Genomic DNA, 144179 nt, shown 5'->3' on the forward strand with positions numbered 1-144179 from the left:
TTCCCGTCATTATTCTTCAACCAAGTGATTTTAGACTTCTGTACCATTAGGACTTTTTCATTTGTGATAGCACATTCTAACTGTTTCCTAGCCACATTCTCCTCAGCCATTACCTGATCATCTTAAGGATGTTGGAGCATCTGTATATGAATCTTACTGAGATGATCTCTACCAGAAATAACCTGTTCAAGAATAGAACCAAATTTGGTAACATTCCATTTTTTTACTGTTGCTTTGATCGTTTTAAGTTTCTATTAAACTTGAAAAAAAAGGATTACCCACCACTGGTCATTCTAGATAGAATTAAAAATTTCTCTAACTGCTGCTTGGTGAGACTAGAATTTTTAAGGTTTTGGTCCTCTAGCCACAGCTACATCAGAGACCAGAAGTAAAGCATAGTGGCTAGATAAACTCGCAGGAGTTAACATCACCTTAGCAATAGGGAACCTAGCAAACAATCAATATTAGCTACTGCCTTATCAGGCTTAATACAAATTATCCTCTGTTACATGTTACACCAAGTCCACCAGCCATTTATCATAGGGATATCTTCCAAAGAAAGCTTCCTCCATAGCTTGATTAAATTAATGCATAAGTATTTAAGGTACATGGATGCCTCCAATCTTGTCATAAGAGAACCATTCTGTATCAGTTACATCATTTTGTTTCAGTTACTCGATTAGTTGGGTTGTCCATATATATTTTTAAAATGAAACGAGTTACCTAAATAAATACAATATGTCATTTTTTGATGCAAAAATCTGCACGGTCCAAAGTTAGGGTGCATGTTCTACGAGACAAGAGAAGTGACGATCGACATAGTATCGGCCGGGTGCACTCCAACGATCAAGTTAGTATTTGATAATAAATAGAGGGAAGAAAAAACACTTGAGTGGGGAATTACCCCGTACTTTTGGAGTCCTCCGACCTCTTCTTTATAGGAGAGTTAATGGTACCTGGGTACATCTAGGAAACTGCTCCATTTCCTTGCCCATCACATAAAAAGAAAGTAACATTTGAGTGGATGTTGGTCTTTACCTCTGTCCCCTGGACTTCCATGTCGCTTGAACTTGTCGGACTAATATTCCATTTCACCAATAAATATATAAGAAACAATATCTACATATACATTAAACATTTTAACTAAATACAACTTTCAAAGTGTTCATAAAATGTCAAATTAACATGCAATAAAATGAACCAGATAAAATATCATAACATAAATAACAATTTATCTCTTGTAGTAAAATCCACGACAATCATATATGTTTAAAAAGGTGTAATATAACCAAATGGTAAAAACAAAAAACTATAATCTTAATTATGTAACTAACATATAATATTAATATATAATTTTTATTATTAATTTTTCATAATTCAGATTGCTCTAGTTAGTCGAGTTTTTCCCAAATCTTTTCAAAATGAATGTGCTCTTAAAATTTAATTCAATTCTGATTTTGAGATTTGTAATGACCCTGTCATTTCCTTCCTTTTCTTTTTCCTCAGAATTTCACGGATGAATTTTTTTCGTTGAAATTTCTTGTCCGAGTTCAGTTTCTCGTCGCTTAGTGTCGTCTCGAGTGCTTGGAAATAGTTTTTGAGACTCTTTCCTTTGGATTGACAACTTCCTTAGAGGACCGAGTCATTTTCATTTTTTTTTTGTTTTTCGACACTATTCATTTTTCGTCCTTTTCCCTGTTTTGTCATTTTTCCTATTCTGTCTTTTCCCCGTTTGTCACTTTATTGGCGTAACCTCACTCCTTGTGTTCGGAGTTGGTTTTTGACTTCACATGTCTTCATTCTAAGTGGTTTCCACAAATACGTATCTTTACTTTTGCAAGAAAGTACTCTGGTTACTCCCAGTGTCTATAGAGGCATGGATGCAAAGTTCTTTGAAATTATTTTCTTTTCTTGGGGTGTTTTTCATAAATATCTTGAAGATATTTTATTTCAGGGGTTTTTCAGAAAATATTTTTGGAAGATATTTTCATTCTGGAGCATTAGTGCAATTAACCCTTTTTGTAGGGCCCATTTTGCAATTAATAAAAGTTATTGTAAAATACTTCATCTGGAGCCTGGATCCTCGTACAGGATTCATTTTCACTTTTTGTCGACTCGTAAATTCTTGGAATTTCCTTCTGGTCATTTTTCTTCAGTTTTAGGGTTTCTGGCCCTGGTTGCTGCCAAACTTATTCGGGGCATATCTCTCTGCTCGGAACTCAATTTTTGATGCCGTTTTTTCCGTTGTTCATATTTTCTCATTTTGAATCTTTTTTGTTCACGGAGTTTTGCCATTTGAGCACGTTTGCTCAAATTCCACTTTTCCGGATCCGGCGGGGCCCGTTCGGGGCACTTTTTGAGATTTCTTTAAAGGGGGGTGAAATATTTCATTTTTTATGTTCCCCACTCACCTTGCACAACCAAAGCTCCCATGGCAGCCCAAGGGAGGCTGCCACCACCTCTCTCCTCTTTTGAACTTCATTCCTTTGTTAAAAAGTTGAAGTGCCTTTACGTTTTGTATTCGTGTTGACTACGCGCACCATTACCCCTTATTAGAAACCATTTCTGACCAAATTTTGAGTTCAGGATTGAGGTCAAGTTTGGATTTTCATGGAGCTTCTTGGGGATTCAAATAGATCGTGTTGTCCCTGACAAAACCTAGGAGTTTCGTCGGATTCGGAGCTGTTTCAATTCGGTGGGGATTTGGGATTTTCATCTCAAATTGAGGTAGGGGATGTTTTAGGGTTATATTAATGTTGTATTGATTGTTATATGAGCATATACAACTTGTGAGCATGCCTTGTTCAAGTTATAGAATTTAATTTAATTATTTTCTTCGTTTAAGATTTAATTTTCATGATGCTAAGCAACTTAGAATTAAATTGTGGTATGCTAGAAATTTAAGCCTTGGTATGGTGGTTGATATATATTAAATTGGGGTTATTTGAATAAGAATTGTAAATTTTATTTAATATTTATCTTTTGTGAAAGTTTAATTCACCCAGTTGTATCAAGCATGGAATCAACTTGTAATATGATATTAAAGTAGGCCTTGGTGAGTTCTTTAACATATATTAAATTGAGGATATTTGGATATGTTTGAAAATTTAGAGAAAAATTAATTAATGAGCTTAATTAATTTTATTTTAAGTGTGTTGGTCACTTAAATTGATATCGGAGGTAATAGGTTATTAATCCCTTGAAACGTAGTCCGTTTAATCACCTTGTGAGCATATTACAAATTTGATGTGGAATTAGTAGTTGAGGCATCTTGAAATGGTAATTGGACTAAGCATGATATAGAATATCATTGACTTGCATAGCTTGTTTAGATATCTCTTGTGTGGGTGTATAGCTTGTTAGAATATTACAATTGTTTACCTTGGAAGCTAGTTACTAAATTGGGACTTATTTAGTACTTGTGGCTTAGTGTGGTAATGTGGTTCAATTGTTGTAAAATATTCTTGTTTTGGTGTATAAATTGCATATTGGAGGCTTGACATGTCATATGCTATCTAGACTTGAATTCTAGGACATGGTTTATGTGGATTCAACCTTATTTGTGCATGGAAGATGGCTTTATGCATTAATGGATTTGGTATAAGTTTGGTCAACTTATTGATTTTTGTAGAAGTTTTGGACTTATTGATTTCGGAAAGCTTGTAAGAACATATTTCACGTGATGGTTAGCGTTTGGCTCTAGTACGGAGATAAGAGTCTTCTAAGTCATAAGTGCGCACTAGGTAGTACCTTGTGAGTTGTAATTGCCCGAAATAACTTATGCATGTGCACACTAGGTAGTGCTTTGTAGGTCGTAATTACCCGGAAACACTTGCTTGGTCTAATGACCACATGTCCTAGTTTTTCTACTTTTATTTCGCATTCAATTTCAAGTTGTTAATCATGGATTAGTTGTAGCTTGAGAATTAATGCTTGCTTTGGATATTTGAATCTTACTTAGCATACTTGAAACTGTATACTTGTTTTGTGCATTTAGATCTCATATAGTGTACTTAAACTTGTATGCTTGCTCTGTGAGTTTAGATTTCATTTAGTATGCTTGTGCCGTGTATACTTGTTTTAGGTGTATCTCTTTTAGCTTAGTATACTTGTGTTCATATACTTGATTTATGAGATTTTCATATAAAATGCATACTTGTGTAAATATGCTTAGACATTGCATGACTTGTCTTAATGTGGTTTAGTATACTTGGAAATGTATGCTTGTATGTTGTATAACGTGTTTAACATTGTTTAGTATACTTGAGCATGTATACTTGTATGCCGCTGTTCACTTTAAATTACATGAGTAGCTTAGGATGCTCCCTGAGTCTCATTTTGATATAGACGTTAGGTGGCATGAGCCCCTTTGACATGTTTCACCTTAAGGTGATATAATTGTAAAATGCTAGGTCGATGTATGCTCATCTCCTACGAGTAGCTTTATGTTACTCACCCATGTAGTGAGGACATTTTTCAGGTACCGGGATCAAGATTTGGGATTCACATCATGCTTTGATGATTTGTAAACTTGAAGTTCTCATTTCATGTAAATGTTGGTTTGAAATGCCATTTATAGCTTTATATGTCAAAATGTGTAAATTTGATTCTATTTTTGTAATGTGTACATAAGTACACTCTTTACAATGTATTTGACATGTATGAGATGAGGCCATAGGCCAATGACATCTAATTTGTATCCTATGTAACTTTTAACTTCATGAAATATTATAAAAATATTGAAAAACGCCAAGTCATTGTCTCACCATGGTTGCATCGGGTGTGGGAATTCCGTTTTCATTCTTTCATAGGGTCTTATAAATCATGTTTGAAGTATGGCCAAGGGCCAAACGGTTATTTGACCCCGTTTCGTATTTTTGGATTCCGAGTTTTCATTCTAAGTTCTATTTTTGCCTTTTTGCCCGTTGGGGGGTCGGATTTTGTATCGGTGGTATTTTTAAGTCATGGACCATTGCAACACGTCCAAATACGTAAGTTACGTTTGCGTGCATGGTCGTTTCTGGGCAAAACCTTATCGTTTGTGTTTTGAGTTTCTTATGGACTCATTTTGAAGTTTTGTTGCATAATCTGATTTTAGGGCACTTTGGGGTTTTCCTTTCGGGAAATAAATTCCGTTCTTAACATGGTCACTTAGAAAACGTGATTTTAGGGAGGGTATCTTCTTCGTGTTTTTCCAGAAAATGTCGTCTTGGTACCGGAAATCCTGTGCAAAGTTCGGTTTTTCTCCTATGCTATAGCAGCTTTTTTTCAACTTCTTGCCCTTTCCTGATCTAGGGGCATTCTGGGTACTTCATAGTGTTTCTTTTTCGTTTTCGTCCATAATCCAGGTAGAAAAAGTGATTTTAGGGGGGGTTTCTTCTTCGTGTTTTTACAAAAAAAAATCATCTTGATGCCGAAAACAACTCGCAGATCTGGAAAATCTGGTCGTTCCAGGTTTTTCAGGAAAAAGTTTTGATCTAAGGGGGCATTTTCGGTATTTCACTTGAAAAATAAAAACTTCTCTTGACATGGTCATGTAGAAAACATGATTTTGGGAGGAGTTTTTTTACAACTTTTTGCCAAAAAATGTCATTTAAGCCCTCAAAATTCCATTTGAATTCGGAAAATGTGTGCAGGCCCTACTCATACTTGAAACCCAGAAAGTCTAATTTTTTGAAACTTTGAGGCTTCATATCTTCATCATCCGGACTCCAAATCAAGTGATTTTTGAGTCTAAATTTATTAGTTTTTGCTGGTCTATATAACGGTATGGACGGTTGCATCAAATTGTATCTGAAAAGACCATTTTACCCCTTGTAAATTACCCTTGCCGCACTGATTTCAAACCTAAAAGTTGGTTTTTATGAAACTTTGACGTTTCATATCTTCTTCGTCCGGACTCTGAATCAAGTGATTCTTGAGTCTAGATTCATTAATTTTTCCTGGTCTATCTAACGGTATGCTCAGTTACATCTAGTTTGGTCTGAAAGGACCATTTCAACCCATGTAAAGTACCTTTGCCGCATTGATTTCAAACCCAAAAGTTTGATTTTATGAAACTTTAGAATTTCATATTTTCTTCATCCGGACTCCGAATCAAGTGATTCTTGAGTCCATCTTGATTAGTTTTTCGTTGTCCTTCCAGCGGTGTGCTTGGTGGCACCCAAGTCCACAGTTTTTAGAAATAACTATTTTGCCCTAGGGGCTTATTTGTCATATTTGTGGTCTTTTGCTTCCGTGTCAGTTCTTATTGAGTTCCACGACCTCATGGAAGGTTATTTTGACTTCTTAGAGTCTTGTTTTCTATTTTCGTTTTCGCATATCGGATCCGTTATCGGGTCAATCTTCGGTTCATCACAGGACACGCTGGCCTAAACACTAGGGTCGTCACAAGATTTCAAATGCACTGTCGAGTCTTGCTAAAATTTTAGGTTGACCTTGGGTCACTTGGGTTAGGCTTACCCAGATTTCACCCCCATTTCCCACTACTTCCTCTTTTGTTTGTTTTTCCAAACTATCGATATTTTAAGTTTGGCTTCTTTCATTTTTGATTCCAAGATTTCTCCATTAATCTTGTTTATCACTCTATTTAACTTTGCTCCAACGTCAATTTATTTATCAAGCTCTGTTGAACTTTGAAAATTAAAGTTTTGTTCTTAAATTTATAATTTAGTGTTCCACTTCTTATTTTCTTTTCACCTTGTCACTTGAGCCCATAAAAAGTTAGATTAACATTTTTCTCGTCTTTTAAATTTTTTAGGTAAATTTTCAAATCTTTACAAATTATCCTGAAATTTTGAAGTGATCATTCATTAGTCCCGCTTTTCTATTCCTTCAAAAACAAAAACAAAATCAAGGAAAAATAAGATTTATCTGAAGTGATGAAAAAATTCACCAAAGGAAAAAGGAGAGGGAGAGGGAGAGCGATGGATGAAACATCCCTTGGGAAAGAGAAATGATTTTTTAGTTAATGATAGTTCATTTCTTTTATTTGTCCATATCATTATTACAACACTAGTGAAAAAAGAGAGAAAAATGAACTGATTTTTAGCAAAGAGAAATGACAAATGTACTTTCTTTTAACCAAATACACCTTTCTTTTTTTTTTTATTTTATTTATTTTAATTAGGGATACTTGTGTCATTTTATTTTAAGAGTGGGCTGCATTTGGTTAAAATACAACTCCCTTTAACAAATAGTGCGTTTTATTATTTTAAGAGTGAAGTGCGTTTTGATTAAAATGTAATTCCCTTTAACAAATAGTTATTTATTTTTAAAATGACCAAATTACTATTTAAATGAATGATTATGAATTAAGGATACTTGTGTCATTTTATTTTAAGAGTGGGCTGCATTTGGTTAAAATACAACTCCCTTTAACAAGTAGTGCCGTTTTATTATTTTAAGAGTGAAGTGCTTTTTGATTAAAATGTAATTCCCTTTAAGAAGTAGTTATTTATTTTTAAAATGACCAAATTACTATTTAAATGGATGATTATTTTGTTTTAAAATAAGTGTGATCTATTGGAGTACTTTAGAAAGATAATCATGCCATTTTTCTTGCGATAAAAGTTGAGCGTAATATTTTTTACTTTTCAATTTTTTCATTTCACCGCTTAAAGTAAATTTTTTTTCCCTCCAATACTGAACGCCACCGTGGCGAGAGGTTGACATACTCTCTCTCTCTCCCCATCTTTATGATAATACATATACATATACATATACATATATATATATATATATAATATTGGAGTTTTAATAAAATCTGTCTCAACTTGCTTACGCTCTTCTACTCGAAGTCCTTCTGCAGCAATTGGTGAGAATTCAAATTAATCTCCACTTAACGAAACCCTAGAATCTGGTTTCAGCTAAATTCTGCTTCTTCTGAGCAATTCACTTCGGTGCCCTAAGTTTTCCTTCCTTTTCATTTTCTTTCCACTCATTTTCTCGGCAATCAATCAAAGCCACTGATCATGCTGTTTTCTTTGTGATTCCTGTACAGAAGAAGGATAATCTGGCGCTTTCAACATGCACATAAAGCAGGTATGCTTTACATTTTTGTTTTCCCGAGAATAATTAATTCAATTTTTTTTTTTTTAATTTTCTAATTTTTATGCGTTTTGGGATTTTGTGTCTAGGTTATTATCGAAGGGTTTAAGAGCTACAGAGAACAAGTTGCTACTGATCCTTTCAGTTCAAAAATTAATTGCGTTGGTAATGATCTTCTTCCTTACAATCGTCTTGAGATTTTGTCTTAGACTTGTTCTACAGTATATATAGTTAAAGCAGTGATAAGATTTGAAATGTCTCCATGCTTTATGTATCGTTTCAGCTTTCTATGATTTGAGTACATTGGTTTGGTCTTGTTCAATACACGGGATCATATCTGCTTCATATACAGTACTTTATAGGATCTGATTTAAAAACAAGAAGGAAAGCTTCTACGTTCTAACACAATATTTATGAAGTAATTTTATTGAAAAGAAGAATTGATTTAAATACAGACATGCTTCTTATTTGTAAATGTAAAATGAGATTTGAGTACGTGGAATAGTCAACCATGGAAGTGGATGTAGTGACCAATGTTTGGAAACGTCAACATGACTGATTTTTAAATTTTAAAAAAATTAACAAAATTTCAAACTCACGAGTCTAGCAGATAGTAAAATATAAGCAATCTACAACATTTTAAAGCAATAAATGACAAACCAGAATCCACTATATGAGTTAACAGACTCTATCCCAGGAATCTCCTATTTACCTCATTGTACAGAAGTCTCCAATCTTTTCCCCCTAAAAGTCTTCACAGAGCTCTTCTGTTTGGCAACAACGTCTTCTCCTCACGAACCCGCTTCTCTCATGTCAGTCCCAAGCCACTAATCGTCCAAGCGTCAATCTAGTAGTGGATTGAACTTGTAGTGTTGAACTGATCTTTGGAGTATGCAGCAACAAATGTCAACACATATGCACACACTCACCAACTAATGTAGTTGACAAATGTGAAAGAAAAAAAGTGATTCACTGAAAAATTCACAAAGAAATTTGCTCTCAATACGATTTATATGATGTTCTACTTGTGTGTACAGGTTTGTCCTAGTGTCATGCATTTATAGGCAGCCAAGTAGTACTGTATAGGTTTTTCCTAGTGATATTTTCCATTTCTTTTCCTTGCTATTTCCATCTAACCAAATGGAGCCTTAGAAAATTTAAAATATAAAAAGTTCCTAAAACATATTTCATGCAATGTAAAAACATTTTATGGAATCAAAATAATATTGGAACATGGAAATTTAGAGACCCTAGATCTGCAATGCATGAACGTTAATTGGTGAGTACATCAGCGTGTCAAATTACCTTTTTACCCTTGAATGTAACATGAATTCCATCTTCAATCGTGGGAGGTAACCAACACTAACTAACTTTTAAACAATTTCTAAACTAAGCTAGAAATTAAAACAAAAGTACATTCTCAGTTTTGTTTTACAAAATTTGGTCCTATTGACCTAATATCTCTCCTGTCGTTTGTCTGTCTGAATGATTAGATTGGTCCAAATTGGTCCAACCGGTGGGTCAATTAGGCTAACCAATATGATGTCAAATTGGTATATTTTTACTCAAAATTCGTGTTGTAATATGTCAAAATGTTTTGAGTTATGCGGGACATCTGATGAAGACATGTCAGACACAGAATCGTGAAAATTATGACGGAAAGTTTACATTCTCAATCACACATTTAGGTCACAGGTAAATTTACCTTGTTAGACCTTAGGTTGACCCCTTTTGATTCTGGAAGTGTTTCTAAAACATTGCTTATCAAAATTGAAGCTTTAAATGATTTTCGAAATTGGATTTCAAATTGGAAAACAGGGGCTATTGATCGAATACTTTCCAAGTAGCATTGGTCAAAAGGGTTGATCCATTGAAATTGTTCCAGGTAAAATCTTTTTAAAACCAGAATGCATTGATCGAAGTGTTTGATCAATCATTACGTTTTGATGAAGGTTCGATTGATCAAACTTGTTGACCTTAATTTTTAGAAACTCTCTCAATATACAATTTTATAAGGTTTCAATTACCTAAAACGCATGGGACTTCAATATTGGCAAAAAATATGGGGTTATGGTCAGTCAAGAAGATAGAGGAGAGTGTTTATGTAATCTAGGGTTTCCCAAAGACCATTCCATGTGTGATTGAATATTCAATAAGGATAAAATATTTCATTTGATCCTGTTCAACCGAACAATCATAGCAGACATGGGCATGTGTGTGAGAGTACCAACTATGAAAAAAAAACACAATCAAATTAGACATGGGCAAGCAATCACTAGAGAAGCAGGTTCGCGAATAGTGGATGCTGTAGATGAGTAGAGGAACGACTTGGAGACTTTCGGTGTAAAGTTCAGCATCATTTGTGTCTAGAGATAACTAGGGTTTCGAGGGTGAGTAAATTGTGAACCTACTTATATTTTCTTTCTCAATAGTGGATTTGTGCCCGACTGGATTAGGTCCCATGGTTTTTCCCTCTAGATTTTTTCGAGTAAAAGATCTTGTGTCTCAACAAGTTTCTAATATGCAAAAAGGACGAGGGATTGGTCGTTGAGGGTTTAGAGGCCCTATTTGGCCTTGTGCAGCTTTTGCAGACTCGTTTTTCTTTTAAACTCCTTTTATACAATTTTTACTTGTCAAAAAAAAAAAGAAAGGGTGCAAGAAGGATGAGAGATTGGTCGATGCCCAAATTTGCAAATGGATTATTTTTAGTATATTTTTTCTAAAATTGATAATATGAGTCATTTTTTTGTTCAAAGTACTTGGCTCAAAGTTAGTTCATCTATCGAATGACTCAACCAACCTAGATTGTTATAAAAAAAAAAAAAAAAAAAAAAAAAAAAAATCCGACCTAGATTCCTAAGTCCTACCTTAAAGTGATTGTGATTAGCTAAAGTTGTCAAGTTGTCATTCTTGCAACTCCATCTTCATTCATCACTCCACTTCAGAGATCGTCTTCCTTGACAAGACGACTCATGGTGGACTCTTTTGTGCATGTTGTGTTCAGCATACACCCATATTTCATGAAAGGATAGGCCTAGGATAGGCCTATGCTAATTACAATTGTCTAACACCTTCCACCTCCATCCCTAAATGAAGACGAAAAATGAGCTTCACGCTTCAAACAAAAAGAAAAATTTGTGTCATTTTGCTTTGACATCATGGAACAAAATTAAGTCTTCATATCTTCTTGCTTGGTGGAAGAGGCTAATCTTGACTCTTTCTTCTTGCTAATGCCTCACTATTTTTTTTCCCCCTTCATTATTCCACCAAGGGATTCATAGAAAAAAGTCAAGAAAATTTAGATTTATTAAACCTTTGAAAATAGTGTGCGTGTATATATGCATTTATAAAATGTCAAAGGTCAAGAAAATGTGGTGAAAGTTTTATTTATTTATTTTTTTAAACATAAAATTTAGTGGTTTCTATATATGCATCTAATAAAATTCCTACAGAAGTAATTATAAAATTGTTGTTTAACATTGTTAAATAGAGAACACCATTTGATAAAAATTGGCAACATATAAGATCAAAGTGAGAAATATCTTCAAAAAGTTCATTCTTGTATGAAGAATGGGAATCTCTTATCCTTTGAAGTAGTTTCTCGTGCAGTACTTGTTGAAGTTACTCCACCCAGTATCACTGTAGTGAATTTAATCGGAGAACCACCTCATTTTGTTGCAGGCAAGATTTTTGATGAGGTATAGATTCTCTTAGTAAGCAAGGAGTTTGTGACTGTTATGTTGGTTTGAAACTTGTAGTATTTATTCTTCATTTTATTAGCATTCCCTTATATCGTAATATAATGAAATTATCTATTTAAAAGTTCTTGATTCAGACAATACATAAGTGTTGGTGTTACTATTGGTATCCACTGTTGTTTCTTTTGAAACAAGTTGTATAATGATATTCTCTGCAGTTGGTGCTAATGGATCTGGCAAGTCGAACTTCTTTCATGGTAAGCAAGTCTACTCTTCATCAAGTGTATTGTTTTTGCTTTTTTACTGATACTTTCCATGGAGATTGATTGATGTTGAACTGCTTCCTCTTATTATTGTCTTCCTGTACTTATTTTGGTTTATGTTTTGAAATTGATCATTTGTAGCAATACGTTTTGTAATAAGCGACCTCTTCCAAAACCTGCGCAGTGAAGATAGGCATGCATTTCTCCATGTATGTTCTGCAATATATTAGTTCTCTAGCAATTATATTCAGTAATTCTTCTAAATCACTGTCATTTTCTAAATGGTTTTTATTTCGAATTATCCAGGAAGGTGCCGGACACCAAGTGTTATCTGCATTTGTGGAGATTGTATTTGATAACTCTGACAATCGCATCCCGGTAATCTTAGTAACCAGATTAGTCCTCTCCGAATTTTTTAATTTCCTGGGAAATTAAGTTATAAAGGAAGTTCCGGGGAACATAATTTGTTGCATATCTTTAGGTAGTGAAATCGTTTATTTTATTGTTTTCATAGATAAGTGTTGGTCCAGCCTATGCGGGATGCATACATTTGCGTAATTTATCTATTTTTTTTTTTAATTTTTAATTTTATTGATAAGTAAAATGTATTAGAAAGATACATTGTTCTACGTGCTTGATATTTTGCTCTGAGGGTTCTTCCAGTTGCATCATTTGCACTGTCAAGAACCAACAACAGCACAGTTACAAGCATTTTTTTTTTTTTTTTTGGTTCTTCTTGCAAAAGCAATTTTATGAACTCCTTGTGTATCAATGGTATTGTCTATGGTTTCATGTTGCATTTTTGCATATGCTATCTTTGAAACGGTAAAATTTCTGTTAAAAACCAATGATGTGGAATTTTTAATACCAGGGTGTAGATTTAGTCCCTGATTGGTTTATTACAATGGAAAAATGTTGCCATGAAAGAGTATAGAGGGCTTCTGTTTTTGTGCAGTTGTAATTGGTCGTGCTCCCCCTTTGAGCGTTCTTTAATGAATTTTACTTGTAAAAAAAAAAGAAGCAAATGCTGCTGTGAAAGTTAGCCATCAATTCTAATAACTCCATTGCAAAAAAGAAAAATGATTGAAAAACGGATCCTTCATTTGGTTCTTCAAGAGAAGGAGAGAAAAGAGAGTGCTTTTAAAAGCTTTGAGTACCTGGAGAGGAGATTCCTGCATGCCAAACATCTTCTAGAAAAAAAAAGGAACGTTAATCACCTCATAATATCTCATTATCCAACTAGATTAAAACCTCATGCTTTAATTTCCCAATGCTTTAACCACCTCATTGTCGTGTGTGAGCATTGAAGGTTATAGTTTGTATGCCTTTGTGGAAGATAGAGTAAATCAGTCAATAACATTGGCTAATGGGTAGCCATTTCACCATTGAAATGGCCTACTAAGCTTCTCCTATATACACCATTTGTGTGGCGCTGATTCTTGTCACGAGGAGTTTTCTCAAATTTCATTACCTTGGATACATGCAAGGAGGCTTGGAGAATTCAGGAAAGTTTTAAAAGTTTTCCCTGGAGGAAAAATGTTTTGAGCATCTTCCCCTCCTTACCCCTCTCTCTCTTTGGGATCTAGATGGAGTGAAAGACTTCTATGACAAACAAAGGGCCAAAGGAAACGATTTTGAGCATTTTCCTCTCTCTGAGATAAAATGAAGAGTAAAGGACATATATGATGAACAAAGTGCCAAATCTGAAGGTCTACCTGCGCGATGATTATATCATTATACCACTTGGCATGCTTTTGAAGGAAGGGTAAAAATTATATTTCGTACTTCCCCAAAATGTATATGATGAAGAATCTCTCCAATTACTGGAGCTTGTACCCAATGGGACAGCCACAATAATCACCAATTAATTAGACTTAGAATGAGAATCTCTTTCCTGTCAATCTGAATTATTCTTAGATCAACCAATGCCAAATCTGAAGACATAGGTGGAGAACAAAGGACTTCTGTGATAAACAAAGCTCCAAATCTAAAGATCGACCTGGGCAATAATTATACCACTTGGCATGCTTTTGAAGGTAGGCTAAACATTATATTTCCTACTTCCCCAAAATATATTTGATGAAGAATCTCTCCAATTACCGGAGCTTGGACCCAGTGGGACAGCCACAGTAATCATCCACTTAATTAGACTTAGAATGAGAACCTCAAGGTCAAGCTTTCTCACTGCTCATACAAAAGCTGATGGAGGCAAGGAGTATGCACTTCATACACTGATGAAAAGTTGGTGCAGGACAAATATCAATTGATGCTGTTTACAATTTTCTTTACTTTGGGCTGGCAGCTTAAGACAATACAGAAAATTTTATATTAGCCACTTAAAGGATGGAAGAAATTTTGCAAGCTGTGTGGAAGGGAAGGCTTGGAATAGGCTTATATTTGGAGGAATATTTTGACAGCAACTAATCATGTATTTGAAGTGTTAATTAAAAACTTGAAGTGTTGGAAAAGGTGGAGATATTATTTGGAAAAGGTGGAGATATTATTTGAAGTGTTAATCAGGGTGGGTTTTTTGACGACCTGGGCCCTGGCTCCATTGATGGCTTGCTGGTTCGAAGGCTCTGTTGTCTCTGTTTATTCGGTTCTGCTGCAACCACAATAATTTAATTCAGAGTGTTGATTGCTTTTTGGGAAAATGGGACTAGTTATGATTAGAATTAGGGTCATTACCCAGTGTGGTTTCCTTTAATAGAGTGTGCTGGGAGGTCAGAAAGGATACAGACCTAACCTATGACATCTTTTGCACAAAGTGGCTGCCCTTAGGAATCAAATTCGATTTCTTATGCTTGATAGTGCGGTGCATTTTATCACTAAACTACTTATAATTAGGATTAAACCACAAAAACCTTCAAGTTAAAAAAAATCTATCGAGTTAAAAGACTTAATTTTAGAAGTTTCTTGATGTCTCAATTGTACTTGGAATAAGGCTTCAAAATTAGAAACTTCCTACTTTGATTAAAAAACCTTCCTAAATGTACTAAAGAGTTAAGGCCATATATACAGGCTCTTTAACAAAATCAAGCTCATTCACTAACAAAGACAAATCATGTAGCCATGAATAATACCTTTAAGAACTTAAAGCATGAAATTGTGATCTATCCTTGACTATAATATATATATATATATATATATATATATATAAAGCAAGTGGTATGCTAAATAAAAATAAAAATTAAAGACTTGATTCAAAGGAATTTTTGTTATTAAAGATCCCATCTGGGTTCCATGTAAAATTCCTGGTATGATCCCTTCTCGTGATCCACTTAAAGAACACAAAAGAGCACGGAACCTAAAAAGACTTTGCTTCTCCTGTGTTGGGAATGCCAGTTAGTACTTCTGAAAAGTTAGGTTTCTCTAGATCCTCAAGTGTGCCTCAACATTGAAATCCAAACACTTTTTAAATTTCTCAAGTTCTCTTTCTTTGAATTTGCTCTTTCTTGACCTTATGAATTACATCACATGTGCTCATCTTTAACTTCAATCAGCCCCTTCAAACCCTGGTCCAGCTTTGATAAAACCTATTCTCTTCCTCTATTGATGTTCATGTGACTGTCCAAGTTTATGTTTTATGCTTTAAAATAAATGAGTTATATCTTAATTAGTATGATGTAATTGTTCAAGTGTTTGGATATGCGCTTTTCTTCTTTTTCAATTTCCTTTGCCTTTATTTCTCTCATCGCCAGTCACATGCATCATGACCACATAATCTTGGCTCATTCTTTTTTGTAAAGTGTTTTTTGGTCTTCTTCTGTACTCTTGATAGGTTGATAAGGAGGAGGTGCGCTTGCGGAGAACAATTGGTCTTAAAAAGGATGAATATTTCTTGGATGGAAAGCATATCACGTGAGTATTGATATCATGTCTTATGTAAATAACTGTTCTGTTCTTCATGCTTTTCTTTCCTTATAATCTCCCCTTCGGTTATTTTTAGTTGAATGATAAAAAGTAATATAATTTTGCAGTAAAACAGAAGTTATGAATTTACTAGAAAGTGCTGGGTTCTCTCGGTCCAACCCTTACTATGTTGTGCAGCAGGGGAAGGTACAGTGCTTTAGCTCATATGATTTGTGCATTTTTTATTTATTTATTTTTATCACTCTTAATACATGTGTATTTGTTTCATAGATAGCGTCACTGACAACGATGAAAGACTCTGAGCGACTTGACCTGCTGAAGGAAATTGGTGGGACACGAGTTTACGAGGAGAGGCGTCGTGAAAGTTTGAAAATTATGCAAGAAACTGGCAAGTTATCATCGAGTTATTTGATTTTTGCATTTTGTGATTGCTTCAGTACAAAATATTTCTTTTTTCCTAAATGTACAAAATATCTCTTTTTTAATCAGGTAATAAGAGAAAGCAGATTATTCAAGTTGTTCAGTATTTGGATGAGAGATTAAAGGAGCTGGATGAAGAGAAAGAGGAGCTGAGAAAATATCAGCAGCTTGACAAGCAGCGGAAATCTCTAGAATACACCATTTATGACAAAGAACTTCATGATGCAAGGCAGAAATTGGGGGAGGTCAGTTACTTAGATGCTTACACTTGTGTAGAAAGCACAATTTCTGGTTGAAGTTCTAATATTTTACTGTATTGTTAATTGGAATATCAACTATAATATTTGTTTAAATGATTTAAACTGGAAATTTTGATGTTAATGAGTTGTTAATGGAGAAAAGAAACAAAACGTGCTGGGATAGATCTCAGGAGATATATATATATTTTCATTTCATTCTTTCTTTCCTTTCATTTGTTTAATTTTAAGTTCTTTTCATTGAGAACATGGGGATGAAGTGATACACAAAATCAGGTGGCTCTTAATTTTGTAAACCGAAAAGTTTTAGTATTCCGAGGGAGAAATCTAGTAACAGTCAATGAGGCCCCATGTAGTTTGTCTGACAATATGCTTAAGTTTGCACTTTTCTTTTTTCAAATTCTACCCAGCTCCTTCATAGCTAAAATGAAATACCAGGTTTTAAAATATCGGTTGAGACAGGACGATTCAGCCGAGTTGTAATGGTCTTGGCCAGAGTTGATACAGTTTGGCCCCGGTATATCATCGAGAATGAGAATCACAAGGGACTTGGGTGACTAGGCTGAGTCAGGGTTGTAATGGCCAAATTGTCCCTTTTAAGCTTGCAGGTTCAATCCTGCCCATTTTCCCTCCTCCTCTCTCCAACAGCCCCTCACCTCTATGCTCATCCTAAACCCTAAATCCATGAATGAAACCTCAAAGAAATAATATCTTGGCCTACATCCCTAATTGCTCCAAGCTTTCAAGTTAATGAGTAATTCACACCCCACCCCCACCCCCTCCAACACCTAAATCTAACATGAAAAGTGTTATTTGATAGGTATTCCTTGTTTTCAAGTTTCAACTTCCATTATAGGACATCGATGTGTATGCTATATTTTTCTTTCAATGTGTTGTATTTGGTCAATTGATTTACTCCCTATTTAACTACATGTGGCGGCATAAATAAAGTGAACAAGAAAATACGTATTTACTGTTGACAACCTAAATACCATGTAGAGGGGTCACTCATGACAAATCACCTTTAAAAATTCATCAAAATCCTTTAATATAATTACAAATCCATAAATATTTGATTTTGGAGTAAAAACATAAAAGTTCCATAACAGCTTGATTAGGCCATGGTGTGTAAGGTGAGAAATTTTTTTATGAGTGGTATTCGGTACCATTTCATAATTCCCGTTACACCCTTCATCCTTTACCAAGACCGCGTCCACGATTAAGAACGCTTTCTACGTCAATCTTTTTTTTTTTTAAAAAAAGAGTACACAATTATTTTTTGAGTATTCTGCCATTGGAGATTGGAATAAGATTCTTAAGAGCTGAGTTTTTAGCATCAAATGGACTTCTAGATCCAAAATTTGATGCATTGCTCAATCAAGCTTAATGCCGAAGCTACTCTGATAGTGATGGATAGTATAGACTTCTCGTACTTATAGGCATGTCTTCTAAGGTCTTAGACCATATTATAGACTAATTCAAGTGACACGACATACTATGAAACAAATGTGAGTTTTCAAAACTGATAGATGCAGAGTTATCAGGGATGCTCTTTTGGTTCATAATAAGGTATTACCTTTGGTTCTCCCATTAGGAAGGGTTCAGTGGTATACTGATACGATCTTGATGGATAATAATCAAAATTATATAAAAATAATTGAGTCAATGAGATTTGTTCCTTTTGGTGGGTGATTGTTCAATTAAATTACTTCCCTCCCTTCCATTTTTGAGGTTTCTTTTGATTAGCCTACTACGAAAAGCCACTTTATTCTTCTTTATTAAAATAAAAATAGCGATTATGAAGGTCTGTAATGAAAACTTACTTTCTAAAAAAGGCCATAATCCATAAGAACTCAATAATTATTAAAACTTTTGCGTGGGGTTAGACTTATATTGGATAGAGGAGTCTTATTACTAATACAGTAATGCTGGCAGGAATTTCTCAAAATAATGAGGAAGATAGGGGGTGGGGGGTGGGGAAGGGGTCCTTCCGTTAGTCACTTCGAGTTTGAGCTGATCTGATTCTCAATGTCAGCACTGCATTTGTTTCCCCTTGACATGGGGCTTTTTCTGCTAGAAAATGAAGTTTTTGGAGATTTGTTTTCTTTCTTATAGCTTATGCTTATTTCTTGTCATTGATTGCGATGGCAAGGTGCAGAGACAGTATGATGGTGATAATTAATATTGGCAAGATGGTAGAGGGGATAAAACTGTGGTATATTACAAGAATTCAAGGGTACCTTCTATGTCTTCTCCTCATCTGTCTGGGTTCTGCGGTGGTGTGTAATTTTGCTCAGCCTCCCAAGCCACTCTCCCCAGTTTAGGTTTTGGCTGGCATGCAAAGGTTTCCAATGTCAAATTTGGTTTTCTTGTAGGAGCGCCCTGTCCCAAACTGGATCCTACCTCAAGTGTTACGTCAGCATGTCTTACTTGTTATCAAATTGTGAAGGTTCAAGTCCTCCTTAACACGGGGATCAATCAACTGTTTCTATATATTTATGATCTAGAGCATGATTTTTTTTTTTTTTTTCCCAAACCCAGTGCACGAGACTCCCGCTATTGCGGATTTGGGATGGGTCAGATATACACAGCCTAACCTCCGCATGCGGAGAGGCTGTTTCCGTGTTTCGAACTCGTGACTTCCATGTCACAATGGAGCAACCTTACTGGTGTGCCGAGGCTCACCCTCAATCTTGAGCATGAAATTGATCGGAAATATGTGGTTGGCCAAGCAATACATTCTCAAAGTATGACTTCTATTGTTGCTTAGGCCAAGTAGTTGTACAACGTCTTCTAAATTAAATGGAATAATTGCTGATGCAATAAAATATGCTAGTATGTGTTCACTACCACCTTAGAAATAGCTGAATTGCAAATTATAATTGCTGAAGAAGGAAGTAATGGTGAATTACAGTCATGTAGTTGACCTTAAATGGTTGGGCAAAAGGATCTGTTTAGTTCAGTGTATCCTTTGCAATCAAAAACTAGTTTCTTCCGATCTGCTTTGTCATGTGTTTTTCTAAGGACTTGTTCTAAAGATACTATGTTATGCATGCATGTGTTGAGACTCTAAATCACTAACCTTTTTATTCATTATATATTATGTTAATGGATTAATGTCTATATGTAAATATTGTTCATTTTCCAGGTAGAAGATGCGCGAAACAAAGTTTCTGAAACGTCAACTAAGATGTATAACAGTGTCTTGGATGCCCATGAAAAGTCCAAGGAGTTAGACAAGACATTTAAGGATGTGACAAGAGAAGTTCAAAGTTTAAACAAAGAGAAAGAAGCAATAGAGAAGCGGAAAACAGAAGCTATTAAGAAGCGCACACAACTTGAGCTTGATGACAAAGACCTTCAAGAGAAGATTTCTGGAAATAACAGAGCCAAGGTACTGTTTTAATAAATGCCACTATATTAAACCCTTTCTAAGGAATCCATATGGGTGCTGAAAGGACAGTTCCATGTGTTACTTTCACACTTTCATCCTTTAGGTGGACACAGTGAAGCAGCTTGAGAGCCTACAGAAAGAAATTCAGAACTCCACTGAAGAGCTAAATAAAATTAGACCTTTGTACAACAATCAAGTTAGAGAAGAGGAGGAGATAACAAGAGGGTATGTCTATAAAATTTTGCTAGTGTATGAATCTTTCTCCACATGCACTTGTATAATGTATCACAGGTTGCTTAACGTGCTAGTAGGTCTTCTGTTTTTTTTCTTTCTTTTCCCCCTCCGACTTTGCAGATTGCCTATATAGTACTATCTTCCTTTAGTGTCTTCTAAAATTCTTATGAATTTGGTTCCAAAACTGAAAAAAAGAAATTCAGTGAGCGAATCCCAATGATTTGTAGAATGGTTTCTTGAGCTGATTTGTATCTTAATGTTTCTTTTGAGGGCTTCCCTGGATGCACCTCAGCTCCAGCAGTTAATCTCCTGCCCACTCAAATTTACAAGATGTGTTTGGATAATTTATTCAGTGCATTATAATTTCTACCATCCAAAAGTATACAAAGTCAGTTGTAATGGTAGTAAAAGAATATTCCTGTTTATTTTCTTTCTGTAGTCTATCTCATACTCCTTCTCTCTTCAATAGAATTCTATCACAGTGGTATTCAATTTCTAAAATCTCCCTCCCTCATACAAGCTTCTCCTTGGGTGCTAATAATTTATTTGTTAACATCTGTGTTCTGTGATGCATAGAATAATGGATCGTGAGAAGCAGCTTAGTATTCTTTATCAGAAACAAGGTCGTGCCACTCAGTTTGCTAATAAAGCTGCTCGTGACAAATGGCTAAAAAAGGAAATTGCCGAATATAAAAGAGTTCTAGATTCAAATGAAGAGCAGGTAATGTTTATGTAGATTTCTATTTAGATTCCATAACCTTTTTATTAGATGGATGTATAAAAAAGAAATGAGGCAATTCATGAGTTTTGGGATGCGTCAGTTGTTTTTTGAAGTTTATTTTAGGATTAACTTGCTGCTGCTATAATTTTATTTATGTTTTGTTAGTGTCAAAGAGTTGGGGTCACTTCGCTAATTTTTAGATTTGCTGGAATTTGGTTGTGTTAATAATGGCTCTTGGAAGCTTTCTTTGGATGGAAGAGGCAATATCTCTCAAAAGGGGGGCGTTTTATCTCTTATGAAGAGTACCCTTCGAATCTTCCAACTTATTTTATGTCCCTTTTTCCAATGCCTATGTTAGTTGTCCGGAGGCTAGAGAAGATTCAGAGAAGTTTTTGTGGTGGTATGGGTGGTGAGTTCAACTACTACTTGGTGAATTGAGGGAAACTGTGTATCCCTATTCAAACAAGGGGGTTTGGGATTAAGAGGTAGGATTTGTTCAACCTAGCTTTGTTGGGCAAATGGCTTTGGAGATGTTTTTCTGGGGGGTCGGGGAAGAGGTCTAGATTGTGGTGGAGGGTCATTGTTCGTTGGAGTTGGGAGGGTGGTTGTCTAGGTAGGTGAGTTCTCCCTTGGGCATGCGGGTTTGGAAGCATATCCAGAGTGGTTGGGATGGATGAGTTTTTCAAACGCATTCGTTTCAGGATCAAGAGTGGGAGACATGTCAGATTTTGGGCGGACCTTTGGTGCGAGGACGTTGTTATGGCTTGCAGGTTTCCTTGGCTTTTCAAGATTGCAACGGACAAATATGCGTTGGTTGTTGAGTGTTATCTGCTTGATAATAGGACGATGACTTGAGACATGCGATTTCGGAGAGAGTTCCAGAAGTGGGAGCTTGAGGAGGTAGTAGAGTTGGTGCTGGAGGGGAAGGGGATGGATGATATGGTTTGGATGGGTTCCTCGAGATGGATTTTTGAATTTCGATCTTTCTACTAGAGCCTTTTGGGGATTTCGGGTCCCACCTTTCCTTGGAAAGCCTTCTGGAGATGGAAAGCCCCTCTGAAGGTGGCTTTTTTTGCTTGCTTCGGTGCCCTCGGGAGGATTGCCACCTTCGACAATTTTAGGAGGCGACAAATGGTGGTGAACTGGTGTTGCTTGTGCAAGAAGGCGGAGTAATCGTTGAATCATCTTCTTCTTCATTTCCCAGTGGCAAGGGATGTTTGGTCTGTGTTCTTGGTTGTGCTTGGTATGCGTTGGGTGTCTCCCAAATCCACGGTGGACATGGTCGAGGCTTTGAGAGGGTGTATAGTGAATAGTTGTGCTAGATGCCCTTTTGTTTATGGTGGGGTTTCTGGCATGAGAATAATAGGAGATCCTTTGATGGAGAGGAGACTCTTATTTGATCTCTCAAGTACATCATTTGAGTTCTATATTCTTTTGGGTAAATGGGCGGAATTATAAATCTGCGGGGGACTCTGTGGATTTTCTTGCTTTTGTAATAAGATGCTCACTCGTCTTTTAATATAACCTTACCACATGTCATCTAGACAAACTCGAGAAGCATCCCTTCACGGGAGGCATATCTCATCAGTGTGGTTATTGTGCATTCTACACAAAACAGGCACTTGCCCATTCATTTGGCATCCATCATCATCTGACTTGCACGCATAAACAAATTTTTTAAAAAACCTTTTTTCATATTCATAGCATGTTCCATTTGTTTCTTAAAAGTCTCAATTTCACACTTTTCCATATTTTTAATCTCATATGCATATACCATACTTGATCTGAGTTATTTCTCTCTTTCAAAATCAAGTTTTCCATATGAGATTATAACCTTTGCAAAAATGGTTTCTTTTCATAATGTGTTTCTAGTCAATATAGAATATGTTCTTTTCTCACATTTATGATTCTTTAACCTTGCAAAATTTGTTCTTTTCAGTCTGAGAATCAATCACTTGTAATGATTGTTCCTCTAATGATTTATTCGTTTATGGATTCGAACATGATAAACATGATGATCACACCTTTATCATAAATCAATATATAACGTACAAAAATATTATGCTCTTTAGTGTATTTCTATATGAAATTTAAAAGAATGATGTTTATGATTTTAAACTAACAATAGATCACGTTTTCCATCTTATATCAATATAAAACATACAAATTTTTTTTTTACCAACAGGCCTGTGGTCTAGCGGTACAATGCTCCTAGTTCCCAAAGGGAGGTCAGGGGTTCGAACCTCAGTGGAGGCAGTGTGTGTGAGTCCTAACTAGGAAAAAAAAAAATACAAATTTTTATTTTTGAGAAGTAAAAATATATTAGAAAAACGTTTAAAAGGGGAACGTGTCCCTAATACAAGAAAAAAAAAAGGTCTAAGGATCAATGGAATCCAAGAGATCAAAGAAATCATCAATCGAGGAGCATGCGCTTCCTCTTACATAAGAGAACAGAGAACGAAGAATATGAATTTTTGAAGTAGCTAAAGACGATTCTTTTCCTTCAAAGGATCTGTTATTCCTCTCACGCCACAAGCACCACCACACACAATGTGGAACAATCTTCCAATAATCCTGAGCTTGTTCTTTGACAGGACACCTTTTCCAAGTGTTAATCAATTGAGAGGAGTGCTTAGGCATTACCCAAAAAACGCCAAACATGCTAAAAATAAAACTCCAAACATGCTAAAAATATAAAACATACAAATTTGACAAGCTTTTTAACGAGAATCATACTTTTCATGGACGAATGATATTTATTTGTCATAAACACAATATAAGCATCCTTTATCATTGATAGCTTATGAATAACATGCTTAAGCATATGCACACAGTGGTTAGACCACCTACCTCATATCAAGTTCTAGAACAAAAAGAAAGGAAAACTCCTTTTCTTCTCTTATCTGTGTGTGTGTGCGCGCGCACTCGTGTGGTGGAAAATTGCTCTCAGTTTGTGTATTGTGGCCGGCCACTCCATAATCTTGTCTCATTTGCTTGCTTTATCTTGGACATCTTTCCTACTTCAATTTGTATTCCTTGTTTCTTTATTTAAAACTTCAATCCTAGTTTTTCATAACCAGTTAAGACTCTATTTCCTTTTATCCTATTCAGACAGTTTTCTCTCTCTCTATTATCCAGTTAGAATTGGACTCTCCATGGAAATCTCCTATTTTGTTGAACTTTCTGTCTTTGTTTCCTATATTATCGAAGCTTTATCTAAATCTAAGAGAGAATCTGAAGTCCAAATCTGAAGTCCAGTCCTAAAATCCATGCCCAATCCAAAAATCGTAAAAGTAGCCTACGTTCAAGAGTGGGCTAACCACTCTCTCCCCCATCTTTTCATTGTGTTTTTATCATTTTACCCTTCTTAATTAATAACTCCTCAAATTACTTAATAATTCTCTCCTCATACAATTCATGCTTTTAAAAATTTTCATTTAAGCTTCTAAATGTGCTAATTAGATGGTCCAACCAAGAAAACTTTGGATTAATATATTAGGAAATGAAGATTTCTCCTAGAACTGAGAATCTTATTTATTTCCCTAGTTTGAGAATAACAACAACAACAACAACATGCCTTATTCCCAAGTACTTGGTGTGGGCTACATAAATCCTATGTTTCCGTTCCACTCTGTCTATTGTCATAGCTTCAGTCAAACCATATGCTATCATATCCTTCTGTACTAGCTCTATCCATGTTAACTTTTGTGTTCCTTTTCCCCTAGTACCCCCTTCGTCCCATATTAGTTGTCCCTTTTGGGGAGTAGAACTTTGTAAGGGGACATGCAATTAATGCCTTGTCACCTTTTTAAATTACCAAGTTATCCTTTCAAGTTTGAATATGTATAATCAAGTTGGAAAATTTTAAAACTTCAAGGGTATTTATGAAAAGATGCATTTATCTTACTTGGACTTTTTAACTAGGGCAAGTATTTTGGGACAACCCAAAAAGGAAAGATGGTTAATTAAATTGGGACTGAGGGAGTATTACTCTCAATGTGGAATATGTCAGTCTTCCTAACTGTGCATTTAAAGGTCTTCTTTGCACATGTCCCAAATGTGGTCGTCTCTAATTCTATCATTTCTAGTCTTACTGCAAATATATCTCAACATTCGCATTTCCGCTGCACTCACTTTATGCATATGTTGTTTTCTAGTTTGAGAATCTAATGCAAAATTTCACACCGACCAAATTTATGCCAATCCTTGACCTTATTAAATTATCAAAGAACTTGTACTGTTATAATCCTTACTGTTATTATTTTATGAAAGGAGAGGTCATGAAAATAGTCTATTGTTTATGCACGTAACTCCTACATAATAGTTGTTTCTTTATGTTTATTTGTTTCAGGAGGGAAAACTGAAGAATGAAATCCATCAGCTTAACAATGAGCTGAAAGATAAGGATGCCCACATTGAGCATCGCAAGGCTGAAATAGCTGCATTGGAATCCCTTATGCCACGGTATCGTGAAGGGTTCAATCAGTACAAGTCACAGAGAGACGAGTTGCAGAATGAGAGGAAGTATGATTTTTGTTTCAAATTTTATTAAACTTAAATAAGAGTATGTATTTGTTTAATATAGTTGCACATGTTTATGTTCTTAGGTCCTTGTGGGGGAAAGAAAGTGAGCTTTCTGGTGAAATCGATCGGCTAAAAGCAGAAGTTGTGAAGGCAGAGAAGAGCCTAGATCATGCAACTCCTGGTGTAAGTATTTAATTTCTTGTTGAATCTTCTAAATGCAATACATCATTTTCGAGGTGTAGGGGAACCTCATAGATTGCGTTGCTGATTGACATGTCATCAGTAGGTGAACTGCACTGATGCCTTGCTGAGCTAGGGATTCTTCCAATATACGTAATGTAACATCAATGATAGGTGCTTCATGATACTAAAAATTATTTTTGTGCAACATGAGGAAAAAAAAAAATGGTCCACCACTCTAAGGAAGTAGCCAAGGGAAAATTGAAGTTGTTTGTAAGCATAAAGTTTACAACTAGAAAGTATCTTTAGAGAAAATCATATTTTTTACTGTCCTAACAAAAAGGGGAGGACTTGCCATTATTGGCAAGAGAGGATGTGCAGTTTTTTGATAAGTAAGATTGCATTAAAGGTGCTCAAGAGGGGAGCACTCCCAAGAAAAAACATAAAAAGCGAGCAACGGTCAACTATAACATCACACTATCCACGAAATTTACAAAATTCTCCACATATACAATTTTGCCATTTACCTAAAAGAATAAAGAACTTAGAATGACCTATATGAGAGACCAAATAGGAGTCTCCTCTCCTTTGAAGGGTCTTCTATTTCTCTCGCGCCACAAGCCTCACCATAATCAAAGGGGAGTGGCCCTCCAAGTGTCTCGGGCTCGACTATCCAGTGTACACCCTTTGTAAGAGTTGATCATGTCTACTGTAGATTCAGGAGACATCCAATGCATAATCAATATAGTTTGAGTTTATATCAGATTTTAAACAGTTCTTCAGGCTTTTCCCAGATTTCCCTTTAGAAATCTAGGCTCCAATGGCGATTGGAGTATTTCCTAGTCTTCCTTACTGTAGTAAGAAGACTTGTGTTTATTTATGTTTGCTTCACTAATGCTGTGATCGGTAGGAAGGAAAGAAGAGGGGTGGAAGGAAAATAGGAAGGAAGGAACAAATTTCCTTCATTCGGTAGAGATGATACAAGGAAAGAAAGGATAATAGGAAGGATGAGTCATCCTTCCTCCTTCACAAATTTTCATCTGCCCAAATATGGGCGGAAGAGAGGAGAGAAGACAAGTGAGCCTATTATAGAAGTTTTAAATTACTACATCACGCTTCATAAATATTTAATAAATCCCATAAATAAAGTAAGGGCTGGGTTTAATGATAACAACTTAAAAATTTATCTTTCCTTTGATCCTATAGATCAAATTAAATTGTCAGTTTTTTCCATTCTTTTCCATCCAACCGAACACATAGAGGGAAACACTAAATCTCTTTCCTAGGGATGTCTCAGTCATCCTTTCTTCTCTCCCATCCATTCAATTTTTTTTCCTTCCTACCGAACGGAGCATAACCCTCAGAATTCGTTTGGAAAACTCATCACTACCCTTCCGGATAGGCTTCCAAACCCCAGTAGGAGACTTCACCTCCCTAGAAATCCACCCACCAACTCCTTCCCCAGGCTGCATAATATAACTCTCCTCCACAATCCAGATCTCTCTCTCCCAAATCTCCATAGCCATTTGCCCAACAAACCTTCTTGAACAAATCCAACATCCTAATACCCAACCCCCCATTTGTATGGAAGCACACTCCTCCCCACAATTCACCATCTGGTATTTGAACTCATCCCCCATACCACCCCACAAGAAGTTCCTCTGCAGCTTCAGCCTCCTGCCAACAACCATATACATCTGAAAAAGGGACATAAAGTTAGTCAGAAAAATTGGAAGGTTACTCTTGGTGAGAGTTATAGGCCCCTCTTTCGATAGCTATTTTTTCTTCAAGCCAACAAGCTTTCTCTCAAAGCACTCAACAACTAGTACCAAATGAACATTTCCAAGTTCTCCATTGCCAATGCTTTTTGGCAAGTTCATTTCAAAATTAACCTCCTAGTGATTGGCCACAAAAGAGGTAAATAATCACGTTAACATGGCAAAACATGCCGAGGAAGAGCAAAAATGACGAAACACACACCAAGTAAATGTGATGTTTCCATTGAAAGAAATAGAGAATGAGAGTGGGTCTGATAATAACGATGAGAAGCCCAGGAAGGACACTTTTGCCAATTACAGTGATTTATTCCTAGTTATGGTGTTGAATTCTTTTTTGAGAAGTAATAATTCATAAAAGGCGCTCAAAAGGGAAGCGCCTAGTTATGGTGTTGACTTAATGATTCCTTACTAGATTTCTCTGGACTATTCTTGAATTTTGGATTGTATTAAAATTTTAATATTTGAAATCCTACATGCTGCTATGTAGAAACGTTTTGCACCTCGTTATATTTGTCTGATGGTTGTTTTCCTCACTTTTTTTTTTTTTTTTTTGATAAGTAAGATTGTATATAAAGAAGCGTTCAAAAGGGAAATGCATCCCTCAAAAGCTACACAAGACCAAATAGGGCTTCTAATCTCTCAAAGAGTCAATAAAGTCCACTATCTCATCAAAGGATTTACAATATCTCCCAAGAACCCAACAAAAAATGGAGCTAATAATGGAGAATTTCAGCACATCACCAATAGAAGTCTCCTTCCCTTCAAAGTATCTCCTATTTCGTTCAAGCCATAAACACCACCAGATGCAGAAAGGCGTGATCCTCCAGAAATCACGAACATGAGCCCCCACTAAATAGCCTCTCCAGGCCTCAATGAAGCATTGAAGCCTCTAGCAGATCTTGGCATAACCCACTGAACTCTAAACAAACCAAACATCAAAGCCCAACAATCCCGAGCCACTGGGCAATTCTTGCACATACAACAACAGTTGACCACAACTTTTCTCCTCCTCTTAAGGTTATCCTGGGCCAAAATCTTTCCCAACACAGATGTCCAAACAAAGAAAGCCACCTTGTGGGGGGCCTTAGAATGCCAAATAGTCTTCCACAGGAATGCATCTCCTCGAGAAATCGTAAGACATTTAAAGAATGAGCGAACCTCAAAATGATCCCTAGAAGAGGGGACCCATACCATATAATTAGGGACTCCACTAACAATCTCTTGATGATGCAGCAGCTCCAGAAAACCAACTACTTCCTCAATTTCCCAATCTTGAAAATGCCTCAAAAGACGAACATCCCAGGATCCCTTAGTTGTTAAAGGCTCAAGGCGCACCAAAGCGCCAAGGTCCCCTGGAGCCTGAGGCGCAAGGCGAGGCGCGTGCCCGAGTGAAGTGAGACGCAAGTTGAGAAAAAATTAAAAGTGACATCTAATAAAGAGGCAATAGTAAACATAAAGATGCAAAATCATGTAAACCAAAAACTTGAGTTTAATTATCAACATACTAACATAAAAATGCAAAAGGGAACTACGTTAAATAGTAACAAACATACTAATATAAAAATGCAAAAGTCAACTAATTAAATAAAACCAAAACAAACATAGAAATGTTCACTACTTCCTAAACTCCTAAGAAGACAACGCCAAAGGATCTAAACATCATCATCATCATCAATAAACATATCACAATCTTGATCATCACTTAAAATGTGTGTGTGGGTTTATGTTTTTTGCAATTGGTCATGCACAGAAGGCCTAACCTTCAACTACAGCCTACAGGGAAAAAGGCAAGTACAGAGATTTCAGAAGAAAAAAAAAACATGCTAATAGTGCTGTGATTTCGGAAAAACAAAATAATCAGAACAGAGATTTCTTCTTCTCTCTTCTGGACTCGACTGTGAAAACTGAGAAGGAGAAGAGTAGGAGCCAAAAAAAAAAAAAAAAAGACACAGATTTCAGAAAAGGAAGGAGTAGAAACAGATTTTTGGAAAAAAAAGAAGTTCAGACTTCAGAGAAACAGATTTGTTAAAAAAGAAAAACAGAGCTTCCAATTCCAGACTTCCAGCTGAAGAAGAAGAAGAGTAACACCAACGGATTTCAGAAAAATAAGAGGTGCAGAGAAACAGATTTAAAAAAAAAAAAAGGGAGTTCAGTCGAAGACTGAGAGCAGCCAGAAAGAACCGCAACCAAAAAAAAAAAAAAAAAAGATTTTCCAAAAAAGAAAAAGAATAGTAATAAGAAAAAAAAACAAAATAACCATAGATTTCAGAAAAAAGGAGAAGAAGATAAGAGAAACAAACCAAAAAAATGAAGCGCAACTGCGCAACTTAAGAAAAAAAGATTTCAGCAATTCAGTCGATGAAGAAGAAGAAGATAGAGAAAAGAAGAGAGAAGAAAAGAAGAGAGAAGATGAAGAGAGCTTACCCGATACCTTCAATTCGAGCAGATGAGATTATGAGAGCGAGCCCTAGTCTTCTTTCTCTTTTCATTCACTCTCTTTCTCTTTCTAATTCACTTTCCTTTTTGTTTTTATTTATTTTCCTTTTTGTTTTGGGTCAAGTTGGTCAAAAGTTGACTTCTACAGCCTGTATTAACTCTTATAAGGTATATAAACCTTTTTCCTTTTATAACCTGCAAGTTAAAAGACATTTAAAAAGAAACTTTAATCAGGCGCGCCTGCCTTGCGCCTCGAGATCCTCGCCTGTACATTAAAGGTGCACGCCTCATCAAAGGGCTTCTCCTGGCTTTACTACAGGCGCAATTACCACGCTTGTATGCGCCTTGCGCCTCGGGGGCGCCTTTGACAACTATGGATCTACCACTATCAAGACGATAGCAGTCACTCACCAAGGCATGTCTGTCCGTGGCAATCCTAAAGAATCTGGGATAGGAGAGAGCAAGAATCGTTCCCCACACCAAACATCCTCCCAAAAACGAATTCTACTACCATTTTTGACTTGGAACCTGATATGATTAGAAAATTCATCCAATCCCATTCTGATAAATTTCCACACCCCAACTCCACCAGGACATCTCACCTCCAGCGAACACCAGCCACCTCTGTCCTCCCCGAATCTACTCACAATCACCCTACTCCACAGTCTATGCCTCTCTCTACCAAACCTCCATAACCACTTTTCCCCAGAAGGGCCTTATTAAAGGGCATCAGTTTTCTGATACCCAACCCACCATTCCTAAATGGACGACACACTTGCTCCCAATTCCCTTCCCCCAAAAGAAAGTTCTGCTATAATCTCTCTATCCTCTCAGAAACAGAAGGAATCTGAAAGAGAGAGATGAATTAAATAGGAAGGCTCGACAAAGTGCTTTTCATCAAGGTCACTCTTCCACCTTTCGACAGATATTGTTTCTTTCAGCCTGCCAACCTTCTCTCTAACCTCTACACCATTGGACCCCAAAAACCCATTCTCCTCAACGGTGTCTTGAGAGGAAGCCCCAAGTAAGAGACAGGGAAAGAGCCAATGCAATAGCCTAAGGTATTAGCAAGAACGGAAATATCATGAACCTCCCCAATTGGAACCAAAACACTTTTTCCCACGGTAATCTTCAATCCAGAAACAATTTGAAATCATATCAAAACTCATCTCAAATATCTCATTTGAGAAACATCCGCAGCACAAAAAACCAAAGTATCATCAGCAACCATCAAATGAGAAATCTCCAATTGACAAAGAGCGTCTTTCCCTGCCTGAAACCCACATCCACCGCCCTCCTCAGCATTTTGTTAATTGCCTCCATCACAATAAGGAACTAAAAAGAAGAGAGCGGATCTCCCTGCCTGAAACCCCTTGAATTGCAAAAAAAATGCGATGCAAAACACAATCCAACTTCTCTATCTCTCACCGAAACCCATCCTTTCCAATAGATAAAGAAGAAAGCTCCAAGAAACACGATCATAGGCCTTTTAAATGTCCAGCTTGCATAGCACCCCCGAAACCCCACTACACAACCTAGAGTCCACTCATTCTCTAGCAATAAGAACTGAATCAAGAATTTGGCAACCTCCAACAAAAGAGTTTTGAGAATCCGATATAACCCCATCGAGCACCTCCCTCAATCTTAAAGCAAGAACTTTAGCTATAAATTTGTAAATGCACCCCAACAAACTAATAGGTCTAAAGTCCCTAACATCCGACGCTCCCCCCTTCTTAGGAATAAGGGCAATGAATGTGGTTTTCAAACTCCTCTCAAAGCGACCCTGAGAGTGAAAGGCATGAAATGTACCCATCACCTCTCCCTTAAGCACCTCCCAACTCTCCAATAGGAATCTCATGGAAAAACCATCAGAACCCCATTGCAGCTCTTTAGCACCATAAGCACTTCCTCTTCGGTAAAAGGCCTTTCAAGCCCAACATTCTCATCAACAGAAATCGAGTCAAAATGAAGCCCCCCCAAGCGAAGGTCTCCAACTAGAAGTCTCAGTGAACAACTTCTGATAAAAAGATGCAATTTCACTACACACTTCCTCATCCTTGCATAACAACACTCCACCCACCCAAATCCTCCTGATATGATTTCCCCTTCTACGGGCATTAGCAAGTCTATGAAAGAACCTCGTGTTACAGTCTGCCTCCTTTAACCATAGAGCTCAAGATTTCTGTCTCCACGAAATCTCCTCAAGCACTGCAATCTCAGCAATCTCTGTTTGACAAACCGCCCTCCTTTTTCTCAAAGCCTCCCCAGTATCACTCACCCCCTCTATACAATCAATATTAGCAATCTCTGTAAACGCTCGATTCTTTCTCCATTCCAAGGTCCCAAACTCTTCCTTATTCCACCTTTTAATGTCTTCCTTCAATTGACGCAATTTACCTGGAAGGATGAAGCTTGGGGTGCCAATCATGTCATAACTGTCCCACCAAGAACGAACCCTCTCCATAAAACCCTCTGCTCGAAGCAACATATTCTCAAATCTAAAAGGAGAGCTTCTTTCTGGAGACCCCCACAATCAAGAACCAAAGGAATATGATCCGAAGTGGTCTAGCCAACATTGCCTACACCAAATATGGAAACTTCTCTTCCCAATCACCGGACACAAGGAATCTATCCAACCGAGAAAGCATAGGAGAAACTGTGTCACTGGACTAAGTGAACATTGCTCCATCTAATGGTAAGTCAATCAACTAAGAATCGTCAATAAAGTCCGAAAACTGTTCCATAGCCAAAGTCCACCTCCCCCCTATCGACCTCTGAGTCGGGGATCTAATAACGTTAAAGTCCCCTCCAATGCACCACGGAAGAGGTCGTCTCCTTCGGATCGCCCGAAGCTCCTCCCACAACAACCGCACCTCATCTTCATTAGGACCATAAACACCTGAAAAGATCCAACGAAATCCATCCTCCTCCAAAGAAACCATACAAGACACTGAGAATCTTCCAATCCACACATCAAGCTTTGACACCAATCTTTTATCCCACATCACCAAAATGCCCCTAAGGACTCCATAGCATCAAGCGCCACCCAATCCACAACCCCCCCAACCAAAAAAAAAAAAAGACTTCGAACCACCTTATTTAAAATCGACCTAAATTTTGTTTCCTGCAAACACACCACATGAACACCCCACTTACGAACCGCCAATTTCACCACCTTCCTTTTCTCCGGGTCATTGAGACCATGGTCATTCCATGAAATAATGCGTAACTTCACGAGCACACCAATGTTCTCCTTCCCCATCCTCATTCCTCTAACCCTCTCCCTTGAACCCCCACTATTCCCTTCATAGTTGACATACGATATTGTTATCCAAGTATTGACTCTAGAGAGAGAGAGAGAAGGAGGGGGGTGGGCGAGTCTATGACAAACAATGGCCAATTTTCAGTTTTGCAAATTTTACTAAAATCCTTCTAACAATTATGCAATTATCAATATATAGACATAAGCAATTAATAGCATAAATGTAAAGGAGATAAGGGAAGAGAGATTTGCAAACATTCACACGGCGATTTTAGCGAGGTTTGGAAACTCCTACTCCTCGGCTCAAGACCCTTCTTGAGACTTCCCAATCCACTAGTGCACCTCTTTACGGGTGGAGAGCAAACCTTTACATGAAGCAACTCCTTGCTTCACCTTGCTAACAAAACAACCTTCCCTTAGTCATCCTTTGGGTCACACCAACCCGGTGGGTCAAACCAACCCCTTACAATAGATTGTAAAAATACAAGAAGTATAAGAAATCTCTCAAAGATAGAAGTACAATTTTTTGCTCACAACTAGAGTATTGATGAATATAAGTGAAGCTCAAACTCTGAATCAAATGAATAAGAGAAGATGATATAAGTGAAGAACAAAAGTTCTAATGAACTCAATAAGATCTCTCAAGTATAGAATAGAGCAAAAAGCTCTATGAAGATTCAAATTAGAGCAAAAGCCCTTTGAATCCCTAGTTAAATCTCTCAAGGTTTGTATATGAGTGAATAAGAGAGATGAAGAGAAGATTTGAGAACAAAAGCTCTCTAATGCAATATGATGTCTCTCAAATGGCGTGGCTTTATTTCTCAAAGTTCAGCCTATATTTATAGTGAGAGAAGGTCAATATAGTTGGTAGAGGTGAGGTATGTAATGACATCTGCAGAGAGGTGAGGTATGACAACATCTGCAACGATTGCCACATTCTGGGTATTTTCACCAGTCAGCTGATAGATAAAAAATCTGTCATGACAGTTCTGTTTTTAGTTTAGGCTATCTGCCAGACTTTTAGCATACCTTATTTTCATTGAAAATATTTAAGTAAATGTTTATACGTCCATTTACTTTAGGTTTATAATGTAAATAAGGAAGTACCTCCCATTTGGATTCAATAAAAAATATAAGAAAATTGAAATCCAACTAAAAATGTAAAAATTCAGTTTTAGTACAAATTTGGATTTCTGATACTTTTGGTAAAATGAATCCTTATGTAGACCAATGTAAACTTGGTCATAAATTCTGATAAAATCAGTTTAGGCTATTTGAAGTATAAGGAGTTATTATCAGGAAAAATTATTTTGAAATAGTCATTATTTCAAAAATCTATTTTTCACATTTAGCCACTTTTCATTCTTAGCCAAAAACACAGTTTTTCATGATGCGCATTATGGGGTCCTAATGTCCGTTACTAACTTATGGTAATGAAGGCTTCTTATACCTTAATCGTTGACCAATATGAATCATGTGATTGATGTGCATGGTCTTAACATTTTTAGCACAAGTGATGAGTTCTTTCAAAGCTTATGCAAACTTGAACTAACTCATTCTTTAGCAAAGACTTCATATGTCAATATATGAATGAAGTGCATAGTTTATTGCTAATAGATATAGAAGCATATGAATGATGAATGATATGCATGGTCCTATATAGATGAGCTTCAAATGGATTCATAAATTCTTTGACAATAAATCCTAAACACTCACCAACCTATCTACCCCTTTCTTCATACTTTGTCCATGATCGTGTAGGCTTTGAGGTAGTCTAGTTTTCTTCCTTTGTATCATTTGTTTTCCATAGATGTGATCTTGAGTAGGACTACTTGGAATGATCTTTGTGATCTTCATTGAGGATCTTCTTTGAATGTAAATCATCTATAACACTCAATGTAGACATTCGTGCTTAAACACCATCAATGGTTTGTAATCATCAAAACATTTTGATTGTCCTTAGATTAACCCTATGGTCAACAGATAGTAAACTCCTTACCTCCCTCTCCCCTTTCCTAGATGGAGTCCTTTAAACTCCTTACCTCCCTCTCCCCTTTCCTAGATGGAGTCCTTCTCTCCCCCCCCCCCCCAAAAAAAAAAAAAAAAAACAACATGCTGGTTCATATCAATATCATTCCTTCAGCCTGAACAGGATCACCATCAAAAGTTACTCCAAGAAGGTTGCCTACAGCCCCGACTTCATCCTTATTCCACACTTCCCTACAATCGACTTCTGTCCCCCCTTCCCCTCCCACAACATCAACACATTCATTTTTCCTTTCTTAACTTCTTGACCTTTAATTGCTGATTTATTTATTATTATTTTCTTGTTTGGTATTTCTGATACCAACTCTTGTTGGATCCCGATGATTCTGAAACTCAACCTCAACCCTATCCTTTCCAACAAGGAAGCTCTCCATTCTTGCCCCTGATTGAGGGTGTTTTTAATATGGCCATCATTCGCTGTTCTGAAAATTTGCTTCCAATCCACCATTGTCACAGATTGTAAAAGCCATCATAAACTTGATGTTCACTGTTCCCTAATTGCAAATTACCTTTACAATTCGCAAAATAAGGCAATGTAGTCCTACGAGAACGTAAAAAGAAAAATCTAATAGGACTTAAACCCCACCCAACCAAAAAAAAATAAAAAATCTAGCAGCATTCCTTGAAATTAGAGTTGTAGATTCTGGAATATATTTGTTCTTTGTGATCATAAGTTACAGCTTATAATTTGCTAAAAACCAAATAAAAAAAAAAAACCCAATGAAAGAAAATAGATGGACTGTCAAATCATGGATTTATCCTTGTCCCAAACTTTGTCCAATTTTTCTCTCTTCAAATGTAAATCCAAATAATGCCCCCTTTTTTTTTTTAGGACGTGATAATAATCTTTATGTATTGTTGGATGTAGATAAAACTACTTATTTTTAATACTTCAATAATAGTATTTTTGTTTTCATTTTATCTTAAAAAGCTAATTAGTGGTTGATTTTTTAATCTTGTTCATTTGATTTTCTAAGATTATTGCATCTTTTATGTTGATTATTCTGGTTTCCTTTTATTCTCTTGAAATTTTTTCAGGATATTAGGAGAGGACTAAATTCTGTTAGGAGGATATGCCGAGAATATGAGATTCCTGGAGTGTTTGGTCCAATTTTTGAGTTGCTCGACTGTGATGAAAAATTCTTCACTGCAGTTGAAGTTACTGCTGGAAACAGGTAAGTACAGTGCCTTCTACTGTCTTTACAAAAAAAGAACATAATCTTGTGTATGTTCCACCTATGCGGAGTGCTGGGAGGGTCTTGCCTACAACAGACCAGCTGGCTTAGCTGGTGAACTTTGTTCTTTGTTCATTTTGTGTTTACTGTTTCTGATAGTATTCTATGACTATTGTTCTCTTTGTACAGCTTATTTCACGTGGTGGTGGAAACGGATGAAATATCTACCCAAATAATTAGACATCTTAATGCTTTGAAAGGTGGGCGAGTTACGTTTATACCCTTGAACAGGGTGAAGGCCCCACAGGTTACTTATCCACAGAGTTCAGATGTGATACCTCTTTTAAAGAAACTGAGATTCTCTCGTGATTATGCACCGGCATTTTCCCAGGTGAGCTATGAGTCAATCTTGTTCTCTGTTGAAATATTTTACAGCGTTGATCAAATACTTTTCTTGTACAATGTTTCATTATCACATTCAAGGTTTCTTGATCCACCAAACAACCATGTCAAGTAAACGAGTTTATTGTATAATTGTACACAAAACACTCTTATTAAGTTCCTTTTTTTACATTCTTCAAAATGAGTGAAGTGCCTAAGTTGAATACTCTATGCTATGCAAAAACATTCATATACTCTTTAGAAATAAAAGAATGTTAGATGATATGAATATTTAGTTGTCTCTTGTCTACTTGGGTTTGGAAATTTGATAAATCCAAAGCTTAGACACATATTCATACTTCATACACGTAATCCAGTCCATGTCACATTGCTTTGTATGATTTCTTGACTTCTAGTTTTGATAAGCTTAAACTTCCCCTTTAAATTTTCAAGGATGATGAATGTAGAAAAACTGTTGATGTGATAATTTAGATGCATCAATTTGTATTAATAATTCCTTTTGAAAATAAACAGTAAGAAGAAGAAAATGTTTTCCTGATTTATTCTCATATATTACTGAATTTGGCATAAATTGCATGTTATAATATTCTAAGATGATTTAACAAGAAATAGATTTAAGTGTTCTTAATAATATGTGTTCTATTGCAATTTATTTATTTTGCTGTGTTTAAGATTAATATAACCATAGTTATTAAAGGCTCAAGGTGCATTAAGGTGCCATGGTCTCTTGGAGCCTAAGCACAATGCACAATGTAAGGTGCGAGCCTAACCAAAGTAAGGCATTAAGATCCATGTATAATAAAAATGGTGCTATTAGCTTGGTGTGTATTATGTACATGCTTATAGCCAAAATCCTAGCAGCAAGGTTGAAGGAAGTGCTTGACAGGTTGATTTCAGAGTCCTAATATGCTTCTGTGATTGGTTGCCGGATTCTGGATTCTGTCTTGGCTGCTAGCTAGTGTGTAGATGCTAGATTCAGTGGTGGAGAGCCGGGGGTGGTGTGTAAGCTTGACATAGAGAAATCTTTTGACCACGTGAACTGGGACTTCTTGATCTATGTCATGAGAGGGTATGTTTCTAAGTGTTGGTTAATGGGGTTTCTGCTGTTTTCTTCGGTAGCTTGAGAGGGTTGAGGCATGGGGATCTCTTATCTCCCTTCCTTTTCATCATTGTGATGGAGGCTTTCAGTAGGCTGATGAGGTGAGCGGGTGAGTTACGGTGGGGAGGGAACCATCTAGCCAGATGGAGATCTCTCATATGCTTTTTGTGGCTGACACCATTGTGTTTTGTGATGCTGATGTCAGTCTATTGAGGTACCTGAGAGAGATCCTGGTGTGCTTTCAGTCGGTATCAAGGCTGAAGATCAACCTTGGGAAGAGAGATTGTTTCGGTGGGAGCGGTGGAGGTTGATTATTTGGCCAGAATTATGGGTTGCTGTGTGGGGACCTTTCCTTTGGTATATTTGGGCTTGCCGTTGGGTGTTTGGGCGAGGAGAGCTTCTTGGATCCAGTCGTGTAGCGGTTTTAGAGGCGACTGGCTTGCTGGAAGAAGCAGTACTTATCGAAAGTGGGGTGTCTGACTCTGCCAAAGAGCACCCTTTCGAGACTCATTACTTATTTTATGTTGATCTTTCCAATCTCGGCTTCTGTAGTGAGAAGGATAAAGATTTTGCAGAAGAATTCTTATGGGGTGACCTGGGTGATGAGTTCAAATACCACCTTGTGGGGTAGGATCAGATTTGTAAACCTATTCAGGTGGGAGGCTTGGGAGTGAGGAGATTGGACTTGTTCAACAAATCTTTGTTGGGCAAGTGGTTGTTGAGGTTTGGGGTGGAGAGACACAAGCTATGGAGGAGGGTCATTTGCCATAAACATGGCGAGTCTAGAGGTGGTTGGTGCTCTCTGTTGCTCGTCTCGGTGGGAGTTGGCTTGTGGAAGGGCATGCAGAAGGGTTGGGATGAATTCTCCAAGCATGTTTGCTTCAGGTTGAAGGATGGTCACCTTGTCAGTTTTTAGGAAGATCCTTGATGCGGAGAAAGGCAGCTTGTGATCTTTCTGAGACTGGCTGGTATTGCGGTTAATAGGTAGCTGATGGTTGCTCATTGCTATCAATTATGTAACTTTAGTATATCGTATTATAAATCATAAATTAATTAAAGTTTTATAATTTTGATACACAATAGATATAAAAATGAAAATTTATATTTATATTAACAGTGTCTACGCCGTGTTCGCATCCTACTTTTTTAGAATTTGATGTGTTGGTTTATCTGTGTACCATGTTCATGCTTCTTAGGGTGCAACAATAACAACCAAAAATCATGTAGATTTGAAACATCTCCGTATTATTTTATCTGAAAAAATTAGAATCATGCATTAGGCAAAAATTATATTAGTAGTTGTTAACTACCATCTACTCTAAAAGCTTAAGCTGTTAGAGAGGGGGTAATTTAAATATGTAAATCCTTTAACACGCCCCCTCACATGTGGCCTTCTTTTGGTCCAACACGTGTTTTTCAAATTTTTAATTAGGGTGACGGTGAGGTTTGAACTCGAGACCGTTGGCTCTGATACTAAGTTAACTACCATCTACTCTAAAAGCTTAAGCTGTTAGAGAGGGTGTAACTTAAATATATAAATTCTTCAATAGTAGTCAACCCCAAGCTCATGAATTTCGTCAAATATGCTATAAAATTAAATAATATAATCCATTTAATAAAACTATGATGTGTCTACACTATGTTGTAAATTCATGGTCGTTTTTTTCCAAAAAAAAAAAAAAAACAATGACATCGACGTAGAGGCCGATGAAGATGTCACCTTTGCTCAATGCTCAGTTATTTGTTTCAAGTTATTAGCAAGAACAATCACAACATATTTACAGAAACTAAGTAATATTGGTCACAAAGATGTCAAATTTCAAAATTGGAAAACCCAAAATGTGAAATACCAGGGGACCCAATTCAAAGGCGGGAAATCCACTATGTAGAAGAAAGAATACTGCCTTTCCTTACTATTCAGATCCTAACTATGGACTCGGGTATGGGTGTTTGGTACACGTATGTAACCACATGTCGGACGTGTCAAAATCCAAACAAAAGGACACATGGACACTGTTAAAAATTCAATTTTTTTTTTGGATAAGTAACACGGTTAAATATTCATTTTATTTAATAGATTTTTTTATTCTTTGGAGTAAAGTAATGTTTTTGTGTAATATAGTGACTAGAATAGACATTTCACTATTTGAATTACTAATATAATAAAATGAAATTATTAGATATATATTTTTTAGCTGCGTATCCAACCAAAAGTGTCAGACATATATCCCATGCCCTGTCCAAATAATGTCTCAGACAGGGGTACTTCACCTAGTTTGGAAGAGTCCATGTAAAATAGGATCAGAATATGCAGTTCTTTCATTGATTAGCCAATTCTCATTGTTGGAGTAATCATATCAGAGAAATCTGAGTGGACGGCTGTTTGTGGAGTGTGGAGGAGGATTTCAGTTGGGAAATTGTATAGTTCTATCAACACTCGTACACAGAGAGCTCTAGTTGGATTCCCTGGCTAGTTGGTGGAGAGTTTGACTTGATTTCAGTGTATTATAGGGACCACCTGAAGAGATCATTCACTGAAATGAAGTGGTTCTTGCATTGAAGAGTGGTGATGGGGATAAGGCACCTTTTCTATGGCATTCCTCCAACAGAATTGAGAGGTGGTCAGGAAAGAGGTGGTGGATGCAGCCAACTTTTTTCACATGTATGGTAGCTTTGAGAGATGTTTTAATGCTACCTTCTATTGCTCTCATCTCTAAGAAGGGGGAGGCTATTGATACCAAGGACTTTAGGTCTATTAGTTTAGTGGGTAGTATATACAAACTAATGACTAAAGTCCTCGCTTTGAGGTTGAGGGAAGCGATGGATGGAGTAATCTTGGAAGCTTAGAATGCGTTTGTTAGAGGGAGACAAATCTTGGACTCTGTTCTGTTAGGGTGAGTACCTGTGCTCAAAAGTGAGCTGGTGCTTAACTCACAGTTTAGGACAAAATTGATCTTTTCTGTTAGGAAATTCATCCCAAATTTTCATAAATCATTTTAAAGCAAAAATACTTTCCAAATAATCCTTTTATGTAAATTAAAACAATTAGAACCAATTTTAGAATGTTGTTATTTGTTTTAGGATTTGCAAAGCCTATAAATGTTGCTGACATAATATTTTCAAAGTATTTTGTTGTATTGCCTTTTGTTTAATTATTTTGTTCTCATTTTCTTTTCATTTCCTTGTTCTTCTTGTTGTTCTGTCTCTGTTTCTGTCTAATCATTCCCAGTGATTTCATTGTTGATTGCTCATCTTGTAGGTTTTTGCTAGAACAGTAATTTGCCGAGATCTGGATGTGGCTACAAGGGTTGCTCGCACTGATGGTTTGGACTGCATTACTCTGGAAGGTTGCTATAGGATACCAAGACTATGCTATTTGTCATTTGACCTTTTTAGTTTGCATTTTGCTTCAACAACTTCTTCCTTTCCCTGTTACAGGTGATCAAGTGAGCAAGAAAGGTGGCATGACTGGTGGATTTTATGACTATAGGCGCTCGAAACTGAAGTTCATGAATATAATTAGACAAAATACGAAGTCTATTAACATGAAGGAAGATGAACTGGAGAAAGTTAGATCTAAGCTCCAAGATATCCTTTTTAGTCTTTGTTATCTAGCTATAATAGCATTCACTGTTTTAGGACCTTTTTATTATTATTTATTTTATCATTATTATTTTTATATTAGTTTATTTGATATTTACATGCACATGATGGTTTCATGCTCAGGAATTTAATGCAAACTTTTTTTTATTTGTTTATTGTTGTAGCCTTTAGATTTGCCATGAAAGTTGTTATAGATTGCAACCATTGCTTATGAAACAGAAACTTACACCTGTTCTTGTGTGGTCCCATGTCTATTGTTGTGCGAATCCTGGCTTTCAAGCTCCCATCACAAATTTTCCAATTGTTATAACTTAATTTTTCCCACATATAGACCAGAAAATTACAGAACTCGTTGCTGAGCAGCAGAAAAATGATGCCAAGCAGGCTCATGATAGATCAGAATTTGAACAGCTTAAGCTGGACATTGCTAATGCTAACAAGCAAAAAGAATCCATTTCTAAAGCTCTTGAGAAGAAGGTATTTTAACTGTAAATACTTCTTGTGCATTATCACGTGTGATTTTTACTGTTTTATTATAACCGCGTCAATACCATTACATGTTTGTAGGAAAAATTGCTTGCAAATGTACTGACTCAAATTGACCAACTTAGAGCTAATATGAATATGAAACGAGATGAAATGGGCACAGAACTTGTTGATCACTTAACACCAGAGGAGAAAGAGTTGCTGTCGCGACTAAACCCTGAAATAACTGATCTGAAAGAGATGCTTATTACTTGCAGGACAAATCGCATAGAGGTTTGTTAATGAACCATGGCCGAGATCTTGTAAAGTTCAAATATTTGATTGTAAGCTAACAGGTATTCTCATTCATGTACATGCTTAACTGATAGGCTGAAACAAGAAAATCGGAACTCGAGACTAATCTGTCAACTAATCTTGTAAGGAGGAAGCAAGAGTTGGAGGCAGTAAAATTGTCTGCAGAGACTGACACGTTAGTCGTTGAAGCTGAAACAAAGAAGCAGGAACTAAGAGATGCGGTATTACTTGTTGAAGATGTGACACAGCAGCTTAAAAGTGAGAACATTGGACTACTTCATCTAAATATTCTGTCTCAATGTTCTAATTTGTGTTATTGTGATTTGACTTTCGATTGAATTTTTCATGGACAGGTGTTTCTGGAACTATTGATGAGCGAACAAAGCAGCTTAGGAAGATCAAAGATGAAAAAAATAAGTTAAAGGTGGTCCTTTTTTATGGTTGAATTTCTGGTTGTCAATAGTGTTTTGTTGCTAGTGCTTAGATGATCTTTTGCAAATGCAGACATTGGAAGAGAATTATCAGAGGACCCTTCAGGATGAAGCAAAGGAACTGGAACAACTTTTAAGTAAAAGAAATATTCTTCTTGCTAAACAAGAAGAATACTCGAAGAAAATCAGGGAATTGGGACCATTATCATCAGATGCTTTTGAAACGTATGACTCTTCTCTGAATTGAGTATATTCTTCATTACTAACATGGTAGCATTTGTCCTATCATTTCTTTGCCCTATAAAATATTTTTGTACTTAGGGACATGTCTGCTTATTTCATTTCTAATTTTAATATTTTAGTAACTATATATTTCATATTTTTGATATATCTTCTCAATGGTTAGGTTTGATGAACACTGCTTATTCTTTTGCAAAAATATGTTATCAAAATTGCAATGTATGATGGACTGTTGATGGTAACAATGCTGATTTTGTTAGTCAAATTCAAAAGCATCATATTTTTGTACTTGATTGAGTTTGGAACGCCGCTCGTTTCACAAGATATATTATCAAGGGAGAAGATAAGTATAGGTGTGTAGAGAATAGTAAGACAGAAACTGTTGTAGGATGAGTGCAATTAACACACTGTAAATGCTCTTATATATGTTTGATGGAACGCATCCTAGCTATAGCAAAAGTGACTGTAGATAGCTAAAGTGGCACTTTTAGGGATGACTAGGATTAGTTCCTTCTGCTTTTTCCTTTTTTTCCCCCCTACTCTCTCTTGCTGATTAGCAGGTTGGTAAAAATTTGGACTTTTAGGGTTTGTATAGGTGTGAGCGGTAGGGTTTTGGGGTTCTAGTCAAGGAAGGGCAATGAACATTATCCATTAGCAGTAGTAAGGTCTTTATTTTTTTGTGTTATTTTTCAAGCTCTTTGTTTTTTATGACTAATAATAATAATAATAAGATTTGATTTAATATTTATATCCTCTAACACTCTCCCGCACGTGTGGCCTTCTCTTGGTCCAACACATGTTTTCAATTCTAATTATCAGGATGACCAGCATGTTAACAACAATCAACTCTAAAAGCTTAAGTAGTTAGAGAGAGTGTATTTTCAATCTTTATATCCTCTTTAACATTTTTGAATTTTGAAGGCTAATAAAATGGATGAAATAAAGGAAAGGGAGAAAGCAGTTGTAATAGTTTGGCATCACATCTAGATTTCATCAAGCATCACATCTAGGATAATAAGCATCGTGCAAGTAAGAGAGGCTTAACAGTTACTGAAAGAGTGCTGAGTGGAGAGTGTGTGTGTATATCGTATATATGCTGCTGGGCATATCCTATTCCAATTAGAACAATGATTTTAAAGTTTGAAACTTTAAGACTTTTGACCACGCAGCCTATCACTTCTACTAAATACCATGTATAAAAACCTAAATAACATAATGTGATGCACAAGTAGGTCCATGTTCAACCATTGAACGTAGTGTTTTGAAATCTAGAAATTACTAGAACACATGACCACCCCACCACCAAAGAGAAGAAAAAAGATACATAAAATAAAATATGACAATAACTTAATCATTCGGCCCCATCTTGAATGCAAACTGACAATCCTGCAATATGCATTCTTCAAATTTGCTCTTTCTATAACCCGTTATGTATTGCATCATTCTCCTCCGGTTGTGAAAAACTTGATATTGAGTTTTCAGATGTTGGGTCTTCTCATTTTGTCTTAGAGCGTCTTTGGTGAGCATTGTCTTTGATTAAGTTCGGTTTTGTCTTTGTTTTGGTTTCCTTTCTTTTTCTACTTGTGTAACCTCTAGGGTGTGGCAGAAAAATGTTTCATAAGTTCTCTTTTTCTTCTAGGTCAATAAGAGGTGTATTTGCGCTTGATAGTGCACCTCCTAAGCTTCATGTAAATCATTTCTACTCTTTTTTATTTATTATTATTATTATTATTATTATTTTTTTTTTCTAGGATTGATAAAACTCAACTTACCTACTAGAAAGGAAAACATGAAATAGTACATATTACCCTTTCCATTTTGAAACATGGTCGTACAACCTTATAACCAAATAAATGCTTGTGTAAGTCACTAGAAATAACTTCACACCATCTAGAATCAGTATGGCAAATTGGCAACCATGAAAGCAGTAAGTTTTGCTTTTTCATTGTAATAGAAGTGTTACCATCTTACATAATTGAGGATGCTCTATCTGGGAAACTTCAGTTACTCAAGAATTGATTAAGAAGCCGTAATCATATTGCTTTCCCATCATAAACAAGCTTTTTTGAGCCTTATTTTAAAAATCAAATAATCCCCCCATTGCTCATTCTCTTTCTTGGGTGCTATAGTAATAAACTTATAGTAGAAAGGATAAGTATCCAGCTCATCTAATATAAAACTTTCAGTAAATATCATCATCAAATATGACCGCCTTGTCCGAATAATGAGACTTCTTAAGAATACATGTTTAAAGTCCTTACTAAATTGACTCTCTGTTGAATTGTTTAATACAACTGTAAGGTTGCATCATTTTTTTTTGATAAGTAAAATGTATTAAAAAGCGTTCAAAAGGGGAATGTGTCCCAAGCTATACAAAGTCAAAACGGAACCTATGAACTCAAAGAGCCCATGAAGTCTACGATATCCTCAAGAGAAGAGTAATCTCTCCCCCGACCCCAACAAAAAAGAGTACAACTAATAGAAGATTTCAGCACCCCAATGGAGGACTCCTTCTCATCAAAAGCTCTTCTATTCCGCTCTTTCCAAAGGCTCCACCAAATGCAAAAAGGGGTCACCCTCCAGAAAACTGTCGCCTGAGCCTCCACCCATTGGCCCCTCCAAAAATCCAACAACTCCCGAGAGGTCCAAGGCATGACCCCAATGAATACCAAACAAGCTAAAAATGAGACTCCAACAGTCATGAGCCACAGGACAATGCAACAGAAGATGATCCACTGACTCCCCATTAATTTTGCAAAGACAACACCGATTAACAATGATATGCCTTCGCTTCCTTAAGTTGTCCAAAGTCAAAATCTTACTCCAAACTGCAGTCCACACAAAAAAGGCCACCCTAAGAGGCGCCTTAGACATCCACACCGTCTTCCATGGGAAGGTGGTACCATGAAAACTAGAGAGGCACACAAAAAAGGACCCCATCCCCTGAGAAGAAGGCACCCAAATCAAGGAATCTACACCAGTACCCTCCACCTCCTGTCTGTACAGGAGAGCCAAAAACCCAGTGACATCATCCAACTCCCAATCCTGAAAAGCTCGCCGGAAACGCACATCCCAAGACAACCTTCCGCTATCAAGGCGATAGCAGTCAGCAACCATAGCATGTTTGTCAACAGCAATCCTGAAAAGCCTGGGGAACAAAAGAGCCAATGGCCTATCCTCACACCAGGATTCCTCCCAAAACCGGACATTCCTTCCATCCCGAACTCTGAATCTAATATGTTTGGAAAAAACATCCCACCCCTTTCCAATGGCCCTCCACACCCTGACTCCACTAGCAGACCTGACTGGTCTAACTAACCACCCCCCTCTCTCCTCTCCAAAGTGACACGAAATAACCCTTCTCCATAAGCTGTGTCTTTCACTGCCAAATCTCCAAAGCCACTTGCCAAGAAGAACATTGTTGAAAGGGCCAATTTCCTAATCCCAAGCTCTCCCAACTGAAAAGGCTTGCAAACCTGCTCCCATTTGACAAGATGATACTTGAACTCCTCTCCGCGACCCCCCAAAGGAAGTTCCGTTGAAGCATCTCAATTCTTCCAACAATAAAGGCTGGAATTTGAAAGAGCGAAAGAAAGTACGTTGGGAGGCTTGACAAAGTACTCTTCACTAATGTAACTTTACCACCCTTGGACAGATATTGCTTTTTCCAACCAGCTAATCTTTTCTCGACCTGCTCAATCACCGGGTTCTAACTTCCCACCCTCCTGGCCGAGTCCCCCAATGGCAAACCCAAATACGAGATAGGAAAGCGTTGCGTCCCACACCCTAAAATAGCAGCCAGAGTGTCCACCTTTTGAACCTCCCCTATAGGAACAATCACGCTCTTACCCACGTTAACTTTCAAGCCAGAAACAGCCTGAAAACAAACCAAAACACATCTCAGATACCTCTGTTGGGACACCTCTGCCTCGCAAAAAACCAATAGTGTCATCCGCAAAAAGTAAGTGAGAGATCTACATCTGCTAAACTGAGTCAGGGCCGATCTTGAAACCCCTAATAAAACCCAAGTCCATCGCCCTTCTCATCAACCTACTAAGGGCCTCCGTGACAATAATAAAAAGGAATGGGGAGAGAGGGTCCTCTTGCCTCAAGTCACGAGAATTTTAGAAAAACCCCGTAGGAGACCCATTCACCAACACCGAAAATCTGACAATGGGAACACATGAAACAATCCATTTCCTCCATCTCTCACCAAAGCCCATCCTCTCCAACAGATAGAACAGGAAATTCCAGCAGACATGATCATAGGCTTTCTCAATATCCAGCTTGCAAAGAACACCAGGAGTCCCACTGCAAAGTCTAGAATCCACACATTCACAAGGCGGAGTCCAGGATCTGTCTACCCCCAGTGAAAGCATTTTGAGACTCAGAAATAACTCCGTCTAGGACCTCCCTCAATCTAAAAGCAAGGACTTTTGCGATGAGCTTGTAAATGCACCCAATCAGACTAATAGGTCTAAAATCCTTGATATTAGAAGCACCACCCTTCTTAGGAATAAGGGCAATAAACGATGCATTAAGCGATTTCTCAAACCGCCCCGTGGAATGGAACTCATGAAAGGTGCCCATAATCTCGTACAGAACCACCTCCCAGCTCTCCAACAAAAATATCATCGTGAAACCATCAGGGCCTGGAGACTTATCACCATTGCAACTCTTTAAAGCCTTCCGCACCTCCTCCTCCGAAAAAGGACTTTCCAACCCATCCCTTTCCAAGGCAGAAATAGAAACAAAGTGAAGACCATCAAGACGTGGCCTCCATCGGAGAGGCTCAGAATAAAGCCTTTGGTAGAAAGAGACGATACTGCTTCGCACCTCCTCCTCCGTAGTCAAGATTGCACCATCCACACACATCCGCCCAATATGATTACTCCTCCTATGAGCATTAGCAGTTCTATGGAAAAACTTCGTATTCCGGTCTCCCTCTTTGAGCCACGATGCCCGAGATTTCTGGAGCCACGAAATTTCCTCCAAAAGAGCAATCTCCACACATTCTGCCTGACAAGTTGCTCTCCTACTGCTCGACGTACCCACCACCAAGTTCCCGGATGTTCCCGGAAAAACTCTTTATTTTGAAGGTATAGAGCAATAGATAAATAATTTGGGTGCACAAATGAGGAGTGTTATGAATTGAGTTGAAGGTGCTGCAAGGATGGGCAAAGATGTTAAGGTAGCTAAGTTGAGGCAGGGAAAAAAGAAACATCGGCTTATTATTCAATGGTATATGGCCTAGATTTAGTTTTCACGTACCAAAATATCTTGTGAAGGCATGGTTGAGTCATATGTTATTCTCTTTTTATGTCATCCCATATGGGTTTATAGAATTACCTATAGTCGTTAATGCCATTAAATACTAAGTAATCTCCTGTTCAGTGGCCATTTATATAATTTTTACCCCAATTATGCCAGAGGGATTCTGGTCACTAGTGTTGCTTCTTGTTGCATTCCTCTAACCACCCCCGCGACCTACCCCCCCCCCCCCCCCAAAACAAAAAAAAAAAAAAAAAACCCACCCACCAAACCAAAACTCAAGATTGAATAGGAAAGAAAGAAGAAGAAGCTCTCCAAGATTGGGATCTTCGTTTCTTTCTTTTTGTTGGATGACTAAATTTCTAATAATAGGTGATGAGCATTAAAAGTTGTAGGAGGGAAAATTAACTGTCCTTTCAACAAGATAGGGAAACTATCAAAGTCAGAACAACATAAAACAATAAAATAGAATTGCTGAAGTGCCAAAAAATTACTCCCTCTGTCCCATATTAGTAGTCCGTTTTTCCTTTTTGGGTTGTCCCAAAATACTTTTCCATTTTGAAATGTCGTGACAAAAGAAATGCAATCTTTCGATCATTACCCTTTAAATTATCAAAAATCTTCTTACTTGAGAATATACATATTTAAACTTGAAAGAACAACTTGGTAATTTTAAAAGGGGACAATGCATTAATTGCATGTCCCCTTAAAAAGTTCTAATACCAAAAGAGGACAACTACTATGGGGACGGAGGGAGTAATAATTGTTCAGGTTTGTAATAGATGCCTGTATGCTTCTAAAGTGGTCATTCTACCCCTAGCTAAAAGTATCTCTGATTTTGTTGATTGATGCACCAGAAAGACTTTGGTACTGCATCAATATTGATGCTGTAACTTGCTCCTAATCCTCTTAACGTATGTATACTTATTTGAAAAGTTTAGGTGATGCGAAATATATGGAAGTTCATATGTAAGTTGGCCTTTTGGTATCAGCATGCTTGATCTTGTAGGCTTTTACTTATTATTTTACTGAGTGAGGTAATTATGTCCCACTGGCATGCTCCTGCTTATATTTGTTAATGAAATTAATTTTTTCTCTACATGCACAACTAATAGGTGTAAACGGAGGAGCATAAAAGAACTGTATAAAATGCTTCACAAGTGCAATGAACAACTTCAACAATTTAGCCATGTAAATAAAAAGGCACTTGATCAATATGTGAACTTCACAGAGCAACGAGAGGAACTCCAGAAAAGACAAGCTGAATTGGATGCTGGTGATGAGGTACTTAATTGAATGCATGCCAGTCAAATATTATTTCTTGAAGTGCAAGTTTATGATAACCAATCAGTTCACTTTGATTGTGTCTCGCTATTGGCAGAAAATTAGAGAACTTATATCTGTTTTGGATAGACGGAAGGATGAATCAATAGAACGTACTTTCAAAGGTGTAGCTAAGCATTTTCGAGAAGTATTTTCTGAACTTGTGCAAGGTGGTCATGGGTTTTTGGTGATGATGAAGAAAAAGGTTTGTGTTGAAGTTTACAACTATTTGTACTACCTTCATTTTACTCTGTTATTGTGCTCACCAATCTGATTGTTGGTTTTTTAAATACTATGTTGCTTTGTATTGTCTAAGCAGCTTTTGTACCATCTAGAATATTAACTTTAATTTTTAATCAAGTAGAACAGTCACTTTGTGATGTGGAACAAAAAAAGTGGCGAAACCACATTGAAATATATCCCTCGGGATGGAATGGTAAAGAACAAGGACATCTCCTTCTCTAGAATAGTAAACAGCCAATACTGCACTGTTTGCTGACAAGCAGCAGCAGAGATTATTCCAGTATGTTATGCTTTGAGGGAGAGAACTGATTGTAATTAAGAGGTGCCTACTGTTGCAAATTGGATAGATAATTTGGTGTTTAAGAAAGACCTCCTCACATCTTATTTGGGCTTGCCACATGTATGATCTAATATGAGGTTGTGGAGAGGTTTGAGAGGAGATTAGCATAAATGAAGAGGGAATATTTTCCTAGAGCAGGCAGGTTAATGCTTATAAAAGTGCTCCTTCTAGCCTTTTGACTCATTTCGCATCTACATTCACCATTTCAAAATGGTTGTAATGAAAGCAAAAAAGCTTATGAGATGTTTCTTATGCAGAGGTATGGAACATGAACAGAGACACTGGACACAGGCACCACACTGTAAAAATTATATCTATATAAGATTTTTTTCCTCCCTTGAATGAGATATTTTATAAAAGGAAGAAAAGCATAATAGTATAAAGAAATAGAGAGGGCATACCCTCACTTTCAAACCAAGGAAAAAGCCCAAGAAAAGGAACCACTTCCAATAGAAGAAAGAAAAAGAAAAACAGCGCAAACTAGCTAATAACATAACTACCATAAGGAAACAAATATCAGAAAGAGGTCACTCAAGACCAAATGCAGCCTTAAAGAGATAGTCCATAGCAATCTGCTGAGCAACCTTGGATCTGCCACCATGCAGTCTGAAATTCTTTTCATTCCAAAGGGTCCAAACAATAGCAGAAAAGGCATTCCTAATAAATCTGGCTCTAATGAACCTGTCTACAGCAAGCTTGAGAGGAAATTCAGAAAAGTCAACAGCATCCACCCTAACCTAAGACCAATGAATGAGGAACCAGTTCCACACATCCATGGCCAAAGCCCAAAGCCAGAAGAGATGATTAATCTCATCGAGATCTTTCCAGTAGTTATGACTGTTAGAAGGAAGAGGCAGACCTCTCTTTTGAAGATTACAGAAAGAGGGGACAGCTGAACTAAAAATCAAACAAGTAGCAAAACCAATCCTAGGCCTACAGGAGTTCCAACAGAGATGAAACCAGTCCACCTTCTGACCCTTCAACCTGCAGGCCTAGTCTTTGACTGCATCAAATATGTACGTAGTAATTTACTACTCAGTAATTTTATGATATTTTAATTTTTTGGTATGTGTATATGTATATGTACTTTTATAATTATGATTCTTTTTTTCCTATTTCTGTAACCACTTCTATGATGAAACCTTCCTATATCTTCTAGTTTTTTAGATGTAATCAACTTCTTATAGATTTTATATGAACGCCCAATTTATTTTTCCTTATAGTTATACAGTATAATTGTTTCCACAATAAAAAACTCAGTTCCTAGTTCCAACGTACAAGGTTTAATGGTCACATTTTGGCGGGTCTATAATAATTGATGTCAATGTATTTGAAACTATGATTAATTTTTAAAATATTTCAGACATGTTCAAGGTTATTGAAGAAGTGTCGGTCTCTGACAAGTGACATGGGACACAGCTCCTCTTTGGAAGTCTAATACTTTTGAAATGACGGAGATTGGAGAACATTATTAAGTATGTCAAAACATTTTTCCTATGTTGGGCTGGGCTTTTTTTTTTTTTTTTTTTTTTTTATATTTTATATATATTTTTTTGTGGGGGTTCTGGATTGTTGGTGTTGTAATTCTTTTGTATGATCGAAATTTTTTAAATCCATAAGATTCTCTCTTAATAATTTGTTTGTTTCTTCTGAAAAAAGGTTGATAATTTATGAACGTGGTTGATGTTGGACAATAATTAATTGATTTGCTTGTTAGCCTTATGCTTTTTTGGTCAATACTTAAGTCCAACACTAGTTTTCAAGCTACGTTGTTAATTATTTTTCTATTATTCTCTGTTCAACCTTGTCAGAGTGATTGTTGCATTTATGACAAGGTAACGATGGAGGAATATATGCTTTCCTGGATCTGTATTGTTATTGATTTTAATTGGTATTTTATCTCATCTTCCAGATTCAGGAAAATTCTGTTACAAATCAAAAACTATTTGAAGATTCTGACCAATTGAATAAGAAAGAGATTTTGAGATTCAAAAAATTTAGGTGTATTAAATTGGCTATTTGAGTTTTTGCAATTAAAATGTTGGACACGTGATTTTTCGATTTATTCTTACAGGACGGCGATCAGGTTGATGACGATCAGGATGAGGATGGGCCTCGCACAGCCGATATGGAGGGGAGGGTGGAGAAATACATTGGTGTGAAAGTGAAGGCATGCATCTACTTTTAAGAGGCATTTATTTTTTTCCACAAGTGAACATATATTTGGCTGATGGTACAGAAACACAACATAACAAATGGATTGGCAATGACCAACTCCATAGTTCTTTGTGTCCTAGATTTGTCTGCAAGCAGACTGAAAGATCAGTCTGAGATTTGAAACAATGCTTCCTTCTAGAAAATGCCATTATTAATATATTTCTCACAGTCGTTCTGACTCAAGTTTCTCCTTTTAACTTGGCCTTTCTATCTCAGGTTTCTTTTACTGGCCAAGGGGAGACACAATCAATGAAGCAGTTGTCAGGTGGTCAGAAAACCGTGGTAGCTTTGACATTGATCTTTGCTATACAGCGATGTGATCCTGCTCCTTTTTATCTTTTTGATGAGATAGATGCAGCATTGGATCCTCAGTACAGAACTGCTGTTGGAAGTATCCTGTTGCATACACTTGTTATATGCTCTCTCTCTCTCTATCTCTGTCTCTCGATATCTGGAGTCTCGTTCCACCTCTTTTTAATAATTTCGAAGGATCCAAGCGATGCAATTTTTTTTTTTCTTTTTGGGTAACATTTTTTTATGAAAGGGTCAAGTACACTTTCACTCCCGCCTAACCTGATGTATTCCTTCCCCATCCCCTCATTGCTATATGTGATAGTTGCACAAAAGTCATCCAAAAATGGATCGAGGCCAGAAACTTGGCGTGCATGGCTTTGGCTCAACCTGGGCTTAGGTTTCAAAGGCAGCCCAAGAACATGTAGGCCCGACCCAGAAAGCCCACCCTTTTTCTTTTTGGTTGATTCAAGTTAACAAATTGACTTTAGTTTGGTGGCTGATCTTTCCCGTAGGTCACTGTGGAGGCATGTCTTTCCATAGGATGGTCACCAACCACTCAGACTCTTCCTTCAGTCACTGCGACTTGGCCGTCTTCCCACAATGGAAGTCACCTCCATTTGGAACTAGGGTCCCTGCGTCATGTTGGTTGCCTCAAGAAGAATTGATCAAACAGGTCTTTACCTGGTCTCTTCTCTTAAATTATTCCAAAGGTTGGTAGTTGCCTCGAACGGGTTGAATCTCTTCGTACAGGTCCTGCCATGAACGTCTTCTCTCACTGGGTCTCCGCTTACTTTGGTCCATCTGTCATTTACACAGAAAGTCACCACCATCTTGTTTACTGAAACCTACCGTCACAACTCTATTGGCATGCCTGGGTCTTAAGCCACTTTGTGCAAATCCGTTCACGCCGCAACCACACACAATATGGTCCCAAAGGACCCTGATCCACAGCTCAACACATGGTTACAAGGACCCCAAATCCATATCACACATGGTCCAAATGAACCCCAATCCTCAATACCTCCACACAATATGATTGCACAGATTTGGTTCCACATCACAATGACCATGACAAAATTTTGTTAAAATGCAGTGTCCTGTGATGTCCTATTCAACAGCAATACAAAGCCTTAAAATCTTTCATATATGTTGATTCTTCATTATATAAACATATTGGCTTGTGCCTGTAGTGGAACATAGAAACGAAATTGGAGCCTGCAGTCTGAATGCTGTTGTGTGCATTCCCTTCAGCTATTGTATACTGTTGTATGTTTAAGTGATGGTTAAAGATCCTTAACCTCTTGTTTTTTAGACATGATTCGTCGTTTGGCAGATATGGCAACTACGCAGTTTATAACCACAACATTCAGGCCAGAGCTTGTGAAAGTTGCTGACAAGATATATGGTGTGACGCACAAGAACAGGGTTAGCCGTGTCAATGTTGTGTCCAAGGAAGAAGCATTAGATTTTATTGAGCATGACCAATCTTACAATGCTCAATGAGGTTAGAACCTCAATCTAATCCAATTCTTGTTAATAATTTGTTTGTAATATGTCAGTTTACATAGAGGAGTTTCAGTCATGTAATTGAAATGGACAAGCATGTGCCCTTCGTAAAACCAAAAAGTGAGTTAATCTTGTAACTGAGGAGACATTGACAGGTATTTGAGTGATTGGTTGGGTTCTATTATACTGGTAGTAATGTAGCCTAAAGAAAAAGGTTAAAAATAAAAGTGATGTCATTGCTGTGATTAGTCTGAATTTCTTGAAGTTTATTCATGCTTCTAGCTTTAAATATGATTAGATATATATGTTGGTGCACTGAAGCTCTGTGGATGATAATTTATTGTTCATTAATCTGGACGACTGATGGGGGAGCCTTTGTGTGTGTGTGTGTTTTAAATCTGAATTGTCTTTTATAGCTGAATGATGACTTTATGGTGCTGATCAATGCGACACAGATTTATGTTTCACACTTGTTCCTTTGTGTACAAATGTGGCTCTCATCGACGGAGAACAACTCAATGGTTGGAACTGCTCTAGAGAGTTGGGATCTGAACTTATTGAGTTCACATCAATAGTGATGATTAGGGTTATAATGCATCTGTTTTGCAAGGAAGCTTTTGATATTTTTGTTTGATTTTTACTTGTGCAAGTCTTCCTGTTGTATAGTGCTTGTTACATTGGGCAGGTATGGATTGGGTGTGAAGTTCTTCTAGCTTGTCATTTCTGAACTTATAGGGCCTATTCAAAATGCTATCCTCAGCATTCCCTGTTTTGATAATCCATTTTTTTTTTTTTTCCTTACCGGCAAGAAATGCGCTCACCCGCTTTTACCTCCTATAGCGAGTAAGGTGAGAAAGTACCATTAAATATCGGTCATTGTTTCTTTTTGGCAAAGTCTAAGTGGTATTTCATTGGTATAGTTCCTGGGGAAGTAGAAATTAAGACGGATGATAATGTACATAACGGCTTTGACACGATCTGTTGGTAGGTAGTGAATAATGACCTTTTATAGTAGGGGTGCAACTCGCAAATATGTTTTCCATATATTCCTTAGAATACTTTTGTGATTCTTTCCGTACTGTTACATTTTATTAAACTAACGATGGATAAGTAGATATTGATTTTTAGATTTGCTAAATCATATTTGAGTGTTGCACTAATCAAGATGTATATCTCAATCAGGGAAATTTTTTGCACAAAACAAATTTTTTTTTTTTTTTTTTCCTATCAATTTATCAGCATGAATATGGTTTACATTTTTATATTTAACATGTTGGATTTTGAAAAGCTGTAGGAAGAAGAAACTTTTTAATCTACAGCCACTCCAAAAACCAAGTTGTTTATTAGGCAGTAGTTTCAAGTTAATTCTCTCTCTTCTTAGAAGTTGGAGTGGTGAGTACCAAAGTGGTATTTGTCAGATTCAATCTTAAATGTTGGAAGTTGAAGTCCCTTAAAAAGAAAAAGGAGAAATGCTTAGCTTTCATAAAATAGCTTTATTGGTTCATCATCCAGCAATAAAATTCACATCCATGGGCCCCTACACCATCCACAGAGTAAATGAAAGAGTAGAGTGCATTTTATTTTCTTCTCGAACAAGTTTTGACTTGTTCATGCAAAATAAATGAAAAAAATAGTTGTGAAAGCATAAATAAGAAATCTATTTCATCGAGTAAATGGCAAGAAAAAAAAAGTTCATTTACTATTTAAAAAAGGGGATAAAAAGAAGAAGAAGAAATCCTTTATTTTTTTTTCATTCAAATCAGAAACAATGTTTCGAGGGACCAGACTCTTTTCATTTCTAATTCCTTCTCCTTTGTTGGGAAAATAAATAAATAAATAAATAAGATGATTTACCCAAAATTAGGATTAATGTATATGAAGTTGCAAAAATTACCGCGTCAGAAATAGGCAAACATCAAGTAAGAATACCAAAATGCCCTCTAAAAGTTAGATCTGCAAACAAAATGTACATAACCACCAAGCTTGATACTACCAAACATCTTTTACTTTTTCCCTCACAATCTGCTGGAGAATTTTTTAAGCTTCTCTACACAAGTGTCACTCTTCTTGATTCAAAAAATAAAAAATAAATAAATAAAATGTATATAGTGTTCTAGAGAGCATTCTCGCTGTCTAACCCCACAAAAAGGGTAATAACGGTTACTAAAAGAATAAAAATACTAAATGGTGATAAAGGTCTCTAACTTGCCACAATTGGCTCAGTTGTGAGTCCAAAACCAAAGGGAAAGAGTGGGTCATAGTGATCATCCCCTACATTCATTGGCAACTGATCTACAGTCTTGAACCACGTTCTAGAAAGTTTTCCAGTGAATCCGTAGTCCCCGAAGAGGGCATCAGCCACGCCTTGGCCTTCAGTTCCAGGCAGCCACGCAGCCACCAGAGCATCCATTGACGAAAGGTAAGGCTCGACCACAAGAGGCCTCCCGGAGATGAGCACAACGACACACTTCACACTTCCACACACATTACTGATTGTGCTTAGACCATGGTCAGGAATTGTCAAGTTCAAATTGTCTCCTGCAGTTTCAGCATATGGTGACTCTCCCACTACAACAATGGCGTAGGAGAAGTTGTTGGACTTGACAAAGTCGGAGCCGGGGTTCTCGCTGTAGAAAACCTCCGTGCTTGGATCGACAGCAGCAGAAATGCCGTTTAGAATGGTGGTTCCTGTTATTAGGAAAGGAGAATCATTAATGTCAAACAAATTGTGGTACAAAAATGTTTGATATGCACCATAGCGCGTTTAACAACTTATTTCGAGAGTCAACACGTTATTTGGGTTGATTTAATGTGCCGACTCTCCTAAATTTTCAGTTCTCAACAATTTATTTCGATGATTCAACACTATCAAAAATGTTAAGTCCTCCTACAAGTCGTTAACTTTTTGGCATTCCGAAATAATGTGTAGAAACCACCAACTTATTTGGAGAGTTAACAAATTAGTACGAGACTCGAATTAAGTTGTTGACTCTCCAAATAAGTTGTTGATCGAGTCTAAATAGCATGCTACAACACCAAAAAGTGTATAACCGGACAAGATGATGTCGCGGTGAAGCATACGTACCGCTTGTGTGGTTGTTGCCGCTGACTCCCTGCCAAGCAACTGTCCAACCACCGCATTGATAGCCCAAATTGTTGGCATGACTTCCGGCAACTAGGATCCTTGATGTGTTTTTGGGGAGAGGCAGCAAAGGGTTGTCTGCATTCTTCCCATTCTTCAACAGAACAAGTGACTTCCTCATTGCTTCCCTAGCCAAGTCCCTATGAGCCTGTTCAATAAATAAATAGGATTGTTAGTTTATGTAAGTTCAAACTTAGAAACCAATCAGATTATGTTCGGCCGCATGAAATTGGAGTTTTAGAATTAGAATTGGTAAAATTGGAGAAAAGATTTTCTCCAATTCTACCAATTCCATGCAGCCGAACATAGCCTCAATATATTTGAATGTTAAGTGCATGTGTAGAGATCAAATCACCTGACTTCCAAGTTGATCAACCAGGCTAAGATCTGCCAAGGGATTCTCAAAAAGTCCCATGCTGAACTTGACTCTCAAAATCCTCCTAACAGCATCATCGATACGACTCATTGGGATGGCATTGCTCTTGACTAATGAGGTTAGAGTATCAATGAATTCGGTGTGGTCGTAAGGAACCATAATCTGACAACACAGCCAAGAGAGAGCTCTTTGAAGTCAGAAACAAGTTCAAAACAATCAAATATTCAATACCCATTGCTTGGATTTTGTTAAGCTATTAGAGATGGTGTAACTTTAAATATGTACATCGTCTTAACACGTGCTACATTGATAAGAAAGTTGTAGTATCCTCCTGAATACAAGAGGTTTGGTTACTAACCATGTCAATACCAGCTTCAATTCCAGCTTGAACCGAGTATGTGTAGTTTGCGTGTTCCGGTGAGGTGATTCTGTCAATACCTTGCCAATCAGAGATGACAAAACCCTGAAATTTTTTTACGAAAAAATGTATTAAGTTAGCAGTGATCAATGCTTATAATTCAATGACTATATTCTATCAAAATTGTTGAATCTATACTCTGAATTTTAGGTGGTCCTTAAGGAACCCGGTGATCATATCGCTATTAGCATGCATTTTCTGGCCATTCCAGCTCGAATATGACACCATAACCGTCGACACGCCCTTGATGATTGAGTTGTAGTAAGCAGGCATGTGGATGCTAAGCAGTCCATGAAGATCAGTCACAGTGTCATTTTCATTGATTCCCTTTGTTGTACCACCATCACCCACAAAATGTTTTGCACAAGCAGCTACCTTATCCCTTCAAGAATGCACAGATATAAAAGAAAAAAAAGGAATGATTAGAGGAAATAATATATTGTGGAGCACACACAAGCCTTGTGAATAGTCGGGACAACCAACTGTTGTCTAATATAAAGGTACTCTTATAAGAAAAAAGATGTAATTGACGATAACCGACTCCCTGATTACTCACATAGACGTGTGGGCTTCACCATATTGTGAAACCCACACATGCCTCAGTAACTAATTGTAGTCTAGTAAAATAATACCCTTATATGTAATTGAGGACAACCGCCTCCCCGACGCCTCTGTGAGTAGTTAGGGAGAGCTAACTGTCGGCAAATATAGCAATACTCTATGTTTATATAATTAGTTAGCCAGCATTTATATCAGGAAAGTTCATACATAAGAAATATTTGATATATATATATATATATATATATATACTTACTTCCCACCAACATATGGAACACCCTTTGATATGTCAGCCGGGATTTCCCCTTGTAGCCCAGGTATGATTTCTGTCATTTCTTGCACTATTTTGTGATCCTCGCTGTAACTTTCGTAGCATCGTCCCCATCTTGGATCTCTGCATACCTATTTCACAGTTGTTCGAGAAAAAAATATAGAATTTTATGTTAGGCTGTGAAATGGATTAGAATCACTACATGTACATGTAAAAAGTTGAAATATTTGGCAAATTATAGATCTTTGATTTGAACTAGCTATAGTGTATACATATACCGCGATACAAGGAGCAAAAACGTAAGGAATTCCGGTAGCCCTAGCTTCAAGGGCAGTCGCGGCACCAATCCTCTTCACAAGGTCACTGTCCCTGCAACATTACCAGTCCATGTTAGTTACACTCGCACATTGAAAAGCATTTTTTTTTCCCAGGTTAATTAAGCCAAAATTTAGCATGTATATCATGTGAAACATCAAATGAAATTCAGTTCCTGCAAATAGAGAAACATATTTTTAATACATTATGGGTAATTAAATCTACTACTTGTAGATTATTGATTATATCAATAAAAAAATTTCACAAGAAGAAGAAAATATATCTAGTACTTGTCATGAAACTATAGATGTACTGTTATAGCCTATACATGTGTGATTTCAGGTTAATTAAGCCAAAATTTGGGTCATGAAAATATTTACTTGAAATTCCAAAAAAAAAACAAATATATATATATTAAATTACTTGCCTGGTGGCTCCAAGGCCAACGTTGTGGGGGAAGATGGTAGCCTTATAGACATTGTTGTGTCCATGAACTGCATCAATTCCGTAAATCATCGGAATACTAAGTCTGCTAGAGAGTGAACCATTCTGGTACTCATTGACCATGTTAACCCAGTCCTCTGCAGTGGCCTTAGGAAGTGGCACACTTCCTCCACCACTTAGGACACTGCCAATTGAGTAATCCTTCATTATTCCGGGTGTAGCATTGACGCGATCAATCTGTGTCATCTGACCGACCTTCTCTGCTAGAGTCATTCGATTCATGAGGTCCCGGATCCGAGCATTCATGGGCTGCTTAGGATCCTTGTACTTCGTGTACTCGGATTCTGCCATGACTGAACATAGGCATAACAACAGTATTCCCACTAAGGGGACTGAAAACTTTGAAGTCATGGTTTTGCAAAGCTTGATTATAATTAGATTCTGAAACAAAAGTGGCAAAGAATCAGATTGAATTTTAAAGTTTCTAAACAGAAGTGTGTTAATTATTTTTATTTTCACTCGAAGAAGAAAGAAAAATAATAAGAGCATAGGAACCTTGCAATTAAAAAAAGAAAAAAAGAATTGCACAAAAAAATTGATGGATACAGAGAAAATAGAAATAATTATACAACCATAGAGTAATTAACTGGTAACCACCAGAACAAGTTAGGTCCAGCATGCAAAGTTTGTGTTTGTGTTTGTGTTTGTGTTAAGGGCACATACCAGGTACATTGGGCTTCATAATCTTTTATCTCTTTAGAGTTTAGAGTGACATTGTTATTAAATAACAATAATTTTTTTTTGAACAACTGATAGTTGGTTCGTTAAACTCACACACACACACCATGTGATCGTTATGAAAACTTGAACTCTGAAGTTTCACTTTGATTAGATTTGATCAATTAATTTTAACTGTTTCATAAAAATTATATATATATATAGGGGTTGAGTTAGGATTTAAATTCAAGGGGCACAGTACTTAAAAAAAAAAAAAAAAAAAAAAACCGAAGAAGTTTAAGAAGTGGAAGAAGGTAAAAAAAACAAAAAAGTAATAGGAAAAGAAAAATGACAGAATTTTGAAAGAAACAAATTAGAGTATCATTGAATAAGAAAATTTTGACTTTTTTTTAAAAAAAAAAAAGAAATTAAAGAAATTTAAAGAGCAAATGAGCAAAAAAAAAAAAAAAAAAAAAAAGAAAATTTAAGAAAAAATTTGAAAACTTAATATTTTTAGGGGGCATAATATACAAATTTCTATCTATATATATGTAAAAAAAAAAATTTAAAAATTCATATGTATTATATAGGGCGGGGCCAGCCAAGGGGCATGTAACCCTAGACATATGCTGGCTCCACCCTGTATGTATACAAACATTAAAAAGTCAGCAAGATAAAAGTAAAATTGATTTTTTTACCCAAAACAAAAAAAAAAAAATGGTTACGTGCATACCTTCGATCTATTTATGCATAAACACCACCACAACACCAAAAAGAAGAGGGAGAGAGCTTTGCCAATGAAATACTTGTGACACACACATATATACCGGATGACGGAAAAGTGTACATTCATTACAGTTCACAAACAACAATTCATCATTTATATGGTACACAGTTGTTAAAAACGATGAGAGAGAGATTGATAATTACACCATCTACGTGCATGGAAGCTGAGAAAACCAAGCAATCCACACAAGTTAATTAATTGAATACACGTTTTGCTTTTGGTAATTAAGATTTCATTCACTCAAAACAACTATGTACAAGAGCAACATAGGCATCCACATCGTTCCAAGGAGAAAAGCCAAAACAAAAAACGAAAAATAGACTATATATAATTTATATACACACAAATATATGAAGCAGGCCTTTGACTAATTCCAAGATATCAAGTCCATGTCCATAATTTAAAATTTGTAACATGAAAGAAATTTTTTTATAAAAAAAGTTCTATATATACCCTTAAAAAAATAAAAACCACATGCATGAGCTGAAAAAATTGAGTGTAATTCTAGAGCTCTACCCAGTAATAGCTGCGTTCATGAACTAATCATTCTCAATAGTTAATGCAAATATATGATTCATTGAGTATATATACATACATATATATATATATATATATATATATATATATATATATATTAGTCATGTATATAATTCATTGAATGTGTGTGTATATATATATATATATATATATATTATTGAGTGTACGTCTAGAGCTCTACCCATTAAAGCAGAGTTCATGAACTAGTTAATCTAGACAAATTAATGTAAATATATGATTCACTGAATACATAAGTATAATTTGTGTACGTGTATCTATATCCTATAATCAATGCTCATAACATGCCCATAAAGAAAGAAAAAGATAGAAGCAGAAAAACCCTAACCTTTGAAATTGAAAAGAACTCGCACTGAAGAGTTGGAATGCTATATAAAGAAGCAAGAATTAAAGCGCGCGCGTGCACACACACACACATATATATATATAGACTTTGCATAGAAGCATTAGAGAGAAACGTGCTGGGGTCTAACTACGCTGTTTTAATGAACAAGTGTTCTAAGCAAGACTGATCTGGACCGTCAATTGAATAGTTTTATTAATTTGACCTTTTGTGGACCAATAGATTTGGATAAGTACAGAAAATCACACTTAGACGCCAATTAGGTTAGATAGTACCTTGAAATAAGGATAATCGGATAAAATCTGCTTTTAGAACCGAGTCATATGCCTCTTCCTTTTCCAACAACCCTATTAAAGAAAAAATAAAAGTTAGTAAAACTTTATATATAGTAACCAGCTTGATCTCCCTATATTTTGAAATTGAGAAGGATAATACTTCAGTCATCTTCTAGGAGGAAAAAATTATTAGATGATCTTGGTCTATTTGATACTTAGTATCAGGACAAATTGTGTTAGATGGTCTTAACTTATTTGACACTTGGTATCAGGACAAATTGTGTCCTGCAAACTAACGTGTTTCAATAAGAGATTGACAGTTCTTTTAAATTTAAAAAAATACAAAATACGGGTTCTTTTAAATTTAAAAAAATACAAAATACGGGTTATATCTATTTTTTAAGGGTTAAACCCGGTAGATATATTTTTTTGAACAATACTTGGGTCCTCCCTAAGGAGGATGTAATTCATCCTCAATCTGATGTGGTCCAATGTGATTTGAACACATGTTTAAGAAATAAAAAAAAGTTTAAAGATGAGCATTACCCATTTCTTAATGGTTAAACCGTTTATTTCTTCTTTATTTATTTATATTTTTTCCTTAATTGTTTTTCCCTTTCCTTCTTAATCACCATCATCTACCTCTCTCTCCACAACAAAACAAATCATTTTTTTAGTCCTAATCCTTTTTTTTTTATTGCAAGTTTTCTTTTCTTGATATACTGATACATGATTATTCAAAAATCTAATGACAGTCAGCAACAGTCAAGAAGGAGAGAGATGGTTACTAACGGTGGGGGATCCTTCGGATTCAATCCATATTCTATTTCTAGGTTTGCAATAATAAGGCCCAAATTTGCTTTGTAGTGACTAAACAAACAATTGCTTAATAACTTATTAGAATAATTTGTATAGTTATGTTTGTGATTAAGAGAGGAAGAGAGAGATTTGTTTTGTTATGGAGAGAGAGGAAGACAGGAAGAGAGGCAAACAATGGTGACTTGGAAGGAAGGAAAGAAAAAAAATGGTTTAACCCTTAAGAAATGGGTAATGCCCACCTTTAATTCTTTTATATTTTTTTAGACATGTGTTCTAATTATATTGAACCACTTCTGGGAGGATAACTTTTATCCTCCTAAGGGAGGACCAAGTATTATTCTATTTTTTTCCTCTCTTTGCTCCTATCTGTATATCTCACCCACATATTCACTTGCATCTTTTTTTTTCCTTAGCTCCACCCGCCAATCATTCAGCCATAGAATCAAGTGAAAAAAAGAATAACTTTCATACATAACATGCATAAAAAAATAGTTGAGGTAGATTTTGAAAAGGGACAAATAGAAATTGATAGTTTAATTTTTTTAAGGATAGTTTTCTATCTTAAGAAAATTATAAATAATGAAAAAAAGGTAAGAAAGATAATTTTCCATGAGTTCTTCTCTAGAAACATAATTAAAAGAAGATAAATTCAAAGTTGAGTAATTTTAAAACTATTTTTGATATATATATTTTTTATATGATTCTAAAAAACTGCATGAACCTATTTCAGAATTAAAATTATTTTTATTATTCTAAAAAAATGGAGGTCTTGTAGGAAATATTAGGATTTGGAATGTTTGGCAATTGGAGCTAAGGGAAAAGAAAGATGTGGATGACCAGAGAGGGGGAAGACAAAACTGAAGCATTATCCAATCAAGAATTTCAAATTACTAATTTTATCCTTGTACATATAGCAGTTTTAGCAGTTTTTTTTTTTTTTTTTTTTTTTTTTTCAAATTTTATTTAAATAGTATTAAAAACAAGGTAAATTTGTAGACAAACTAGCTAGTGCGTAAGATGACTTAATGTCAACCTCTTCTGTAGGTTTTTTTTTTTTTTTTAAAAAAAAAAAATTCTTCCTTTTCTTTTCCTCTAGTTTCCATGAATCTAAACACTCTTAAAGTCGAGTTCAAACTTGTCAAACATAAAAGTTACAACAGTTGACATAAAATTAATTTTAGTGATTTTTGTTTTCCCGTAAAGTCCAACAATGTATATATATAAAGTAATTACAGTGATGGGCCACAAGATAGAAATTTAATAAGGGTTGATGGTTCAAGTTTCCACTGACTGTGGTAGTATTTTGGAAGAATACATAAATAGTTAGGTAAATAAATTTTTATTGGAAAAAAAAAAAATTCTAAGCCCTTTTCCCACACGTTTGAAATTCAACTCTTTTATTTCAATCCACCAAAACTTGACATTGTAGAAGTATTATCTTCGTAAAGAGTACGTAGCCTTAGGAAAATATACTGAATCAGCAGCAAAAGGTGGCAAATAATAGGACATATATGCTCTGATCATTTTTTTTAAAGTTGAATGGTAAGCTTGTATAAATGGAAAATAAGGATGTACATTGCCCACAAAGGGAACAACAAGTCTCAAGGTCAAAACAGACCAGAGGCATACAATATAGACCTAGGACTGTGCGAATGGGGCTCAAATCCCCTACTGTGAGTTACCCTGCAGTCCCCTGCTGTGAGCTGATGAAAGGCCTTAGTTTGGCCACGTGTGCTTCAGTTTGTAATATGTCTGTGGGCTATACTAAAATGGTGCAAAACGCATTATTCCGTTAAATCTGCCTTCCGTTAAACATCCATCTCTTGGCATTTCTGAAAAAGCTCAAAAGAGCCGACTCTACAAATTAATTGAGCCGTCTCCAAAAAATTAGGTTGAGCCGTCTCCACATTTCTTCTTGAGCCGGCTGTCCATTATTTTTTTTTTCTTTTTATTTTTTATTTTTTTTTGCTTGGCAAGGTGCCGGTTCTAAAAATTCTGATCACAGGAACTCTAATCACCTTCACCATCAAAATAAGCTATTGACACAGTTCTGTAAAACTAATTTCACACATCTGTAAAACTAATTTGACATCTAAATTTAACATTTTTTAATTCTTTCATTTGTCATCTGTTAGTGTAAATTATAATATTTTTCTACTTGAAATTGACATTGGTTAAACATTCTAGCATATTTGAAATGTTGGATAATTGTAGGATTTTTTTCTATAATCTTCAATAACTATTCTAGTGAATGTAAAATCTTACATAATTGTTTTTTTTAACTGAGTTGGCTTCATTAGGTACTAATTTGTTATCCAAATATTTTTTCTTCTCATGTATGCGGCAATTACACATTTCACAGGTTATTATGTGACATTTATGAGAAAAAATACATTGTGAAGTTTAATAAGTAGGGACACTGATTACCTTCACCATCAAAATAAGCTATTTACACAGTTCTACTAAACTAATTTCGCACCTCTACAAAACTAATATCACACCTAAATTTAACATTTTTTAATTCTTTCATTTGTCATCCGTTAGTGTAAAGTATGATTTTTTTTTTTTTACTTGAAATTGACATTGGTTAAGCATTCTAGCGTATTTGAAATCTAGCGTAATTGTAAGATTTTCTTCAATAATCTTCAATAACCATTCTAGTGAATGTAAAATCTTCCGTAATTGTTTTTTTTTTTTTTAATTGAGTTGGCTTCATTACGTACCAATGTGTTATCCAAATTTTTTGTCTTTTCATGTATGTGGCAATTAAACATTTCACAGGTTATTATGTCACATTTCTGAGAAAAAATACATTGTGAAGTTTAATAAGCAGGGACACTGATCACCTTCACCATCAAAATAAGCTATTCACACAGTTCTACAAAACTAATTTCACACCTCTGCAAAACTAATATCACACCTAAATTTAACATTTTTTAATTCTTTCATTTGTCATCCGTTAGTGTAAATTATAATATTTATTTACTTGAAATTGACATTGGTTAAGCATTATAGTGTATTTGAAATATTGGATAATTGTAGGATTTTCTTCTATAATCTTCAATAGCCATTCTAGTGAATGTAAAATCTTTCATAATTATTTTTTTTTAGCTGAGTTGGCTTCATTAGGTACCAATGTGTTATCCAAATATTTTGTCTTCTCATGTATGCGGCAATTACGCATTTCACAGGTTATTATGTGATATTTATGAGGAAAAAAACATTGTGAAGTTTAATAAGTAAGGACACTGATCACCTTCACCATCAAAATAAGCTATTCACACAGTTTTGTAAACTAATTTCACACCTCTGTAAAACTAATTTTACACCTAAATTTAACATTTTTTAATTATTTCATTTGTCATCTGTTAGTGTAAATTATGATTCTTTTTACTTGAAATTGGTATTGGTTAAGCATTCTAGCGTATTTGAAATCTTGGATAATTATAGGATTTTCTTCTATAATCTTCAATAACCATTCTAGTGAATGTAAAATCTTCCATAATTGTTTTTTTTTTTTTAACTGAGTTGGCTTCATTAGATACTAATGTGTTATCCAAATATTTTGTCTTCTCATGTATGCGGCAATTACACATTTCACAGGTTATTATGTCAAATTTATGAGAAAAAATACATTGTGAAGTTTAATAAGTAGGGACATTGATCACCTTTACCATCAAAATAAGCTATTCACACAGTTCTGTAAAACTAATTTCACACCTCTGCAAAACTAATTTCACACCTAAATTTAACATTTTTTAATTCTTTCATTTGTCATCCGTTAGTGTAAATTCTGATTTTTTTTACTTGAAATTGACATTAGTTAAGCATTCTAGCGTATTTGAAATATTGGTTAATTGTATGATTTTCTTTTATAATCTTCAATAACCATTCTAGTGAATGTAAAATCTTCCATAATTATTTTTTTTTAACTGAGTTGGCTTCATTAGATACCAATGTGTTATCCAAATATTTTGTCTTCTCATGTATGCGGCAATTACACATTTCACATGTTATTATGTCATATTTATGAGAAAAAATACATTGTGAAGTTTAATAAGTAGGGACACTGATCACCTTCACCATCAAAATAAGCTATTCACACAGTTCTAACAAACTAATTTCACACCTTTGACAAACTAATTTCACACCTAAATTTAACAGCTCTTGGGATTTAATGGAGCCGGCTCTTGAAGTTCAATGGAGCCGGCTCTAAGTTGTTGAGCCGGCTCTTTGAGTTGGTAGTCGGCTCATAATAAATATGGAGCCGGCTCTCAGAATTTTTAGAGCCGGCTCCTTGCCAAGCAAATAAAAACAAAAATAAAAGAAAAAAAAATAATGGACAGCCGGCTCAAGAAGAAATGTGGAGACGGCTCAACCCAATTTTTCGGAGACGGCTCAATTAATTTGTAGAGCCGGCTCTTTTGGGCTTTTTCAGAGATGCCGAGAGATGGATGTTTAACGGAAGGCAGATTTAACGGAATAATGCGTTTTGCACCATTTTAGTGGAGCCCACAGACATATTACAAATTGAAGCACACGTGGCCAAACTAAGGCCTTTCATCAGCTCACAGCAGGGGACTGCAGGGTAACTCACAGCAGGGGATTTGAGCCCGAATGATGTGAGGGTAAGCTTGAGAAACTGGAATTGAACCGAATGAAATAACCGAACAGAGAGCGAATGAGTCGAAAGGGATGAATGGGAGAGAGAGAGATAAAAAATGAAGCAAGTGGGACCTTCTTGACATGTCCTCCCATGCATGACCCTTGGGGGCAAGGGCGGAGCCATAACTTTAAGGTTGGGGGGTCTAATTTGAACTATGTAACAAAAATTAAAAAATTATATATCAATTATAATGTAAATTTTTTTAAAAAACACTAGTCATAGTATATATATCATGAGAATTTAGAAAAGAAAAGAAAAATACAACTTAGACAAAAAAAATAAAAAAAACGATGTTAGAAAGAAAATTATGGAGAATAAATGTAAATAAATAAGCATTGTTAGAAAATCAAATTTTCTTTATCAATTGTTTTAGTTTTTCAAAAATCTAATTTTTTGAAGAAGAAAATTAAGTACGTTGATTCCAGAAAAGATATACCTAGATGAAAGATTAGCAAAAACATAATGATTTTTGACACAAATTTTTTTTTTTAAATTCAACAAGATTATTATTGAGTTATTAAACAAGATACAAATATTTATAAAATTTGTTATTTATAAAGTGTGATACCCCCAAATTTCTGGAGGCGGGTTGGCTAGGCCCACGCCCGAATACTTGAGGATATAAAAGACAAATTGGTAATAATCGAATACAGAATACAAATATGATAACATAAAATAGATAAATTGCTGAAAGAACTAAAATGATAATCCATTAATAAAATCCTCAGAATAAATTTTTGTTAAACAATAAAATATTCTGATACATCCAATTCTCTAATATACAACTCGGGAATCCATACTATGTGGACCCCTACAAAATTCTAAACTGAAAAAGTAACAGCGATAACTGTCTAATAGATTACTGAAACATAAATAAATCTCCAATGTAGAAACGGAAGAATGAAGTATACTGATCCCTGCTTAGCATGAACTCCTGACGAACACTTGAAAAATAATGGTGGGTTAGTCCCACAAACAAGTTCTACTCTACTACAATCCAAGCAGAGATCCGATACACGTATACATCCTAGTCAATCCAACAATAACTAATAGTCCGTATATATATAGATACACACTATAGGACGCTCACTGGACTATAGGTCTGTCTCAACCTGAATAGAATGCAACATGCAAATCGCACATAAAGTAGGCATGAGTACCTAAACCTACCAAGGCACCCAGATGTCTACTACATCCAGTTGTCCATCCTAGGCAATATACGCACCCTAACCATGATCCTAAGACTCAAACTCATATCATGACACCATAACTATATGTATATAAATTCCATCCTGTCCATCCATAAATAATCCAGATAGGCCATTCAACTTGTTCAGTTGACCTGATACGAATATAAGTAGGACTTAACATTTTTAGTTAATCCATTCCCTTATACAAAATAGGTAGGACTTCACTTTTTTGGTTAATTTGTCCCTAAAATGCCACTGTCCCATACCGGTGCATTACAATGCATATGATCCATAAATGATATAATAGGTAATATAATACATCAAATAAATCCACAGTTAATGCAATAATTTGAATACATAAAAAATCCAGAAATAAGCGTAATAAAAATTAGATATGTATATGATCATATTATGCATCCAATACATGATTAAAATCATAATATCCATATTAATTGCTAAGTTAATTTTAAGCAATTAAATCCTTCATTTTCAACATGCAAATTCAATTAGAATTTCGTACTGATTAAATCCTTAGCATAATTAAAATCAGGTAAATAACTGAGCATATTACACTATTAATACATGATCAAAATCATATAATATCCATTTAAATTGCTAGAAGAAATTTAAGCAATTAAATTATCAAATAATCATATGCAAATTTGTATAAAATTTCATATTATTCCAATCCTTAACATATGCATATAAATTATGCTTCCTGAAATTTAAATATGTCAATTAATATTTTTTTAAACCCCTATCATCAACTAACCATCACTGGAATCCCAAAAATCCCAAACAGTAGCCAAATTTCGCATTCCAGGTAAAGCCCTAAGAGTATAGCCGCCTCTACTTCTGCTATCCTCCGTCTTTTTCATCTTCGACGACTTTCGGACATTCCAATCGCCCCGTTAAGGTCCCAACGAAGTCCCATACAGTTCCACCTAATTATTTGAATATATTATGCATCTTAAACACCTATTGAAACAAGTTTTCATGTAATAAAATTCGAGATTTAGCAATAACACAAAAATAATACATAAATCTGTTTTAATTCAATTCAAGCATGCATACATAGTTAATTTATTATCTAATTAATCCTGGAATCACCTAGGCATGTATAGAATATGAAATTTAAGGAAAAGAGTTAGAGGAAGAACTTACCTCTAGGTTTTGGATTGAAATCTTAACCTCTTCTTCTTAGCTTTTCCGGCGATCCTTGACCGCCATCGAAGCCTCCTACTGTTCTGGTTCCAACCCCCGAACAACCCTTAATCTTCTTCCTTGGTCTGGCCTTTAGTCCTTGGACAAAACCCTAATTTCTTTTCTCTAAAAAACTCTTTAGTTTCTCTCAAACCTACTCGGCCTCCAATAATACGTGAATAGGGTTCTAAACCCTTGGCAGACATATCTCCTATGTATATATAAGTTAAATTCCAACCATAATCCTGTATAAAAACCAATTCCTCTAACAAAAGGAAAATAAAAGAAAAAGATAATTGAATAAAATAATGCATATATACATAAGGCATAGTTTGTGTACGTGATATATTATATATAACTATAACACAATTTATAATTATATAAAATATATTAGTGATCCTAATATTATTATTATTACCATTAAGAATAATAGTATTACGTTATCCTTATATACATATATACTCAACTATATATATGTATATACCACCATCCATATATGAGTAGATATCCATACCCATCCAACCTCCTATCTAAGTAGTCTATGTGACCATTTGGGTTGGTTCATTACTACTATCCAAATTCATCATTTTAAACTAAAAATAAAATAAAATACACATTTAATCTAGCAAATAAAATTACAATTAAACAAACACATCATCTTATAACAAATAATTTCATACAACAATTAATTTAAATAAATCACTTAAGCACACACTCACAATTAAACAATTAATTCAATTAAACATATAACAAATAGTCAAATAATCAATTAATCAAATAAAAATGCAATTAAAATAATTAAATAAATATCGAGACTATCTTTTTAAAATTAGGGGTATTACAGAAAGTGATAACTAAAAGCACTAGCATATATGATATTATTATTGTTATTGAGAGTCTTACAATACTTTAGTTTATCTTCTTTCCAAATATTTCTAGGACTTACCAATAAATATTTTTATACAATTTTAGATATTTTTCTTGTAAATACCATTTTAGTAAAATGTTTGACAAAAAAAAGCTTCATGCATTTTTACCAAACATGAAGAAACATTAGTTATTTTATTCCCTTTTTTTTTTTTTTTTTTTTCTTGAATTAATATTATAAATACTGTACACGTATATATTATGACGGCCCAAGTTTTTTTATAAACCTGGTGCGCCAGTGATGACCAAAAGATGACACGATAACGGATCCGAAATGTGGAAGCGAAGGATGGACATAACAAAAGAAAAGAAAGGTTCTGAACACCAGTTCGACACTTAACACTTAGCACTTGTTCGGAACTCATACATGGTCGGTCGTTCTGACCTATATGGTCAGGCGCTCTGACCTTCATGGTCAAGCATTCGGACGTTTTGACACTTCAGACTTACATAGTCAAGCCTTCGAACGTTCTGACCTACATGGTAAGGCGTTCAGGCCTATATGTTCAGGCGTTCTGACCTTTATGGTCAAGCGTTCGAACGTTCTGACGCTTCAGACTTACATGGTCAAGCCTTCGGACTTACATGGTCAAGCCTTCGGATGTTCTGACCTATATGGTCAGGCGTTCAGACCTACATGTTTAGCATTCTGACCTACATGGTCAAGCGTTCGGATGTTCTGACGCTTTGACTCTTCAGACTTACATGGTCAAGCCTTCGGACGTCTAACCTACATGGTCAGGCATTCGGACCTACATGTTCAGCATTCTGACCTACATGGTCAAGCGTATGGATGTTTTGACGTTTTGACGTTTTGACGCTTCGGACTTACATGGTCAAGCCTTCAGAGTTACATGGTCAAGCCTTCGGACGTTCTGACCTACATGGTCAGGTGTTCGGACCTACATGTTCAGTATTCTGACCTACATGGTCAAGCGTTCGGATGTGCTGACGCTTCGGACTTACATGGTCAAGCCTTCGGACTTACATGGTCAGGCGTTCTGACGTTATGACGTTCTGACTTATATGATTAAGCGTTTTGGCGTTCTGACCTCCGAACGACAAAATAGAAATAAGAAGACAGCCGAATAACAAAACAAAAACAAATTTAAGGTTAACCTTTAAGCTATACATGCATTCCAAATGATCCAAAACAAGTTTAAAAATATACTTGTGTGAACTTTAATTAATGGCCCTTGGCCTCATGTTATACATATAAAATAGGCATCTTCAAGTGTTCTTAGATACACATTACATATCAAAGAAACCATCTTAGTTTCTAAAATACCATACATCCATGGTATGCAAAAATATAATATCAAAAGTAAGCATGCTAAACATTTGCATGTCAATACATAAAAATATTCCAAAGTGCTCACAAGCCTCTAAGGATGATGAGCATCTGAGAATATTGTCTCTTTACCTGTTAAATAACCCAAACAACTAGAGTGAGTAATCAAGTTACCGTAAGAAGAAGCATATGTGTATACCTTAAAGTTTCAATATCATTGCAAGATCAATATAGACGAATACAAGGGATCATTCCACTTAACGTTGATATTCAAGGTGTTCTAAGGGATTATCTTAAGCTAACCTAAATGATTCTTTAACAACACAACATCAATATGGATGTATTAAACAACATCAAATCGCCAATAACCAAAATTATAAGTCACAATTAAGCATTGGTTGTCAACTTGGAATTGAATGCGAAACCAAATAGTGAGAAAACTTGGACATCAAATCCCAGAGTAAACCAAGACCTAAACGGTTATTCCGGGCGTTAACCCGCTGGGAATACTACCCTAGTGCACACTATACAAAATAGGGAGAACTCGTACCTCTCGCACTAGAGTCAAACTCTAGCCATATGAATTGCAACAATGTCCCAAGAGAATCCACAATTATGATTAAGTTCAAAACTTATATATAACAATCAGGCGTTATGACCTGTCAGGCATTCGGACGCTATGACATTCTGACCTACATGGTCAAGTGTTCTGACGTTATGACGTTCGGACGTTCTAACCTACATGGTCAGGCGTTCTGACGTTCTGACCTCTGAATGATAAAACATAGAGCAAAAATCTGGGCATGTAAACCACCTTCCATGCACAAATAATTTGAAACCACATAAACCATGTCTTAGGGTTCCAAGTCTAGAATGACATAATAAATGACAAGTCCTCATCATGATATAACGTATAAAACACTACCACCAACTTATCAATTAAATCATGCTTCAATAATGAACTTTATTTACTAAAAGTAATTAATAAGAATGTAGAATTATCATCACAATAAATATAGCAATTCAAGTCAATAAGAATTGTATATAACATTAATAATTCTACACAAAGTAAATACATATCATACATGCTTAAATTAATAAATCCTATGTTACATGTGAGGATTTCCTATAATATGCAAGACTATAGTATTAAAGGCATGTACACAATATATATTAAATCCCAAAGGATCATAAAACACTCAAAGTATAAACATACTACCACCCATACCTCAATAGAGAATTGAATCTCTATAATCCAAGCAACCAAGCTTTAAAATGGAAAACAATTCTAGGGTTTTATAGAGGAGAGTGAGAGGAAACTTTTACTTCCTAAGGTTAAAGGTCTAAGATGAGTGGAAGGAGGTCAAAATGAAGTCAAAAGCTCTAAGCCAAGCTTTTCCTTCAATGGAGGCTAGGTTAAGATGAGAGCAAAAGGGAATGAAGATGAGATAAATGAAATGTGGTGGGTGGAGGATGTTGTATACCTCCACTCACTAGGTGTTCTTACACTACCTCATACATACACACAATGTAAGACGCAATTTAGTGCCTACATTTGTCACTAATCCATGGCTCCTTCCTAGGCTTAATCCTAAGCCTACACTTGTCAACCATCCAAGCCAACAAGTGCACTTATCCTAGGCCAATAAGTGAGTGAATCGCCATACTCCAAATGTCAAGAGATTAAGCTTCTAAATTACTTCAACCCAATGCCAACAAGTGGCGCCATAAGAGTGTGACACTTGTCACACTTTTCCAAAAATTGCAAAAAGGTCATTTTCCAAAATATCTTTCAAATTAAATTGCAAAATGGTACCTAAGACGAAAAATAATTATTTTACATAATTACACAAAACCCCAAAAATCAAGAATGTTTTCAAGAAAGTATGCATCCATATCCTTTATGAAAAAAGTAAGCAACTAGTATGATTTCCTACAAAAGTAAAAATACAAATACCTTGGGAATCAAATATTATGGATGCATGCAAAGTCAGAATCAAATCCGAACACGTAAAGTGAGGTTATGCAAAGAAAAATGATAAACGGGGAAGAGAAGAAATAGGGAAAAGGATGTAAAAAAGAAATTATCGAAAAAAAGAAAGGAAGGAAAATGACCAGGTCATTACATATATAATTAAAATAACAATGTGTTATAATAATTATTTACCAAAAAAAAATTGACTATAATAATAATGAGTTTAAATTTTTGTTTAATAATATTTGAGCTTTTAGACGTATAGTAATTAAAAGAGTACAAGTTGAAATTTTTTTAAATTTCAAGGAGACACAAACTAAATTTATTTTCAAACTCTTTATTTTTGGTCAATATATGAGTTTTGAAAAAACTTGAGGGGCTAATTGAAATTTTTATTAAATTTTAGGGACAAAATTTACAAATTAATTAATATTTAGGGGTTATTAATATAATTTAAAAATAAAAAAAACTGGGTTGGTCAATAAAATTTTCAATAAATTCAAATTAATTATTATTTAGGGGTATTAAAAATAATTTCAAAAAAGTTTGGGGGGGGCCAACTGGGGGGTATTTATGGGCTCACGACTTGGGTTCGTGTTTTGGTCAAATTACAGATATACCTTTGGAGGGTCACATATCACTTATATCTGCGAGGGGCGTCTATGGAATGGGGGTGCTGGATCCACACGCTCGTTAGTCCCATTCTTATAAAGTGTAATCTAACGAACCATTCTCTCAATCCTCCATTCCACACACGACCCATTTTTCTATTTGGGATTATGATGCCATATATCCCGATACGGCACCATAATCCCCTAAGCTATATTATAGTGCTCAAGTACATATAGCTTCCAGACCTAGATTGTGTTCTTTAACTAGTTCTATCTGCTCATTCTTGGAGGTAGCCCCGCGACTAGCTTTCTCTTGCTTGAACAACAAAACTTAGTTCTACACTTTCTAAGTCTATGCTACAGTAAATGACACCAGGTTATGAGTTTTGGCGTAAGTGACATTCTGGGTTACTCCCCGTCCTTCAATCTATGTGACTGTTTCGTCAAGATATTTTTCAAAATGCCCTTTTATTGTAACCACATAATCACTGCCTCAATGTGTTGCTACTGTCCTAAAACACACCAAGAGTTTAAGGATTCAACTCGGCTTAAAAAGCAGGAAAAAAAAAAAATCGGCACCCAAAATTAACTTGAGCATGTTGGTTTTCCTATTTCTTTAAGAATTTGGAGAATGTGAAGAAAGGGACTTTGAAGACCCGTAAATTTCGTTGAAATTATAATTATAATTATTATTAATTTTATAAATTATTATACTTATTGTTATTTGAATTAATATATATATATATATATAGACATAAATATTTTTTATGATTGGGTATAAATTCTCTAAGGTGGTGGTAGTAGTGGGTGTATTTTGATTGCTGGACTTATTATTGGTCATGATGAGAGTAAACTATCAGTTAAAATTTGAGACCTTATAGCTTCTAAATTGATATCAGAATTATGATTAATTTTTAGTTATAAATTTAATATCAGTTTTTAGATCTTATGTCAGTTACAAAATGGTATACTATATATATACATATTGTGTCACAGGGGAGGTCACAATATTCTAAACGAGAGAGAAAAAAAGTTAGAGAGAGAAGAAGGGAAGGGCTGGTCCAGTGAGTGAAAAAGAAAATTTGTAGTCAAAGATAGGTAGGGGAGGGGATCTACGTACTATGCATTTATACATGTGTACTTGTTTGTGGTTTCTGTTAGAATAAAAAAAATATTTTTATTAATAGAGCTATTAATATTAGCTAAAAAAAATATTTGTATATTAGCTACTTTGAGGAACCCTAAATCGCTTTGAGAGGGAAGAGAGAGGGAACGAGAGTGAATAGTGTCGTTCATTAGCGAAAATAAGGGTATTGGAGAAAGATGAAGGCCCGGTTCAAGTATCAACCCGATACTTAAAATTGACCCGTCACATGAATCGGTCGACGTAAGGATTCCAAGAGTCGACCAATTCTCTTTAATTCGGTCGACGTATTGTTTTGAGACGTCGACCGATTTGTGCTCAGATGCTGAATCAATTTTGATTTTATGATTGGACCACTTCACTTGCACAAGCCATTCCTAAATCCCTTCTGAGAGTGTAGAACTGATCTTCTTGAATAGGTTTAGTGAAAATGTCCGCTAATTGCTTCTCGATGCTAATATATGTGAGTACGATGTCACCTTTTGACACATGATCCCTTAGAAATTGATATCTAATTTCGATATGCTTTGTTCTTGAATGCTGAATAGGGTTTTTGGAAATACATATGGCACTTGTATTATCGCACATAATGGGAATATGATCAAAGAAAAGTCCAAAGTCTTCAAGTTGTTGCTTAATATAAAGAGTTTGAGTACAACCATTTCCGGCTGCAATATACTCGGATTCGGCCGTTGATAGAGCCACAAAATTTTGTTTCTTGCAAGACCAAGACACTAGGGATTGTCCGAGAAAGTGACATGTCCCACTAGTGCTTTTTCTATCAATTTTGTATCCACCAAAATTAGCATCCGAGTAACCAACAAGATCAAATGAGGTGTGTCTAGGATACCAAAGACCTAAATTTATGGTATTGCTCAAGTAACGAAAAATTCATTTAATGGCACTTAGGTGAGATTCTTTAGGACAAGATTGAAAACGGGCACACAAGCAAACACTAAACATGATGTCCGGTCTACTTGCTGTCAAATACAAAAGACTACCAATCATACCTCGATACTTTTTAATATCAACATTAACCCCTTTTTTATCTTTATCAAGTTTCAAGGATGAACTCATAGGAGTATGGGCATGTTTGACTTCCTCTAAGCCAAATTTCTTTAGCAAATCTTTAACATACTTTGATTGGCAAATAAAGATGCCATTAAGTGTTTGTTTAATTTGTAATCCTAGAAAGAAAGTGAGTTCACCCATCATGCTCATTTCAAACTCACTTTGCATGCAAGAAGCAAAATTTTCACATAGCACATCATTTGATGATCCAAAGATAATATCATCGACATAAATTTGAACAATTAATAGGCTGCAATCAATAGTTTTGGTGAATAGGGTATTGTCAATTTTTCCTCTAGAAAAATCATTTTCAAGTAAGAAACCACTTAGTCTTTCATACCAAGCTCTTGGAGCTTGTTTCAAACCGTACAAGGCTTTTGACAATTTAAAAACGTGGTTTGGACAATTATAACTTTTAAAACCCAGTGGTTGTTCAACAAACACTTCTTCATCAATGAAGCCATTCAAGGAGGCACTTTTTACATCCATTTGATATAATTTAAAATTCTTATGGGATGCAAAAGCAAGGAGCATTCGTATAGCTTCAAGTCTAGCAACGGGAGCAAATGTTTCCTCTTAATCAATTCCTTCTTCTTGATTATAACCTTGATCGACAAGTCTTGCCTTGTTCTTATAATTGATCCGGACTCATCCCTTTTGTTTCTAAATACCCACTTTGTGCCAATGATGGTCTTGTTTCTAGGTCTTGGAACCAATTGCCAAACCTTATTTCTTTCAAATTGATTGAGTTCTTCTTGCATTGCCAATAGCCAAGACTCATCATTTTCAATTTCATGAATATTTTTTGGTTCAAGTTGTGAGACAAAGGTGACAAAATTGCATATATTGCTCATTTGAGATCTAGTCCTTACTCCTTTGGATGGATCGCTAATAATTTGATTGATCGGATGATGAGGCACATACTTCCAAGTCTTAGGAAGAGTATCCTCATGAGATTGAGTTTCTTTTGGATCATCTTTGGTGAGATCTTTTAGAGATGAATCATTTAACTCAAGATTCTCAAGATCCTTTTTGATCTCAATCACATCCTCATTTTCATCCGAAGAGCATCTAAGAGGGGGTAGAGGTGATTTATCAAATACAACATGTATAGATTCAACAACTACAAGTGTTCTTTTGTTAAATACTCTAAATGCTTTGCTACGAGATGAATACTGATCGGTTGTTAATTATACATTAACCTTTGCAATAACACAAATCATTGTAAAATAGGGCTATTGGTCGGGTACGTCAAACCACTGGGACTGATGGTTTATGGCAACCTAAGAAACTAGAATCATCTTTTAGAATGATAAAGGGGTTTATAGAGGATTTGTTGGATTGTCACTAAAAGTAGGAATTAAAATGTGCATAAATTGAGAATGCAAGGGAGTACGAGACAAAGACAATAAAAAATAGGAGTTAGGGAGGTGAATCCACTACCTATCAATAAGCATGCTAGGGCATGATTTACTTTGGGGAAATAACATATATAAATAACCATAGAATATAACAACATAAAGTAGCTATAACAACATAAAGTAGCTAATTGCAACCAAGACCTTCTCTTCAAATCCAGATGAGTACCTAGGAAGAGGAGTATCTAGATTAGCTTGGTTCCTAAATTGAGGAGGACAGTAGATGAAAGATTGATTGAAAGAATTGTTTTGCGGAAGATTGGATGAGTTGTGGTACTGTCCCTGAGATTGGGAATATACCAATTATTTTGCATTGGTTTGCACTTGTGGATTTTCAAAAGATTGACCCATGAGAGGACAACTGGCAGCATAATGAGATGGACTAGCGCAGACAGAACACACCTCCTTTTACAAAGAGGAATGCTAATAAGAACTAAGAGAACTGACAGCAGACAAAACTTGGTCAAACTTTCGATTCAACACTTTCATTTAAGTGGCAAGCTCACTAGATTTTTCTGCTTCATACAAACTTTCAACTTGAAGGATTCCAGGGGTGGACCTAAACCTTGAGGAAGAAGCATGTTCAAAATTTTCATTTAGGGCCTCAAACAGTTCTCAAGTGTCATCTGGGCTCGTATGCAAGAAAACACCATTACTGGAAGCATCTACCATGTTTCTTTGTGGATCAGCTAATCCATCACAGAAGATTTACACCTAATGTCATTTAGCAATATCATGGTATGGACATATTCTCAGAAAATCATTGTATCTCTCCTAAGTATCATGAAGTTGTTCACCCGGGATTTGGGAGAACGCCATGATCTCTCTTTTCATTTATGTGGTTTTACCCACAATGTAATATTTTTTTAAGAACTCTTATCGCCACTTATCCCATGCGCTTATGGAATTATGAGGTAGGGAGTGCAAGCAAGTTTTAACTTTATCCTTGAGAGAAAATTGGAAGAGTCTCATCTTAAAAGCATCATCAGAGAGAGTGGACAACTTGGTATTTGAATAAAATTCTAAAAACCCATCTATGTGCTTATAAGGATCTTCAGTAGCAAACCCATGGAAAGTTGGAAGCATTTGGATTATAGATGGCTTGATCTCAAAGTGGGTTGCATCAGATTGTGGAAATTGAAAATAATAAGGGGATGTATATGAAGTAGGAATGTAATGATCCCTCAGTGGTGTGAGAGCAGGTATAGGTGGCACACGTGCACTCAGTATATTATCACCATCATTATTAACCATGTCTGATTTAGAGAATTCTCCTAACAATGTAGGCTAAGATCAATGGTAACAAGTAGTAACAAGAAGAAAATTTTCAAGTGAAGAAAAATAACAAAAACTAACAAAAGATCCTAAAACCGAAGCTTCTATTCCTTAGGCGTCTTCGTCCTCGCTGCTAGATTCCTGCACTTGAAAAGAAAAAGAAATAAGGTGAGATATCAGAAATTTTGAAGACTATAAATCAAAATAAAATTAATTGTAAACTCAATAAACTATTACACAGTCCCCAACAACGGTGCCAAAAAATTGTTGTGTACCAAATCACAACCACTCGTAATAGCACGAATCTTTGCAGAATAGGGCTATATTAAGGGTGTTGAACCACATAGATTGTCATAGTTTATTTAAGCATCCAATTAATATTACTTTGAGTCAAGAACAAAGGGTGATTGTTTGATTGTTTGTCACGAACATAAAAATAAAAGTAAACTAAATTAAAGATAAGATCAAGAGAGAAAAGGTCTTAGGGATTGACTTCACCACGAATCTCGTATTATGGTCAACCATTCAACATTCAACCATTCAACCTTGGGATTTCACAATTTATGTATCAGATAAATTAAACTCAATAACATTCATTTAATTCGGGTTTAAAGAAAGATGTTCCATGAACTTCAACTAACTATAACATATCTTCGGTTGGCAAGAGTTATCTACCTACCTACTTCTAACTAATGTTGCAGTATAACTCGTCTTCCTTAGGCATAGATTATGAAAACATTAATTCATAAAAAATGTTGGAACACCATTGCATAATCTCTATTCTTATATCTGATAGGCATCCGCTAGTTCCATACAATAAGAATAGGTTGAGAACAATTTAAGAACAATTAAATCTAAGACAATGTATTAATTATTCAAAAAACATTATTTCATTAAAACACCAATTGATCCATAATCAATTGCTCATAATTATGCAATCAAGATACATAAACACATAAATTCCCAAAGTTAGAATGATCAAATCATAATACTCGAATTCAGGCTACATTAATGCCCTAAGAAAGGAATTAGCTACTCATGACAATGCTAGATATCATCAATGCTGCCATGGTCTTTATCGTCACGGACTATAATTCTCCTTTTGGGATCTTCACCTTTGAAACCCTAAAAGCAGCCACCAATTGAGAGAATAATAATTAGGAAAAGAGATATAAGATCTGTGGCCTTTTGCCTCCTTTTATAGAAGAATTAACTTCTAATAAGAGTTGGACGGGCTTTTAGGTCTTTTGGGATCATTTGGGCCCATCTAGGATGAAAGATGGCTTAATTAAGACAAATCTCACATCTAAAAAGTCGGACTAAACAGCAAGTGCTTGAGCTTAGAAGCTTAAGCTTAAGCTTTTGGAACAGAGCTCGAGCTTTCAAGAATAGGGCTCGAGCCTTAAGTTCTATACTTAGCCAAATTTCTTCAAATCTTATCCGAAGTGTCTTTTTCATCTACACTTAGCATATTTTTGGATTTCTTCTTTAACAATGCTCGATCCCTCCTTCATGGTGCTCAAGCCCTAGGTCATGGGCTCGACCTTTTAGGATTTGGGCTCGAGCTCTTTGGAAAGGTGCTCGAGCCCTTGAGTCTTGGTACAAGGTTCTGGGAGCTTGGTTTTTCTGAAGCAACTTTTCATATTCCGATGCACATCGGGCTCGAGCTTTTAGGCAAACGCTCGAGCACCTTGAGGTTAGGCTCGAGCTCTAGGATCTAGGCTCGAGCTTTGTTGCCTTAGTGGATTTTCTTGCTTCTTTCTATTGTGCTCGAGCCCTAGAACTTAGGCTCGAGCCTTGGTACTTTGAGTTATCCAAAATTCACTATTTTAACTCTCGACTTGCTTTGAATGATCGACAACAACTCTGTAATCTTCAATGTCAGTCTTTTCATCATAAAAGCTTGGTTTTAACCATTTCTTTGGGAAAACACCCAAAAACATGAAATAAACATAAATCAGTATAAAACTGGATAGAAGTATCACTTTAGGTCTTACACATATGCATATTTAGGGCTCAAATATGCAATATTCAGTGCTTATCAGTAAAGAACCTTCCCCAGGCATTCTAAAATGTCAAATGGGCCAATGAATCATGGCAATAACTTGCCACTCTTCCCAAACCTCAATAAACCTTTCCGTGACGAGACTTTAAAAAAAATATGGTTTCCCACCGTAAATGACAACGATCATCTCCTCTTATCTGCATAACTATTTTGTCGGCTCTGTGCCATAAATAGTCTATCTGATGAGCTTGACGTTATTCGTTGTCTCATACATAATTTTCAGACCTAAGATGGCTGTTTCGCCCACTTTAGTCTAACAAACCAGTAATCTACAAGGTCTACCATACAACTTTTGAAATGGAACCATCTCAATGCTCGCCTGATAACTGTTGTTGTAGGCAAACTTAACCAATGGAAAATAGTCTTCCCAACTACCTCCAAAATCAAGAATACATGCCTGAAGCATATCCTCCAAAACATGAATGGTGTGCTCAGACTGACCGTCCATCTGCAGATGAAATGTAGTACTGAAATGCATCTATGTAGCAAGTGCCGCCTGAAATCCTTCCCATAAATGAAGGTAAAACAAAGATCTTTGTCTGAAACAATAGTCACTGGGGCACCATGCAACTTCACAATCTCGCCCACATACAACCAGCTAAGCATCTCAACGTCATCCGACACACTCATCAGTAGAAAATGAGCCAACTTAGTCAATCTATCTACTATGACCCAAACCATTGCCTCTCACTAACCTTGGACATGCTCTTACTTCCACTGTGTCACCTCTAAAGACTGAAGTAAACCTGTTGGCCTTTAGTGCTCGGTCGTTACATGTTAATAAGTAAGCTATCTAGTAACAAACTGTGCCACATCACTCTTAATTCCTCTCCACCAATATTGTCTCTTCAAATTATGATATATCTTGGTGCTACTGGGGTGCACAGCAAAACGATAAGTATGAAACTCCCATAAAACGTCCTTACGACAAGGCATAGGAACAACTATCAAGCCCTTGAACCTTAAGGCCTCATCCAGACGTAATGTCCAACCTTGAACTGCCTCACCACCCATAATCCGTAAATGAATCACCTCAAGCTCTTCATCTTGCTTTTGTGTCTCAATAACTCGACAAACGAGAGTCGATTGAGACACAAGACTAAATATTATAGCGGGCTCACCGCTATCACTGAAATACAAACCCATTGCCACAATGTCTTCAACCATCTTCCATTCCCATATAGTAAGACAAGCTACCTCACCATAGGACTTTCTACTCAAGGCATCCGCCACAACATTCGCCTTTCCGGGATGATACTACAAATCAAAGTTGTAGTCCTCCATGAACTCAACCCATCGTCGTTGTCTTAAATTCAAGTCTTTTTGCACAAAAATGTACTTGAGGCCCTTATGATCCAAGAAAATTTCAAACCTCTCGCTATACAAGTAATGCCTCCAACTTTTCAAGCCAAAAACAACTACCGCCAATTCTAAATCATGAGTAGGGTAATTGCACTTTTAAGTCTTCAACTGTCTAGACCCATAAGCAATAACTCTCCTGCATTGCATCAAGTCACACCCTAAATCGTCACTGGAACCGTCACAATAAATGACATATCCCAAACCATGCTCGGGTATGATCAAAATTAGTGTCGTAGTCAACCTCGCCTTCAAATCTTGAAAAGCGGATTCACACGCTCCATTCCACAAAAACTTTATCCGTTTTTGGGTAAGCCTCGTTATAGGAGCTGATAAGTGAGAAAAATCCTGCATCAACCTCTGATAATATCTTGCTAAGCCCAGAAAGCTTCGAATCTCGAATACATTCTGTTGATCAAAAGCCCTAATCCATTTGTTTTGATGATAACAAATCAGTTAAAGATGTTTTTTTATTTTAATATTTCAATTGAGTTTAAATGCAAGGAAAAATGAATGTTTCTTAATTGAAGAAAAAAAAGGATCTTCATGTCATTATATGGACTCAGATGTCAAAAGGCTGCAAACATTCTACAAAGAATATGGTCAACTAAAGCAACAAGAGGATGCAAAGACAAGAGGATATAAACACTCATACAAGGTGCACTTAACAAAGTTCAAAATGTCAAATTATGGTGATTGACAAAGTACAACAAAAAGGAGCTCAAAACAACATTATCAGCAATATACGTCGACCGGTTTGTGCCATACGTCGACTGGTATCTATGCAAAGGCAAAACTCAAAGAACAGCTCGCATACATCGACCGGTTTGACACATACGTCGATCAGTATCTATACAGAAGCAAAATTCAATGAAGTGCTCATATACGTCGACCGGTTTGAAGCATACGTCGATTGGTATCTATGCAGTAGCAAAATTCAAGGAGAAACTCATATACGTCGACCGGTATCTAGGCAGTACTGAAATATTAGGAACTCAACATATACATCGACCGGTTTGATAAAGGATACGTCGACCGGTTTATGACACACGTTGACCAGTTTGGTCATAACTCTGTAGATTCAAAATTCAAACGGCTAGAATTTCATTTAATGCTTTCAACTACCTACAATAGCTCTATTGAATTTGAAATATCTACAAATAGAGAAGGTTGGAGCTCAAAGAAATTATACACACAAGTGAGAATACTCAAGAACATCATTCAAGAGCATTCAAAGAGCCTAAAATTCTGATCTGAGCATTTACTTCTCATTTTCTCTCTCATATCAGTTCAGAGACTAGAGTTTCATTTATTTCATCTACTTACTTTAGTGTGAAAGTTATTCTTGTAATATCTTCTAGAAAGAGATAGAGAGAGAGAAACAATATTGTAATCTTCATCTTTATATCTCTACCATCTTATAAGGGTTGGTGTGACCCAAAACCAAAGCTTAGGAAAAAGGTGTTCTCCAAGCAAGGAAGAGAAGCATAGTTTTGCTTCAATTGACAGTTTGCTCTCCACCATTAAGGAGGAGCTTTAGTGATTTTGGAAAGTCTCAAGGGAGGACCTTTAGCCGAGGAGTAAGAGCTTCTGAACCTCGCTAAATCGCTGAGTCACTGTTTGCAATTCTCTATCTCTATCTTCTTTAATTGTGCTTATATTGCTTGAATATTTTTACTGTGTATTGCATTCTATGTTATTGAAGATAAATTTTTAAAATTACAAACATTGGCCATTGATTCTATTCACCCCCCCTCTAGAGTCAATTAGTGACTAACAATTGGTATCAGAGCCTAATCTCTAGAAAAAGATTTGACCATCTTAGAGAACGATCATGGCAAATACAATGTTTCACCAAGAAGGTCAATCTAATAATAGACCTCCATGGTTTGATGGAAGTGACTACAACTATTGGAAAATCAAAATGAGAGCATTCCTAAGAGGCATAGATATAGATGTTTGGAAAGCCACCGAACAAGGAGACCATGTTCCAACCAAGGTAGTAAATGGTGAAAATATTCCAACACCCGATATTGAATGGACCCTAAATGACCGTAGGCTTGTACAATGCAATGTCAAAGCCATTACAAATCTCTATTGTGCCTTAAACAAAGACGAATTCAATAGAATTTCGGATTGCGAAACGGCTAAAGAAATTTGGGATAAACTTGAAGGTACCTATGTAGGTACTAGTCATGTTAAGGAATCCAAAATGAATATGCTCGTACATAAATATAAACTTTTTACCATGAATGGCAAAGAAACTATTAGTGAAATGTACTCTCATTTTACTAACATTGTGAATCCTTTGAAGGCTCTTGGAAAGTCATACACATCATCCGAGAATGTGAGAAAAATTCTTAGATCATTGCCTAAGAATTGGGAAGCCAAGAAGACCGCCATCCAAGAAGCCAAGAATCTCAACACACTTCCCACAGATGAACTCATTGGTTCATTAATGGCATATGAACTTGAAATGAATGACAGAGATGAAGAAAAAGAGACTCAAAAGAAGGACATTGCTCTTCAACCTACTACCACAATCTCCTTCACATAAAAAGCACCAAGTGCCTTCGCATCATTTGTTGCCTTAATAGGCAAAAAGTGAGCCGTCTTGGTCAATCTGTCAATGATGACCCATACGGCCTCTTTGCCTTTCCATAACCTTGGAAGACCTGTCACAAAATCCATAACAATTTGCTCCCATTTCCACTGCGCTATAGGCAATGGTTGCAATAAACCGGTTGGTCTCTAATGCTCGGCCTTCACCTGCTGACAGGTAAGGCATCTAGCCACAAACTGTGCAACATCTTTCTTCATCCCATTCCACCAATACTGATATCTTAAATTGTGATACATTTTAGTACCACCTGGATGAACTGCAAAGTAAGAAGTGTGAAACTCTTGTAAGACATCCTCACGACAAACTGTGGGAACCACCAACAAACCACTGAACTATAGACCCCCATCTTCATGCAAGGCCTAATCTTTCACTGTCTCACCACTAGAGATCAAAACGTGAATGGCATCTAAATCTGGGTCCTATCTCTATGACTCCATCACTCGTACAACAAGAGTAGGCTGAGCCACAAAACTAAACAAGAATGCTGGCTCACTGTCAACATCGTCGTCAAAATAATACAATCCCATCTCTACAAAATCCTTAAGCATCTTCCACTTCCAAATAGCCAAACCGGCCAAAGTCCCCCGAGATTTCCAGCTTAAGGCATCTGCTACCATATTTGCCTTGCCCGGATGATACTGCAAGTCAAAGTTGTAATCTTCCAAGAATTTAACCCATCTTCTCTATCTGTTATTCAAGTCCTTTTGAGAAAAAAGATACTTTAGACTTTTATGATCCGAGTATACCTCGAATCTCTCACCATACAAGTAGTGTCTGCAACACTTTAAAGCAAATACGACTGCCGCTAACTCTAAATCATGAGTATTATAGTTAAGCTCATGAGTCTTTAACTGTCGAGACCCAAAAGCCACTACTCTACCATCTTGCATCAACACACAACCCAAACCATCACGTGAAACATCACAATAGATCACATAACCCAAGCCACGCTCAGGTATCACCAACACTGGAGCTGTAGTCAATCTTGTCATCAAATCCTGAAAAGATGACTCATAGGCTTCATTCCAGACAAACTTGATCCCTTTCCGGGTCAAACGGGTCATAGGCGCTGCCAAGCGAGAAAAATCCTTCACAAATCTTCGGTAGTAACTCGCTAAACCAAGAAAACTTCGGATCTCAAAAACATTCTTGGGTTGTTCCCAATTCAGAACTGCTTCTATCTTTGATAGATCCACTGACACTCCACCTTCCGAAACAACATACCCTAAAAACTTCACCTCTTGCAGCCAAAACTCACATTTCTCATATTTGGCATACAATCGGTGCTCCCATAAAATTTGCAATACAATACTTAAATGGATCTCGTGCTCCTCCTGAGATCGTGAATACACAAGAATATCATCCAAGAAAACTATCACAAACTGGTCCAAGTAATCGTGAAAGATGTGGTTCATCAAGTCCATGAATGCTGCTGGCACATTAGTCAAGCCAAAAGGCATAACAAGGAACTCATAGTGTCCATACCGTGTACGGAACGCTATCTTCGGGATATCCTCATCCCTAACCCGTAACTAATAGTATCCTGACCTCAAGTCAATTTTCGAGAAACAATTGGCTCCCCTCAACTGATCAAATAAATTATCTATCCTTGGCAAATGATACTTGTTATTGATGGTGGCATGATTCAACTTCCGATAATCAATGCCCAATCTCAAAGAACCATCTTTTTTCTTAGCAAACAAGACCGGTAGGCCCTACGGTGACACACTCGGTCGGATGAAACCTTTCATCCTTGAATCATCAAGCTGTCTCTTCAATTCTTCTAATTCAACTAGTGCCATATGATACGGTGCCATAGAAATTGGTGTGGTACCGGGCATCAAATCAATAGTAAACTCCACCTCTTGATGTGGAGACAACTCTGTCAAGTCCTCTGGAAAAACATCCAAAAAGTCACGAACAACTGCCGAATAACCCCTTTCCACAATATCATCTTCTTCAGCTAAAAGACTAGCGAAGAAGTAATCACCAAAACCTCTTCCACGAATTACTTCGACCCCCATGAAAAAGAAACAGTCTCCCTCGGGAGTGCATACAGTGACCCTACCTCTGAAACAGTCGATCGTAGTATGAAACGAAGTTAACCAATCCATCCCGATAATGACGTCAAAATTAGTCATCTCCAGGAGGATAAGGTCAAACACAAAAGTCCGCCCGGCTATCACAATGGAACAATCCCTCACAACTTGGCTCAAGGACACTGAACCTCAACTAGCGTATCAACACACAATGTATGATCCATGAAACTGACCTCTAACCCCGATACAAGTGCAAATGACGATGAAATAAAGGATTGAGATGCACCAGAGTCAAACAAAACACGGGCCCAAGAACCAAACACTGGAAATATACCTCGGAAAACTGATGGACCAGAAGATGCATCAACTGGTGTAAGTGCAAAGACACGTCCCTGCGGTGCCTGTGCCTGAGAACTACCAATCTGAACACCAGACTGCTGCGCTGACACAGTAGGAGTATCCCTCCTAGCTGGTCGTGAACCTTGAGAAGACATAACAGGCTGTGGTGGTAGCGGTGGTCTGAAACTTAACTGAACTGTAGCCAACTGTGATGGCCTCTACCGTGACCCTCTGCCACTAGTGGTGCCTGCTCCCTGATTGGGACAGTCTCAAATCAAATGGCCACCACACCCATAACAAGCCCTCGGAGCTGAAGAAACTGAAGTCGATCTCATGGGACAATTGGACTTGTAATGTCCAGGCTGCTGGCACTGAAAAGAAACGACTCCACTCCTATCAGACCCAGCTAGTAAAGGAGTGGTAGGAGCAGATCGTGCAGACTACTGTCCCTAAAACTGAAATGACCACCCCTGTTCCTCTTCCTTGAAGGTCCCTCTGAAGATGACCTTGCATTTCTCTTTTGCTTCCACTATTCCCTTCTTACATCTTTATCTTTGGCCTCTGCCTCTAACATCAATGCCCTTTCCATTACTCAAAATAAACCTTGATGCCTGTGCCGTTAACAAAGGCCTCATTTTGAAATCAAGACCGGAAATAAACTTTCGAGTCATATCAACTTCACCTCTCACCATCTCTGGAGCAAAACGGGAAAGTGAAGTGAACTTGTTTTCGTACTCCGTCACCGACATATTGCCTTGGATAAGGCCAATAAATTGATTCCTTAACTCCCACCTCTTGGGAGCAGGGAAATACTTCTCATAGAATAGCTCGTTGAACCTATCCCAACTCATTTCTTCAATCTTATACTGATTTGTGACCGACTTCCACCAAAACTTGGCATCCTTTGAAAACTTGTAAGTGGCTAGGATGATTTTTAAGTGATCATCCGTCACATCCATAGAAGTTAATTGAGTTTCAACTTGATCCATATAGTCATCCGCTTCCATTGGATCCGCACCACCTTCGAACATGACTGGCATTAACTGATTAATCATCGTGAGACGTTTCTGTGCCGACGTCTCCTCTACCTGAACTACCGGTTGTGGTACCGGCTACGGTATCGGCTGCGGATGAGTAGCAATTGTGGCCATCAAGGCCTTCTGCAATAAGCGATTCAATGCAAGTTTCGCTGAACTTTCACCTTCTTCAATGGGTGTTTCAACATTATCCCTCCTTGTAGGAACAACTCTTGGGGCAATCAAATCCCTAAGAAGTGTGTCCTCATCAACTGGCTCCACCGGATTGGAGCTAGAGCTCTCGCCAACATCACCCCTTATTGGCCTAAGGCCAACTTCCCTAGGTTCCTTACGCCGTGACATCGTTCTATAAAACAAAGAAAATGGTTCAATAACGATGACACTAAGGTCCAACCGTGAACAACTCAACATAAAAGGATGCTATACTAACACTTAGCATGCAATGCTATGCAATGAACACATTAATATAAGCATATAAGCATATAAACACGTAAACGAGTAAACAGTTAAGCATGTTTTTTCACATAGCAAAACACTTTTGTAAATAATGAAATAACAAGACAAATGACTTCCCAGACAACCCTAGGTAGGCCATTACCCATCATCCTAATGGTTTTCGAACCAAGGCTCTGATACTAAATTTGTAACGACCTTAAACCGATACCATTTTAAAAAACATTTCGGCACGACCTCTGCTAAAAAAAGGCCTACAACAACCTGTTTGAAAAAAAAAATCAATGGCCTTTCTTGGCCTTTCAAGACATATTCAACCTGTCCCAACACACCATACAAATATATATATATATATATATATATATATATATATATAATACATTCCCCAATACCACAACATCAACAACTTTCCCAAGTTAACCTATCATCGTCATCCCATTCAACTTAAGCATTTACATAGTCTCGCTTCCCTTCAAAATACCAACAAGAGTTACGATTTATATATAATACATGACCTTGGCTTGCAAAAATGAATACACGACATTCTAATTTTGAGACTATACAAAAAAGAATGGGCTAAAATTCAAAAGATAACAAAATACAACTCCTAATCTTCTTCAAACTTGCTGGGGATTATCATCCACCACTTCTTTTCCGAGCCCTGAAAAATGTTAAATAATGGGGTGAGCAAAAAACTCAGTAGGTGGTGCCTAAGATGCACCTCTTGTGACCCCGTGAACCCAAATAATGAATAGGACATTAGGGAGAGGGGTCATGCTCAACCGGGGAAAATACAATGTAAATCCACAAGTTCAAAACAAATGAATGTCGTGCCATGAATGCAATGTCATGCATGTCACTCCCCATTTTCAGAAAACTTCCATCACTTCACAAACTGTTAATATAACCCGCCCTTTGGTGACTCCGCAGCGACACGAGAGAAGGATTGGCTACTGTCCCTGACCTTTGGTACCTCCGCAGCATCATTTGGGGCCTAAATAGCTCAACCACGCTAGGGCAATTTCCCTAGTTCCCTCTAGGCTATATTAACACACCGGCCCTTTAGTGACTCCACGGCGACTGGATTTCCTCAAAACCGTTTCATCAAATTCTCACCAAAAATCCCCTTTTTCATTCTTATCAAATCATTGTACCATTTTTCATGCCTATGCTATGAATGCATATCACATGCCTTTTTAATACTATGGAATTGGAGAGAATTATTATCACACAATTAACATACTTTCACATAAAATTTCTAATAAATTATTAAGTATCATAGGCATGGAAAAATTAACATATTAAGCATACTTCACAATAATTCTAAGAGAATTTCCATAAACTTCTATAAATAATTTCTAGCAATTTTATCAACACAATAATATAGAGAATCCAATAATCAAGCATATTTTTCATACAATTCAACAATTTCACATAATTACATGCTATATATACAAAATCAAGTCATTTAAGAGGCAAATAAATCAAATTGATCATGCTTGACAACAATTATGGTAGAATAACTCACAAAAGCACAAGAAAGTGAGAATTAGAGACCCCTACCTCAATTTTATGCAAAACCCCCAATTTTCACCTTAAACCCCTCAAAATGGGTCTCAATTTTCGGACTTCCTAGAGTGGCCAAAAGCTGAAATTGCTGGTATTGATTTGCAGATCTCATCGTGGGCTTTAATTTGCCGCAAACGACATCCAAAATTTCCAAAAGATGAGTAAGTAATCAAGAGTTGAAGTTGTAACAGAAAAAGAAAAAAAAAAAAAAACACAACAGCGAGAGAGAGAACTGGTTGAGAGAAAGAAAGCTGATTGTATATAAAAAATGGGTCTGCTATCCACTAACCACATAAGGCCTTAAGGTAAGGTGGGTCCCACAGCTAAAATAAAGAATTTCTTTAATTAACATAATATATATATATATATATATATATACATATAAAACACAGACATTACATTTTATATCCTGGCAAGTAACACATGCACCTACATGCCCTTTTAAGGACTTGAATTCGCAATTGAAAGGTGAGGAACAAATATTAGGCTAAATTGGTGATCTGTCAAAGAGGAATTAACTACGGATATTTTAAGTAATAGATAAATGAATCAAATTATATTAAATGGATTGACTTAGGAGTTTAGTTATTGTTCAGTGTTGAACTTCAAAGTATTTCTTTGAGGGTTTATGAAGAGTTACTAATTGTTAATGTGAGACCTCTTTGAATTAAAGTTTTTTAAGCATAAATTTCTTATTATGATTTGGAAAGTCTACTTCCAATAGGGAAACTAGGGTTTTATTACAAATTAGACTTGGATGAATTTTGAATTTTATTCTATCAAACAATTTTACTTGAACCTAACTTTATAAAAAGAAAGTTCAAGTTGTTTTCTCTTATCTAAGGCTTATAATTTACGAATTCAAATATTTATTGCATTTAAGGAAATTAGCAAAAGGTTACTTCTTCATGATTCTTAAAAAGCCTAGACCTAAAATTTACAATGACCTAAAATTTACAAATTCTTGGGTTTATTTCATTTAAACATAATTTTTATGGATTTTAAATGTAACGACCTGAACCAGAGGGTTCGAATCGCTAACCAGGTTCTTACCCGAACCCGAGGTCGTCTAAGGGCACTATGGTAAGTTCTAAGGCCGATACATAATGTACGTGTCATCCCAAAACTTATACAAAACAAATGAAATCGCATATATAAAAGATAATAAAACAGTCCACTAACCCATTTAAACCTATGGAGGAATGTCATCCGCCACTTCCTTTCGTATCCTGAAAAATATTAATAATAATGGAGTGAGCATAAAGCTCAGTAGGAAGCATCTAAGACACACCTCTTATGACCCCATGAATCCATACAATGAATAGGATACGAGAGAACGCGATCATATCTCAGGGAAAAACAAACAAAACAACGATAATATCAATAGATACATACGCAAGTCGTTCAATCACCAAGCGTGCAATGTATGCCAATGCAATGCCATGCCATACAATGTCGCTCCCCATTTCCGAAACAATATCGTTTCAACTTCCAAACCGTTAGTATAATCCGACCTAAGGCACCTCCAAGGCGTTACGAATGGAGGGTTGACTAACTATCCACGACCACAAGGCACCTCCAAGACGTCGGATTCAGCCTAGTTAGCTCAACGATACTCCCTTCTAGACCACACTAACACCACGAACCACTAGGCGCCTTCTAGGCGTCCGGTTTTCACAAACACTTTTCAAAAAAAAAAAACTTTTCCCAAAATCAAATTAATTGTTTTAAAACAAACTTTTCCCTTTACTTTCCCAATGGCAATGCATGAATTATGCAATTTCTTCAATGCCATGACAATATAGAAATTCCATACACATCATCCACATTATTTAAGCATGTTTAAAACATGAATTTTCACACAATATCGCATTCTCATATTTCTAAATCATGACATTTTATATACTTTCAATTCCTAAATCTAACAATTAAATTCTACACATTCCATCAACGTCATATTCACATTTTGAGAAAAAAAAAATTATAAATAATTAATTCCACAACTAATAATCTCAAATTTACATAGCAATTGGTAAACATTTTACATACAACTTGTTATTATTGAGTATGTTTTTCATCACAACAAATTAATTAGGTTCATAGGCACAATTAACACACCATATCACTTATCATCATGAACACAACTAAATACAATCACTATGTTCAAAGTAACTAAAATTAAGCATGCTTATAACCAACTTTAGAAAGGAAAATTCACAAAGAATCAAAGAAATTGTGAATTAGAAACACCCCTACCACAAAGAATGTAAAAGTCCCAAATTATGCTCAATTTTTGAAAATCCATGGGTTGGTGTGATGCCCCTCGAATTCAAGACATGGGTTAATCAGGCCCAGGCCCAAACCCGAGGGAAATATCAAACAATTAAAGTATTTTAAATCAAACACAGATGACAAAATAAAATAATAAAGATAGAATAAAGTTGAAAGAAGTATTAATTATAAAACCCTCCATGTATAACTGAATAATAAAACTCTAATCCTCCAAAACTTCAAGGTTACAACTTGGGAATCCACTGGTGGACCCTAACCAAAAGTTCAACTGAAACTGAAACTGAAAATAGATAATGCTAGAAACATCGAGAGAAGTCCTACGTAATCAGATGAATGTGAGACTGTCCTCGATAAACACGATCAAAATCTAAGGCTGGAACCGTCCTGTACCTAAAAAGAATAATATAAGAGTGGGTCAGGCCCACGAGCAAGTTCTAATCTAACTGCAATCCATACAGTGACCCGATACGCAGATACATCGTAGACACCTCACAATATCTATCTAGTCCATACATATAAATATATCCACACTAAGGGACATTCACTGGTCTATAATAGGGTTCTTAACCTGAATAGAAGGCAACATGCGAATACGCACCCAAAGGTGGGTATGAGTACCTAGACCTAATGGGGTATACTTTAACCTATTATAACCAGCTACGCATCCACCGCATATACGCACCCTAACCAATGAGTCTGAGACTCAAGCTCAACTCGTGGTACCATAAACATATATAAAGTCCGTCCAAATCCAGGGTATGAAGTTCAACTATTTATTAAACTGACATAGAACAAACCAACTAGTTAGTCACTCAACTTATTTAGTTGATATAACTTAACTACCATCCGTTAATCCAGGTTGCCACTCAACTTAGTTGCAGTTGATATGACTTAACCAAAATTAAGATTCAATATTTATAAATCCATTCATTTAATCCGTTAGGTTAGGTTTAGGCGTTTTGAGCTAAACCGTCCCTAGTATGCCACCGTCCCATACCGGTGCATACATTCTTCCATATCCAGGTAAATTACAATGTATACATAATGAACAAGTAATTTACAGTCCAAAACCACTATCCAAATAATTGCAAAAAAGTATTTAAAGTTTCAGCAATTTAAATCCAAGAATTAAACCATATAATTGCAGGAAACAGTTTAATAGTTTATACAACTAGCATCCAAAGCATGCATAGACCCAATCTAATATATCAATGATTCTATCATGCATTTTAAAATAAATTTTATAATCCTATTATAGTCCAATAAATTGCTAAATTAATCTAAGCAATTTATTTCCTCCCATCGGTAACAGTGTACTAAGTTAATTATATGCTTTTATACTGTTTCATCCTTTATCTTAGAGACTTAAACTATGCAACAACAAGTTTAATCACACTTAGAATCAAATATTTAGATCCTCTGTAAAGTCCCCACAATCCATTAGAGACATCCAAAAGCTCAAACAGTGCCCAGAATACCAAACAGTGCCTTAGAAAACTAAAAAAAAGATAAAATTTAACGTAAATTGAAGAGGGAGCCTGCTCCAAATTTTGGGAGCAGGCTCTTTCAGCCTAGAGCCAGCTCTAGGAGTCCTTGGAGCTGGCTTTACTTGTGTGGGAGCCGGCTCCCACATCTATGGAGCCGGCTTTCACCTCATTTGAGAGCCTTCGTCCCCATTCTGCTCCGTTTCAGTCCGTCTGCTCCCTCTCTGATCAATTCCTACCAATCTGTTGGGTTCTAAAACTAATCTTAGGAGTCTTAATTGAGTCTAGAAGCATCCCCAAGGTTGTTTACAATAACTGGGACCAATTGCAGAGGTTAGATTTAGCCATTAGACTAGCATGTTTACAGTACGAAATTTAAACTAACTTGCAACGTCCATTCCATTCCAACTTTTCTATTCCTCTTCACCCCTGAACGTAAAGATCTTATATCATCATAGTAACATTCCCATGATTTATTTACAGAGGTTAAAGGCAATTACAGAGACTAAAATTGCTTAACAACATAACATGCTTAAAACAGAAAACTGATCAAGACTTGAAACAAGCTTGCACGCATTATACCAAAAACTAATTTAACACGTAAAGATCATCAATATATTATATAGTAAGCATGTAAGTTCCGATTTAATAATTAATTAAACCCTAGAGATTATCTAGGTGCACAGAACACAAGCCAGAGGGAAGGAGGAAGAGAAGAACTTGCCTGTATAGTTTTATAAACAAAACCTTGTCGTCATTGTTCTAAGCTTTCCGGCAACCACTACAATATGTCTAACCTCCTAATACTTCTGCCCTTTCCTTCTCCTAGGTTTGGTCTTGAAACCTCAGTTGAGAACTCACAAACTTGCCCTGTTCTCTCAAAACCACAAACTTACTCTGTTCTCTCAAAACCTCACTCTGTATCTCACGTGCTCCGTTTCACTGTGTTATGAATAGGGTTCTTAAAACCCTAGGCAACCATATGACTTGTATATTTATAGGCAATTCCAAACCCTAATTCTAATTAAAACCCTAAACTGTAATTTAATCCGCCCATAGAAAACCTAGGTTATAATACATAATAGATACCTGTATGCCGTCTCTAAGAAAACCCTAATTAAAAAAAAAAACGTATTTAAATCCTCATTTATCTACATTACATAATTAACTTAATCAAAATCAACAATTTACAAATAATTCAAATAAATTCAAATAATTTCAAATAAACAAGCAACAAAACCATTTAAATAATTAAAAATACAAGTAAAAACTTAATTAAAATATCAGGACTATCCTCTTAAAATTAAGGGTATTACAGTTGGCCAAACAAGGGTTTGCTTTCCAATGTAGGTCTCAATAAGCTCTCCAACATTGCCCAAAGGAGTACCATCAAATTCACAAAAATAAATAAGGAATCAAGCCTTGAAAATCATGGCAAAAGAAAAGAAAAAAAGAAAGTAAGGGGAGAATGAGAGAACTGTCTAGAGAAAAGAGCTTTATGGTCTAAATGGCCTTATGGCCGTTAGAAGAAAAGATAGTGGTGGGTCCCTCACATATAAAAATCTTTTTTTTCATTTGACTTTTCTTTTCTTTTCTTTTCTTTCTTTTTTTTCTTTCTTTTTTATTTTTTATTTTTTTTAATTTTTTAACTTATTACTACACATATATAAAATTCACAAACATTACATTAAAACACCTTCAAATATTATTTCTCAAGAGAATCAGACCTAAAATTTTGTGAATTTTAGGGTTTGTTAGCATAAGTAGCCATGAGTTTCTTAGCAAGCAAATTAGAACATGGAAGGTCTCGTCTAGAGGTTGAGCCTTTTAACCTTTTTACCCCTACCCTGTGTGGCCAATGGCTGATTCCATTCTCTCTGTATCTATGCTCAATGCAAAAATAAGAATTCAATAACATTGAACTTTTGTTAGTGAAAGAGATTAAACTTTAGTTGCTATAAGAAGAAACTCAAAAAACTTGAAAATAACAAGAGCATGATTACGAGCAACAATTGCAATTATTGTGTAAGGTTACCACCAAGAATCTGTTCATCATCTACAAGTTCTTTCCAAATTTGCATCATTTGAAGAAGAACCAAGAATGTTATTTTGCTCTGCAGTAGCATTCCTTCCATTGGTTACACATGTTTTTGAGTTGAAAATGGAAAAACTTTATTATATATATATATATATATATATATATATATTACACGGTGGTTTTCACTGCTATTGAATTAAATTTTAATGCCAAATATATAGATATGTAATTTTCTATTAATAATAGAAAAAAGGTGAAAAATTAAGGAAAATCTTTCATGAACTTCTATTCATCGCCAAAATCGATAAAAATAAAGTCCTTTTTTTTTTTTTTGGTTAAAAATAAAAATAAAATCTTCATAATTAACAAGATGGGATATTTGATCTTCATCATCATTAACATTGTATGTTTTATCTTGCTCATAATCATCAAGATTGATGGGAGTTTCTGGCATGTTCTCCATTGTCGATAAGCTTATCTGGTTAAGAAATGGACTCTGATAAAAGCAAATCAATATTTATCTTATATATATAGAATATACAGTATTAACTAAAAGCTAGAAGGATACGAGTGATGCATGAACCAATTTTTATTGGACGAAGGGGTTCAGGAGGTTCACCTCCTGTCTTGCCGATTATCAAAAACAGGTTGTAGAAACGCGTAAAGTCGTCAATATGGAAGGTTAGAAACCGTATCTCCGTACAAAACAACTCTAAAAATGTCTCACACATTTAATTTGACTCACGAGAAAAGTTGAGTGACGAAAGAAATGGTTTTTTTATTTTGTTAATCTCTTTAGTAAAGGTGTTTATTTATTTAATTGCTGCAGAAAAGATAAAAATTACATAAATACATATTGAAGAGAAAGTTGATTCCTTATATTTGGGTAATTGGCTCAATGAACATTTTGATTGTTTTCATGCCCAATGAATTAGAAGCACTTATACAATCCTGTAAGTCCTTGTCACAGGCTATTAAAATCCGATCGCCGTCATCGTCTATATATTTGATCTTATAAATTCCAACATTGAACTTCAACCTCTTGGAGACTTCTTCTTCTAACTCCACCATTTTTGCTGAAAAATGTATTTGAAATTTAATCATATCATCACCGCATGTTGCCTTTATAGTCATGGTACTTGCTTCTTGTGGTGTTATTACAAGTGGAGTTATGTGAGAAAAAGTAGTCACGAGTTTCTCAGCAGTCAAATCAGAACAGGGAGGGTCGAGTCTAGAGGGAGAGTCGTCCACCTTATTTCTCTTACCCCGTTTCCAGCGGCGGATTCCTTTCTTTCTGCATATACGTTTAAACGTAGATCTGCTCACTGCAAAAATAAGAATTCAATAACAAAAAAATTATTTCTACAAGAAGAGACTCAAAAGTCGAAGATGATTAGAACAAGATTACGAGCAACAATTTCAATTAGTGTGTAAGCATACCACCGTAAACATTTGCTATGTCTTCAAGTTTCTTTCCGAAATGTTGTTCAAGTTCCTCATAAGTAATTGAATATGTGTCATCTGAACAAGTATCAACTTCAAGTGTTAGTTGTTGATTTGATGAATGTGGTTGCATCATCTCTTGTTCACTGTGCAAGACTCCAGGCCCGGATGGAGATCTGGTAGGTTCCCGATTCATGCGAGGTGTAATAATATAAATCGATAATTCTTTCCCGAGTTCTTCTCCAGATGAGAGCTTAAAGCTTGGAAAATGTTGCTTCATTGTTTCTAACATCGAGCACAGTAAGGTACTTGTGTCTTTACCATATGCTCTTTTCCGATTTAAAAAGAACTCTAGTACATAATCAACTTCTCTGGTGTAACAACTTCGCAAGGAAATCGAGAAACAGCCAGTTAACCCAAAATGACGTGCACCGGGCAGTAATGGATATTCAGTTAGGCTGAATTGAGTTATATCTCTACAGAAGCATGGTTTATGTGACAGATAGGCCCTCCCAACAACTCCCTGCCCCCTTTGTAAGTCATTAGACGCACATAACCCTGAGAATTCTACCAGATTATAATCTACAAGATATGATACTTCGTTTGGACCGTGCAAGACTTGTCCCACACAGCTTACATCAAAAAAGGTATTGGAGGAGCTATTGTCCATATTGCCATCAGTGTTCAAGGTATTGAATCTGCAAGGAATCCACATCTGAGCCAAAGGTAACTTGTGTTTTTTGCACATCACTTGCAACCCTTTGTAGATTTCATCATTTGTATCTCTATAAATCTGGATTGTAAATTTTGTGTAGTATAGAAATTTATTGATGAGAACAGGGTACTGAAAACATACACGGAAAAAGAGAGAGTATGAGATCTCACATTTGCATATTAAGCCTGTAACTTACCGAAGATCTATGACAGTAACACAGAGAACTTCTCAGACCTGCAATCTACAAGAGATGAGAACAAGAGAAGAGAAGTGAGTAATTTGTAAGGTTTAAATTAATGAAAAGGAAAAATCATATCATCTTCAACCCAAGTAGAAGAAATAAATACAAATTACGGGTTTCAAGTTTCAACAAACCTTGAGCAAATAATCCAAAAGCGAATAACACACCAGTAGCAATAATCCAGAAGGTGTATTTTTTACAAACTCAAGCACTCCAACACAGCCCTGAAAAGAGGGGTGAAACAGCGGGAAAGCAGAGGAAGCCCAAATATTGCAAGTTAGGGCAAATTCGCGCTGTGGGTACTCTTTGCTAGAGTAAATTCGCACATCTTCAGTACGCTCATGCAATTTTTTCCGGAACACACGACCCTGGATTCCAAGGTGTTCTTCTGTCCCATCCAAATCAATTTCATATTCCAAACAGTGCTTCCTATACTTAAGAAGTCTTTCATCAAGATCATAAGAAAGAGCAAAAGGTTGGTCTGAAGTTACAAGCTGGAAACACCCTGTTTCTGTTGTGATGGGTGTCCAAAACTGAATGAGAGTATGATCCATATAGTTATTACGATGGAAGTTTTGAAGCGCAGATTTGATCTTCTCTATAACGATCCCTTGATTGGTGGTGGGGCTGTGAGTTACCCAATCCGTAATACCACCACCTACATCTACACGTTCATTTGAAAATTAATTTCCTTATATATATATACACACATATATATAGTTGTGTGTGTGTGTTTTTTTTTTTTTTGAATGATAAGCTGCTATTGAATTAAATTTTCTATGACAACTAGGTATTTTACTCTTAATAGAATAAATAAATTAAAAAAAAAAAAAAAAAATTGGAGTGAGAAATAAAGAGAGACACAGATAGAAGCAGCTTACTGAAAGGAGAGAGGGTTGTCTCGCACCAAAACGCCCACAGGTGGTCTTTTGACAGAGGGCGCCGGAAAAACACTGTACTGGGCATATCCTTGATGAAATTATTGAGGATGTATTCTTCATCATGGTTTGCCATCTCCGCCATTGTCGATGAGCTACCTACCTGGTTAAGAAAATGACTCTGCATTGTGCACGTCAATATATATGATATAGTAATGCATACCGATCCCCCCTATGTTGTTGAGCTGGATCTGCTGCTCCATCGGATGGTGAAGATCGCGCCAGCTCAGCTGCAGACCAATGGGAACCCATTAGAGTAAGACGATGACGTTCGGTTAAAAAGGCCAAAAGGATATACATGAGGAGAAAATTTTCCACTGCTCACAAAATGCAATATGTCAATAAAAAGGCCGGCCAAAATGTATTGGGCCAAGAGCCCAAAACCACACCAAGCAGCTAAAGGTCTATAAAGAAAGCATTGAACACCAAATCGGCCCGAAAATAAGAATGAAGTCCAACAAGCCCAATCCAAGGCCTTGGTCAATACAACTGGGAGTAACGCTCGCCATCAAAATCACAAGAAATCGGAAAGAAATAATGTTCATATATGAAACAGTTGTCCCATAATTACCTCCTTGTATAGATATAAATAAGGGAGCAAGACCCAAATGACGGCATTCTGTTCTATTTGCCCTTGTTCTTCCTTAATCTCATTGTTTTTATTCTTTCTTCTCATAGGCTACACATATATTTATTCTTTTCTTTGAATATTTTGGAGTATTTAGTAATCCTCTATTGTTCTTGATGGAGTGTTCAAGCATTAAAATTTCTTCCTTGATCTCATTGTTTTTATTCTTTTTTCTCATAGGCTACACATATATTTATTCTTTTCTTTGAATATTTTGGAGTATTTAGTAATCCTCTATTGTTCTTGATTGAGTGTTCAAGCATTAAAATTTCTGGATTGAAACTCAGTGTTCGGTCCGAGATTTTGTGCACCTATATTTTGGCGCCGTCTGTAGAAAGTTACGAAAAGCCTCTCACTACCTATTTGAATTTAGATACATGCAACATCACTCCAGTACAACGATACGATCAGATGCCATTCAATTGTAGCAATTTAAAATCATACAAAAATTGGGTGAGGAGATATTAGCGTAGTTTGACACCATAAGCCAAGCTAATGAGGCAAGTGCTGAACAGATCAACACATTAAGGCAAGCGAACGAGGCTAGCACAGCATGAAAGGGCAAGATTACAAACAACAATTTCAGTTAGTGTGTAAGCTTACCACCAAAAATCTGTGCAACATCGTCAAATTTCTGTCCGAAATGTTTTTTGAGTTCCTCATAAGTGATTGAATCTGCCTCATCTGAACAAAAAGCATGACTGGTATTTCGCTTTTCATTGACAACATTCTTTCCATTGTTGATATCATCAATTTCAACTATTAGTTGTTGATTTGATGAATGTGGTTCCATCATCTCTTCTCCATCATGTAAGACTCTAGGTCCAAATGGAGATCTAGTATTTTGGCATTGAAATGATGCGTGTTCCTCATTCATGAGAGCCCCGTCTGAGCAAGAAATAGAATTGTTATTTCGCTCTTCATTAACAACATTCCTTTCGTTGTTGGCATCACCTACTTCAACTATTAGTTGCTGATTCATAAGATGATCTGCACCCGGCATATCTTTCTTGAAAGTGTTGAGATTGTATTCTTCATCTTGTTCTAGAAATAGAATTGTTATTTCGCTCTGCATTAACAATATTCCCTCCATTTTGGATCAAGCACATCAATATATAGTTATTTGCCAAAAGGAGAGACGTTGAGTGTTAAATGGACCATTTTCCGAGTGCAACTATTAGAAACGTGCTAGTTTTAAAAACTTTTCGAGTGATTTTAATTCATAAATCTTGATTCATCACATAGAGACAAGTTTTATGTAAAAATAAAACATGATGTATCATTCAATTAAAAGATTGAATACTTACATCAAGGTTTGAGTAAACCTTAGATCTCTCCTCCAAAGTGAATGTTCTCACTTATTGTAAATCCCTTTTGCTAGAAACCTTTTCCATGGATCTCCATCTTCTTGGTAATAGTCTTACCTTTAGGAATCACTCATAAGCCTCCATGAATGACCTTGGAAAATTAGGCTTGTGGGAGCCTCCATTAAATGAGAACACTAACCCTAATTTTCTAGAGAGAGAAAATATATTCCTTTTTTCCTTCTACTAAAAATCACCCCTAAAATATACATAGACCATGTATATTTATAGGCAACATAAAAATAAAGAAAAGGAAACAACAATTCATTCTCAATCTCTAATTCACATGTCTCAAATCTAATAGGATTACAATATCAAGTTGGGTTATGAGTGAGAATCCTTTGGGTTCATTATTTTATTGGCTACAATGAATTAATAATTGGCCCGGTCTATGGACCCAATTCAATTAATTCATAAATTAATTTCTACTCCACTAAAAGAAATTAATTGAACTCCAATTAAATAATAAATAACCTCTAAGTCAATGTTGCACTTTGACTCCTCTATGCATAATTAGTTGTCGAATAAATAAAGTCATCAATCCGACTACTTAATTAATATATTTGTTTTGACACCATTGATTATTTCTGGTTCGATCACAATAAAACATTTGTTTGACAAAAAATAATAATTTAAATAAATAAATATATAATAAATCATTTTGTCTAAAAACATACGAAGGCTTTCGAATTTACTTTGTGATCAACCATAATCAATACAAAATAAATACAAGTAGCAATAATACAAATATTGAAAATATAACCTTCTAACTATTAATTACATAACTACTCAAAGTGTCGGTCTAAGGATCATGAAGAATCTGCCGAACAAATCAAAGTAATTATTAATTAATAAAAGAATCTATACTTTTCTCATACTTAAAAGTCAAATGCCATGACGGTGATAGGAAGCAATTACATACGATGGCTCTCGCAATATATCTCAACTTAACGCGGATCCGGTTCAAATCTTAATTAATTATGAGTCCATCCATAATTACCGACTATGAACAATTTATGATTACTATTTATATTCATGTATTGATCGCCATCACATACATATATAAATCTCTCTTGTAATCAAGTGGACACTATTATTTCTATAATGAATCGAAACATAATACATTGAATTCACCTATTGTATAAAGTATAAATATTTCAAAAACGTCAGGAACTTATGTCACTACAATCCAAATAGGAATTTGCTATGCCAGGGCATATAAATCCCAACAGCTCCCACTTGCCCTCATAGCCAATTCAGATTGCATCTAACTCCAATGTTATCTAGGTAACGATCAATACTATTGATCATAACACCTTTGTTAATGGATCAACAAAGTTGTGTTCCAACGCAATGTTATAGCCACGAGTACATTTTCTTACCGGATAATATCATGTAGGACATGATACTTTGCTCTCAGTATACCTTATTCCTCTATGGAACCTTGGGTCATTGGTTTGGACTACTTCTGCACTATTGTCACAATATAGTTCGATAGGTAAGCTAGTATACTCCACAACCTCTAAATCAGTGAGATCAAACCAAAATGCTTCATTTGCTGCCATTAAGGCTGCAATGGACTCCACCTTCAGGTTTGAGTCAGCAGTTGAAATCTGGTTAACAATTTACCAACTGATTTTCCTTCCATTAAGAGAACATACACTAAGTCATGAACCTCATAGTATCTACTTCTGATTAAAAATCAGAACTAGCATACTTGATTGGAACCACATCATCACATCCATAAATGAGTATGAGATCGTTGGTTCTCCTAAGGTACTTTATGATATTTTTCACAACAGACCAGTTATCAAGTCCGAGTTCAGACTGATATCTACTTGCTATCCCTACCATATAGCGAATGTCTTGTTCGGTGTAGACCATGGCATATATGAGACTCCCATATACCGAAGCATATTGTTCCAGTCTCATTTGCTCAATCTCCTCTGATAGTCTTGAAAAACTACTTACTAGAGAGAGCAATCCATGTCAATCAAGCAAGAACTCGTTCTTTGAGTTTTGCATACCAAACCTGGTCAAAACTTTATCAATGTAGGATTATTAAGATAAGCCTATTTTCCTTTTAACCTGATCTTGCATAAGCTTGATCCTACGAATATAGCTTACATCTTTAAAATCCTTCATTTCAAAATAATTGAACAACTACTTCTTTACTGATGACAAAACTTTCCATATCATACTAAATGAGTAAGATGTCATCAATATATATAGAATTAGAAAAATAATGACATTCCCTTGTACACTCTTCCTCTATCACTCCTAATGGTCTTAATGTTACACTCTTGTTTGTTCTCAACTCTTTTGCAAAATTTAGCAAAAATTGAATGGGTTTCATTTTTGTGGGTAAGGAAAAACATCCGAGTGAATCTAGAGTAATCATCAACAATGACAAATGCATAGAGTTTTCCACTAAGACTTGTAATTCTCTCCGGACCAAATAGATCCACATGAATCAACTCAAGTGGTCTTGAAGTAGTTAAGTCCTTTTTCCTTTTAAATGACGATTTAATTTGCTTCCCTATTTGGCATGCACTACAAATTTTATCTTTTAAAAAATTAGCCTTTGGGAGGCCTTTGACTAATTCATTTTTAGATAATTTCGAGATCAAATCCATGCTAGCATGAGCCAACCTTCTATGCCATAACCAACTATTTTCATTTTAAGAAACAAAGCACTTAACATCTTGATCATGTATTTCACACAAAAGCAAAGTATATACATTACCATTTCTAAGAGCATGAAATACTTCATCATTATTCCTTTTAACAATGTATTTATCCGATTGAAACAACACATCATATTCTTTATCACATAGTTGGCTAATGCTAAACAAATTATGTTTTAAGCCTTTAACAAGTAAGACATCATCAATAGATAAGGAAGATGATATACCAATAGATCCGATCCCGATAACCTTGCCTTTTGAATTATCTCCAAATATAACACTTCCTCTTTTGTGAGACTTGATAGAGAGAAATTTTGATCGATCTCCCGTCATGTGTCTTGAGTAACCACTATCAAGGAACCATTTGTCCTTGGATGAGTATGGAGGCTTCAAGCAAACCTACAAAAAGAATTTGAGTAATCTTCTTTTGGTACCCACAATTTCTTGGGTCTATGAGAGTTAGGAAGAGGCTTATATGTTCCTTTAATAACCCAAATTTCTTTTGTCATACATGGCCTAATAGACAATGATTGATTTTATGTCCTAACTTTTTACAATAGTTGCATTTTGGACTAAAAGAAGAATTTTTGACAAAGTAATTGTTCAAAGGTTTTCTCTTTTTCAATAAATAAGAATCTTTGTTGTGAGGATTAAAACCAAGCCCATCTTTAGCATAAGCATTTCTTTGCTTTCCAAGTATGAGGTTCAAATTTTCTCTACCTTTTGTGAATTTGGCTAAGATTTTAACTTGATCCTCAATAATGACTTTCAATGATTCATTTTCAGCAATTAACTCAATTGAGGCCACTTCTTTAGCTAATTCTTTTTCCTTTTTCAAAGTTTCATTTTCAAGTTGAGATTTTTCAAGGTTTTAAGAAATGATAAGTTTTTCTCTTTTAAGGCTAGCACATTTTTGAACCATTTTACCTAATTCATCATGTAATTCTTTAAAAGCATTTAGCAAATAGTTATGTGCATCAACCAATTCATCATAAGAAGTTTCTAAGTCAAATGAGTCATAATTAGAATTTACCTCATCTTCATCGGCTATGAGACAAAGATTGACCAATTCGTTGAGTTCATTGTCACTTTTGGATCCATTTGAATCATCATCCTCCCATGTAGCTCTCATGGCTTTGCCTTTCTTTTTCATTTCCTTATCATTTTTGTAGGCATAGCAATCGGATTTAAAATGCCCCGATTTTCCACAATGAAAGCATGTAGGTGCTTCTCTTTTTCCTTACTCACTAGATGAGCCACTTATTTTAAAATTGTTGCTCTTTTGAAACTTCTTCATTTGAAGAACTCTTCTCACGGTTTTGGTAATAAGGGCAATTTCTTTTTCTTCATCATCATTAGGAGCCTTATCAATTGTGAGGATCACTAAAAAGTATGTTAGGTGTTTGGTGACACATTATAATAAATACTTTTCATAATTAAATTATTTATTTATTTATTTTGTAATAATGTTTTTTTAAACATTTCAATTGCTAATTTTACAATAATATCCTTTTGCCATTTATCATAATAACAACTTTATTAAGGAATGAATATAATTGTACGTGTTTATAAAAAATAAAAAGGACGTAATTGACTAATGAAAAAAAGTTACCTAAAATATTCAACATCTACTCAAAGGCAGTTTGAAAAGTTTCAAATTCTAATTTAGTTCAAACGATCTATTGAGCTAAATATGGTAACCATTAAAAATGCTTTTAATGGTTACCAAATAAACCTAAATGCAATTTTTTAAAATAAAAATGCTTTTAAGCCGTAGAGAAACAATTCCAAACGGATAGATGGGGACACTTTATATATATATATATATATATATATATATATATATATAACATGCGAATATGTGAAGTAAAACATATATATATATATATATATATATATATATATATATATATGTTTTACTTCACATATTCGCATGCCAGAGCCACTGATATGAAGGGTCTTGCAATGGAAATACTGCTGCTATCTCCGTTGTTTCCTTTTCTTTGAATTGTTATTATTATATATTTTCTTTTTCTATTTCAGGTGTGGTTCAATTATTTACCCAGCAAAGATTAGTATATATATGTTTTGATTTTCTGTTGTGGGTTAATATGTGATTAATATTTCTTGGTTGTATTGTGATAATTTTTAAGGGATTTTTTTATTTTTAATTTTTTTTATAGGATTACATATTTTCATATATATATATATATATATATATATATATATATATATATATATATATATATATTATTGTTTAGCTTAAACCTGCAGATATATATATATATATATATTATTGTTTAGCTTAAACCTGCAGATTGAAACTTCGAATTTTCTTTATTATTAGTTACTACGTTTAAAAGTGTATTACAATAGGTACACTAAAGTTATGGCAACATAGTTGATTTTTCTTTAAATAAAAAAAAATAAAATAATTATATGAGTAGATAATATTTCCTTTTACACATGAAATATATATATTTTTCCTTTTTAGCATATGTAGTTGCCAGGCTTGTATTGTTTGGACGTAAAAATTTAATCTTTACAATTGGTCTTGCAACTTCAAAAGACTGTCCATTTGTGGTTATGCGATGTCGTTCTCTTTCTCTTTGACAGTTTAGCCTTTATGGTTGGTTCCTGCCTCTGGCAATTTTCTGTTCTTCTACTTGAACCTCATGTACATTCTTTTTCTTCTTAATACAAAAGCTTATCCTTTAACTAAAAAAACACCAAAGGAAGCTAGAATTGGTCTGGTATAACTATAGTAAATATTCTTACTTTATTTGATACATCTAACTTGGTATGTCAAAGATATTATTATTATTATTTTCCAAAAACACTATACATATGGGACTGGACATGAGTGTTGTTTTTTTTGTTTTAGAACTTTATTGGTTAAGAAGGCTACTTGAAATTATAGAAATATTATTTGTGAATCTCACCATTTTGGTATTGGTTTGGCGGATTAAAAGTATATCTGGCTTTGTGATGAAAATTTAATTGTTGAATTTATATTTCAATGATCAGTGGATCACGGTAATAGAAGTGTTATTTTGTGAAGATTGATCACTATTGGTGGATAAGTTTGAAAGAAACATATTTTTAATTTATGTGATCGGCTGGGTAAAGAAAGCAGGGACGGAGCTAATGAAGGCCTAGGGGGGGTACGTGCCCCCTAATTTGGCCAGCAACCTATAATATATAAAAATTTATATAGTGCCCCCCTCAAATTTGTAGTTCCTAAAATTATATTCTTATTTTTTCTTTATTTTCTCTTTTACTCTTCACATTCCTTAAATTTTCTTAGTAGAAAAAGTCAAATTTTTCTTCCTCAATTGAAACTTTTTAACTATTTCGTTCTTTTATTTTTCTTTCCTTTTATATTTTAATAATTTTCTTCTTCTTTGTCTTTTTGAATTTTATAGTTGTTATATATATATGTACTCCGTATTTTTTTTTTTTTATTTATTTTTTGGCAGTGTCCACCCCCCCCCCCCCCCTCTCACTTGAAATCCTGACTCTGTCACTGGAAGAAAGGAGTGAAAATTATTCGATTGAAATATTTCTTTCGAAAAATTTTGTTGGGTTAGTGTAGGTATAAAATTCCTCTCTATTAAAAGAAATAAAAAGAAAAATACAACTCACTCAAAACAAGCAATTATAATATTTAGAGAAAAACGTATATTGTTCGATCATTTTATTAGAGGTCTAGGCCTCTATTTATATGAACCAAGGTGGTGGAATTATGGTATAATGGTAGGACTCGCCTTGCTTGTCCTCCAATTCATTCCATATATAATATTTTTTTACAATTAGAATCCTTTCCTTTTTACAATTCTTTCCATGCAAAACTTTCCTTGCACAGAACTTGCCTTCTTCGTTGAATCCTTTGTCTAGCCGGACTGGTCCGTCTTTAACTGAAGTTGGGTTGAATGTAACTTGGTCCAGATGACTCAGCCAATGGGCCAGAAGTTCAACATTAGTGACCCTGGGCTGTTGATGTCTTTATCGGGCCTGAATAGGGTTGGATTTTTGCGGCCCATTAATAAAATAAAAACAAAGCTTCAATTATAGTCACATGGATGACCTTCATTGGAGGGGGATTTTTCCCTCACACTTTGCCCCCAATTCCCTCTTTAATTGGATTACAGCTTCTAATTAAAAGGAAATTGAGTTTACACGGCTGCCACTTTTGCAAGAGATGGTTCAGGAGTGTCTATTGTTATTCTGACTTATGACCTTCCTCAAGATTTGTTTTTGCTTTCACTGCGCTTATTTTGTTCACTACGTTCTTCACCTCATCATATCACCAGGTTAGTTCCTCATCTTTTTTCCGATTTTGCATTATGAGCACTTCAATCACTCACGACCACGTAGAAGTCGTAGATTCTGAATCCACGCCTTCGTCTTCCCCTACTCTCATTAGGGTTTCTCCCCCTAGGGTTTCTAACCTTCTTAAGCTTGTGAATGATTCGGCCAATCAGTTAGATGATTCCTTAATTTAGGCTGAGACTTCCACCTCTGGGTCGAATGACATCTTTACTGAGGAAGAGAAAGAGACAATTTTGTTTGTTCGACGTATCAAGTTCACCATTAATTCGGTAATGGAGGAATTTGAAATTCCTGAGGGAGTAGAAATTGTTGAATGCCCGTGGACGGCTGACTTCAGTTAAGGCGAGGGCGTCAGAGAGAATGAGTTAGTTCTCTCAGTTGGGCATCTTAACGCCCTTCGATTTCTTTTTCAACCCTTCTACTATTTGGTCTTCAATAAGTTAGGTCTAGCCCCCCTTCATGTAAATCCTAACTTTTTCTGGATAATCTCGGCACTCTTGGTTCGCCAAAGGCTTGAGAGTCTTGATTTGACTCTCGCCGACCTATTAATTACTTACACCATCTCCAGGCATGGGACTGAGCCTGGTCGTTTTTATTTCACCTCTAACCTTCAGCAAAAGATATGCACGGACCTCCCTTCCTCCGAGAAGAAATGGAAAGAGAGGATGATTGTAGTTAAGGGGAAATAGTTTGTGCCTCAATCGAATGCACTCCTAATCCCTTGCAAGTTTGGGAAGTTAGGTATAGAATGCTTACCCTCCCTTTATACCAAGTGCTCTGGCTGCTTCCCATGTAAAGTCTTGATTTTTCGTTATACTTATGAGTTTTTTGGTGTTTTTTCAGTGACCTTCCCCTCTTCTATAGCTAGGAACAGGCTCTCCTTTATAGAGGGACAAGTTTGGAGTGACCCCTCCTTTGTTAAGGAGTTGCTTACTTCGTCCAACCTCCAAGAAATCGCTTCCAGTGCCGCAGCTGCAGACCTTATGGATTTAACACTTCCATCCTTCGACAGCTTCCCATTGACTAAGGAAGAAAAATATAGAGCTGAAGCTCTAAAGAAGAGAGTTGCTGAAGCGCAACTTTTGCCAGTTATCAGATCTACTGAGTAAGAATAGGAGGTTGACGAGCCTCTTCTAAAGAAGACAAGGACGAATCCTCCTTCCACCAGCAAGGGCAAAAATGTCCCCAAGGGCAGGGGGAAGAAAGTTGGGGAGACTGACCCAGAAAAAGAGGTTCGGGCTTATGTCTAAGCCGAATCTGGAGAACCTTGGAGGCCTGTCTGTTCAAGGGCTGACAAGTCAATTCTTAATTCTGGGGATTCAATAGTCACTGACCCCTCTGCTGGTTTGGCAATTGCTCGGAAGATGTGGCTACCTAAGGATGAAGATATCATTGGGAACATGGGGTTGGACTAGCTACTACCATCTGCCCCAGTTGATGTTGTGAAGGTTTATTCTTTTCCCTTCACTGTTAATTCTTCAGCTTTCTTTTCACTCAATATTCACTGATACTGTCATTGTTGACTATGTAGAGTTTGTACCAAACAATGGCGCTGTGTACAACTGCTGAAGCTCAGTCTCTTTCTATCAAGAAACTAGAAAGAGACATTGGCAATGCTGAAAAGAAGGCTTTTAGTTTTGCTCTGAATACAAAGATTTCCTCTGAAGCAAGGGATGTCTACAAGAACCGCCTGGCCGCTTCTGAAACTAAGGTAGAGGTGTTGGAGGCTGAGGTCCAGCGTTTGACAAATCCGATCAGCACCTGCGTCATTGCTGGAAAACAAATGCAAGGACATTACACCACTTTGGTGCACTTATCCAGTGCGAAGCCTTCAGGTTCGGCTTCAACCAGGGCTCTGGTGACAAAACGAAGGATCCAGACGTCTTTGATGCTGACATGGAAGTGTCTTTTCCTTATGCTGAGGTCCACCAATTCAAGAAGCTAAGATGTTATTTGCCGAGATGGTGAAGTCTCATCAGAAGAACCATCTAGCTCCAAGTTCCTCTCTTCCACCAGCTCCAAGGCCTTTACTCCCTTTAGAAACTGCTTCCAACCCGAATGTGGTTGATGCTTTCGACTCTACTCCTTTTGATCCAAAAAGGAAGTAGGGTTGTGTAATTTCTAATTTTGAACTGATGAATGTTTGAAACAATATATTTTTGCTCCTGGTGCTGTAATGATAAAATTTATTTTAAGGTGATTTGCATGTTTGTGAATGCTTCTGAGTTTTACATTATCACTAAGTAGTTATGTCTTCCTATCTTGGAGGAAGACTCATTGCCTAAGGGCTTCGTACCCCTTGTGGTCCGAAGCAAAAACAGGAAAGATGATAAGAAGGGAATCCCTTTGACAGTTTAATTAATATCCGAGGATGGTTTCTCCACCTAACAATCTAACCGTCAAGAGAACCCTTCTTGCCAATGATTCGCATGGAGTAGATATATTAATACTCGTTTTCCTTGTATTATTTCAATGTGAGACAAGTAATTTGCTTGACTTAGTAATTGTCTTAGCCAGACTTATTGATCCTGGGGATAAAATGTCAACAAATATAGCAACCTTTACTTAGATTTTTGCTGATTCATATGAGTTTTTTCTCAGTTCCTTGTACTCAGATTCTTTATGTCTAAGACACGGAGTTCCTTATCTTGAAGGAACATATTGATGGCTTTTAAAATACCAATCTTTCAATACAGTACTCAAGCCATTGTGATCCGAGGATTTTGAAAAGAATTGGCTCAAGAAAGAGGGTTCCTTGATATGTTGATTTCTAAATTTCGCTTGAGGATCTATTTATTAAGGGGCACCTTTCTTGGCGATCAATGAGTATGAGATTACCCCATATATTGAACTCATGTCTTCTATCCGCTTTCGATGTGGGACAAAATTTTTCATGGGTTATATGTCATTGGGCTAAGCAAGAAAGGCCTATAGGTGTATTACCATAAAGAACTTTTGCCCCCAATTGGGCTTAAACCTTACTGACGTAGCCTCGGACTTAAATCGTCCGAGGTAGTGTATTATTCGGCTACGAGCCTGAGAGAAATTGTATTGCGCCGGACTCTTGACGTCCGAAACGGTGTGTTCCTCGGTTATTAGCCTGAGAGGAACTGTATTGTGCCGGACTCTTGAGGTCCGAAGCGATGTGTTTCTTGGCTATGAGCCTGAGAGGAACTTTATTGTGCCGGACTATTGAGGTCCGAAGTGATGTGTTCCTTGGCTTTGAGCTTGAGAGGAATTGTACTGTACCGGACTCTTGAGGTCTAAAACGACATGTTCCTCGGCTATAAGCCTGAGAGGAACTTTATTATGCCGGACTCTTGAGGTCCGAAGTGATGTGTTCCTTGGCTATGAGCTTGAGAGGAACTTTATTATGCCGGACTCTTGAGGTCCAAAGCGATGTGTTCCTCGGCTATGAGCCTGAGAGGAATTGTACTATGCCGGACTCTTGAGTTCTGAAGCCTGAGCTGGAAAAGTTACCAAGTATGCAACATAGGCCGAAGATTTAGAAATGATATGAGGCCAAAAAGAAGAGTAATTATGACTGAGAAGTCTCCCATACATTTGTTTGGGAGACTACCTTCCACAGAGACTCTCTTCGTGGCAACCAGATGTGGTGTGCCACCTCTATATGAACTATATATCTCTTGTACTCCTATTCGATGTGGGATAAAGAATATAATATGGGCCAGAAAGGTGAGTTTTAAAAAGAATTATTGCAAAGAATGCCCACTGGTACCAAGGTTTTGAACATAATTTGGGTTGGGTCGTACCTGTTACCAGTGGGCTCTCTTTGCAATGCACTCAAATACTTTAATATTTCCCTATATAAAGGAATGTATAGAGGTATTTTTATCGATGTGGGACAACAGTAAAAGTAAGTTGCTATGTAAAAGATATGAATAGCTGTTGTGTCATATTGAAGATGGTTTATACAAACAAATGCTCGATAGTTTCCATAAACAATCGTTGATTTTGTGCCTGTTTGTATCTTCTTGTTTGTTGTGTTTTTTGTTTTTGCTTTTCTTATTTTTTGTTTTTACTTTTCTTGTCGTAAAATCAATTCATAGTAGGGTACTAGTCTTGCCCCCTTTTGCGAAAAGAAATAAAAACGTGAACTGAATAGCATCCCGCACCGAATTTTAATGATTATGGAGTTCACGGGACTGCGTATCACACGTCTATCCAACATTATTGACTACGGAAAGTGACACACACTTAAAAGAGAGATGACGTACTCAACAATATGAGAATTTATTATATTGGCCAGGAACAACCATATTTGTAGAAAAAACAAATATATTGTCTAATTGGAAAAGAAACACAAGCAGACTATATTGTCTAATGATAGTATATTTTGAGGTGTATTGCATTCCATGGATGCGCGATTGGACGCCTATTAGCTTCAGCTAAGCGATAGACTCCTTTCACTACCACTTCTGTGACTTTGTAAGGTCTAGTCCAATTAGGTTGTAACTTTTTGACATGGGTTGTCTCTTGCTTCAGCACCCAATCACCTTCCACAAAACTTCTAAACCTGACTCGCTTGTTGTAATTGTTACGCAACTGTTGCTGGAATGAAGCGAGTCTAATTGCTGCAGCATCCCTCTTTTCTTCCAAGAGATCGAGGCTATGCTTGAGCTGCTAATCATTGTTCCCTTCGAGCACGAAATGGGTCCGAAGAGTAGGAACTGCTGACTCCGTGTGGATGACAGCCTCAGACCCATAGGCCATGGTAAAGGGGCTTTCACCTGTCGGCCTTTGTGGGGTAGTTCGATATGCCTAAAATACCTGAGGTAGATTCTCATACCACTTTGACTTGAGCTTTTCCAACTTTTTCTTTAGGCAACTGAAAATAGTTCGAATAATTATTTCAGCCTACCCATTTCCCTGCGGATGGCTAACTGTGGCCAACTTCTGCTTGATCCCATGCTTGGCGAAGAATTTTCTTGTGCTTCTGTTGTCCAAGTTCGGGCCATTATCCATCATGATAACCTTTGGTACTCCAAATCAGCAGATTATGCTGTTCCATAAAAAGCTTTTGACTTGCTCATGGGTCACACTCGAATAAGCCTTTGCCTCCACCCATTTTATGAAGTAATTCGTGGCTAACACGTATTCCTTTTGCTCCACAGTTTTAGATAAAAGACTGACCATATCAATCCCCCATTGCGCGAATAGCCATGGGTTCGCCATTGCGTGCAAATCTTTAGCCGGCTGATGTTTCATTGGGCCATGTCGCTAGCATTTATCGCATCTCTTGGAATACTTTTCAGCATTCCGAGCCAAGTATAGTCAGAAATAACCTTGAGTTAGGACCTTATGTGCTAAAGATCTGCCGTCGGAATGGTTGCCATAATCCCCGTCATGAATCTATTTCAGAATTGCGAGGGCCTCAGTGAGACTTAAACACTTCAGGTAGGCACCTGAGAATAACTTCCGATACAATTGATTATTGATGATAGAATATTTGGCTGCAGTGAGCCTAAGTTTCCGTACCTCGGCCTTCTGGTTCGAAAGAGTTCCGTACTTAAGGTAATCTTCCAGCATGGTTCTCGTGGAATATCTAGGATCACCATTATCTCCTGCCAAGGGCTTATGCTAGGCTCGTCCAAGATGTTAATTGGTACTATCCAGACCAAATCTTCGTCTGAGGAAGATGTTGCGGCAGCCAACTGATTTGCTTCAGAATTCTCATCATGAGGTACTTGATGGAATTTGATTTGATCGAATCCTCGTGTAGCACTCTTCACAGCCTCCTTGTATGCTTTCATTCTGTCTTCTTTGTGCTGATAATTGCTTGTCACCTAATTCACAATAAGTTGAGAGTCACTGAAAACCTTTAGACACCTCACTTAGAGCTGGCTTGCTAATTGAAGCCCAGCGAGCAAGGCCTCATACTCGGCTTCGTTGTTTGTAGCAGGAAAAGTTAGACAGATTGATTACTGCAGCTTGGTGCCTTCAAGGGTTGTGATAACGACTTCGGCCCTGGCACTAGTTAGGTTCGAGGAACCGTTTACCCGAAGCTCCCATTGTGGTTCAGGGGGGCCTGGCTCTTCGGGCTTATCTTCATACTCAAGGAGGAAGTCAACCAATGCTTGTCCTTTATGTGACACCTTTGGTTCATAAGATATATCGAAGAAATTGAGTTTGATTGCCCATTTAGTTATTCTTTCGGACAAGTCTGGCTTGGAAAGAATGACTCACATGGGATAGTTAGTAAGAACTGTGATGCTATGTGACTCGAAACAGTGTCGAAGCTTTCTTTTAGCATACACCAATGATAGTATAATCTTCTTTGCTTTGCTGTTTCGTGTTTTTGCATCCGTCATTATCTTACTGGTGTAGAAGATTGGATACTAATTCTTCCCTTCTTCTCTGATCAGTACTACACTTGTGGCTATGCAGGAGATTGATAAATACATGATAAGAGTCTCACTAGGCTTCGGAGTTGACAAAATTGGAGGTTTAGCCATGTAGCACTTCAATTGATTGAGAGCAACTTGCTGTTGAGGTCCCATATATCTTTGTTTTTGGATCTTATTGCATTAAAGAACGGTTTGTACTTATCTGATAATCAAGAGATGAAGCGGCTAAGAGCTGCGATTTGGCTAGTCAGAACCTGTACTTCCCTGCAAGTTTTTGGTTCTTGATTTTGTATAAGGGCCTGAGCCTGAGCTGGACTTACCTCGATTCCCCTTTTGTTGACAATATGGCCGAAGAACTGCCCTGAAGAAACCACAAAAGAGCACTTCGAAGGGTTCAGCTTCATGTTATACTTTCTCAAAGTGTCAAAGACTTCTTGAAGGTGCTTGGGGTATTCCTCATTTTTCACACTTTTAACCACTATGTCATCGATGTAGGCCTCGACCGTCTTTCCCAACATCTCGTTGACGATCTTGTTAACAAGGCGCTGGTAAGTTGCCCTTACATTCTTGAGTCTGAAGGGCATAACTCTATAACAGTAGGTGCCCTTCTTTGTTATGAAGGCAGTTTTCTCTTCATCTTCTGGATTCATAGGGATTTGGTTATAACCAGAATACGCATCGAGAAATGTGAGTCTCACGAAACCAGCAGTTGCGTCAACCATCTAATCTATTTTGGGTAGTGAAAAGTTGTCTTTAGGGCAAGCTTTGTTGAGATTGGTAAAATCTATACACACCCTCCATTTTCCATTCTTCTTCTGAACCACCACCACGTTAGAGAGCCATTATGGATAATACACTTCTCGGATGAAGCCTACCTGAAGCAATTTGTTTACTTCTTCAGCAATAATTTGATTGCGCTCAGGAGCAAACCTTCTGTGTCTTTGTTTGACTGGCTCGAATACCGGATCCACTTTCAGGCTATGGCACGAGACTGAAAGATCGATTCCTACCATGTCTGAATGTTCCCAAGCAAATGCATTTGCATTCCGTCGAATGACATCAATTAACGCTTCATTTTCTTCGGTGGTGGGAGAAGAGCCTATATAGGTGACTTTCTGGGGATCGCCGAGGATTACTTCAATAGCCTCGAGAGATTTCTCGGTAAGCTTTGTAGCTTCAGCTTCATCACTCGCTTTCAAATACTTGGGCAGAGGGCTCTGTAATTGCTATTTGGGCATACTTCCAGAAGTCGCAATTGGTTGGGACTGCTTAACTATCTTCTTTGCCTCATTCTGTGTCAACATATAACATTCTTTGGCAGCGACTTGATCTCCCCAAAGATTAATAACCTCCTTACCATCCGGAGACAAGCATCACATCGCTTGATGAAGGTAGACGGTACCCCATTCATTTGGTGGATCCAACCTCTTCCCATAATGAGCTTATAAGAAGGATGCATCTCTGTTAGAATAAAGTTCTCCTTCAACATCCTTTTTGCTGCAGTGACGGATAAATCAATCACCCCAAGGGGGTCTACCCTCATGCCATCAAACCCCATCAAGGGACTGGAGGTGGACCGGATTAATGATGACGGGATCTCCAACTGCTCAAAGATCACCTTTGTGATAATATTAGCACTGCTACCCGGGTCTATTAGAACTCTTTTGATCATGCAGTTTGCCACCAGAAGGCTGATGACTAGTGGATCCTCGTGGGGGAGTTGAACTCTAGATAAATCTGTATCGCCGAACCCAATACTAATACTGCTCGAGGTGACAGTGTTCACCGAGGACAACTTTCTTAGCTTATGGGCAGTCCTCAGCCTGGATCTATATACTTCTTCTGACTCTTGGTCGTCCTCTGATCTCCCATGTATTGCATGGATGAGCTTTACCTGATTACCTTCTACTCTCCGAGGATTGGCCCCCCTAGGCTTCATGTACTCCTTTGTTGTAAGGTAATCTGCCAGTTCACCCCTGATTATCATATTCTCCACTTGCCGCCTATGGGATCTGCAATCATTAGTTGTATGCCCATAATTTCTATGGTATGCGCAGTGTTTGTTCTTGTCCTTTTGCTCTAAGGGTTGCTTCATTGGCTGAGGGGCTGTAAATTTCATCTTGTTTTCTTGGAATAGCCGAGCCAAGGTGGAGCGAAGAGTTGTGAATTTTTCCTTTGTCCTTTGCCCCTTCTCAGTTACCTGAGTGACCGGTGCTGAAGCGTGCTGGCTTTTCTGACTTTTTGGATTTGACACCTTTTCCCGAGGCTTATTTTCCATTATGACGAGGGTGGCATGCTGCACTCGTTGGGCTACATTCTCCTCAAGTCGGATGTAGATCTGTGCCCTAGCATTAAGAGTCTGCATATCCGGAGGGGAATATTTGACTAGGGATGTATGGAACTTGGTTCCCTGAATTATTGCAAGCTTGAACATTTCTATTGCAGTCGCAGGATGGCAATGTGCTATTTTTGAGGCCTCCATACTAAATCTGGATAAGAAATCCTGTAACGTTTTTCTTTTCTTTTGCCTTATGGTGAAGAGGCTAGTAATACTCTTTTTTTGCTTCTTGTTTCTGCAGTACTGTGCTAGGAATATAGTGCAAAGAGTTTCATAGTCCGGGATAGATTTGTGTGGCCTGTTCCCGAACCACTCTAATGTAGCTCCTGTTAGGTTAGTTGGAAAAATTTTACACATGAACGGATTGTCGTGATCGTCCAGAGCCATCTTTTGTGCATAGTGATCGAGGTGACGAGAAGGATCTCTCGTGCCATTGAACTGGGTGAAGGAAGGCATAGTGAATTTCTTAGGTCTGTCAACAAGGTATATATCATCGGTGAATGGAGTTTTCACTAGGGAGTTCTTATGCTCTCTGGCCATCTCGGCGAGCGTCTGAATCTTAAGGAGTCTTTTTTCATCAAAGGCATCCTGTATGCCTACGCCATCTAGAATGCCATTAGACTATACCGTAAACTTACGGCTAGACTTGGCTTGTTCATCCTATGTGCGACGAGGAAGATTGTCTGAAGCAACTGCCTCGGACCTTGTCCTCTGCTCTTGTTGAACTTTGTTGGGCCGAGCCTCATTAGGCTGCGCCCCATTGACCTGAGGCTTGTTAACTGGAAGAGCGTTTTGGTTTGGGGGAGGTGCGACCACATTAACTGGTGGCGGCTGTGGTTTCAACTGAGCCATCGCCATTTGAAGGGTGTCGTTTTGCTGTTGAAACAACGCAATCTGGGCTACGCTGGCTTTGTTCGCCTGACGAAGCGTTTCGAACTGATGTAGGAATTCTTCTTGCATCTTTTGCATTAACTCCATCTGTTGATCAGCTGCTGTTGCAGATTCTCCGTTTGACATTTTAGATCGTAGTAACAGAAACAATTTGAAACAAAAGTGGGAGTATATTTCTATACGTTTCCCACAGATGGCGCCAAAGTGTAGATGCAAAATTCTTCTCTATTAAAAGAAATAAAAAGAAAAATACAACTCACTCAAAACAAGTAATTATAATACTCAGAGAAAAGTGTATATTGCTCGATTATTTTATTAGAGGTCTAGGCCTCTATTTATAGAAACAAGATGGTGGAATTATGGTAGGACTTGCCTTACTTGTCTTCCAATTCATTCCATATACAACATTCTTTACAATTAGAATCCTTTCCTTTTGATAATTCTTTCCATGCAAAACTTTCCTTGCACAAAACTTGCCTTCTTTGTTGAATCCTTTGTTTAGCAGGACTGGTCCGTCTTTAACTGAAGTTGGGCCGAATGTAACTTGGTCCAGACAACTCAGCCAATGGGCCGGAAGTTCAACATTAGTGACCCTGGGATGTTGATGTCTTTATCGGGCCTGAATAGGGCTGGATTCTTGCGGCCTATTAATAAAATAAAAACAAAGCTTCAATTATAGCCACGTGGATGACCTTCATTGGAGGGGGATTTTTCCCTCCATAGTTAGCGATTCGTGGGAAATGTTCAGGAATCAGCTTGAGTTTATATGTTAATGTTCCTGAATTTTGTTTTATCAGTTTGGAAAAGATAAAGTTTAGTATTAAAAATTTACAATCATATTTTTAGGTTACGGTTATCTAAATTTATTCATTAAAATTGTTAAATTATTATTTTTATTATACATATATTTTATTCATCTTATGTTGTTTCTGTTTTAATGTATATATGAATTTATAGTGGTTTTTCTACTGGGCGGTTGTGCTCATCCCTTAAAATTTTTCAGATTTTTTAGATTCAATTAAAGGAACTTGTTTAGAGCTTTTTAAATAAAACCAATAAGGATGTGACCTTGCTTTGAATTTTTTATTTTTATTTTGACGTAATAGAAGTGGAAGAAGTATTTTTGTATGCTTAAGACTATATGTTTTCAGATGTCATTTTTAATATGGGATTATGATATGGTTTTCTTTAAATTACTATCATGTAGTTTTATTTTATATCCGTTTATTACTTTATTTTATATTTTATTTAAATCACCCCCTAAAATTTGTGTCATCGCATAGTGGTATCAAAGGTCCTCGGATATATGTATACTTAATAATGTGGTACTAATATTTTTGTGTATATAAATGAATAGATATGGCCTCACGCAGAAATGATCAGCCTTCCCGTGATAAGGGCAAATAAATCCTAAGGGAACGACCTAAGAAGCCACCTAGGTTGACACTTGCCATCCCAGAATATCCCAAGAATTATGGCTTAGGGCACAGTTTAGTTTTCAAAAAATAGGCCATCAAACAAGGGAGATGATGGAGAAAGAGGCTACTGCAAGTAATAGGGTCATTATTGATTCCATTTTCAAGGATTTTTAGTTAGCTTTCCAATGAGACTAACCTCATCTTCAAATTCCATTCATGTTGAGATATATGGTTGTTTTAGTGGGATAACTAGTGTTAAAATTTTCCTTAAATCGAGTAAGGGCACTTTTGGGAAATCATGACCAATGACCGTAGAGCCTTTTCGAAATTTCATGGAATGACTAGAATGTTTGTTTTAAACTTCATTTGACTAGTTTAAGAACAGATTATCCTCTCATATTGTAAAATAACCATTTTGCCCCTAGAGTGTCCCCGGGTTCGGTTAAGGATCCGATTAGCGATTTAGATCCCTGAATTTGGGTCGTTATACAAGTCAAAGGGTACTAAGGTCAATTTACCTTGTGCTAGAGGTGGTAAGGGTGTCATTGTTAACTTTGCAAAATTTGAGGGGTTGTCATCATTAAAAAATGAGTTAACTTTCATCTGGTTGTTAATAATGTAAACCTCAGGGGTATAAGTATAATTATTCCATTATAGGTAGGACTGATTTAAAACCTAGAATGGAATAAATTATAAATTGATTTTTTTTTTTTTTTTTTTTAATACGTCTCTCAGTGAGAAATAAATTAAACTAACAAAATTACATTCTTCTATAATTTTTTTTAAAAAAGAAATGTTGAGGATATTGGTGGAATGTGGTGACGACAACCGTAGAAGGTAGTGGAGGTGAAAGGTGACGAATACGGTAGTAGCGGTGGCGACGGTGGTGGTGACGATGGTAACGATTATGGTGGTTGTGGTGGTGACGGTAATGCTAGTTTTTGGACTTGAAATATGAAGGTTTTTGGAGAACATGGTTTTTTATTTTTATTTTCTAAAAAACATGTGGGTATGAAATATTTGTTATTCCATATGTTATGATGTGGAACATCAATGGTTCAACTCCCCACTAAAAAAAAAAAAAAAAAAAATTGAGCATGAAATTAAATTGCTTGCCTATATATATATATATATATATATATATATATATATATATAGACACACTAATAACTAAATGAAGTTGGTTGAAGACACAAAACGTTTTTATATATCTTTATTATTATTATTATTATTTCCTTTACATTTATATACTACGTATTTGAAAATACTTGTACAAATTTAATTATGTTTTGTGAAGACAAAGCCAGGCCCACCGCCAGGCCCACCACCAGGACCACCACATAGAGGAATTGGGCCATACTATGGTAACCATATGGCCCAAATTGAGCATATGTCCCGCATCAGAGGTCTCAACAGTATATACCTAATCCACTCTAGGTGTCTAAGGATTCAACTCCGCTTAAAAAGCAATAAAAAATTCGGGACCCAAAATTAACTTAGGCATATTGGTTTTCCCATGTCTTTAAGAATTTGGAGAATGTGAAGAAAGGGACTTCGAAGACCCGTAAATTTCATATTATTAATAATTTTATAAATTAGTATACTTATGTTATGATAAGAATATCCACTTCAATACAGCCCCTGCTCCGAGTAGATATTATTATTCCAGACCCCATCAAATATTGATGTATCATTAGATCTACCCAGATCTACATCCTCTAAAGGAAGTCATCTTTCATGAGGGTCATGTCTGTAGGATCATCAAATTGATCCTTGACAGATTCACAATTAATACCAAGTGTATTACTGATAAGACTTCTCTTCCAGAAGCTTCCTTATCCAACGCGTAAATCGGGGTAGATCTAATGATTTTCTAAAATTCATTATGGAATAAAGTCTGAATTTTAAGTATATATAGACATAAATATTTTTTTATGATTGGGTATAAACTCTCTAAGGTGGTGGTAGTAGTGGGTGTATTTTAATTGTTGGACTTATTACTGGTCATGATGGAGAGTAAACTATAGTTAAAATTTGAGACCTTATAGCTTCTAAACTGATATCAGAATCATGATTAATTTTTAGTTATAGATTTACTATCAGTTTTTAGATTTTATGTCAGTTACAAAATGGTGTACTATATATATACATACTGTATCATAGGGGTGGTCACAATGTATATTCTAAACGAGAGAGAAGAAGGGAAGGCCTGGTCCAGTGAGAGAAAAAAGAAAATTTGTAGTCGAGGATAGGCGGTGGATCTACTAGTTTGGAGTTGTGGTTGGAGTACAAAAAGCGTTTTTATCGGTAAAGCTAGTAAAGCTGTTAAAAAATTGCAATTAGTGAAAAGATTGAGGCTTTTATCAATAGAGCTGTTAAACAATTGCGGTGACTAAAAAGTATATTAGGTGTTTAGTAATACATTATAATAAATATTTTTTATAATAAAATTATTTTTTAATTTATTTTGTAACAATATTTTTTTAAACATTTCAATTGCTAATTTAACAATAATATCATTTAATAGAATGTTACCATATATCATAATAACAACTTTATTAAGGAGTGAATATAACTAATGAAAAAGAACTACCTATAATATTCAACCTCTACTCCAAAGACAGTTTAAAATATTCCAAATTCGAACTTAATTCAAATGCTCTACTGAGCCAAATATGGTAACCAATAAAAGTATTTTTAATAGTTACCAAATACATCTAAATGCAATTTTTCAAAATAAAAATGTTTTTAAGCTGTAGAGAACTCCAAATTCTAAGGTATAATTCCATAAAAATTGAGTTTTGGGGTCAAAGGACAAAAGAATGAAATCAAAATCAAGTTTTCTAAATTAATGGAATTTTATGAAAGTCGAACATGGAAAGTTACTGTATATAATATTTTTATTTTTAAAATACCCTTCTATTATTGTTATGAAATTATGCTGCTACCCGTCTCATATCTAGAGAGAGAAGAGAAACATATCTATGGAAGAAAAAATGTTTTGGAGGGAACGTGAGAGGGAGAACAAAGATTTGCCCTTCTATTTTTTATTTATTTATTTATTTTTTGTTTATTTGTTAAATGAGTTTGCTGGTTAGGTGGGTGAAAGAGAGAGATGGCATGTGGGATTGTTGGTTGTTCGTTTGGAAAGAAGGGTTGCCATAGATGGGTTTCTCTCTAGATATGAGAGCGTTAGTAGCATAATTTCATAACAACAATAAAATGTTATTTTGAGAATAAAAAGATGATGTAAAGTAATTTTTCACATCCACGTCAGACTTTCTATTAATTTGAAAATTTTAATTTTGACTCAATTCTTTTGTCTTTTAACCCCCAAAACCTCTTTTTTATAGAATTATCCGAAATTCTAATTTAATTCAAATGCTCTACTGAGCTAAATATGGTAACCAATAAAAGTATTTTTAATGATTGCCAAATACATCTAAATGCAATTTTTTAAAATAGAAAATACTTTTAACCTGTAGAGAAGCCATCCCAAATGGGTGGACCGGGACGGTTTATATATATATATATATATATATATATATATATATATATATATATATGTATGTATATATATGTTTTATTTCACATGTTCGCATGCCAGAGCCACTGATATCAATGGAAATACTGCTGCTATCTCCGTTGTTTCCTTTTCTTTGAATTATTATTATTATATATTTTCTTTTTTTATTTCACGTGGGGTTCAATTATAATTTTAAGGGATTATTATTATTTTTTTTTTTTAGGATTACAGATTTCCATATATATATATATATATTATTGTTTAGCGTAAACTTAAAAATTAAATCTTTAGTATTGGTCTTGCAACTTTAAAAGGAAGCTAGAATTGGTCCCTTTTTGGTATTGGTTTGGCGGATTATAGTACAGTTGGCTTTGTGATGAAAATTTAATTGTTGAATTTATATTTCTATGATCAGGATCAGGGTAATAGAAGTGTTATTTTGGGAAGATTGATCACATTTGGAGGATAATTTTGAAAGAAACATATTTTTAATTTATGTGATTGGTTGAGCAAAGATAGGGGTGAAAATCATTCAATTGAAATATTTGTTCCGAAAAATTTTGTTGGGTTAGCGATTCGTCGTAAAATGATCGGGAATCAGCTTGAGTTTATATGGTTGAGGTTGCTGAATTTGTTTTATCAGTTTGGAAAAGATAAGTTTAGTATTAAAAATTTACAATTATATTATTTGGTTATGGTTATCTAAATTTATTCATTAAAATTGTTAAATTATTATTTTTATTATACATAGATTTTATTCATCTTATGTTGTTTATGTCTTAATGCATTATGCATATATGAATTTATAATGGTTTTTCTATTGGACGGTTGTGCTCACTCCTTAATATCTTTCAGGTTCAACAAAAATGAGTAGTGGCGAATTTTTGAAACTCTCTCGAAGGAACTTGAGCTTTTTAAATAAAACCAATAAGGACGTGACCTTGCTTTGAATTTTTTATTTTTATTTTGATGTCATAGAAGTGGAAGAAGTTATTTTGTATGCTTAATTAAGACTATATGTTTCCGGATGTCATTTTTAATATGGGATTATGATATAGTTTTCTTTAAATTACTATCATGTAGTTTTATTTTATAGCCATTTATTACTTTATTTTATATTTTATTTAAATCACCTCCTAAAATTTGGGTCATGACGTAGCGGTATTAGAGTGGTGGTTAAAAGGTTCTTGGACATATGTATACTTAAAAATGTGGTACTAATATTTTTGTGTATAATAAATAGATATGGCATCACGCGGAAATGGTCAGCCTTCCCGTGATAAGGGCAAGAAAATCCAAAGGGAATGACCTAAGAAGCGACCTAGGTTGACACTTGCCATCTCAGAATATCCCATGAATTATGGTTTAGGTGCATCACTCCCATACTTGCTTGAGCGCATGATCACCGAACTACGTCTAAAGGTGAATGTTGGGCACAAAGTTTTGTTTGACGAAATTAAAAAAATAGCCCATCAAATAAGAGAGATGATGGAGAAAGAGGCTACTGCAAGTAATGTTATCAAAATTAGAGGATGACGACCCCCTAGTGTGAGCAAGAAATTTAAAAAAAGAGAGCAAAATAATATTAATAATAAAGTATTAGTCGAGAATTTTTTATTTTTTTTTATTTTTCATATGGGATTAATGTTATTTCTTGGCTAGAGGCTGTGAAAGTAACTTATTAATAAATAAAGTTTCCTAATTGTTTTGCACATCATAAACAATTATGTGAGTTAGTATAGATTTGTTTTTTTGTTTATGTGAGTTGTTAATTTTAAATTATGTTGATGAATAATTTAAGTATTTAAGCGTTATTATTATAAAGTTCTAAAGAAAAATAAAATTTTAAAATTAGAAGGCTGCTGCAATGGAGGGAGGCTCAGGTGCTGCACCGCAAGCTAACGAGATGGCCACCTTGTTTGAAGCAATGCGTGATATGGCTAAAGCTGTGCAGAGACTAGCACACACAGCTACTCATCCCCCTCTAGACGAAAATCGAATTATGAAACCACAACAACGATTCCAAAAGATGGAGCCGCCGGTATTTGAGGGAGAACCCGATCCCTTAGTGGCCGAGGAATGGCTTAGGCAAATTAAGAAAAAAATTAGATGCTACAGCTATGCTAGAGGACTTACGGGTTCTTGTGTCTAGCCATCAATTGGAAGGTCAAGCGGATAGATGGTGGGAGACGATAAAAAGGGCGCGTAGGGAAGCAGTTATGACATGGAATGTTTTCGAGCAGGTTTTCCTCGACAAATATTTTCAAGTCGTACTATGCGATGCTAAGGTCAGGGAATTTATCGATCTTAAACAGAAAAATAAAACAGTGGCTCAGTATGAAGCAAAGTTTGAGGAATTATCCCGTTTTGCTCCACACCTTATCGCAGACGAGGTTTCTAAGGCTAAAAGATTTGCGCAAGGTCTCAAGGATGCTATTAGAAACAAAATTTCAGTGCTAAAGTTAGAAAAATATTCTGACGTTTTGGATAGGGCATTAATAGCAGAAGCAGATTTGCACGACAGCATGAAGAACCAGATGAAGAGGTGTATGCCATAAGGTCAAAGTGGCAACAAATTCAGAATACGGGACCACAAAACCGCAACGCATTCCAGTATCACTCATATGGCAAAAATTTTCAATACTGGACAAGGCAGCTACACTTGCCATTTTTTGCGGACAACCAGTCACATTAGGAGAAACTTCCCCGGATGCTGATGCAACCAAAACCGATGCAGCGAGCACCAACCCAAGCTGTGGTTTTGTATCAAGTAAGGCCAGTTCAACAAGCACCAACCCAAGCACTGGTTCCTATCAAGCTAGGCCTCAACAACCATATCAATCACCCCATCCTCAGCAACGATCCTAAGGAGCTTACCCATCATTCTGTCCACAACAACAAAATCGAGGAGTATAGCTAACACAACCTCGCATCATTCTGTCCACAACAACAAAATCGAGGAGTATAGCTAACACAACCTCGCAGTAGCAGGTTGGAGGGCGATAGGGACCAAGGAATCAGGGTCGTGTTTATGCTCCTACTCAGCCTACAGCCCAGGCAGATCATATGATGGTGGAAGGTACTTAGTTTTTAATTCATGGGCTAGAATTTTATTTGACTCGAGCGCTACATATTCCTTTAAATCTAGGGTTAATTACAACGACACCCCCTGAGGTTTGCCGTATTGATAGAGATGTATATGTTGACCATTTTTTGAACACTTACACCCCCTGTTAGAAACTTAAGCCAAACAAGCCCTTAAAAGTTGTGAAAATACAAGATTGCCCTTTAATAAAATATCAATTATTAATCTAAAATATCAAAAAAAAAAAAAAAAAAATTAAATGACAGAATTACCCATTTAAAATAATGAGTTTCTCTCTCTACCCTCTACTTTGAAAAAATCGAAATTTTTTTGCTCTACTGTGTAGTCCGAGCAATCTTGTCTATGCACACACCCCAATCCATCTTCATCAAGCTCTTCACCAATCCTCCCGAATTGGTACACAATCGCATCCAATTTATCCTCTTCTCTGATCCTCCTCACCTCCTCTTCTGCGTAGTCCGAGCCCACCCATTACATCTCATAGCCGTTGGAGTCTTCGAAGTGGGGGTGGGGGTGGGGGTGGGGGTGGGTGTGGTGGGGTTGTGGAGTAGGGATGGTGGTGGGTGTGGCAGGGCTGTGATGTGGTGGTGGTGGGGTTGTAAAGTGGTGGTGGCGGGTGTGACAGGGCTGTGGAGTGGTGGCAGGGCTGTGATGTGGTGGTGGCGGGGTTGTAAAGTGGTGGTGGCGGGTGTGACAGGGTTGTGGAGTGGTGGTGGGGCTGTGATGTGGTGGTGGCAGGTCTGTGATGTGGTGGTGGTGGGGCTGTAATGTGGTGGTCGTGGGTGTGGGTGTGGGTGTAGCGGGGCTGTGAAGAAGAGAGGGTAGAGAGAGGGGCGTTGGTGGAGGTGGCGGTATGGTGATGGTAGCTATGGTAGTGTGTCGCCAGTGGAGGTGGCAACTACCCTCTTCTTCTCCGATTCTCTCTCTTTATATATATGTGTATATATATATATATAAGAGGAGATGCCCTCACTCCCAAAACAAAAACCGAAGACTATCACACGCTGGGTACCAAATCTCAAACTGGAAGGGAAGAGGAGCACCACTGACTTTGGCGATTTAGTGGTATCCTTTGACTATTCAGTGGTATCCTTTGATGTAGAATTGTTGTTTTTTGACTTATGGGAGTTTCGGCCGTCCTCTCTCTTCCGATCTCAATCTTTTTCCGATTGTTGTTCTTAGTTAGAAATATGGTAAAGCCCTTATTTGGAGTTGTTAAAATATCGCCACCATCGCCGAAATAGAGGGCGAACCCCAGGTTTTAACCTCGGTACTTAGATCTTCCTCGATGTATTATATATATATACACATATATATATTCGGTGTATGTATACTGTATAGTGATGGATGGTAAGTTTAGTTAATTAAAATTACTTAGAAGGTTAAATTTGTAATTTCAAAATCTCAATGATTTAATTGACAAGTCAAAGGGTAAATTGGTCAATTTTTTAATGTGTCAGTGTACAGATAGTGTTAAGGGATGTTTTGTCAACTTTATCAAATTCCAGGGGGTCTCATTGTCCAAAAAAAGGCTAACTTATATATGCTTGTTAATAGGGCAAACTTCAGGGGGTGTTGTTGTAATTAACCCTTAAATCTAAGTCGTTTGTGTTTGCTTTAGGATTGGAGACTGTACCTCTCAAAAGTATATTATCTGTAGGGTCTTCTTTGGGAGGAAATGTGACGAAAGACGGGGCACGTTTCTTGTGATATAGGGTTTGGCGGACTTGAGATAGTGTTCAACCTAGTTATGATGGAAATGTCAGAATATGATGTAATTCCAGGAATGAATTGGCTTTCATCATATTGTGACAGTCCTGGATTTTCAAACTCAGTGCGTCTTATGATGACCCAATAATAACCCATTAATAGATCCAAAATGTGGAATAAAAAAGAAACAAGGCCTCTAGAGATGTAAATCATCCCAAAGACACAAAAGTGGCTTCCTGAGGAGTTCCGAGATTCAACGGAAGCAAAAAGGAAACAAGGGTTTCAAAACCCTACAAGAAAAAGTCCAAGGGTAAAATGGTCATTTTACCCAAAAATGGATGCTATCGTGCACATCATTTTAAAGACAACAAAAAATCAATAAAGTTAGAATCAAAAATCATTTGATTCGGGTCCGAACGAAGAAGTTATGGTCAACGAAAGAAAAAGGTCCAAAAAAAGGCAACACAAGACCATCTAACCGGTTAGAAGACTTTTCTAACTGATTAGATGGCAAAACAGAATGGTCGCAAGGCTGCCATAAGCCATCTAACCGGTTACGAGATTCAGCCCACCCGTACAGTTGAACTATGCATCAGGAAAAAACCTATCAGTTAGGGTTTTTTTTTATTTAAAAAAAATGGATTTTTGAAGGCAAAGATGACATTTTTTGGAAAAAGTTTGTGAAGTGACCCCCCCCCCCCCTAAAATCATGTTTTCTACATGATCATGTCAAGAGAAGTTTTTATTTTTGAAAGTAAAATTTCCAAAATGCCCCTAAACCAAATTTGTAAAAAAAAAAATGGAAAAAAAATATCCAAAGAGTGCTCATTTCATGAAATGGGGTGTTTTGTGCCCAAGTGAACTTACACGTGTATGTACTATATCTATTTAGACAATGGTTCACGGCCTCCAAAAACACTCAATGCGAAAAACGACCCTCCAAACCTCCATTATACAAGAATTTGCTTAAAAACGTAATATATGGAGACTATGAGCATATGCAAGTTTGGAAAGGTGTTTGGCCTTGCCACACCTTAAATAAAATAAATGAACTTAAAAAGTAAATTCTAACCTCAAAAATACATCCCGATGCAAGAATGGCATATAAAAACTCTAAGTTTAATAATTTTGCCTTCAAAAGTAATTTTCCATACATTGTGCATAAAGGTAAGTTCCAAATGTTAATTGGCCCTTGGCCTCATGTCATATATACAAAATAAGTATCAAAAGTGTACTTAGGTACACATTACATGATTCAAGGCAAAAATAACATTTTTTACACCAAAATGAAGCTACATGCTAACACTTGCATGTTTTCCAAAATACACCAAAATACTTCAAGCATCAAAGCAACTTAGGGATGTGATGCATCCCAAAACAAAGTTTCTTTACTTGTAAAATGACCCAAACGATGAGGGTGAGTAAACAAGTTATTCATAGGATGTGGTGCATGTGTATACCCTATAGTTTCAAACACAATGTAAACTAAATATAGATCATCACAAGGGTGCATTCCACCTAACGTCTATGTTTTCAAGGTTCTCTAAGGAATCATCTCAAGCTATGCAAATTTTTGAAACGATAAACACATGACATCCAAATATACAAATGCAAGTACACTAACCGTATTAAAACTTAAACACCAAATCACAAGTTACAAGAAATCCATAATTTACAACTTTGAATTGAATGTGAAATCAAATAATGGAAAGACTAGGATATGTGGCCACAAGACCATACAAGTTATTCCGGGCAATTACGACCCATAAGGTACTACCTAGTGCGCACTATGACTTAAGAGAATTCTTATCCTTCGTACTAGAGCCAAACCTTAGCCATCAAACATTTCATATCCTTACAAACTTCCAAAAATTATGAAGTCTATGACATTTATATAATCACAATGTATGAAAGTACCTACCAAGCACAAGTAGGGTGAAACCACACAAACTATGCCCTAAGATTACATATCTAAAATGGCATACACCATGTCGAATCTTCAATGTGCGACTCGTTACACTTTCAATGAACGTCAAATGTCAAATCTTCAATGTGTGATTCGTTACACACAAGTTAATGATACTACACATTACACTAACTTAATTTACTAACAATGTAAGCCACAATTACAAATCACACAATAAAGTAATTTGCCTACAAGGTAAATACAAGTACTATATACAAGATTTTCATACTAAGCCTTCAATGAATTCTCTATTACTTGACAATATAAGTATAACCCCAAGATATTCATGATAAACCCCTAATGAAATATCAAGTATTAGGCAAGTCATTGAACAATAATCTACCTATTCAATGTAATTAAACATATACATGCTCTAATTCACAAATCCTAAGTCAAGCATATCAAATCTCTATTTATATGCAAATACAAGAATTAATAAGGTATGTAATTAATATATATCAAACTCCAATATATATAAAACCCAAAGAGGATAAATATACAACCACCCCTACCTTAATAGAGAATTGAATCTCTATAATCTAAAGTAACCAAGCAAAAAATGGAAAACCAAACTAGGGTTGTGTAGAGGAGAGTGAGAGGAAGCTAAAGTATTCCAAACTTTAGGTTCAAAAGTGAGTGGAAGGGGACCAAAATGAAGTCTAAAACTGTAAGCCAAGCTTTTCTTTAATGGTTGCTGGCTGGTTCTTTATTTATTTATTTTAAAAAAAACATGAAATTTGTAGCATGAATTAGTTTGTGTATGAGTGAAATTAGATTTTGCTTTTTTCATCAAGAAGGCACGCCGAATGAGGAAGACAATGACAATTGCTTTAAGAAAGAATTAGATAGTAGATTGTTATATAATGGTAATGAGAATTTGTATTCTTCATAAAGAAGGCACGCCGAATGAGGAAGGAAAAAGGGGGAAAAAAAAAACAATGGATTTAATGGGATTAGATGGAATATTTAAGTAATTCTTTAAATTGTTCTATATATGTTTGTTTGTTCTGTTTTGATTAGGTGGTTTTTTTTCATTAAATATTTTTAATGTTAATCTGATTAATGCTGGAATATTAAACTAATATTGTGGTTTCTAGTTGCTAGATCAGTATTAAATATTTTTTAATGAAAATAGATTCATCAAATATTTATTTAATGCATATATGATTGATATCATGGTTGCACCATTATGGGATGAGGGCACTTTAGGAATGGATTAACGGAATAGTTTAAGTCTAACTTATTTATATTTATAAGGGAACGGAATTAACTATATAGTTAAGTCCTCCTTATTCCTGTCAGGTTAACGGCACAGTTGGATGACATATTATTAAAATAATATTTGGATAGTTTATTTTGATGGGTGGATAGGACATATTATACATATATAATTATACACCATGATATGAACTTGAGTCTTAGGATCAGTGGTTAGGCTGCGTATATTACCAGGGATGTGTAGTTAGATTTAGTGTAGTTGTGTACCCTGGTAGGTCTAGGTACTAGATCATCACTAGGATCAAATGTTTGTTTAATTAAATATTAATTGTTTGATATCCCTTGTATTTTGTGCTCGGACTTGATCACCCGTGACTCTAGAATCGAGAGGTATCACAATTATAAGGCGTTCATCATTGATCCTCGCACTAGATGGGCTATGAAATCCTTTAGCTATGGGCACCTTCTTCATCTTATGGTTCCTATGACTAAGATTGCTTATCCTCGTCTTATTCGATTGTTTTATCTCCACCTTGTTTATAGTGGGAATGACCCTTGGGAACTAAAAACTATGGTAGATAGGCATGAGTTGATTATTAATCCTAGTGCAATTGCTGCAGCTTTAGAGTGTTACCATAAGCTTCCCTAGGTGGTAGATGAAAGGCGTAGTTGTCCCAATTATAAACCTTTTCCTAGGGTACCAATTGCAGAGAATTTGATTCAAGAGTTGTGTGATGGTAGGTTTGCCAATAGGAAGCGCAGTAGTACTACCAAAGCTAAGATTCCGAAAAGGTTATGGATTGTGGATTCTATTATCTCTGCTAATGTTCATCCGCTGGGATATAAGAATATTAGGAATACTGATTTTCTTCAGGCACTCTATGCTATTCAGTTTGAGCATTGGTATTCCTTTCCACGGATGATATTCTGCCAGTTGCTTGAGCTCTGGTTTGAAATTGGACCTCACCAAAATCTTCTAACCCATAAGATACTTTTTCCATATATGATTACCAGGCTATTAGAGCTACATGGTTTTGTGATTGATAAGAAAGAAGAGACAAGTGAGGAGTCTCTTTTGTTTGGAATGAATGAATGGAATAAGGTTTGGGAGCATATGCCAGTAACACGTCGCAATGTAGTGGCGTTTGGTAATGATGGTTACGTGGAAGTTATTGCTAGAGTGGAGGAGGACAATAAGGATGATGAGGATGGCACAGAGGGTTAGATGGATACCTCTGATGGCTAGGCCCAGAGGAGGCAGGCAGCTAGTAACACAGCCTCAGAGTTCTTCTCAGGCTGCGATTTAGTGGCAGAGCTGCAGGTTGGCCAAACATTGCTGTGAGAGATGCTGACTAAGAAGCGGAACATTTTTGATGAGCTGTTACGTTGCACTTTGTCTGCCAGTTCTACTTCTGCAGACCTACCGCCATCCCATGCTGATTAGCTGTTTAGGGCTAGTCTATATTTTCTTTTGATAGATAAGCATATTTTGTTGACTAGAGCAGTATTTTTGATGTATTTCATTCTATATGCTGTATTTCTGCCGTAAGTTTGTTATTCAAAGCATTGTGCTATTTTTTTATTATATATACATACTTTTTGCCTATTATACCCTTGTGTTGATATTTTTGCCATTTCTGAGCTATAAGATGATATTTATCTGTTTTTACTCCATATACTTGATACTTTGATGTGTGTTGGAGTTTGCTAATTTTGCCAGGTATTAAGGACTAAGTTTGGGGTAATTTTTCTATTTTGCCCTTCTGCGTAACATATTGGTATATATTTGCTGGTCTGGTGTAGTATGGTAATATCTTTCTATCTCTACTTTGTTTTCACACATTGAGGACAAGCACACTAAGTTTGGGGGTAAGGGACATATTTCAAATTTTTGATGATATATTGAAAGCAAAGGCATAAATTTTTGATGTAAAAGCATGATTTTGAGTCTGCTGATTGTTATGATATCATTATACAGTTTGATGTTGGTTAGAAATGGCTTGAATACCACAATTATGTTGAAAAGGAATTTTTGATAATTTGTAAAATCAGTTGGTGGTCTGTGATCTACTTTGTAATAATGATTACTGTTTGATGATTTTGATCTCTGAAATACTTCACTTTATACATATTCACATTTGTATGAATTATGTGTGGTATACACTGGAAGCCTTGTTTTGTTTTGTGTTAAACTAAGATGAATAGGTAAATTTGATGATTTTGATAACCAATGTATTAAAAAAAAAGGAGAAAGAAAAGAAAGAATTGGTATGTATGCAATAAAAAAATAAAAAAAAATCATCACCAATGTGAAAGAAATAAATAAATAAAAAAAGAGTGAAGAAAAAAAGAAGAAAAAGGGTCAAGTTCAGGTTTGTATCAAGATTGCTTGAGTAATTAAGTCTTTAGGGGTGTGTTATGATACCTAATGCCCTAAAACCATCTGGTTTGGGAGTCATTGGTTGAAAGCTTGTTACATAAGGGGTTTAGGTTGCCTAGATTACTTGAACAATTAGGTCCGGATGGGTGCTTTAACAGTTAATGCCTTAAAACTATCTGGTTTGGAGTCATTGGCCGAAAGTTTGTTACAGGAGTGATTTAGAAAGCTTAAAAGACCTGAACATTGCATAATACCCTTTTGAGATATGCATACCTGTAGAAAATAAGAAAAAAAATACCTTGGGAATTAGAATTTGAAAAGTTTGCTTGTAAATTGAAGGATAACATGAAATAAATACAAGTAAAGATAGTAAGCCACATGTTTGAAACTGTGAGTTCACTTCTACAAAGGATTTTGGAGATTGAGGTTATTGAATAAGTGATTAAATTGACATGTGGGGACCATGACTGCTAAAGTGAAATAGGAAGTTTGAAAGTTTTCATGATTGATGTAGTTTGTTATACTTGCTGTATTTGATTGATTGATGAACTACTAGGATATTATGATATGAAAACAGGCTTGAATGAGCTTATTGTGCAATTAAGGCATTGTTTGAGATGTTTGTGGGTACCACCACTGGAAACCCTCATGAGACTACAACTCGCCCACTAGGGGTAACCTAGGGGTTTAAAGGCTTGTTGTATAAGCTAAATACAATCGTGATTCCCACGAAAGTTGTAATGACCCGGCCATTTTCCTTCCTTTCCTTTTCTCAGATTTTCACGGATATTTTTTTTTTCCGTTGATCTTTTCCTTTCTAAGTTCAGTTTCTCGTCACTTAGTGTCATCTTGAGTACTCAGGAATGGTTTCTGAGACTCTTTTCGGTGGATTGATGACTTCCTTTGAGGACCGAGTCATTTTCACATTTTCACTTCTGTGACACTATTCACTTTCGTCTTTTTCTCGGTTGTTACCTTGTAAGCATAACCTCACTTTTTGTGTTCGGATTTGATTCCAGTTTTGCATGCATCCACGATATTTAAATTCCATACTATGTGTATTTTCACTTTTGTAGAAAAGCATGCTAAATGCTTACTTTTCTTGTAAAGGGTATAGATGCATGACCATTTTGTAATTTTTCAAACCTTAGGGGTTTTTCTGTAATTACTGTAAAGTAATTATTTTTCGTCTTAGGGACCATTTTGCAATTTAATTTGGAAGATATTTTCAAAAAGGATTTTTTTGTAATTTTTAGAAAGTGTGACAAGTGTCACACTCTCATTGGTCCACTTGTTGACATGTGTGTGGAAACACTTTGAGGCCTTGGATGAGGACATGTGGAGGGTGGAGATTTAACCACTTGTTAGCCTAGGATTGGTGCACTTATTGGCTTGGATGGTTGACAAGTGTAGGCTTGAGATTTAACCTACGATGGAGCCTTGGATTTATGACAAGTGTAGGCTCACAATTTGATCTTGCATTAGTGTGTGTGTGAGAGGTAGTGTAAGAGCACATAGTGAGTGGAGGATCTCTATCCCCTCCACTCACATTTCATCTTGATCATTTTTCATTTCCTCCCACTTTTGTAAAGAAAACCCTAGCCTTCATGGATGGAGCCTAAAGCCTTAAGCTTTGACCTTGATTTTTGAGAGCCTTCCATTGATTTCCAAGCTTGAACTTGGGAATACATTTTGTTCCCCTTATCTTCCTCTTCATAACCCTAGAAGCGTTTGCCATTTTGTGTTGATTTTGCCTTGGATTCTAGAGAGACACTTCTCTAGTGAGGTAAGGAATGTTATAGGGTTATATGTTTGTTGTCTTGCATGTTTTTGGATGCTTATACAACTTGTATGCATGTAGTGTATGAATTTGAGAAATTATGATTAATGGTAGTTTGCTTATAACTCATTTTAGACTTGGTAAATGGCATGGCCATGAGTTGATCTTTGATATATATTAATTTGGGTTGATTTAGATGAGTTTTCAAATCTAGAGATTAAATGGATTTAATTTGGTTTAAATTCTAGTAAATTGTGTTTTGCTTGTAATCCATCTTAGACTAGATATATGGTATAACCATGACTTAGTGCTTGATATAAATTAATTTGAGATCATTTGGACAACTTTTGAAATCTAGAGATTTAATTGATTTAAATTAATTAAATTCTATTTGATGATATCTTGCTTGTCTTGCACTTTTGATTTGATATATGTAAAGACCATGGTATGTTGTTTAACATATATTAATTTGAGGTTATTTGAAATCTAGAGAATTTAATCACCTTGTTTAATTAAAATCTATCAAATGGTTCCATGGATCTATTGGTATTTTAGAAGTTGTTTCTATATTCAAATCATGGACTTGAACTTGTTATGTATTCACTTGATTGTGTTTTGAGCATTGGATGACTTTGTTGTTATATTTATCTTCATGAAAACATGTTTTCTTTATAGAATATATTGATGCCATGTGTAGTGAATTGCACACTTTATAATTGACATTATGTATGTCATTTTAGAATTGAAACTCTAAGGCATGGATTGTGTGGTTTCAACCTACTTGTGCATGGAAGGTGTTTTCATGCATTATATAAGTAATGTATAAGTTGTGAACTTATTTGGTTTAATTTTGGAATCTTTGAACATTATTGAGTTGAGATGGCTAGGGTTTGGCTCTAGTACGGGGACGTGAGTCCTCTAAGTCATTGAGATAGTGCGCACTTAGGGTGGTTTTCCCTGCGGGTTAGTGCCCGAAATAACCATTGAGGTCTCGGCAGAATTTCGAGCGTAGATGTCCAAGTCTTCCATTATTTGTTTTCGTATTCAATTCCAAGTTAACAATCATGTTTATATTGTAACTTGTGGTTTTAGTTATTGGCGATTTTGATGTTGTTAAGTACATCCATGTATATGATTTTAATGAATCATTTTGATGTTGTTAAGTACATCCATACTAAATTGATATATTTAGTTGATTTCACGCTTTTAGATTTCTAGTTGATAACCTAGAGAATCTATATGTTGTTGCTTTGTGTAAGCATGCTCCTATGTAGTTGTTTTGTGTAAGCATGACCCTATGTTGCTAAAATTGCATGAATGAGGTGATTGATGCTAGAAATGATCCTAGGTAGCTAGGATGCTCCTTGAGTCTCACCTTTGACATAGACGTTAGGTGGAATGAACCACAATAATTAAATCATGTAAACTTGTAAAACGTAGGTCGATGCATACTCATTTCCTACGAGTAGCTTTATGTTACTCACCCCTATGATACTGGGGCATATTTCAGGTACAAGAATCAAGGTTGTGATTCTCGTCATGCTTGGATGATTGGTGGACTTGAAGATTTCCATTTCTTGTAAAGGTTGGCTTGAAAAGCCACTTGTAGCCTTATATGTCAAAATATGTATATTTGAATTTAAACATGTAATGTGTACATAAGTGCACTCCTTACAATGTATTTGACATGTATAAGATGAGGCCGGAGGCCAATGACATGTATTTGTATTCTATATAGTTTTGACTTTATGGTATATTATGAAAATATTGAAAAATGTCAAGTTATTGTCTCACTAGGTTTGCATCGGTCGTTTCCGGGAGCCGCGGACCATTCCCGCGCGCTCAAAATCACTTATTACGTTTGCGTGCATATTCGTTTCAGCCTAGATATGTATTTGGAGTCAAAAGTATGTTTGGTGCAAACTTACATTTTTTTGCCGTTTTGAGCCTAAATTGAGCATAAGGGCATTTTGGGGTTTTCACTTGAAAAATAAAGTTTTATTTTGGCATGGTTGGCTAGAAAACATGATTTTGAGGGTAGTTTCTTCTTTGTGTTTTTCTCAAAAAGGCCCAGAAAGTCCTCAAAATTGCATTTCAAGTCAACATTTTAGGTCAGCCTACAGGAGTTCGAGCGCTCTAAATAGGGAGTTCGAGCGCTCGAACTTTGGGCAGATTTCTTAAGGCAAATTTTGAGCACTCGAAGTCCTTGTTTGAGCGCTCGAAGTACTGTTCATGGGTGTGTGTGTGTCTTGGTTCAGCACTGAACCTCCAACTTTAAATCATCATAACTTCTTCGTTTTAACTCCGAATTGGTCTGTTCTTGAGTCTAAATTAATCGCGTCTAAATAAGCTTTCCAATGGTACTAATTAGAGCTTCATATTCTTCTTGTGCCTCATGTTTTTCAAGTTTTAGTAAGGTAGTGTCTGTTTTTGGTTCGAACCGGGATAGGGTATTCCTTCCTTCGACTTCAAAACTTGATATCTTTGCCGTCCGGACCCCGAATCAAGTGATTCTTGAGTTTATCTTTATTATTTTTTCATTGTCTTTCCAATGGTGTGCACGTTGGCACCCATTTCAGTGTGGAATGACCATTTTGCCCCTAGGTTCATTCTTTTCTATTTTTGAAACGTTGCTTCCGCATTTTCTTCCTTTGGGTTTCGTGACCTCGTCGAGGGTCAAATTGGTGTCTTAGAGGAGTGTTGTATCTCTAAAGACCATTGTTCTATCTTTTGCTTCCACATTTTGGATCCATTTTGGGTTATCACAGGACACACTGGGTTGAAAAATCCAGGGTCGTCACAGGTGGTATCAGAGCTCCTAGGTTTGAATACCTTGGATGATGGGTTTGGGTGCATATCATGCTTATGTTACCATACCCTATATGTTTATATACTTTATGATAGTATGTTTTGGTTTGATAACATGTTTATATGCTTATGTGTTTATGTGGTATATGTAGTATGCCGTTTGTTTAAGCATGATTTTATTCTAATGTAAAGAGCATGACATGTGATGTGTGCTAGATTAGAATTGTATATGCATTGTTGTGTTGCATATTTGGCAGGACTTGGGATTAGTCATTGGATGTTTGAGTTGAGATTGAGTCGTTTGGTGAGTTTTCACTTAGTACGATGGTTGGTGAAATTGGTTTCATTTTGGCATTCTTCCTTGAGGTTGTTGGTGATTGTCCACATGGTTTTATGGTAGTATAGGTTGTTGTCGACCTAGCATTGGTTTGAGGTAGGTGGTGAGACACCTTTTGTTTAGGCTCTCGTGAGGTGAGTCCTTTGGCGTTGCCATGGTGCTGGATTATTGGTTTTGGGCCACGATGAGGTCATGGACCTCTTAGGATCCTTAATTGTTTTGGAATGTTCCTCTGATATTACAATTTTCGTGGGCAGGTACGTTGTGGGCAGGTGCATGGCACTGTCATGCTACCGTACTGGCTAGCTACAAGTGCAGTTCAGATGGAATCAATATTGGTTTTGTTGTGATAGGCGTTGTCCTTTTGGTTGGTGATGATGTGAGTTTTGTTTTGGGCATCTGATGTTGAGACGGTGATTGATGGTTATTTTGAGGACAATTTTGGAGATTGAATTGGTTGTCTGATTGTACGGCTAAAGTAGCCATTTTATTTGAGTTCTCTTTGTGTGATGATGCTTTTGGGATCGAGTCGATTGATCGATGTTTTGGGTTGGTGAGAGCATTGCATTGTTAGTGTCATGTATAGCGTCACCTCTAGATTCGGCATTGGATTGTTGGAGTCTTACCATTGTGGTAAAGGCTCACGTTTGTTTTGAGACAGGTTATTGTCACATTGGTTTTTGGAGATAGTTATGACTAGGACTAGTCTTTCCTTTTTCCTAGACACTCTAGGACACGATGTCCATGGGGTTCATTGTTGCATCATTTTATTTTCTGCAGTTTCATTTACTACCATGTTAGTAGTATGATTTATGATGTTATAATGCATAAGTAGGTGGAAGTGTATCCATATTTGTTTCCTCGTTGTGTGGCATTAGCATGCCTTCTTTATATGCTTAGAGATGCCATGTTGTTGCTGTACTTTAGTGACATGATTTTGTGTTTACATGGAGACGTGCTACGTGTAACCTTGATTTTTATCTATGTGAGTAGATTTATTTCTTGGTAGTTGCATTTCCTTGTCATATGCATAACTTCCAGGTTTGGTTTTCCCCATTCGTTTCCCTCGGTCGCATGTAGTGTGTATGCGGGTTTCCATAAGGGTTTTGTGTTGGTTCATGTTAGGGACTTCACAAGGAGTGAGTCTCTTCCTTTCGTTGCATTGTGTACAGCTTTGGGGTTGGTTGGTCTATGAGGATCACCATTGTTGTCTTGAGTCCTTGGTGAGGATTTGGTTGGTTTTGGTTGACTTACCTCCATGTAGGGGGTGAAGTCTTTGACCTTGCTGTCTTTCATTTCAGAAATAGAGTCGTGGTATTGTTCTTCTTAGGACTGGTGGTTCCTTTTCTTTCGTGTTTTCCCTTGGGGAGTTTTGCCATGGTTGCTGACGGGTTGTGGTGCTCAGTGTAAGTGGATTGGTTTGAGACCATTTAAGGGGACTTGTGTCCGTTTGATTGAGGATTTATCTGATTGTAAGGTGAGCTCGATGCTCTTTTGGGAATGTCTTTTGGAGACTTGTTTCAGTTTTGGAGACCTTGATGTGGTTGACCCTTAGAAGAGTTTTGAAAGATCGTTGTTGGATATGGCTTGTCTGTGAAGTTTCTCGTCCTAGTTACAGCTAGGCGTAGCTTTGAGGAATCGTAGTTCTGATGATTGGTTGTGGATCAAAAATTAAAGAATTTTGATTTAAGTTGGTGTTTCCAAGTACGGTTTTGAGAGATTCATTTTGTGACCTTGGTTGTTGACATTTTGATGTATGTGCCACTTAGTGGACTTGTATTTTGAGGATTTAGTTATCCATGATAGGGATGTGGATCTGATGTTTGATTACGATGTAGTCTTGTAGTTGATTTGTTTTGGGGAGATATGAAGGACTTTCGATGAAATATCTTATTGTGAGGTTTGTTTTGATTTATATAGGCGTTGACTTGCTTGTCAGGTTTTGGATTCCTAATTAATGTTGTTAATAGGGGTATTTTGAGACATTGGAGATGTTGGTTTTGCTGTATTGAGGATTTGGGGCCTTAAGCATAGTGGTACCTATAGCATTGTTGTTAGAGTTTTGGGATTGGCCAGGATGGTCTGGCCGGACATCTTTGGACTATATCTCAACTCTCACAAAATGTTGGTCTCCGTAGTGCTTTTAGCAATGATCATTTTTTTGACATTGATGTCATTGGTATCGAGAGGTTTCATGGGTAGACCTAGTGGGGGGCAGGTTATGAACTAGTGCCTTATATTGTCATGCTACCGTACAAAGTTGTGTGCTGTGGACGAGTACTAGTTGCCGTCGATGCTACCTTACTGACGAGTAAGTATGGGCGGGCACTAGGTACTGTCATAGCTACCACACATTTGAGTGCGTCGTGGGCGGGTTTTGGACACTATTCGTACTGCCACGTTGTGTTTGTTCTGTACCCTGATTTGATACGTGATTATTTTGGAGTCCTTTTTGGTGGATGTGTTTTGGATCCGTTTGATGGTTGTCAGGAGGGATGCTTTCGATTGTTGTCTTCCGTTCCCTTATCTGACCTTGGGTTCTGTGTGTGAGTTCTGACTTGTTGTATGGCCGTGTGGTCATTTTCCTTTTAAGAGGTTGTCTTGTCATGAGCACGTGGGTGCAAATGACACTGGGTTATGGGGTTCCTTTCAACTTTGAGGTCGCTGGTGTAGCATGTTGTGTGGGATACTCGGAGATGTACTCTGTGGTGTTCCTTGTTTCGCCTTTTGTTGGTTGGGGCTGGATTTCGGGGACGAAATCCTTTTTAGGTGGGAAGGTTGTAATGACCCGGCCATTTTCCTTCCTTTCCTTTTCTTAGATTTTCACGGATATTTTTTTTTTCCGTTGATCTTTTCCTTTCTAAGTTTAGTTTCTCGTCACTTAGTATCATCTTGAGTACTCGGGAATGGTTTCTGAGACTCTTTTCGGTGGATTGACGACTTCCTTTGAGGACCGAGTCATTTTCACATTTTCACTTTTGTGACACTATTCACTTTCATCTTTTTCTCGGTTGTCACCTTGTTAGCATAACCTCACTTTTCGTGTTCGGATTTGATTCCAGTTTTGCATGCATCCATGATATTTAAATTCCATACTATGTGTATTTTCACTTTTGTAGAAAAGCATGCTAAGTGCTTACTTTTCTTGTAAAGGGTATAGATGCATGACCATTTTGTAAATTTTCAAACTTTAGGGGTTTTTGTGTAATTACTGTAAAGTAATTATTTTTCGTCTTAGGGACCATTTTGCAATTTAATTTGGAAGATATTTTCAAAAAGGATTTTTTTGTAATTTTTAGAAAGTGTGACAAGTGTCACACTCTCATTGGTCCACTTGTTGACATGTGTGTGAAAACACTTTGAGGCCTCGGATGAGGACATGTGGAGGGTGGAGATTTAACCACTTGTTGGCCTAGGATTGGTGCACTTGTTGGCTTGGATGGTTGACAAGTGTAGGCTTGAGATTTAACCTAGGATGGAGCCTTGGATTTGTGACAAGTGTAGGCTCACAATTTGATCTTGCATTAGTGTGTGTGTGAGAGGTAGTGTAAAAGCACATAGTGAGTGGAGGATCTCTATCCCCTCCACTCACATTTCATCTTGATCATTTTTCATTTCCTCCCACTTTTGTAAAGAAAACCCTAGCCTCTATGGATGGAGCCTAAAGCCTTAAGCTTTGACCTTGATTTTTGAGAGCTTTCCATTGATTTCCAAGCTTGAACTTGGGAATACATTTTGTTCCCCTCATCTTCCTCTTCATAACCCTAGAAAGGTTTGCCATTTTGTGTTGATTTTGCCTTGGATTCTAGAGAGACACTTCTCTAGTGAGGTAAGGAATGTTATAGGGTTATATGTTTGTTGTCTTGCATGTTTTTGGATGCTTATACAACTTGTATGCATGTAGTGTATTAATTTAAGAAATTATGATTAATGGTAGTTTGCTTATAACTCATTTTAGACTTGGTAAATGGCATGGCCATGAGTTGATCTTTGATATATATTAATTTGGATTGATTTAGATGAGTTTTCAAATCTAGAGATTAAATGGATTTAATTTGGTTTAAATTCTAATAAATTGTGTTTTGCTTGTAATCCATCTTAGACTAGATATATGGTATAACCATGACTTAGTGCTTGATATAAATTAGTTTGAGATCATTTGGACAACTTTTGAAATCTAGAGATTTAATTGATTTAAATTAATTAAATTCTATTTGATGATATCTTGCTTGTCTTGCACTTTTGATTTGATATATGTAAAGACCATGGTATGTTGCTTAACATTTATTAATTTGAGGTTATTTGAAATCTAGAGAATTTAATCACCTTATTTAATTAAATTCTATCAAATGGTTCCATGGATCTATTGGTATTTTAGAAGTTGTTTCTATATTCAAATCATGGACTTGAACTTGTTATGTATTCACTTGATTGTGTTTTGAGCATTGGATGACTTTGTTGTTATATTTATCTTCATGAGAACATGTTTTCTTTATAGAATATATTGATGCCATGTGTAGTGAATTGCACACTTTATAATTGACATTATGTATGTCATTTTAGAATTGAAACTCTAAGGCATGGATTGTGTGGTTTCAACCTACTTGTGCATGGAAGGTGTTTTCATGCATTATATAAGTAATGTATAAGTTGTGACCTTATTTGGTAAAATTTTGGAATCTTGGAACATTATTGAGTTGAGATGGCTAGGGTTTGGCTCTAGTACGGGGACGTGAGTCCTCTAAGTCATTGAGATAGTGCGCACTTAGGGTGGTCTTCCCTGCGCGTTAGTGCCCGAAATAACCATTGAGGTCTCGGCAGAATTCCGAGCGTAGAT

The 144179-nt window shown here is 36.2% G+C and overlaps 5 protein-coding genes across 6 annotated transcripts; 1 reads left to right on the forward strand and 4 right to left on the reverse strand.

The window, feature by feature from the left end:
* Positions 1-7754: 7754 nt before the first annotated feature.
* LOC132306363 (structural maintenance of chromosomes protein 3) lies at positions 7755-54307 on the forward strand. Of its 2 annotated transcripts, none has more exons than XM_059803728.1 (29): positions 7755-7816; positions 8003-8043; positions 8139-8214; positions 11966-12004; positions 12152-12219; positions 12317-12388; positions 15792-15871; positions 15991-16069; positions 16154-16271; positions 16373-16548; positions 19709-19954; positions 20058-20179; positions 20765-20909; positions 25261-25433; positions 25517-25616; positions 36174-36310; positions 36500-36701; positions 41071-41158; positions 41250-41399; positions 41740-41891; positions 41982-42173; positions 42269-42452; positions 42548-42618; positions 42699-42850; positions 49252-49420; positions 49518-49664; positions 52117-52212; positions 52476-52650; positions 53866-54307. In XM_059803728.1, the coding sequence occupies exons 2-29, from the start codon at positions 8029-8031 to the stop codon at positions 54054-54056; spliced, it is 3615 nt and encodes a 1204-aa protein (XP_059659711.1). In that variant the 5' UTR covers positions 7755-7816; positions 8003-8028; the 3' UTR covers positions 54057-54307. The 2 variants fall into 2 exon arrangements, with proteins under 2 accessions (XP_059659711.1, XP_059659712.1); XM_059803729.1 differs by lacking the exon at positions 7755-7816 and adding an exon at positions 7847-7901.
* Positions 54308-56258: 1951 nt separating this feature from the next.
* On the reverse strand, positions 56259-59949 carry LOC132306364 (uncharacterized). The gene is made up of 8 exons (XM_059803730.1): positions 59567-59949; positions 59103-59193; positions 58810-58955; positions 58134-58377; positions 57936-58040; positions 57557-57739; positions 57145-57349; positions 56259-56747 (listed from the first exon to the last, which is right to left on the reverse strand). The coding sequence occupies exons 1-8, from the start codon at positions 59932-59934 to the stop codon at positions 56260-56262; spliced, it is 1830 nt and encodes a 609-aa protein (XP_059659713.1). The 5' UTR covers positions 59935-59949; the 3' UTR covers position 56259.
* Positions 59950-88823: 28874 nt separating this feature from the next.
* On the reverse strand, positions 88824-89330 carry LOC132309197 (uncharacterized). The gene has a single exon (XM_059807528.1). The coding sequence runs from the start codon at positions 89328-89330 to the stop codon at positions 88824-88826; it is 507 nt and encodes a 168-aa protein (XP_059663511.1).
* Positions 89331-98024: 8694 nt separating this feature from the next.
* LOC132309198 (protein NLP6-like) lies at positions 98025-100570 on the reverse strand. The gene is made up of 5 exons (XM_059807529.1): positions 100429-100570; positions 99682-100211; positions 99503-99547; positions 98589-99435; positions 98025-98473 (listed from the first exon to the last, which is right to left on the reverse strand). The coding sequence occupies exons 1-5, from the start codon at positions 100568-100570 to the stop codon at positions 98025-98027; spliced, it is 2013 nt and encodes a 670-aa protein (XP_059663512.1).
* A 16136-nt stretch (positions 100571-116706) lies between these two features.
* LOC132309199 (uncharacterized) lies at positions 116707-118742 on the reverse strand. The gene is made up of 2 exons (XM_059807531.1): positions 117222-118742; positions 116707-117081 (listed from the first exon to the last, which is right to left on the reverse strand). The coding sequence occupies exons 1-2, from the start codon at positions 118740-118742 to the stop codon at positions 116707-116709; spliced, it is 1896 nt and encodes a 631-aa protein (XP_059663514.1).
* Positions 118743-144179: the final 25437 nt, after the last annotated feature.

The sequence above is a fragment of the Cornus florida genome, unplaced genomic scaffold (assembly GCF_030987335.1).
Source record: "Cornus florida cultivar Cherokee Brave unplaced genomic scaffold, ASM3098733v1 CherokeeBrave_3.0.0_Hap2_Chr05, whole genome shotgun sequence".
Lineage (NCBI taxonomy): Eukaryota > Viridiplantae > Streptophyta > Magnoliopsida > Cornales > Cornaceae > Cornus > Cornus florida.

What these genes read in the sequence shown, in the direction of transcription:
- LOC132306363 (XM_059803728.1), top strand. An exon ending in GAGGAGGAGATAACAAGAGG is followed by an intron (nt 20,180 to 20,764) that starts GTATGTCTATAA and finishes TGTGATGCATAG; the next exon opens with AATAATGGATCGTGAGAAGC. An exon ending in TCATCAGATGCTTTTGAAAC is followed by an intron (nt 42,851 to 49,251) that starts GTATGACTCTTC and finishes CACAACTAATAG; the next exon opens with GTGTAAACGGAGGAGCATAA.
- LOC132306364 (XM_059803730.1), bottom strand. Translation starts at nt 59,934, where the DNA reads ATGGCAGAATCCGAGTACACGAAGTACAAGGATCCTAAGCAGCCCATG. An exon ending in TTGATCAACTTGGAAGTCAG is followed by an intron (nt 57,350 to 57,556) that starts GTGATTTGATCT and finishes TTTATTGAACAG; the next exon opens with GCTCATAGGGACTTGGCTAG. An exon ending in CGGCAACAACCACACAAGCG is followed by an intron (nt 56,748 to 57,144) that starts GTACGTATGCTT and finishes TCCTAATAACAG; the next exon opens with GAACCACCATTCTAAACGGC.
- LOC132309197 (XM_059807528.1), bottom strand. Translation starts at nt 89,330, where the DNA reads ATGATTAATCAGTTAATGCCAGTCATGTTCGAAGGTGGTGCGGATCCA.
- LOC132309198 (XM_059807529.1), bottom strand. Translation starts at nt 100,570, where the DNA reads ATGGCGGAGATGGCAAACCATGATGAAGAATACATCCTCAATAATTTC. An exon ending in TTTTGGATTATTTGCTCAAG is followed by an intron (nt 99,548 to 99,681) that starts GTTTGTTGAAAC and finishes CATCTCTTGTAG; the next exon opens with ATTGCAGGTCTGAGAAGTTC. An exon ending in CATAGCAAATGTTTACGGTG is followed by an intron (nt 98,474 to 98,588) that starts GTATGCTTACAC and finishes TTATTTTTGCAG; the next exon opens with TGAGCAGATCTACGTTTAAA.
- LOC132309199 (XM_059807531.1), bottom strand. Translation starts at nt 118,742, where the DNA reads ATGGCCAGAGAGCATAAGAACTCCCTAGTGAAAACTCCATTCACCGAT. An exon ending in GTGATGCTTGTCTCCGGATG is followed by an intron (nt 117,082 to 117,221) that starts GTAAGGAGGTTA and finishes TAGCAATTACAG; the next exon opens with AGCCCTCTGCCCAAGTATTT.